Raw genomic sequence first — 144,179 nt, forward strand, 5'->3', positions numbered from 1 at the left:
TGAATCCCCCAATGACAATTTGACATCCTTCAGGGATCCGATTCGTTTCATGACACCATGACTGAGAGAGGTACTTCAAAAGGTTCTCCTTGTTTTCTTTTTTCCCAATGTAGTTTTTCCATTTTGGCACAGGTATGGACGGGTGTGGGATGAATGTCTTTATTCCTTTTGCCTCTTTTTCTCGCCTGCATCTTTCTTCCTGTTTTAGGCTGTTGTGAGGGCTGATATCATATCTATCTCCTAATATGTGTATCGTTTTACATCCTTTTGGCCTCATGTTAATTATCCTATCAAGATATTTTTGTTGAAGCTGGGTGAAGTCTGCACAACCCATGTCCTGAAATCGCTGGACAAATAACACCATGTCCACTATCATGGCACTTTCCTGATCTGTAGATGGTAAATCGTCTAGTTCTTCCCGGTCTTTACCCATTGATGATTTGAATGCTGTGATATAATCAGCCTTGTTTCCTTTGCACATTGCATACCCACAACGATGGTCGTCATCTTGGTCGAATAGGGAACTTGGGTAACTGTCCCATTCATGGGCAAAGGCATCCATTTTCTGTGATTCGTCGAGGTTTTTTGCGAAACATAATGATCTCACAACTGACCCTTCTTCAATGTGAAGTCGCTTCACCTTCAATGCGGCTGTTGCAGGCTTTTTTCCATTTTCGGTGAATGTCTTGAGGTGAACCGGCACTACCTTTTCATAGTTGTTCTGTTCAGCATGGGCAAGTGCTTCAAGTCCCTTCTCCTTGGCTGATACTAGCTCTGTGGATGATGCAACATGGCCAGTAGCAATATTGGTTAGATCTTTTCCTTGGCTGTGACGGAATGGATGCATCATCTTCTCTTTGATAACAAGCTGGATCCGAGAAACTATCTCCCGCTCTTTTGAGGCTGTCTCTTTTTCAGGAAACAACTCGTCCCTTGTCATGTTTGCCATTCGGAGTGTATGTCCAGAAATGGTGGTAAGCTCAGGCAATGCTTTCAGATATTTGTTGATGACTGATTGGCTTTGGGAAATCCCGAAGAACAATTTCGTTTTGGAATTCTTGTTATCGGTCTGTTCAAGCACCATATCTGTCCAAACGCCATTATATTTGCCATCTCTTTGCATTTGAAATGGTTAACCAGATACTGGTGTAAAGGGGTTAAATAATGGGCTTTGGCATGGTATATTGTATAAGGTATAATAATTAACATCATTCATCCCTCACCTGAATGCATACAACAACAACAGGCATTTTAAGATCATTTTCCCTGCAAGAGCAGGGGTTAGCCTTTTGGTCCCCATGACAATCTTCTCCATTTTGCCCTATTTTCTGCATATCCCCTTGTTAACCCCCTTGCCCGCATTTCTTCCTTGACCATCTTAAGCCAAGTCTTTCTTGGTCTTCCACGTCCTCTACTTCCTTCTACATTCATTTCCATCACTCTTCTCAACCAGTCAATTTTATCCTTCCTCAACACATGACCAAACCATCTCAAACTGTTTCTCTTCACAGCATCCATCACAGGCTCTATTCCCATCATCTTTCGCAATTCATCATTTGTCTTCCTCCCTCTCGACGATACTCCACACATCCACCGAACCATGCGCATTTCCACCCTTTCCAGCCTTCGTTGCTGCTCTACGTTCATTACCCATGTCTCACTCCCATAAATCATAACACTTCTCACACATGCAGCATACACCTTTCCCTTCAGCTTCAATGACACTCCCCTCCTCATCAGCATGCCACTCAGTTCCCGAAACTTCTTCCATGCACATCTCACTCTAGCAACCATTGCCGAGTCTGATCCACCTTCTCCATTCAGCATTTCTCCAAGGTAACAATGTTTTCACACCTTCCAGCTTCATGCCGTCTCCAAGATCCAACTCAACATTTCCTCCATCTGCAGCTCCCTCTGTGCACATCTTACACTTGAATGTAGCTGCCACACTGGTTAATGACCCTCTCAGACCACTACATTTTTGATGAACCGACTCAGCGCACATTGTACATTGAATGGAATTCACACCGACACCCTTCCTGCACACAGCACACGGCCACTTCCCAGTTCTTTCCACCTCACCACATGCTTTACCACTTGCCATCACCTTCGTTTTTCCGATATTCACCTTCAGACCTTTTGTCTCCAAACATTACTTCCACTTGTTCATCTTCTCCTTCAGTCCTTCCATACTTTCTGCAATCAACACCAGATCATCTGCATACAACAACTTCCACGGTAAACCCTCCTTTACCTTCCAGGCCAGCACCTCCCTCACAGCTACAATTAGGAGTGGACTTCGTACCGACCCCTGATGCACTCCCACCTTCACCTCAAACTCACCACTGTTCCCGTCCTTCGTCCTTACAGCTGTGCGCGCTCTTTTGTACATTGCCCTCACTACTCTGATCAACCATTCCTCCACTCCTAACTTCCTCAATGCCCATGTCACTATTTCACATGGAACCCTATCGAATGCTTTCTCCAGATCAACAAACCCAAGAAACAACTTCTTCCTCTTCTCCATGTACTTCTCCTGCAACTGCCTCACAATAAAAAGCGCATCTGTCGTTCCTCTTCCTAGCATAAATCCAAACTGCATTTCGTCAATCTTCACTTACTTCCTTAACCTCCTCTCCAACACCCTTTCCAATACCTTCATTCCATGCTCCAATAACTTTATCGCTCGATACGAGCCACAGTCCAGAGGGTCACCTTTCCCCTTGTGTAGAGGGACGAGGGTACTCAGTTCCCAAGCCACTGGAATGCGGCCATCTTTCACCACCAGATTACAGATCTCTGTCATTCTCTTCACACCCCAATTTCCCGCTGCCTTCAACATATCTCCCACAACTCCCGTCGGCCCTCCCGCTTTTCAACTCTTCATTGCTTTTATCGCTTCCTCAACTTCCTTCTCGGTTATCTTATCTGCCGGTCCTAAAACTGGGTTACTGTCTATGTTGCCATCCCATTCATTCTCTGTATTCTACAGTATTTCCATATATCCCTTCCATCTTCCTTTAATTCCATCTGGGTCCACAACGATTTGTCCCACTTCATCCTTCAAGCAACTCACCCCCATCACATCACAGCTCTCTTTCGCTGTCTGCTTTGCAATCCTGAATACTGCTCTCTGACCCTCTTCCAAATCCAAGCGTTTTCTGAACATTTTCCTACATGCCTCCTGCGCCTTTGATACCTCTTTCTTTGCAGCCTTCTTGGCTGCCTTATAACTTTCATGCTCTGCCTTTTCTGCCCCCATACCCTTCGCCTTCTGCAACTCCTTGAACTTCTTCCTCTTCTCGTCAATCTTCTTTCCAACTTCATCATCCCACCACCATGTTTCCGAGTGCCTCGGTGGTCCTTTTGTCCATCCACATACCTCACCAACGGCTCCCAACAGACAAGCTTTCATTGACATCCAACCACTTTCAAGCTCAACCCCATCATCCTCTATCCTACTCAGCCTCTCTTTTAATGCCCCCCTCACTGTCACCTCTTTCAACCTCCACACCTTCATTCTCGTTTCGTACTTCACCCGCCGAGCTTTCCTCGCACCTTTTACCCTTATGTCGCAGACAACCAAGGGGTGCTGTGAAAGAGCCTCCTCCCCCGGGATCACCTTTGTGTCAACTTCGTAACAACCAAATTCACATCACTCATTCTTATTAATTCTCATTTTCCGTTTCCTTTTCCCCATTCACTAATTTGCATGTGATTTCACTTTTGATTTTTTTTTTCTTTTTCCAGCCCGCTCACTGGCCATTCGTTAAACAGTTTCTCTTGAACCAACTCATGCCTGGCTGAATTTAAACAGGCATGCAACCTTTTCAAACAAAACAAATATTTAAATCTATCTATCACACTACACATTCTCATTCACCCATATCTCTACCACACCATTCAAGACACGCACACAGCCACACACACACCAAAAACTCACTCTTGCACTTGATACAACTCACGAAAAAACGACAGATGCAACTCCATACCCATTTACAAATACATCTCCCAATTAATTTTTAAGATGCAAAATACAGGGAAAACACAAATAAAAATACACAGTCTTCCCGTTCAATGTACAATGCACTTGACCAAATGTCAAACCCCACTGCACTCCACATACTCAGGCTAGGGCTACAGCAAGGACACTGGACCACAACCCCAACTATTCTGCAGAAAGAGGGAGTTTGTGGCACAGGTCAACAACATCGCGACTAACTGTGGACACTAACTGGGATTTCGCCTGATCAAGGCCCGGTTCCCTCTTTTAACTGAATCAGCCATGACATTCAACTGCCACACATTAAACATACAGCCACAATTTCAATCTATAAATACAGCCGCAATTTACATTAAACACAATCAACACAAATGCAAATACAAGTAACAACAACCCCAATGAACATAACACTCAGGTATCAAAATCAGCAATCAGTTCATTGGATACGTTACGAGGTGACAGGGGTGAGGGGGGGGGGGGGGGGGGAGAGAGCACAGTTCATGCACTGCTCTCCTCGATCCAGATCATCTCAGAGTTAGAACAAAGTCACGGTCGCCATCTTTGTTGAGGAATTTAGACCTGAAGTAATTGATGAATCAAGAATTCAATGTCCAAACCTTTTGTCAGAAGAAGGATTGACAGATTTTTAATTCCCGAGGAGGATCTCACTTTTATTTACAAGAAGATACACAGTAAGAAACAATAAACCCTTTCTTAACCAAGAAGAACATACTGCAAATCAAGAAGAGCACATTGCAAGATACACAACAAAATCCTAAGTCAGTCGTAAAGTGAAATTCCTGGTACAGTAGAGATGTACATCAAAGAAAACGTCATAAAGACACACCAAATACACCAACATACACAGTATACAATATCAACATACAGTATTTACAACCAAGTGGAATCTTGCAGCTGAAACTCACAACATGTCTTTTTATACCAGCTGGAAACAAAAGAAATAAATTGGGAGGGGCCAGTAAAGGGAGGAGCAAATATGGAATTGGTCGATGAAGAAAAAGGGGCAGAGAGTAGTCGGATTGGTTTGAACCAAATATAGGTGGGCGGGCTAGAGCCAGTGGGGATTGGTCGAATGAAATATGGGTGGGAGGGAAAGAGAAATGGGGATTGGTCGAATGAAATATGGGTGGGAGGGATAGAGAAATGGGGAAATGCAATTTGATAGGTCGATTGAAATGTTGGGTTGGGCAGACTTCCGGCTGAGTGAGTTAGATTAGGTCTGCATATTAAAATATCCTCGACGAGGAACATCTGTTCTTCCTTTATTCGCACCAGACTCTGCGGAGCCAAAACTCCCCCAATTATGCTTGGAGACTTTAAGGACATATGCAAGTCATTCACTGACTATCTCAATGTAAAGCTTTTTCAAACCTTGGAAGAAATAAGTGGATATATCTTTTACTCATCATATTTCTAAATATAAATTTAGAAATACTTGAATGAGTTTTGCAAGCACGTGAGGTTATAATTTCAAACCTGCATGCTGTCCGTAATTCATTCATCTTTAATATTATTGTTTCACAGGATTTTAGCATAACTATCCTGATAATTCAGTAGATGTCTGTAACTTTAATTATTGCCTTTGAAAAAGAATTCCGGGGAACTCCTGACAGTTTTTTTTAACTCAAAATGCCGGAGATAGCTCCCCTACTGAAGCAAACGTGTGTACAATGAGGAAGTCCCTATCCAATTTACCAATGCATGAATCCACAGGCACCTATCCCCGAATGTTTTTCTATATGGCTCTTTAAAAAAAAACAAGACTGCATACAATCTTTTGATCGTTCCATACACAATTTTCAAGACTTTAAAAACCAGTCATAAGATTAACTTGCATGCGAAGCAAGTGGTTAGAAAGAAAGGTACACGTGGATCCCATCCCCACAGGTCAGGTACACATTATTTCACCTTAATTGTAAGCGCATCCCATATCATGTACTGTGAGCACATGTCATGATTTGAGCACCGACCTTGCACATATTCCATCACCTCCTCCTGTATTTCTCTCTTAGTTTCCGTCCGTCTCTTCTTAATTTCACTCACCTCCTCTTCCACTTCCTCTAATTTTTCCTTTACCTCCTTCATTTCCCGGTGCGTCTCCTCTATCTCTTCCTCTAACGCTACCTTGACCGTCTCCATGTGCGTCCTCACCTCCCTTTGTATTTAATTAATTGTAAGGATGCGCTTACATTTAATTAATTGTAAGCTATGTATGTAAGCGCATAAGTAATCCCTGCGCATCGTAAGAGCGTGACCAAGGGTTGGCGTCAGGAAGGGCATCCGGCCATAAAAACATTGCCTCAAACAGGGAACCATGATTGTCATGGGGCCCGCAAGGCTAACCCCCGCTCTAGCGGGGAAAAATGGCCTTAAAACGAGCATTCATTCATATTATTGTAAGCAAACATTTAAAATGCAGAGCATTGTGAAGATGGAGATTCGTTTTTATCAAACACAATGTAAGTTGTAAACCAGTTAAGTATTTTACCTTGAAAACAATATTTTTCTATAACTTACTTATTGAACTCAGTAAAAAACATTTTAGATATCTATTAGAGTATATTTTAAAGACATAACGTAATGAGATTTACTGAATCATTATTCGACATTGTACAGAATAAATTTATCATTTGGGAAGACCTAATCCAACACTATATTTCAAAGCACCATATCTAACTATATCACCCTTAGTCATAAAGAAATAACTACAGTACCTTTATTAAAACTATACCAAAATGATTTGCCATTCTGTGGTTTTACACTTTCCCTATCAAATAAATTTGGTCAGGGTGCCAGCGATAATTCGCCGACGCTCCCTCCTTTTTCTGCCAACACCGTAAAATAATTGTTTTGCTTTTTAATTTCCCGACAGTTCTGAATGGAATTTATATGGAAACACTCTATTTTACCACTAAAGATGTAGTAAAAAAAAAAGTAGTATAAAAAACTTATATGTATCACGGTAAATAGTTTAAATTTCTCGCTGTTGTGATGGCGACATAAAAAACCCATTCTACCCAATGCCAGAGATAACTCGCCTACTGAAGACAAATTTTAACTACTTGATGGAAATCATAAAAAAAACTTGCTCACGAGGTGAGTAGGACCTAAACACACGATTTTGACCAGGTGGTGCCTGGAAAAAATTACTCGGTTCACAGATAAATTTTACACTTCCACAATACCATAGGAGGAGAGTTTGGTGAGCAGAGCAGGGTGGCAGACCGTATCGAAGCCACGAGATATGTCAAGGGAGACTGCTCTAATTTTCTGTTTGACATTGAGGACCTCCATCCATTGTTGAGACAGCACAAGCAGCATGTAGGGAGTAGAGTGACTTGGTCTGAATCCCAATTGATGATCAGAGATTGAGCCAATGGAGAAGAGGAAGGATTTGATATCTGAAGCAATGATGGATTCCATGACTTTGGTGATAATTGGGAGCAGGCTGATTGGTCTGTAGTTGCAAGGATCTGTTTTTGCACCTTTTTTGTGAGAAACGGTAATGTTGGCTGATTTCCAAGCTGATGGCAGATGACCTTGAGCAAAAGAGAGGGTGAAAAGAACAGAGAGAGGGTGTGAAAGAGCGGAAGAACATGATTTTAGCACCCGTGGGCTGATGCCGTCTGGTCCAGTTGCAGAATCAGAGTCGAGGATTGGCCAAAACTTCTCCACCTTGTCATGAGAAAAGGACACAGAGTCCAGGAGCAGCTGGGAATGACTGGGTATGGTCGGTACAGAGAGAGATGGGTTTGGGACATAAGATTTTGAGGCAAACATCGAGTTGAGGCGCTCAGCTTTTTCACGTGCGGAGTCAGCTGTGTAGCCGTTTGAGGTAAGGCAAGGGATGGAGGGGGAACAAACACCAGAAACAGATTTGACAAGACGCCACCAGGATTTGGAAGAAGTCTGTGTTTCCACCGAGCTTGAAGCAGGCTTTTGTTGTCCGTCTTTAAAGGCCCCGGTGAGTAATCAGATCCTTCTAACTCTTGGCCTGTTAGCCTGCTACCCATTATCAGCAAAGTATTATCCTTGATATCCTTGATACAATTCTTGATAAAACATCCTTGATAAATCAATTCATGATATTATCCTTGATATATTATCCTTGAATTACTCTTGATAAAACAACAATTTATGACTCATCTAGAAACCCACAACCTTCTAAGTGATGTTCAGTATGGCTTGAGACGGTCAAGGTCTTCTGGTGATGTGCTATCCCAAATCACTGAACATGTAAATTAGTGGGGCAACTTAGCATAACAATTGTGCATTTTGTGAGGAAAGCACCAAATTTGGTACACTAGCAGACTATCATATTATGAAAAGATCTGGATATTGGGCCATCTCAGATTCAGAGATTTGATTTTTGCAAGATTTCGATTCGATTGGGATCGAAGAGAACACCTTCGTCTTCTGTACAGTGAACTTGCCAGCCCTGAATTATCTGGCTACATCTGAGTGCTTCATTGGGAGTGCAACCATGTCCCTCAGGTGAACAGGGACCCACCTGGCATAGTGTGTGTGGTCTAAGGCATGGAACCATGGGACCAGTTCCGTCAGGGCATCGAGGTACATCGTGAATGAAGCCTGCCGCAGAGAACGCACGTAGACCAGTACCAACATCTCTAGTTCCAGCACAGTTGCCCAGTACTGAAAGTTGGGAATGTCTTCTCCTCTCTGGTGACACCAGTCTTCAAACTCAGGCAGGTCTTCTGCATCATCAGCATTAGTCACACGTTCATACGCACGGCGTTGCAGGATGTGCATTGCCGCTGCAGTGATTTGATGAGCTCTTCTTGTGCGGGTGATGTGGGCAGCTCGCAGGAAGGAGTTGGCCGTTCCTGGCGTTGCAATCTCAGCTTGCAAATCTGCAAAATCTTGCAAAAATCAAATCTCTGAATCTGAGATGGCCCAATATCCAGATCTTTTCATAATATGATAGTCTACGAGTGTGCCAAATATGGTGCTTTCCTCACAAAATGCACAATTGTTATGCTATATTTAGCTTAGCTGCCGGACTAAATGGGGTTTTGTATCATTGTGGAAAAGCCAGGGTTGTTGCTCTCGACGTCTCAAGGCTGAAATCATATAGCATTTCTGCAGAATTGCTTGATACAATCTCTGACTTCCTTGCAAATCGTCAAATCTCTGTGGTACATGAGGGACAGTAATCCCCTGTGCATTATATGAATGTTAGTGTTCCTCAGGGATGCTGATATTCGCGGAAGGGGATTGTGGGAGAGATGGCCGGGACACCATCTTCACTGTGTTGGAGATATGCTGGTGGATCTGTTCCTCAAATAAATGGTCTTGTTCATGACGTTCAGTGCCATTGTTAGCATTTTTTGAGCGACACAACATTTGCTAAGGAAATTGGCAGAATTTCTGATTTCCTCACCGGCGCCATTTTTGGCTTTACCAGGCAAACCGTTCCTTCCATGGCCTATGTGGTTGTCATCCTTTCATACCTACCTGCTTGCAATGAATCTGCAAAATGTGGAGGATTCACAGAGATGGCCTTTGCTGATACACTGCCTGAGCATGGAGGGTCAACGCATTTTCTTGACGCTGAGTCCTGCACCCACCTATGCAGCAGCCAATGCCGTGCTTGTTGCGCATTTTGGAGCCACTCGGAGCACCCTCATTCAATGGTTCAAATTCCGACAAGGCCAGAGGCCCAGTGAGTCAATTCTCCAATACATTTAAACATTGAGAGAATTAGAACTTCCTTATAAATTTTGTGCACTTCACGATGAGATTATTAGAGATCAACTGATCGAGAAAACTTCGAGTGTACAAGTGAGGAAGAGACTTTTACTCGAATCTGATGACCTAACCTTGACTCAACCCATAAAGATAGCCAGTCAAGTGGAAGCGGCTTACCACAGTGCACAAAAACTTATCAGAACACTCACCTGCCACAGCTACAGACTGCGCAGTTCAGGGAATTCGGCAAACCCTCACACCAGATGCCACTGAGCTCACAGTGCATCATACGCAGCAGCATCCCACACGTTCTACACTGCATTGCTGAAACTGTGGGTCCACTCGGCACGAGTCCAGGGCTGCTAATTGCCCTGACCGAGGCCGAAGGTGCAGAAATTTTGGAAAATTTAACCACTTTGCCAGGTGGTCACTCCACCTCAACACAAGCAACCGTTCAACCACAGACCTCGTATATTGCACCAGCCAAAATCTATTCTGTCCTATCAACTTCATCAAATTTAAAAACGTGTTGTCTTTCTCAATGACATGTGCATACCTCTGCTCCCGGACACAGGTGCCAAGGTGTCTCCTGAATTTGGAAATGTACAGACGATATTTTTCTGACTTGACCCTGCAACGGTCCTCTCCCACCCTCACTGGTTACAGGCATGCCAAAATTAACGTAATGGGCACATTACAGCTGTCAGTCAGTATGTCATGGTGTCCAGTCTCTTTTAGTTCACGAGTTATCAAGTGACCACTATATTCGTCGTGTGTGTGTGTGTGTGTGTGTGTGTGTGTGTGTGTGTGTGTGTGTGTGTGTGTGCGTGCGTGTCTGCCTGTCCGCAGCATAACTACCTGATGATGTCATCCGATCTTGATGAAACTTGGGTGGGAGGTTGATATCATGATCTCGTTGTGTCCTGACCAGAGTGGGCGTATTGCGCCCATTGTGGGTAAAGCCACGCCCGAAAAAGATGTCTTTTTAGGGGTAATCAATTTAAAGGTACATCTTCTCCGAGGGGTTTGGTGGAATCTGACAAGGGTTTCGATATTTGGTTCGGCCAATGCCATGTGTCTCGCTCCACGGAGCTCGATTTTTCATTTTTATTTTTATCTTTATTTTTTTCATTATTATTATTTAATTTTTTGCATTTCATTTTTCACTGAATTTTCGGTATTGTGGAGCTAACTAACCTCATGACTGTTTAAACATTATTTTCTATCTCATTTTTAGGTCAGTAACCTTCGTTTTGACATTTCCGGGCCTGTTTCAGTTATAGTCCATCCTTTGTCATTGAATGCAGCTTGCTTGTGAACCATCGTCATCTCCTGACATGTCTAAGTTTACATTCTACATTACAAAAAACGGTGATAATTGAATGGGCATCGACCTGTTTACTTACTTTGGGTCTTCCTTGATGGATTATAGTGGCATGGCCATATTGCAAGTGTCCTCCCCCTGGCGGCAACAATGGCCTGCACGCTTTGATGGTTTAGGCATCCTCTCTGCATTTGTTCACCAACCCAAAGTAAATCCTGCTGTGGCTCCGGTTATTCAGCCACTACGCCGCATTCCCCTTGCCTTGTGGGACCAGGTCGCGACTAAATTGAATGTCCTCTTGGAGACTGGCATAATAGAGCCTATCAATGCAACCCCCTGGATTTCCAACCTCGTTATAGCAAATAAAAAGTCTAGGGGACAGAGAGTTTGTGTAGACTTGCGTGCGGTGAACATAGCAATTATTCCCAACAAATATCTGCTTCCAACAGCTGAAGACCTGTTTCTGTGGCTCTATGGTCTTTTGGAAGTTGGACTTACGCCAAGGTAATCGCCAAGTTCTCCTTGCTTCAGACAGGAGGGACCTTACAGCTTTTTTGACTCATACCGGAGTTTTTTGTTTCACCCGCATGCCGTTTGGCTCATGCTACACACCCAGCTATTTTCAAAAGATTATGTCATCCATCTTCGCTGGCATCCCAGGCGTGTCCTCTTGTACTTAAATGACAAAGTGGTACACGGTCCCAACACCTCAGCACATGATGAACGCTTGGTCCAAGTGCTCCAGAAACTTGCTCAGCACAACTTAACACTGAATGGCAACAAATGTGTTTTAGCGGTACCCAAAATAGAGTTTGTGGAATTTAAGCTGTCACCTCATGGGATTTCCCCTCTCCAGTCCAATGTGGAAGTGGTTCGCCACATCCCTGAGCCTCAGTCTGTTTCTCAGCTGGCCTCCTTTCTGGACATGGCGGCCTAGGACATCCGGTGCTTGCCACAGTACTCAGCCATCACTGCACCATTATGTCAGCTTCTTCGGAAGGAAGCCTCCTGGAATTGGACCCCATCCTGTCAAGCAGCCATATGCAGGTTGAAAGCTCAGCTCACTACAGCCCCTCTTCTTGCTCATTTTGACATAAACAGTGCCACATTAGTCACCTGTGATGCTTCGACAATGGCGTTGGGGGCTATTTTGTCCCAGGATCAGGGTGGTGTGGAGAAACCCATCGCTTTTGTATCCCATGCCTTGAGTCCCATGGAGCAAAAATATTCCATGAGAGAGAGAGAGAGACACACACAGACAGAGACAGACAGGCATTGGCCTGCGCATTGGCATGCAAACGCTGGTATCTGGACCTGTATGGTCAGCCCTTTCCACTCTGAACAGATCACCAGGCACTCACGGCTTTGATGTCTACATCAGGCACAGGACACAAGCCACATTGATTGTACTGGTGGTCGGACCGACTCCAGCAGTACAATTTCCAGCTTCATTCCACACCTGGATGTCACAATACCGTGGCGGACCACTTATCCAGATCAGTTATGGATGCTCACACTTGTTCTGAACCAGAAGACACAAGAGCAGGATCTAATACAACTGATGCATGGACCCCGACATGATGTGGTATCCCTTCCGGAGCTCGAGCGGGCATCGAAGGAGGACTCTCTTCTCGGTACCCTGCGTTCCTATATTACAGAGGGATGGCTGGCCAGAGTAGCAGACGAACTGATACCGTTTTCTTCGGTGAAAGACGAGCTATCCTGTTGGATCGATTTTTGTGTGGCGCGAGAACGCCGCACAGTGGTGCCAAGTATGCTTCAAGCACAAGTGTTGAGTGTGGGTCAGGAGGGTCACTTGGGCGTGGTTAAGGTAATGCAACGTTGCCGTGACCTGGTGTGGTGGCCCAGCATCGACCATGACATTGAAACATTGGTAAAGGATGGTACGGCTTGTTTCATCAGTGGCAAAGCTGGACAGCCCATATCGCCTCCATTGCAGCCAGTTCCCTCGCTGTCTAACCCGTGGGAACGCCTACAACTCGACATTTGTGGAGAAATTTGTGGTGTCCCTCACCATCAACGCTATCTGGTGGTCGCATACAATTTACATTCCAAGTGGCTTGAGGTTGTTCCTGTGGGATCAGTTACCTCCCAGAACATTATCCACATCCTGGACACACTGATAGCTCGTTGTGGGGTGCCACAGGTCATTACCACAGATAATGGCCCACGGTTCATTTCAGCTGAGTTCATCACGTATCTTAGCGTCAATGGAATTAAACATATCCGCATGGCCGTGTGCCACCCACAGGCCAATGGAGGGGTGGAAAGGTTTAACCAAACCCTCAAGAATGGAATTCGAGCACACCTAGCTCAAGGTTGTGCGTTTAAAACAGCCCTACGAAAGACCCTCATGCACTACAGGGCAATTAAGCACACCACCACAGGTGCCTCACCAGCAATGTTAATGACATAATGTGAGCTATTGCTGCCGATGCACACGCTTCGACCCACGGGGTCTTGCTTCCCCTCACCTACTGCCAGCATTGCCGTACAGCTGAGCCAGCAGCACATGAAGCAACACTTTGACAGAGTGCACAGATCAAGGCTACGTGCGATACAGGTTCATGATTGGGTCAGAGTTAAATATCCTCATCGGAAAAACAACATGTAATCATTTTGGTCCTCCACACCTCGTGTGAGCCGACAGTTTGGACCAGTGAATTTCCAGCTTCAGGATGGTTCTTGTGGCACGCCAGCAGACGAGGGAAAGTAGCTGCCCCTGTGACCCAGCCTTCCAGCCAGGTGGGAGTTGGTATGTGCCCCACCAATACAGGTGATACGACTGATACAGAAGAAGGGCTTGAACCTGTGGGGGCACGGCAACGACCTCAGAAAGCCCGCCAGCACCCCAGTCGTTTTCACGATTTTGTGACCTCATTCCATACCTGCACTTTGTGGGAGAGGGGAGAAAATGTTGTGTTCTTTCTTACGTGCTTGATTATTTCCGAGTTTGCGGTTGTTGTTGTTGTTGGTGTTGGTGAATTTCCAGATGTTTAGGGATTGCTGGGAAGGGATGATGATTTAAGCGGGATGGGATTGTGGGAGAGATGACCGGGACGCCATCTTCACTGTGTCGGAGATATGCTGGTGGATCCGTGCCTCGAATAAATGCTCTTGTTCATAATGATCAGTGCCATTGTTTAGCATTTATTGAGTGACACAGCATGACCCATGTGTGTGAATGGAGTGAGATCGACTGGTGTGGATCGTGTGAATAAATGGTGTGCGCGAGATTGTGAGATGGCCAGTGTATGTAAGTTGTGTGCGCTTGTTCCCGAGGCAGCTTGTAAGCGTGCATGGTTTGGGGATGCATGACGGTGCGAGAGTGGGTGTGGTGAAAGAAACGTGGCTGCGTGTTTGTGTGTGACGTCTGTGGAGGTTCCGTGCCATGAGCAGTGGATGTGGAGAATACTTAGGAAATCTGCCGAATGTCAATGCCAAAATTAAATTAATTGGCAGGCAATTGGATGTGCCGCCAAACTTTCCCACAGAGGGAGGTTTACAAGGGATAGAATATTGAGTGTGGAAGTGGCTGAAAAGCTGGGACACCAGAGAAATCTAAAGATGTAAGTTCTGTTTAGGCGGTTTTTTTGGATTAAATGTATATTTGTGATCATACAAGGATGGTTTTGTGTTAGATAGAATAGGTTTTATGCTAATTCACCAGTATGTCAAACCTGTGAGCATCCATGTGTCCAGTATGGCAACGCACTTAGACGCCAGCACGGAACCCATCCCCATTAGCGCACACATCAATTAATTCCCCCCTTATTATAAAACTCACCGAAAGCCAGTTCGGGGCACGGCTGATGCAGCCACAGCCAGCCACATCACCAACTGGCATGGCAACACACATCGAGCAGGCAGGCAATGGACATGCCCCAAAGGGCAGCAATTGGTCAGGGCAAAAGCAAGAAGCAGCTCGCTGAGTGGTGAAGCAAGAGCAAGGGCCATTGAACATTGAACCATTGAAAAGACTGATTGGCCATTGAATGAATGGCATGAGAGAGAAGTGACGCGGCCATTGGTGGAGGGTTGAGCTTGTAATGTTGGCCGAGAGGGATTGGCAGAGAGAGAGAGATGACATCAAGAAGGATTGACAAAAACCAGAAGAGAACGACATTCTCTCTCTCTCGTCCCTGCTCGTTGAGATAGACGTTGGTGCCTGGACCTCGCTCGTTCTTGGCCTCACAATTCTTCTGTCCCAACCTCTTGCCCTCACGCCTTCCTTCGACTTGACGTTCTCCCCTTTCTGACCCGAACGTTGGGTGCATCGCAGCTACGTGCCAAATTAGGGGGCATTGCATGGCTGAGGAAGCAAGTTGCACGCCCACTCGCTCGCTTGGCGCGAGAGGCCTTGTCGAGGCCTGGTGAACGGGAGCGCATCGAGGCCTTTCTTCCCAACAACCGGAGCCGTGTCGGACAACAGCGCTCAAGCCAGACAATCCCTGACTGCCAGACAGAGCTAAGCCACACCACAGAACACAACAGTTTCTGTTACTTTATATCTTCCCTCGTCCGTGTGCAAGTCTGTGTGTACGAGTGCTCACTAGGGGATTTAGCTTTATCGTCGCATTCTTGTTCTCGGGCTCTGGCAATAAAGCCGTGTTATTTTTGTTCATAAAATCTGCCTCGGTTTGAGTTACTGTTTGCAGGGTGCAGACGCCTGCGTGGGGCCCGTACAGGTGAGTCGGTATTCTTCTTCTTCCTGCTCACGTATCATCCGCCATTGATTGAAGTGACCACCTCATTAACGCTCGTTTCCATCTGTGGCGTACTCTCGGTGTTAACTGAGAGCCAGCCACAGGACAATACAATAACTTCTTCATGCAGCTGTAAGAATTAAATTGGGGGGTAGGGGCATTTAAAAAAAAAAAATTCACATCTTCATGCCAATTTTTTTTTGGAATTGCTTACACATTTGAAACAAAAACGTACTTCTTGTCATTGGTGTGTTTGTGCAGTAAAAAAGCAGATTGATATTTTAATTTACAGAGGATCATACTCCCCATGGCAGAATGGTCGAGTCTGCTACTTTCAGTGGTGCAGGCGAAAAATCTTTAATTTGTATAGACTGGCCTAACTCATTCTCCATGTTTAGGCCCACCTCAAAGTGCTCCCATACCTGAACTGTACTTTCAGCAGCTACTTGTGTTCTTTGTGTTCACATATATAATTCAATTGAAATAAAATAAAGATTTTAAAGATGTAGAATTTTACCGCCGTTGATGGAACGTTTTTTTTACAATTTACCCCACCATTCTCAACAGGTTACTGTAGCGGCTACCGCTGGGTATACACAATCGCCTTGCACCTACCGAGGACGTGGAGTGATCACCATGCCGGGCTCGTCCAGGACGCCCGGGCATGCCCGCTCTCGACTTGCCTGGCCTCGTCCGGGACGCCCAGGCGCGCCCGGGCATGCCCGCTCTCGACTTGCCAGGCCTCGCCCAGGACGCCCGGGCATGCCCCCTCTCGCCTTTCCCGGGCAAACGCTCCGGGATAATGTGTATATATATTGCTGCCCCATAAACGGGCGTTTCAGAGTACCAGAGTTGATTTGACACAATAAAGAAACTCAGACGAATTCCATCTTTTTGTCGCGTCCATTCTTCCGATTTACGTTGGAGCATAGCTCCTACATTGGTGACCCAACATGGACACGGCAGTTGCCCTCAAACTGCCTACCTTCTGGGAGGCTCACGTGGCGGTTTGGTTCGCCCAGGCGGACTCCCTGTTCGCCCTGCGAGGCATCACGGCCGACGACACCCGGTTCCACCATGTGGTAGCAGCGCTCGGCTCCGCTACCGCGGCCCGTGCCCTGAGCCTCCTCGAGAGCCCGCCAGCTGCAGACAAATACGACGCAATTAAAAAGCTCCTCCTCGACGCTTTCGCTCTCTTATCAGCGGAACGCGCATGGCGCCTGCTCGACCTGCCAGAGCTCGGCGACACGCGCCCGTCCGAGCGAATGGACTACATGCTTTCGCTGCTCAGCGAGCACTCTCCGGCATTCCTGTTCTGGGAGCTGTTCCTCCGTTTGCTGCATAGCCCGGTACGCCTCGCCCTGGCAAGCACGACGATCACGGATCCCCGCGCCCTCGCCAGGGAAGCCGGCAAGATCTCCGCGGCAGGCCAACGCATTGGAGCAGCGACCTGGAGCCCACCGCCGTCCGAAGCAATGCCCATGGCGCCCGAGCACCCGGCACGGTCGATGACCGAACTGCCGACGCAATTGGCGGCCGCTACGCCGCGCCGACCACCTCCAGCATGACGACCGTAGCCTCCACCTGACCAGGCGTGGTGTTATTATCATGCTAGGTTCGGACAGAAGGCCCGGACATGCCGACGCCCGTGCACCTTCGGCAAGCCGGGAAATGGCCGGGCCGGCGTTCATTACCAGCCATGAGCGCCGGCCACACGGGCAACTTACTTTTCATCACGGACAAAGCATCCGGACGGCGCTTCCTGTGTGACACCGGTGCCCAACTGAGCATCATACCTGCCTCCGATCAGGACAGGCAGTCCGCGGTTTGCGGCCCCTCCTTGGTTGCGGCCAACGGATCGGCCATCCGCACCTTCGGCCCGCGCAACGTCACCCTCTGCTTCGGCGGCCAACGCTTTAATTGGACTTTTGTAACCGCAAGCGTGCCCATGGCTCTGCTAGGCGCCGACTTCCTCTGCGCACACGGACTGCTGGTGGACGTCCAACGGCGTCATCTCATCAACGCCGAGACCTTCAGCTCCCTGGCATGCACATTGAGCAGCTCCGCTCCGACCGAGCTGGCATGCGCCCTCCCGGTGGCGAATGAGTTTGCTCGCCTGCTCACGGAGTTCCCGGCCCTCACGCAGCCAACATTTTCGGCCGTCGCAGTACGACATGGGATCGAGCACCACATACCAACCACGGGCCCGCCGGTCTACCCCAGAGCCAGCCGCCTCGACCCAGCCAAGCTCGCCATGGCCAAAGCCGAGTTCGACGCTTTGGAACACCTCGGCATCGTGCGGCGCTCCGATAGCGCGTGGGCTTTGCCACTACACATTTTTTTTTTTTTTTTTTTTGTATACTGAATCGAGGCTCGTGAAAGAGCTGACATTTACTTCACAAACAAATCAACCAGACAAACAAAATATATAAAAAGAGGGAGCAGAAGACAAGAGAATGGGAAGCACGCAAACACTTGAGAGCACACAACATTTAAGAGCAGGGAGATGTGTGGGAGGGAGAGGGCTTGGGGGGAGGAGGCGTGGGAAGGGGGGGGGGGGGAAATTCATCAAGATCGTCAGACAATGGGTCAAGTTCCAAGTTTGTCGTCCTAAAGCCAGGGGGCGGCTGGCGCCCATGTGGCGACTACCACCGCCTTTACGATGCTACCACCCCCGACAGGTATCCGATCCCACACATCCAAGACTTCTCCACCAATTTGGCAGGACGGGTCATTTTTTCAAAGATCGATTTGATACGGGGATATCACCAGGTACCTGTCAGGGCGGCCGACGTCCCAAAAACGGCCGTCATCACGCCGTTCGGCTTATTCGAATACCTGCGAATGCCGTTTGGCCTCAAGAACGTGGCTCAGGCATTCCAGCGCTTGATGGAAGGCGTGCTGCGTGACCTGCCGTTCCTCTTCATTTACCTGGACGACATCCTCGTCGCCAGCACGTCCCGGGCCGAGCACCTCCTCCACCTCTGAACACTGTTCGGGCGCCTCAGCGAGCACGGCCTCATCGTCAACCTGGCCAAATGCCACTTCGGCACGACGGCCGTTGATTTTTTGGGCCACCACATCACCAAGAACGGGGCCGTGCCACTGCAAACCAAGGTCGAGGCCATCACCACGTTTCCGCATCCCCGCTCCATAAAGGCCCTGCAGGAATTCCTCGGAATGGTGAATTTCTATCACCGCTTCGTGCCCCGCGCTGCTCAACTCATGCGGCCCCTCTACGCAGCCCTCCGGGGCAAGCCGGCCAAGCACGACGTCGTCTGGTCCGCAGCAATGGACGTGGCCTTCAAAAGCTCAAAGCGGGCCCTCGCCGACACAACACTGCTCGCTCACCCGGTGCTCAACGCTCCCATCGCCCTCACCACGGATGCCTCTGACTACACGGTGGGCGCCGTACATAAGCAATGGGTGAACAGGGTTTGGCAGCCACTCGCTTTTTTCAGCCGGCAACTCCGGCCGAACGAGCTCAAATATAGCACGTTTGACCGTGAGCTCCTCGGTCTACACCTGGCCGTTCGCCATTTCTGCCACCTCCTGGAGGGCCGACCCTTCACGGCGTTCGTCGACCACAAGCCGTTGGTTTACGCAATGGCCAAGGTCACGGAGCCATGGTCAGCCCACCAACAGCGCCACCTCTCCGCCGTGTCGGAGTTTGCCACGGACATCCGGCACGTCACCGGCAAAGACAACGCCGTGGCCGACTGTCTTTCTCGGGCCAGCGCGAACGCGGTCCACCTCAGCGTGGACTTCGCGCTTATGGCGGCGGACCAAACCAACGACACCACGGTGCAAGCCCTCCGGGCGGCGGACACGGGCCTCCGCCTGGCCGACATCCCCTTCGCGGACACTGTCCTGCTCTGTGACGTCTCCCAAGGCCAGCCTCGCCCCATCGTGTCCGTTACCTGGCAACGCCGCATCTTCGCCTCCCTCCTCGGCCTTTCCCACCCGGGTCGGAAAGCTTCCCAGAAGCTGGTGTCAGCGCGATTCGTCTGGCACGGCCTTCGACGGGACGTCCGCGATTTGACCAGCACCTGCACAGCCTGCCAACAGGCCAAGGTCCACCGACACACCCAGGCCCCACTGGCACCTTTCACCGTGCCCGAACTACGTTTCGACCACGTCAACGTGGACCTGGTGGGCCCACTCCCCCCATCACGGGGGTTCGCACACCTGCTCACCATGGTGGACATGACCACCAGGTGGCCGGAGGCCATTCCCCTCGTCTCCACCACCACCGCCGATGTGGCACAGGCTTTCATCGCCACCTGGGTCGCCCGCTTCGGTGCACCGGCGGACATCTCGTCGGACCACGGACCGCAGTTCACCTCCGAGCTGTGGGGCCCGGTCGCCCGCAACCTGGGGGTCAAGCTCCACTGTACTACGGCCTACCACCCCCAAGCCAACGGGTTGTGCGAGCGATTCCACCGCTCCATGAAGGCCGCGCTCATGGCCGGCCTTCAGGACGGCGGTTGGGCCGACCGGCTGCCGTGGGTCCTTTTGGGCCTCCGCACGGGCCCCAAGGAGGACTTCCGGGCGTCCACCGCCGAGCTTGTCTACGGCCAGGCGCTACGCGTCCCGGGCGAATTCGTGCCTGACGCTACCAGTCCCTGGTCCGCAGCTCACCAGCGCTCGGACCTCCAGGAGACCGCCCGACGGTTTGCCCCCGTGCCAACGTCCCACCACGGTGACCCCCAGTCCTACATCCCCCCAGTGCTTCACACAGCGGAGTACGTTTTTGTGCGTCATGACGCACATCAGGGGCCACTCTGGCCGCCGTACAACGGCCCTTCCGGGTCCTGCGACGGGACGACAAGTCATTCGTCATCGACATCGGCGGCAGGTCAGACCGGATTGCGGTGGACCGCCTCAAGCCGGCGCACGTGGACATCGACCAACCACCACGGTTGCCCCTTCCGCCGTGGCGAGGCCGCCCCCCGTCCATGGTGCCCCCCACTCGACCGCCCACCACCACACCGGACCCCCCCCCCCCACGACCCACCAGGGGTTGCTTCGGCCGGGTCATCAGGACCCCCCTTAAATTGACCCTGCCGGTGCAAGTCGATTCTGGGGGGACATGTGTAGCGGCTACCGCTGGATATACACAATCGCCTTGCACCTACCGAGGACGCGGAGCGATCACCATGCCGGGCTTGTCCAGGACGCCCGGGCATGCCCACTCTCGACTTGCCAGGCCTCGTCCGGGATGCCCGGGTGCACCCGGGCCTGCCCGCTCTCGACTTGCAAGGCCTCGTCCGGGATGCCCGGGCATGCCCGCTCTCGACTTGCCAGGCCTCGTCCAGGACGCCCGGGCACGCCCCCTCTCGCCTTTCCCGGGCAAACGCTCCGGGATAATGTGTATATATATTGCTGCCCGATAAACGGGCTTTTCAGAGTAACCCGAGTTGATTTGACACAATAAAGAAACTCGGACGAATTCCAGCTTTTTGTCGCGTCCATTCCTCCGATTTACGTTGGAGCATAGCTCCTACATTACATTCGTTTTTTTGTGTGCCTGTTGTTTGTGTCCTTCATGGCATCCTTGAAAACAGTAAGTTTCTTGTTTGGAATGATTTTAAGTTTTCCTTGACTGCTAGACAGTAAAAAAAACCTCTCTCCTCTCTGTGATTGCGCGATCGGGACAAATTAAAAGCCAAAGTTCTGCTCAACTGCCGATTCATTTTGAACATAAAACATTCAATTGAAATTAAGTTGTTCCTTGATCATAAAGTGACGTTTGTTGACAGACAGACAAAGTGAACTGATTGAATAATCCCGCTTTTTGCTTTAAACGTGTGAGGTAATAAAAGACTTGGCTAAAATTTGAAAAGTTCCAGGATCTCTGAATACCCTGGAATAGATGGGATCCCGTCCACGTGGGACCTCTTTGTGGATGCCCCTGGATTTCTGAGGACCCTGGAGGAGATGGGATCCCGTCCACGTGGGACCTCTTCCTGGATGCCATGGGTGACTGTGTGTGTGTATGTTTGTGTGTGTGTGTGTGCGGTGTGTGTGCGTTTGCATGATAATGTAAAGCGCCATGAGGGTAGTTTACTCTGCTTGATGGGGCTATATAAGACTCCTTTATTATTATTATCATTATTATTATGGGATCTCTGAGTACCCTGGAAGAGATGGGATCCCGTCCATGTGGGACCTCTTCGTGGATGGCCCGGGATTTCTGAGGACCCTGGACTAGAGGGGATCCCGTCCACGTGGGACCTCTTCCTGGATGCCCCAGGATTTTTGAGGACCCTGGACTAGATGGGATCCCGTCCACGTGGGAGCTCCCTGTGGATGCCCCAGGATCTCTGAGGACCCCAGAGGAAATGGGGATCCCATCCACGTGGGACCTCTATGTGGATGCTCGTGGATCTCTGATGACCCTGGACTAGATGGGATCCCGTCCACGTGGGAGCTCTCTGTGGATGCCCCAGGATCTCTGAAAACCCCTGAGAAAATGGGGATCCCGTCCATGTGGGACCACTCCGTGGATGCCGAGAGCAGATGGGATCCCGTCCGTAGAACCCACCACCTCTTCGCAAACCCCCTTTTAAACAAATTGAGACACTTTTAACGAAACTCATTTTTGCATATTGGCATAAAATAAAATAATAAATTTATACAGTTTTGATGAAATATATTAGTGTCATCTATCTATAATTCCAGTAATCTCTGTGTGTCTGTGTGTCTGTGTGTTTGTGTGTTTGTGTGTTTGTGTGTTTGTCTGTGACCGCTGTTTCTCGACAACCACGGGTCCGATATACTTGAAACTTGCCAGGTATATTGCTGGGGACCCGAGGATGTGCCTTTTCAAGGTTTCATATTAATCGGACAAGTAGTTACCGAGCTATGGCGATTTCTTTACCAAACTCCGCAAGCCGTTCGCTTTGGACCAAACCATTTCATGTAAATAGAGGGGGGGGGGGGGTTCTGTGGTCGTTGCGAATGGACCAAACCATTTCATGTAAATAGAGGGGGGGGTTCTGTGGTCGTTACTGCCACGTGGTTTCAAAGTTTTTTTTTGTTGTTGTTGTTTGCACGCATGCTTTTTTGCACGCACGTACGGGCACCCACGTACGGGCACGTCCTAGTTAAAAAAGAAAAGACATAAAAGACAATGGAGAAAATAACATTTATTTCAAGGTAAACTCGACCACATTGGAAGTCTCTGTATTTTATGTTGTTTGTAATCTCAATAACATCAACTAATCACAGATTTAGTGTTGAGTTATTGTTATGTAAAAGTAATCGGGCTGCAGATTCGGTTGAGCGTCACAGTCAAACAAAATACAACATAACCGTATAGAAATAAAGGAACACGATGAACAATAAAACAGGTAATCATAATACAACCTGTAATGTCACATTTCAAAATGAATGTCGTGTACAGTTTGCAATTCCAGCACCAACACCTAAGCGGAATTCAGCACAAACTAGGAAATTCCAAAATGTCAATAACTCCAAACTGACAGGATGAACCCCTTTTTCATTCATAGTCCTTGCTCAGATCGAGAGGGTGTTCTTGTCAGACATCCACTTCCAGATCCTCAAGGTCCTGCACCGTCACTGAGAGAGCTTCAGACGTCTCGTACCTCTTTATCCTGAAGTCAAACGCCAGTCTTTCTTTCATGGAGCACCACTCGAGGAAGGCCGTCTCATAGTCAAAGTCTCGGAAGTGAGAGGTTTCGGAGTTCAAAGTTATCAATCAATCAACATTCTCAACTCTCAAGGGATTCCTTCTGTCTGTCTTTATTGTATTGTACTTCAGAATACCACGTTCACCATCAACAGAGGTGACTGGAACGGTGAGATCGACAGCCACAAGCCGAGTCACATTGGGATAATCACCTGGATTCGGCTTCAGGAACCGTGAATAAAACTAAAACAGAAACCGCGATATCCTTGTTCAGGTCTTTCAATAACGTTTTCTATATGGAATCTGAATGATCCTCTGTTGCTGCACGAAGGGCTATGATTATTGATGGGATGAACCCAGCGATGGTCTGCGTTCTGTCGCAGAACAACAACCACCTGCAGCAGATGTTTGAAATTTTTTTTTCAGCCTCTTCTTCCTCTGTTTTATACAAGAACCAAGACGGTTTTTCATCCTCCATCAGCAGTTCATGGAAGGAAATCCAAGTCACGAGACTTCTGATCAACAGTTTCCAAAGTCTTTCTTTCTCTCAGCTTCCGTATGACTGAGATCTGCAATCACCTTGGTTGCACTTGGTTCTGCACAAATAATAAATTAAACAAAACTGTCCGTTTCACAACAAACTTACCGGAGGAGATTTCTGTATACACGTCAGATGTACACCTGGTGGTAATTTGATGTCACCTGTGCAAACGAATCACATAAAAGAAATTATTGTGATGACGTAACAATCGAGTGATAAAATCACGATTCAATAATGGGCATGGTGACGTCACAAAGTTAAAGGTCTCGTCATCACGTGAGGACGGAATCCTGAGAAGGTGTCGCATCATGTCCTCTGATGAACAAATAATACTTACCTGTTACCTGGCGGGAGCCAAAACCGTGAACAAACAGATGGTGCCCTCAGGGCGAGATCTACCCATGACACACCAGGTGGGTTACCTGCTCTTCATGAAGGACACCGTGGAATCTTTAACGTTCACCGAGTAATGCTAGCACACAGGACGTCCGGCTTTATGTCCATCCGAGGGACGAAGGTGAACATATTGATGAATCACCTGCTTGCGAAACACCAGGACGGCAGTTTACATCTGGGTAAACGCTGCTGTTGCCCTGCTGAGCATGTCGCTGATGTACGTTTTAGGCCCGGGCTTGTACACAACACTGAGGCTGTAGTTCTGGAATGTGAGCAGCATGTCCTGGAGCTTAGGTGGGTTTAGGAGGGGATTGCTGAAAATGGCAATGAGCGGCTTGTGATCAGTCTCTGCCGTGATCACTTCCTGGACATACAGGTAGTTGTGGAAACGGTGACAGGTAAACACAATGATCAGACATTCTTTTTCGACCTGTGTATGGTTTTGTTCCATCACTGTTGGTGCCCTTGATGCAAATGCACCTGGTTGTCCCTCCTGCATGAGATAGACCCCAAGTCCATTTCGGCTCGAGTCACCTTGTATGGTGACTGGATTTGAGATGTCATAGTACCTTAATGCAGGTACAGAGGTAACCAAGCGCTTTATTTCCTGCATGGCAGCATCGTGTTTCGGTACTTCACATCTGTTGGGTGTGACATTTCCAGGATGTCCCTCACCTTTTCAGGACCAGCTTCCAGGCCATTTGAAGACAGTATGTGTCCATGGAAACGGACCTTTGTCACTTTGAACTGCAGCCTCTTCAGGGCAAGTCTTAGTTTACCCTACCTGCAGCGGTCCATCAACACCAGTAACTTTGCGTCATGGTCGCTGTTTGCCTCAACATCTGTCTCCACAGCCAACAATGGGGATGTCATCTACAACAGGCTCTACTCCACCAAGTCCACCAATAACTCATGCTGCTTGCGTTGGTACACCTTGAGTTGGTACACCTCTGGTGCTATGGAGACTCCAAAAGGCAGTTTGAGCCACCTTTACCTGCCCCAGGTGATCAAGAATGTTGTCATGTAACTGCTCTCCTCATCTCGCTTACATTGCAAAAAGGTGTCCGTGCATCTACAAATGTGAATATCCGAGCCTTTGTTAGTTTGTGCAGGACATTTTCGAGTGTTGGCCTGATGTAGTGAGATCTTCGCTTTGATTGGTTCAAAAACTTTGGATCTTTGCAAATTATCATCTTCTCAGGCTTTTTCACGATGAACATGTGACTTATCCAGTCTGTGAGTTCGGACACAGGGACAATGTGACCATCTGTCTCATGTCTGTCCAGCTGTGTCTTCACGGCGGACTTCATGTCTACAGGTACATTGATGGTGCGCACTGTACTGGACGGATACTGGCATCCAGGTCAAAATTTACTTAATGGACTTCTCCTGGAACTGACTATTGTCCCCTTGAAAACATCGTTATACCTGCTTATCAGATGTTGTTTGGTCAAAGGCCTAGTCAGATGGTGCTCCATTTTGTTCCGTTCAGCAGGGACAGTGAAGTGCATCAGTCCCAAGCACTCACATGTGGAGCCTGATAATAGGAGTTTCTGATTGGCCTCCACAATTTCAAATTCAACCTTATTTGCTCGTGCACATGTTACACACCTTGTTTTGAAAAGTCCCAGTGACGTCATCAGCTTGCCTGAATACAACATCAGTCTCGTATCACTTGGTTTTGTCGGCCATCAGGTGCACGAGTTATCTTGTCTTTGTGGCTCATGACGTCACATGTTTCCCCTGAATCGAGCTGCCATTGCTGTAAATAAAAACGCAGTTGTCACGTGACCTTATTATGCAGTTGTCACGTGACAAACCATTTCCCCCTCTCGACGTCACAGCACCTGGTGCTCTCGTTTGTGTAAATGAAATTGCCGCTGTTATTGTCTTCCTCATCAGGTTCAATGTTTTACACCCTGTGTAGATGCCCTGATGTGGGTCTTCTCATGTTCTTAAAGCATATTGTTGCGGTTTTGAGAACCCACACGGGTAACATCATTAAAGGTTAAAGGTTGCACCCCATAGTTAGGCCACATGCAACAAGTAGGTCACCTAAGAACGTTAGTTATTTCAGAGTATGTGTTTAGGATAAGGCCATGTCCAATAGTTGCATCTGTGTTGTGTAAAACAAATAAGAGTAGGCCCCGTTCGTCCATTTTGCAGCCTCCCTCCAACCGACTCCATTGCAACTATCCAGTCTGTACCCCATCGCCCATCGCAGTTTGTTACGCGTTTGGCCGGCAGTGTTCGCTGCCCTTGGGCATCCGCTCGAACCAGCCAAATGCCACGAGGTAAGGCCCGAAAAGGGGGCGGAGCGCAAGGGTGGGGGTGTGGCCACGGCAAGCAGGCATCAAGGGCCGAGCGGGTAAGACCTCAACAGCCAACCAGGGCTCGAGTGGGCATGGCTAAGGGGCATGGTAAGGGTGTGGCTCGAGGTTTGATAGGGCTGGCTAAAGCGGCGATCTATAACCGCGCATGCAAAGCCCTCTGGAGGACTGACGTGGAGAAGGATTGATGCGCATTACAAAGGACTGATTGAGCTCGCTCGCATGAGAAGGACTGGCGAAGGACTGCAGAGTACTGAAGGACTCATGAGGGAAACCAAGCCTTGGCATTCTGGCAGAAGGACGTTGGTGGAAGGAGCTTTGGTAACATCATTGGGGGAGCGGGGCATTGTTCATAGCGATACCGGGAGCGCGTATAAAGGCGCAGGTACACCTGTTGCATACGCAATATAATCGCCAGCCAACTGGCCTTTCCCCAATATATAATTGTCCGCCTCGCACCTACGCCACGTGGAGAGCTGCCTGCCGTCTTCCACCGCCTGCACGGTACGAGTCGGGGACCGGACGAGCTGTGGACCCTTGGACCCTCAACCCGACCATATACAAACCCCGTGTGAGTGAGTCTGAGTGCAAACAGGCCCGTGTCCAGGGAATAAGTATAAGACTGTATAAGGCTGCCCTGTGTATCTGCTTCTTCCTGTTCATTGTACATTTCTTTTTCTCTTCCTCTTCTTCCTGTGTAAATAATTAATAAACCAATCTGTTCTTCCTGTCTTTCCTGATTCGACCATCTTAGTGATTTCTCCATTGGGTAAGCGTGGCACGATCATAACCGCTCCAATCGGGTTAGTTCCTGATAACGGCCTGAATCGCCGCTCGCTTTGCTCGGCGTGTCCACTAACGCCGTGGTTCGGGTGGGGTTATTTCCTTGCTTCACGGCCGGTGTTAGTACTTAGGTAATAGGACTAATTCGACCAACAACCATATTTAACACCGACCTGAACGAACGTGATAGCCCCGGGATCGCGTCGGCCAGTAAAAGGACAAGGGGATGAATCCCCCCTTGATAAGGGGAAGGCCGACGTTTTGAGATCCGCAACAATTGGTGTCGGGGAGTGGGATTTGACCCGAAGTGCACCTAAGGCACTCAAAATTATGAGCGGCCAAAATTGTAGTAATATCTAAATTTGAATCATGCCATGGATAGCCAAGGCAGTTGGATGCCGGTGGGGGTAGATGAGGAGGAGTTAGAAATAACCCAGGACCCACGGGAAGAATTGGGACAATTGGGAGAAATGGAAGAGGACACTGATGAGGGTGCAGCAGTAGCGGTGGCAGGCGAACAAAATGGTGGCGCCTCACACAAGGCGACGAGGGCCACGCCCGCTGCGCAAATGGGGGGGATGGATGTGCAGGCCATCATGGCGCAGATACAGGCAGCCATACAAATGGAGATGGAAAAGAACAGTGAGCGATTGGAAAACAGAATGGGAGAGCAATTGGGAAACCAAATTGGGGGATTGAGTAAGGAGATGGGAGAAATGAGGGCCGATAGCAAGCAATTGGGAAATCAAATTGGGGGATTGAAAGACGGGTTAAGTAATTTGGAAAACAGAATGGGGGAGCAATTGGGAAGTCAAATTGGGGGATTAGAAAGCAAATTGGGGGGATTATAAAGCAAATTGGGGGGATTAGGAAGCAAATTGGGGGGCCAATTGAAGGACGTGGGTGGCCACATGGGAGAAATAAACGAGGGGTTGACGGGGTTGGAAAACAGGATGGCCACCCAAGAGAATCAAATGAAAGGAATGAAGGATGGGTTAGCGGGGTTTGAAAACCGAATGGGTGGCCACATAAAAAAAATTCGGGAAGGACATAGACCGCAGGTCGAGCGGGAAAGGCACACTGGTATGTGATGGGGTAGCGCAACTTAAGAAGCGCGGGGAAAGCGAGGTTGAGCAAAGCACGGCTGGGTGGACCGGGGTAGAAATCGCGACTCGGGGTATAGAAAAGCCGTCGGCCGCTGAATTGGAAAATCTTATCTTATGTGCACCGGCGGTCGTCGAGCTGAATAAAGAAAAATAAATTATAGTTGCAATCGTGGTTAAGGAGACGGCAGAAGCAGAAATCAAATTGGAGGAAAAGATGGAAATTGTGCAAAGTCTGTGTTCGCATCGTGATGTTGTGCTGCCTAACCCAAATGAACGTTTGCAGCTGCGTGAGGAGAAAAGGATCCCGAAGGTAAGCAGGGCTGTATATGGCGTGAAAAGGTTTGGCACGGCAGGATTTTTCGCGCGCTTGGGATCCCGGCGTCACCCGGGCGCTTGTGGAAGGTCCGTGGTGCGCTGTACGAAAGTGAATGGCGCGCGTGTGCGAACGGCGCTGGAGCGCGAGTGTGTTACAGAGTGTGAAGAAGAATGTATAACGGAGTGTATGTGGGAAGAGTGTGAAACGGAGTGTGGAACGGAGTGTGACCAAGAGTATGCAATGGTTGTAGAGAGTGTGCGGGAGTGCACACCAGAGCACATTGGAGAGAGTGTGCGAGAGTGTACACCAGAGCACGTGATTGGGTGTGCAGTGGGAGATTGCACACCCGTGAGTAGGGGTGCGCTGAGTGGGTGTATGCAGGAGTGCACACCCATGGTTATTACAGAGGATTTAACGGAGTGTGTGGAAGGAATGAGTGCACCTAAGTGGTGTGCACCAGAATGTGGAACGGAAGAGGATGCACGAACGAGTGCAACAGGTCTTTAAAACAGCTGTTCACCACCATCTCTTATCTTCCCCCATCCAAAACCTTGATCTTTTCTACCCCCACTAATTCACCCCAGATCCACCTTGTTTGAAATTCCAACTTCTTTCCTGGAAGTCCTGGCAGTGTCCATATGTTTTATACCTCTCCCACCCCCCCTTCCCATGCCTCCCACCCCAAAGCCCTCTCCCTCCCACAGATCTCTCGATGTCTCCATGTCTCTCGGTCCCTGCTCTCAAATGTTGTGTTTGTGTCCTTCCCCCTCTCTCCCCATCTTGTCTACCGCTCCCGATGTTATATGTTTTATGTGTCGGTTTGTCTTTCTGTGTGATTAATGTTCGCTCTTTCACGAGCCTCGATCTTGTATACAAAAAAAAAGAAAAAAAAAGACGGAGTGCATGGGAGGGATGTATGGGAGGCGCTGGAGCGCCGCGTTTTGTGAGTATGGGAAGGGTCGCGTGGGGATGTGAAAATGCGGCTCAAGCATCGACGTAGACCGGGGCAGCGTTTAGGCCGACGCGCGCTCTCGGGGCGTTTTGCGCGTTGTGTGCTGCGGGAGCCGGCGGGGATCGTTGCCGCGGCGCTCTTGCAAGGAGCGCCGTGCACGATTCGTGCTGGGCCCCGCCCTGTATAGTCAGTGCCGCGCCTTCGCGGGCAAGGCGATTGGCACGATTCTGGGGGAGGTCGGCCAGGTCGGACCTACGCCCCCTGGCGGGCGCGGTGCTCCAACCGGGGGAGGTTGGGCCATCGTGCCGGCGACCGCAAGGCTCCGCGTCGGGATGGCACCTGGAACCTCGGTCAGAGTATGCCTCCTCCCCAGAATCGAAAATGCCAGACGGGCCCAACCAACAGGAGACTGACCATCCGCATACATTGCTCGGCTTTTCGAAGCCGAGCTGTGGAAATGTATTTCCACCCCGAGAGGCTCAAGTATAGAGGACAAATAACGATAGTGTTGGCGATGGTATCCGGTGTAGAGGGATGGTAGATCTACCATCCCTCACATCGTTTTCTTTGGACAAAGGAGCAGTACATTTATGGGGTTGGCCGTGAAAACTATCCAGGGTGGGCTATGATAATTGTTAGGGATTTAGAAGTGACCATAGGAGACTGAGAGTTAAGTAGAGACATGATACAGGTAGTGGGGACATAGAGAGATTAGGTGGATAATAATGACGATGAATGTGCTCAGTGTAAACTTTAGAACCAGGGGTAAAATTGGGGAGTATGCCCATCTTTGTTTTGATGAGCCCGGGTGCACCTCATTGGCTTCCCATTATGTTGAGGTAGGGAATGCTAGACCAATCAAACAACACCCCTATCGGTTAAATCGTGACAAGTTTGCTATGGTTCGTGAAGAGGTACAATATATGTTTGAGCATGACATCATCGAACCCAGTCAGAGCAGCTGGAGTTCGCCCATTGTACTCATACCAAAGCCCGACGGTTCTGCAAGATTCTGTATAGACTATCGAAAGTTGAATGTGGTAACCCACACCGATTCATATCCCATCCCAAGAATTGAAGATTGCATAGACAGGGTAGGTAAGGCTGCTTATGTTAGCAAAATAAACTTGCTTAAAGGTTATTGGCAAGTGCCTCTGACTGACCAGGCAAATTAAGTCTCAGCCTTTGTGACTCCAGATGGCTTATATTAGTGTAAGGTAATGCTGTTTGGGATGAAAAATGCACCTGCTACCTTCCAAAGGTTAATGAACCAGGTTACTGGGGGTCTTCCTAATTGTGCAGCTTACCTGGATGATGTCATACTGGAGAGTGATACATGGCAAGACTAAAACATCTCAGAACTTTTTTGGACTTACCGATGCCAACCTTGTTGTAAACCTCAAGAAAAGTGAATTTGCCAAAGCTAGGGTTACATATCTCGGTCACGTTGTTGGTCAGGGTCAAGTATCCCCTCGACAGGCCAAGACCCATGCGATTGCCGATTTTCCTGTCCCCACCAATAAGCGAGAATTGCTTCGGTATCTCAGTATGTCCGGGTTCTAGAGGAAATTTTGTGCGAATTACAGCTCGCTTGTGATACCCCTAACCAACTTGTTGAAGAAAAATGAAAAATTTGTGTGGTCTGAATCCTATCAAAAGGCTTTTGACAAATTGAAAGCTATTCTGGCCAATGAACCAGTATTGGCCACTCCCAATTTTGGGAAGCCATTCAAACTAGCTATGGACGCAAGTGATGTTGGTGTGGGAGCTGTACTCTTTCAGGATGATGTGTCGGGTATTGAAAAGCCAGTAAGTTACTTCTCCAAAAAGCTGAACAAACATCAAAAGGCTTACTCTACTGTCGAGAAAGAGGCCTTGAGTCTGATTTTGGCTCTGCAGCATTTTGAAATACATGTAACAAATGGCTCAAGCGATGTTACCGATGTTACCGTATATACTGATCACAATCCTCTGTTTTTTCTGGAAAAGTGCAAGATGACGAATCAACACCTTTTCTGATGGGGGCTTTTAGTACAGCCACACCCCTTGAAAATTGTACATATTTCGGGTCGAGATAATGTCATTGCAGATGCTCTATCTCGAGCTTAAGATATTTATTTCATGCCCCTGCATATTAGCTATGATGCCGGTAAATATCACAATGAGAGGTGGCTGTTTGTTTATTGCACTGTTTATGCTGGGTTAAGACTAACCTGCCTTTGTAAAAGAAAACTTTTCTTGGGGTAAAGTTTTCTTCTTTAAGGGGGGGAGGTGTTATGGTCTGTGACCTTTTTCCTCTTCCCTCATTCCCCCCCCCCCCCCCACCCCTCAGTGAGTTATACCAAGTGGATTGGTCCATGTGTATAACGCCTTTGATTGGCTGTGGGGCAGGGGAAAGGCCAGGAAGGTGATTCAGAGGAGAGAGAGTGGCCATTTTGAAGGAGGGCTGAAGGCGGTGTGCCTTTTCGGGTGTTGTGGGGTTTCCAGCTGCAATCTCTCCACCTGAAGGGTATGCCAGATGAACCCCCCTGCAGCCGCCTCTCTACCTAAGGGGTGACTTTGATCAAACTCTTACTGCCGTACTTCTACTGCCTTGGGGTCGACTCGTGGACTTGCCGACTCCTACCCTCTCATGCTGGGCCTGCCCTGGGGCGTACTCTTGGACCTGCCTACTCCTACCCTGTCATGATGGGCCTGCCCTGGGGCCTACTGTTGGGCCTGCCTTGGGGCCTACTCATGGCCCTGTCTACTCCTACCCTCTCATGCTGGGCCTGCCCTGGGGCCTACTGCTGGGCCTGCCTTGATGGCCTTCTCTTCGACCTGCCTTCTCTTGGATCTGCCTACTCTTGGACTGGCCTACTCTGGTTTTTTTCCCCTCTCTTCTCCCTTCTTTGTTTTATATGATGGAAGAGATTTTTCGTGTGATAATCCATAAATAAAGACAGTGTGATTGAAGGCTTGGCTTGGTGTGCTTCAGGCCGTAACATGTGAGTGAGTGTGAATCGTCAGTCAGTTAGTGAGTGTGTATGTGAATGAGTCAGTGAGCGAGTCCACATACACTTCAATCATTATTTATTGAACCAAACACCCGATTTTGACCAGCCTGACTACAAGCTACATACCTGATACCTAATCAAGGTGTATTGATCAAAATCTGCACCCATTGGGTGAGGCTTGCACTGACACAAAATAGTTATTTACTTTCTTCTCCGAAACTACACACACAATTTCGATGAAACTTGACTCCAACCTTCATCACTTGTGAGGCACCAAACTTTGTCCACAACATTAAAAAAAAAATCAAGGTCTGAGGAGATCTGTGGGGTTTCAGTGATTGTTGGTCCTGATCCAGGAAGCTTCAGGACCCACAGTCCCGTTTTTATTTCCACGATTATTCACTTTAATGTTGAACTGATGCATGATTTAACCAACTCGTCCATTGTTTAGATTAAATAATGTCAATGTTCGTCAGTAGATGACTACGGTTAACCCGTAACGAACTGTACACTGAATGGTATTGAGGTTCAGGCCCTTTGGGAGACTGGTTCCCAAATAAGCAAAGCAAGCAGAGACTGTCAACATGTATAAACCACACGACAGGCACTGCGTTTCTTACCTGTTATGCACACGAAGACGAAAGGACTCCTCACTGATACATCCACAGTGATGATTTATCACTCACATCGGTTTAACTACAAACATTTGATGCCGATTCTCGAGGTGAAACAAGTGCATCAAAAATGGGTCTGTCAGGTATTCCCACAATTTGACGTGTAATGTTACTTCATTCCATAAACACTACAATGTATATCGGCAATAACAATGTATATCTGGAATAACAATGTATATCGGGAATAACAATGTATATCGGCAATAACAATGTATATCGGGAATAACAATGTATATCGGGAATAACAATGTATATCGGGAATAACAATGTACATCGGGTATAACAACGCATATTGGATATAACAATGTATATCGGGAATAACAATGTATATCGGGATTAACAATGTATATCGGCAATAACAACGCATATCGGATATAACAATGTATATCGGGTATAACAATGTATATCGGATATAACAATGTATCGGCTATAACAATATATATCGTGTATAACAATGTATATCGGGTATAACAATGTATCGGGTATAACAATGTATATCGGGTATAACAATGTATCAGGTATAACAATGTATATCGGGTATAACAATGTTTCAGGTATAACAATGTATAGCGGGTATAACAATGTATCAGGTATAACAATGTATATCGGGTATAACAATGTATCAGGTATAACAATGTATATCGGGTATAACAATGTATCAGGTATAACAATGTATATCGGGTATAACAATGTATATCGGGTATAACAATGTATCAGGTATAACAATGTATATCGGGTATAACAATGTATATCGGGTATAACAATGTATATCGGCAATAACCATTTATATCGGCAACAAGTGAATCCTCTTGGATTGCGCTGAGGTTCGGGCATGGAATTTCGAGCCTCGATCATGGTTCGAGCCTCGATCTTGTATCCAAAAATAATAATAATAATAATAAGAACCTTAGGCCGAATCTCGCGCTTCACCAGTGCGCGTGCGCGAATTTACGTCACGTCGGCAGCGAGAAGGGGTTCCCCAACACGGACCAATCAGGAACTGCCACGTCACACTTATATGATCTCAGAATTCCTGTGACAGGAATTCGCGTTACACTGGCTGGAAGTCATTCGCTAGAGGCGCTTCCTCAGCGCTAATAACAATGTACGAAATGGACAAACCTCAGTGGTAGCTTACAGTAAGTTGTTTGCACTCATAATAATCTATCAGGTAGTTTATATTACTGATACATTCAGCATGGAACATGGCGTCTTACACACAATTACGGTGATTGCAGCATGATAACAGGTGATCTGGTTTAACATCTACGTGTTTGAAACTGTTGAAGTTATCTTGTCAATTGATAACCATTTCACATCCGAAATGATACTCAGCAGGACACCCACGACATAGTGTTGGTACACTTTGGCCTCCACGTCCCCATGACGAAATTACATTTCAACACGATGCGAGAACAACTACAAACGAGAAAGAGCAATCAGAGATTGCAGACCCACGCCATGACGTGTTTGTGGTTTAAAAAAAAAAACTTTTGGGTTAAATTATATATGACGGTCGAACCACGTGACCGATGACGTCATCCTCAAATTTTTTTTCTCCACCAATTTATCCACAGATGACGCTCAATAAATTTCATCTTGATCGGATGAAGTTTTGTACTTGTCAATTTATGACGTCATAATGGAGGAACCTATGACATCATCATTAACATATTTTATTCCCCATGGAGAGTTCTTTACAATGAGGCACGTCTCATGTTTTTCTATGTAACACTTTCAGAGATGCAGAGGTGGTTTTTGGGGTTTTCCAAGATGGCGCCCATACCACGTGACCGATTACGTCATAATCATCATTAAAAATTATACAGGTGGAGATGCACCGATGGTGAAAATTTGCTGTCAATTGGACCAACGGTTGCAGAGAAAATCATATTTCTTCTGTGCGGACAAATAAACAGACAGACAGACAAGGACTCAAATGTAATACCCTCTCCTCAGGCGAGGGTAATAAATCACTGAATAACGATCACCCACATCTTCACCAACAGTATTGTGGAAGCCTTCAAAGAGACGAGAGGGGAGGCAAGCTCTCACCGGCATTCTGATTAAAATTCTTCCTCTTATTTTCTCACCGAACCATGATGGGAGAACAGTGTAATCTCTAATATTAAAACTTTTATGGAAATAATATCAAACAATGTCATGTTTAAACCATTAGGTTCATTTGTAAATATATTACATGCGATTGATTCATCTGTGCGATGTCAAATAACGGCACAGGTAAATCCCGTTACGTTGTGCCTTTAAAAAAAAATACTCATGTATTAGTCCTTGAGCCAGACCAAAAGTAATGCTCCGGCGGGGGGAGTAATTCTCATTATGATTTTCCATTAGACCAATGTCTCAAGTGTCAGAAAAGGTGTGATGGACATCTGAGAACGGTAGCTTAGTGCCCGGATGGACGCCATCTTTGAAACCACCCAGCTCGAAAATGCCCATTTGGTGGGGTACATTGTTGCACGTGTATCTGGACTTCTATACTAGCTATCGATGTGCGGTTGACGACTAAATATACGTCCGATGTGTACCGTCTAAATAAAAAATAATATGAAGCATTTTGTTTTAGATTAATTATTATAAAAATCAATTATCGAAAAAAAATCATATATTTTTCAATATTTTATTATTAGACTTGTACTTTTTTTAGTGAAACAACACTGGTATGATTTTCCAAATTATGCATTGTGCTACACCGTTTATCTGTCTATAAAAATAACTCAAAAACTAAAACATATCATCCACCACGAGTTTACAACAAATAAATGTAAAGAGGCATAAAATGACTTAGGCCGCCGTTGGCATTATCTATTCTGACGATAACGCAAGTTAGGAATGTCGTACGGAGAGGATTTTAACACCATACGATATCTAATAAGCAGGCGGAAATTGTTACATAGGAAATCTGCACTTTGGTGGCCATCTTGGATTTCAAAATGGCCGCCAATTATATTAATTATTCATTACTAGAGTTTGGAAAGACGTATGGAGCTGATTTTAACACCATACGATGTATATTCCTAATAAGCAAGGGGAGGTATCATTGAACATGTCATGTTTTAGTCAAATAACACCGGTATGATCTTCCAAATTATACATTTTGCTAAACCGTTTATCTATCTATAAAGATTTTCAGGCAATTTGGCCTGCATTATAATAGAGAACAACATATGCTATACAATATACAGTGCAGTGCACACAAAGTACCACTTCCGTCACATGTGCACCCTTCGGTCCCGACTGTATTAGCATTCGATAACATCGACAGGCTAGAGGAATCGCTGAGTGGTGGCGGAACATCGCATCGCGTCAACGGTATCATTGTCCAACCGAAGTCGCAGTCGTGTTTGCCGCCCCAACCTCCATCGGCAGTATCCAAAGCAGATAAGAAGCGATCTATCCCGTCATCCAGCGATTTAGTTCCAATATACAGCGGTGGGAAACGAGAGGGCCCACCTGCAATCAAGCCTGCAGATCTTTCTGACACTCTTGCAGGCGCAACATCCCTTGCGCAGCGCCGAAATCACGTATGGATTATGACTCGCATGCTGGAACCATGCGACCAGACAATCAGTTCGTGGACTGGTTTCAACATCATGACTAGAGATCGTGTTCAGGTGACGGAAGATGTAGTTGGCTACCTGCCGACTATAAACACGCCTGCCACAGATATGGCAACAGTGCAAGAAATCCTCAGAGAAGCTCTGAACATCATGTCATCACTTCAGCTTGAGCGTATACCGGTGGTGCTAGACCAGGCACTATTTGCTAAGGCGACCGAAATAGCATGGAAAGATGTCGATCGATATGGAAGAATCGTGCTCATGATGGGGAACTTCCATACCATCTGTAACTTCATGTCGAGCATTGGGAAAATGTTTGGAGATGCAGGCCTTCGGGATGTAGCTGTTGAGTCAGGAGTAATCGCTGAAGGTTCCATCAACAGGGTTCTGGAAGGCAAGCAATACAACCGTGCTGTGCGACTCCACAAGTTGATGTACGAGGCACTAATGCGCATCATTTGGAAGAGCTTCCAGGTGTGGATAGAAAGCAATCATCCTGACAAGGAACCCCAGATTCGAAGCACTGACCTCAAAATTCGCAGCATCAAGGAGGATGTTTGCCACGAGACTCTCGCTGCTGCTCTCGATGATGATTCATGTGTACAGAGCTTTGACATGTTCGCGAAATACCTACATTTTCTGCGAACCAAACATGGAGACCTGGCTCGCTTCTGGATGATGTATATTGATATGGTAGAGACCCTGCTGGGGTTGATTCGTGCGGATAGAGAAGGCGACTGGATGCTTCACTTGGCTTGTGTCAGAAGAGTGATCCCTTGGTGTTTCGCAATGAACAAGGTGAACTATGCTAGATATCTACCAGTGTACTATGCACAGATGACGCAACTCCACGAAACATGCCCCGAGTTGTACAGGCATTTCAATCAAGGCTACTTCTCTGTACAGCTTAGACCAGGGAATCCATTTGCCAGAATCGCTGTTGATCAGACAACAGAAGAAACAGTAAACAAAGATACGCAAACAGCTGGAGGAACACGAGGTTTTAGTCTTTGACAAGGGGCTGTGTCACGATACTATCTAACTGCAGAAAATCGGGCTACTGCACTGAGGCAACTACGAGAAACTATCCTTGTGAATGGCAGCGACACATCTCACGCCAAGCACCCTGACTTGTCTACTTCTCGCATCAAACGTGATGAGTCTGGCGTCACAGCTATCTGTGATCTACTGGAAAATGACTGGACCAATCCATTCGCCGATGATCCGTCATGTCTTCTCAGTATATCTACCGGAGCGGCTGCGAGGGAGGACGTTTCTAATGACCTACTCAACACCCTGCAAAAGGGGGAAGCGGCGTATCAAAGCTTCCAGAAACGTCTTGAAGAGGGAACAGGCTTTCATGACACATTGAACAAGCTAAACTTGAAGACCTTTGGTAAGATCAAGCAGAAAGTTGTGAAGGGCACAAACAAGGAGATCGTCCTGAGAGCTGACAGACAACTGTTTGCCACCATGATACTCATCGCCAAGACAAGGAACCTCGACATGCAACTTGTCCTTTGTCACCCACTAGGGCCGTTACCATGGTCTTTGGCAAACGTTGATGGGTCAATGAAAAAAACGAACAAAGCTGCACTTGCGAAACACATGGAAGGTCTTGTGGAACCAGCCGAGAACGTTGACAAGCGAAGTGCAACAATAATTGATGCGATGGCTCTCATACAAAAGATGCATGGCGAGAACGACACGTTCGAAGAACTATCTGACCGCATCCTTGCTGCAGCGCTTCACGCTGGTCAAGGCAGTGAGCGCATCGATGTTGTCTTTGACACATACACAGAAGAATCCATCAAAGCAGCTGAGCGTGTGAACCGCGGTTCAAATGAAGGCATCAGTTTCAGCGAGATCAGACCCGCACACAAAATCATGAACTGGCGGCGTCTCCTTGCTTGCAGCCAGTCAAAGGAGAAACTGGTTGTGTTTCTGGCGGAGTCGTGGAAACATGAAACAAATCGCGAAAAGCTAGGCAACAGAACACTGTATGTCACCTGTGGTGAAAAATGTCTGGTACTGACCCGCGATAGGTGGAAGTTGGTGCAAGCACTCGAATGTAGCCACGAGGAAGCAGACACGCGTATGTTTCTCCACGCAAAGCACGCCGCTACCCACTACAAGACGATCATCTTAGTGGCAGATGACACCGACGTTCTGATCATCAGTCTTCATTTCAGCAGAACCATCGATAGTCAGCTCTTCATCAGACGAGGAACAAAGGTTCGATTCAGAATGATCGACGTTGGAAAGTTGGCTGCGGTATTGGGGTCTGGAGTTTGCAGTGCATTGCCAGGGCTTCATGCATGGAGCGGGTGTGACACTGTGAGTGCTCTGGCTAGCCAAGGAAAGATAAAGGCTTTGAAGCTTGTGCAAGCGAATGAGCGGTATCTTCAAGCATTCACAGATCTGGGATCTTCGTGGAATGTACCAACAGACGTCTTCAATAGCATTCAGGCCTTCACGTGTCAGCTGTACGCCAAGAACACGAAGATCGTCGGTGTTAATTCGCTCCGTTATCACATGTTCTGTGCAAAGAAGGGCCAGATCGAATCTGGACAATTGCCGCCTTGTGAAGACTCCTTGATGCAGCATACGCTTAGGGCCAACTATCAGGCGGCTATCTGGCGACGCAGCCTTGAAAACCTACCAGACGTCCCAACACCATCAGCAGGACATGGTTGGGAACTCGATGATGGCGGTTCGCTCACAATACGATGGATGGCGGGTCTACCAGCTCCAGATGTCGTCTTGAATCTCATCTCATGCACATGCAGAAGGACGTGTCGACCGTCAGATTCCTCCTGCATACTGAATGGGTTGAAGTGCACTGTTGTGTGTAAGCTGCAGGGATGCTCCAACATGGTGCAGGATGATGCTATCGTGGCTCAGGATGCAAATGACTCTGATGGCGACTCTGATGATTAACTTTGTGTGCACTGTATATTGTATAGCATATGTTGTTCTCTATTATAATGCAGGCCAAATTGCCTGAAAATCTTTATAGACAGATAAACGGTTTAGCAAAATGTATAATTTGGAAGATCATACCGGTGTTATTTGACTAAAACATGACATGTTCAATGATACCTCCGCTTGCTTATTAGGAATATACATCGTATGGTGTTAAAATCAGCTCCATACGTCTTTCCAAACTCTAGTAATGAATAATTAATATAATTGGCGGCCATTTTGAAATCCAAGATGGCCACCAAAGTGCAGATTTCCTATGTAACAATTTCCGCCTGCTTATTAGATATCGTATGGTGTTAAAATCCTCTCCGTACGACATTCCTAACTTGCGTTATCGTCAGAATAGATAATGCCAGCGGCGGCCTAAGTCATTTTATGCCTCTTTACATTTATTTGTTGTAAACTCGTGGTGGATGATATGTTTTAGTTTTTGAGTTATTTTTATAGACAGATAAACGGTGTAGCACAATGCATAATTTGGAAAATCATACCAGTGTTGTTTCACTAAAAAAAAGTACAAGTCTAATAATAAAATATTGAAAAATATATGATTTTTTTTCGATAATTGATTTTTATAATAATTAATCTAAAACAAAATGCTTCATATTATTTTTTATTTAGACGGTACACATCGGACGTATATTTAGTCGTCAACCGCACATCGATAGCTAGTATAGAAGTCCAGATACACGTGCAACAATGTACCCCACCAAATGGGCATTTTCGAGCTGGGTGGTTTCAAAGATGGCGTCAATCCGGGCACTAAGCTACCGTTCTCAGATGTCCATCACACCTTTTCTGACACTTGAGACATTGGTCTAATGGAAAATCATAATGAGAATTACTCCCCCCGCCGGAGCATTCACTTCAAAATATGGCCGGTTGGCTCAAGGACTATATCGAGATAAATGTTTTTATTGAGTTAAATAAGTAAGTTTTGGAAAGTTATTGATGGAAGGAGGTGTTTTTGAGATAAAGAATATGATACAGCTGGTGCCAGGTTGTCTGACCCTGTGAGGAAGTTTTAAAACCAGTTTAACATTTTCATTGTACGTGGTAATTCTAATCTGCATTGAGACAATACAAAGTATTTGCAATGATTGTTTGTCTTTGGCTAAACAAACTCCGTTTAATTGTACCTGTTCAAGGTGGTCAGATTAACTCAGTGTGTGGTATGGAACAAACATTGTTAACTCTATCCAGGTTATCTCAATCACAGTAAGACACAAGAAACTGTTTGAACATTCCAATTTTAGGGGGATGACGTGTCCCTCCCACCTATGGTAATGAATGGTCTTGCTCACGTGACCTATGGGGGATGGGCTTACCTGTGTTTCTTTTCCCTCCCACCTGCGAAGTCATGATCCTGTATAAAGACTGCGCTGAAAGACGTGTCGTCAGAACAGATCAGAATCTCGATTGTGATTTGTATCTCCTGTGTATGTGCACATGGTTCAGCTTGTAATAAATGGTTCAAACTTGTTATGGTCGAACTTGAATGTATTCTTGAGTTTTTCCTTCAACAGTATCTGGACTCATTTGGTATTTACGAGGTAAAAATGAAACTCTTACCATGAACATTTCGGAAAACATCAAATGTCCCCCCTTTTCTTTGAATTGCCTCAGTCAACCGTCCAACTGGCACCCGGTCAAGCACTTGCGGTATTCTATTATGACATATCCGGAGAATTATTTCCTTGTAGTTGAATGTTTTACAAAAAAAAACAAAAAACACTTGCACCTCTATATCTCCCAAACCGCTCAATAGAAAAAATTGAAACATGGCTCATTGTCAAGTACTCCCCATGGGCAATAATATATATTAATGATCATGTCACCAGTGCCTTCATTGTGACGTCATAATTCGACAAGTATAATGCTTGATCCACTCAGTATGAATTTTGTTTCTCTGTCACTATTGGTCCGATGAACAGAACATTATCATCGGAGCGCCTCTTATATCATTTTTATATGATAATTATGACGTCATAGGTCACGTGGTACAAATCGCCATCTTGGGGAAAAAAAAAACACGTTACACATCTATCTCCAAAACCGCTCAATGGAAAAAATAGAAACGTGGCTCCTTGTAAATAACTCCATATGGGGAATGTGTTAATGATATCATTGGTGCCTTAATTATGACGTCATAATCTCACAGGTACAATGCTTAGCCCAACAACAACAACAACAACAACAACAGGCATTTAAGGCCATTTTCCCTGATAGAGCATTGGTTAGCCTTGCGGGCCCCATGGCAATCTGCTCCATTTGGCCCTATTTTCTGCATCTCCCCTTGTTAACCCCCTTGCCCGCATTTCATCTTCCACAATCTTTAGCCAAGTCTTTCTCGGTCTTGCCCGTCCTACAACGCTTAGTCCGATCAGTTCGAAATGTATTGAGCATGATCTACACAACAATTCTTGGGAAAAATGGCAGGAGCATAGAAACGGCCCCTTTATATGATAATGGTATGCATCATGTGGTAAACTATTCAAAAGAAGCGACTTTTCATAGCTGGAAGAAAATGCCAAACAATAGAAAAGAAGGGACATTCAAAAAATCTCGTGTGCATGCTGGACTACCCTTGTGTTCTTAGACATATTTGGACAAACGTGATATGTACATGATGAATACTGATGATAAGTATAGATGATGGATGAATTGTATGTGGACACCTACTTCTGCAATAGAATAGAAAATTTATATTATGTTTGGCATTTCAATTTTTTACAGAAAAATAAAGGACCACGAAGAGGTCCCTTTGAAACCAAGAGACTGTAACTGCATTGAAAATACATTTACTTCTTCATGTAGCTGTATGAATCAAATTGGCGCCCCTTTACATGAACTTTTCGAGAGCGTTACTTGGTTCCTCCTAAGAACACAAGCATAGTGCAGCATTTACACAAGATTTTTTGAATGTCCCTTCTTTTCTATTGTTTGGCATTTTCTACAAACTATATTTGCAGTATGTTTGAATAATGTAGAATGTTCCTATATTTTGCAAAGTTCCTGCTTTTCTCCACTTTGCCACATAGTATGTACCATGTAGATTGTAGAGAGAGGGCCTTTTTTATGCCCCTGGCATTTTCCCCAAGAATATATACAGCGATACCAGACTGTGCAGAATCGAGAGGAGGGACCAGTTTCCATGTGTACAGGCTGTCACCATACTCAAATTCTTCCTGGGAGAACAACAAATATGCCTTATGTTTGTTCTCATTGTTACGGATTCGTCACTTCCGTTGTTGTGGTTCTCATCCACTGTAAACATTTTTGGTTCCATGTACTATTATTGTTAAATTTAAGTGAAATGGAGGTAACTGTTTTCAAAAGGTAAAAAAAATTAGTGTTTTAAAAGAAACCGGAAACCGGATTGGGAGAAAACCGGACGAAAAGAAAAAGAGGAGGAAGGCGGAGCAAGTGAGGTAGAGAAGCAGCTGAGCTGCTTTGAGGTCTTGAGCAAACGCTGGCGAACGGGGGTCACGAGTGAACTTTGGGTTTCCTGGGAAAGGCATTCCTGCGACAGAGTGGTTATCGCTGTGACAGATAAACCTGCGTGACAGGTTTTGCGGTTGATTCGGAAGAGAATCGTTGGAGTGCAGTTACGCCTCGAGTACAGGCCCGTCGGCCATTTTGCCTCGCTTCCGATTTTGCATCGCTCCAGGCTTTTCACCTCGCTTCAACCATTTCACCGCATCCAGTCGTTAACCTGGTTTGTGTGTGTAACATGGATTTTGAGTGGGAATTTGCGGTTCGCCGTTTGGGAGCCATTGAACGTCCATACCCGAAGGTGTGGTTTCCCAGTCGCCTCTGGAGGGCACCTTTGCCCATCTTTGGCAGCGTGACTGTCAACCGAATGTGATTCTGGTCTCGATACGACATCGTTCTGACGATCACCGGAGCGTGGATCGACTTTGGCTTGAAGCCGGGACAGACATTGGGAATGTTCTTTTCGCTCACTTGGAGCACAGTGAGTTATATTGTACGAAACTGATGGTACCATCACAGGAATGATATGTTGGTTGTACAATTGATTCGTATTGTTATTGTGTGTTGTTTGTTGGTAACAATTGGTGTGGTTTCACCATTGATCTTTGACACACAGAATTACACATATTTCTGCCGTGACTCCTCTCGGGGCTCGGAGGTACACCATGACCAGGGTTTGGAGAGGAGCACGTAACATCATCCACTTGCAATCAAAAGACCCACACTGTGTGTCATGAAGTAAGTTGGTTCCATCCGAGGGATGCCCTCCATCTCCGAAATGTTACACATGATGCTATTCCGACGCCGACCGCGTGGGGAGGATTTATATACCAGTTATGAGTAAGGATGGGTCATTCCGCTCTCTTGTGTCTTCGAGTTGGTAAGATTGTTGCAAGATCTGTTTTACATTTGCTAATATCTCTGCAATGGCGTAATGGTAATGAAAGTGGCCAGAGATGCTTGCTTAATAGCTTTTGTGTTTTCGTTTTAGATCAGTCGCATTCAAGTGAATAAAAGCTCACAGCTTGGAATTTTGGTGGACCGTCTCGTTTTGTTTCACCACACTGTGAGAAACTGACCCAGAACAGTGCTGGCCAGAAGGGCATACAGTAAAACTTTTTTTGTATACTTTGTCTCGGCTCATTTGAGAGCTAACATATAGAACATATTGTTACAGACGCGGCTTTTAGATGTTATATTGACCGAGCGGTGGTGTATTTAACCGCGTCCGAACAGTTATTCCCCGATTAAAACCCGATTCCACCCGACGTTGACCAGATCGCCCCACAGATATTCAATCGGGAAATCTCTAAAGCGACCGAAAGAGAAAGAAAAGAAGAAGAAGAAGAATACGGAGGAAGAACAGATTTTATTATACACACACAAGCAATGGATGGAAGAAGCAGTAACACAGCGAATCGTTAAGTTACACTATTCATTCTTACTTAACCCCAAGACAATGAGTAGGACAGGACGTTCACACTTACACAGGGGATATATGCAGGCAGGTAAGGCTTGAGATGGATTGCTTGAGAGGGAGGCAAGGTCGGGAGGCCGCCGTTCGCAATTCCTCGCGGTTTTGGCGGGAAACCCTCCGTCGTGTCTCCACTGCGGTAGACGTCACGCGCTGGTTCGGCACACCTGCTCCTTTTCTTGGGGCGGGGCCGTCTCCCTCCTTTCAGCGCGTCTCTCCAAAGCTGGTCTCCTGGCCGAGCACCTCTCCTCTTTTGCTCGGAGCGTTTCGCATCTCACCGCTCCTTTTTGGTGCAGCCTCTTTGCTCCTCTCCCAGGGTCATCTCGCAGCTCATGTCCTAAAGCAGTCCCTTGCAGTCGCTTTTATCACCTCGAGCGAAATCAAGCCGCCGACTCCGAGGGCACGCCTACCGGGTCACTCACCGCGGTGTTGATTGGCTGTTAGGGCTGGTTCACTCCTTCCCTCTTATGACGAGGTGGAGACACGCCTTTCTTCCCCAACCTTACCTCGTGGCCAATGGTGGTTTGAAGAAAACCGGCCAAAATGCGGAAGGCAATTGGAAGGGAGGTTTTGGGGAAATTGGAAGGGCCTACGCTTATTTTGTTTGATACAATGCAAAGTCAATCTAGTGGGAAAACACATACTTAGCCTACATGGAATAAGGAAATACACTATTTAAAAGATATATCGTGACCTGCGTGTAAGTTTCATGGAATTAACTAGGAGGCCGACTGCGACCATTATTTACATTAACAGGGTGTTACCGTACCTTTTGTAACGTTCACATTGTAACGTTTTCACATTCGTTACACTTCCTCCAAAATTGTTACACTTCTCAAAAACCGTTACACTTCTCAAATTCGTTACACACTTCTCAAAATCGTTACAATATAATAAGGGGAGTGGGAGACAACAGGGAGAGAGAGAGAGGGAAGAACAACAACAGTAGGGAACAGGGAGATCCGGAGATCTGTGGAAGAGAGAGGGATGGTATGGGGTATACAGGATAAACAAGATGGACACGACAGGGACGTTTTATTCAGGAAAGAAATTGGAATTTGAAGGAGTTGGATTAACGGGGATAGAAAATATCACGGTTTTGGATGGGGGAAGATATGAGATGGTGGTGAACAGCTGTTTTGAAGACCGAGAAGGATGAGTGGGATTGAAGAGAATGTGGGAGTTTATTCCAGAGGTGGAAAAAAGAGGAACGAAAGAGTGAAGGTGAGCAGTGTCTTGATTGTGGCAGTTTCACCAGAAGAGGTTTACTGGCAGACCTTGTGCATCCTGCAGGAATATTTGGGAAACAGAGCACAGAAAGAGCAGGGGGTGCAAGGCTGGAGAGGAGTCGATAAATGATGGAACAATCCCGAACCTGCCTGTGATGAGTGAAATGCTCTCATAATCAGATTCATCGTGAGAGATAACAACAATCCTAAAAGCCTTGGTTTATACAACATGAAGCCACACGAGGTATAAGGCAGGAGCATCAACCCAGAGGGGAGAGCAATACTCCATCAAAGTGAGGATGAAAGCTTTGTAGGTGGTGAGCAGCTCAGCAGTGCCAAGGACGGACTTTGCATGATGTCGTTGGCGACTAGTTTCGGAGGGCAGCTTGGACTTGTGGCATTCCCAGGAAAGGTCACAGCAAGTAATGAGACCAAAACGCTTGAGTGACAAAACTTCTTCAAAGAGGATTGTTCAGAAAGTAGATGCGAGATTTTTCCAGATGGTCGTTTTGGTGAGACAAGATGAGAGTGTGAGATTTATCAGGATTGAAAGACATGTTCCATGTGTTTGACCAGCTTGTAATTTTATCCAAGTCTGCAAAGAGTTAAGAGGCTGCTTTTTGCCTGGAACTGTCGATCTGAGGGATGAAAGCTGGAACAGCAGAGGGTGGAGTCATCAGCAAAAAGATAAAGATTTCCATTTAGTCAGAAAGATCATTGTTGAAGATTAGAAAAAGCACAGGACCCAGAACACTGCGTTGAGGAACTCCTTTGGAGGGCTCTGTCTTTTACCGACTCCTCTCTGGACGAGCTTCCCGTTCTCTGTCTGTGCTCTGTCCCCCAAATTTTCCTGCAGGATGCACAAGGTCTGCCAGTAACCCTCTTCGAGTGAAACTGCCAAAATCAAGATTCTCTGCTCACCTTCATATGTTCATTCCTCTTTTCTCCCACCTCTGGAAGAAACTGCCATGCTCTCTTCAATCCCACTCTTCCCTCCAGGTCTTCAAAACAGCTGTTCACCACCATCTTTTTTTTTTTTTTTTTTTTGGTTTACAGAATCGAGGCTCGTGAAAGATCGAACATTTATCACAAAAAGATATCAAACGGACAAACAAAATATATAAAAAGAGGGAGCGGTAGACAAGATGGGGAGAGAAGGGAAAGCACACAAACACAACATTTGAGAGCAGGGACATCGGGAGATGTGTGGGAGGGAGAGGGCTTGGGGGGAAAGGGAGTGGGAAGGGGAGGGGGTTGGGAGAAGTACAAAACACAAGGACACCAAGCACTTCCAAGAAAGAAGTTGGTATTTCAAAAAAGTGGATTTGGGGTGAAATTAGCAGGGGTAGAAAAGATCAAGGTTTTGGATGGGGGAAGATAAGAGATGGTGGTGAACAGCTGTTTTAAAGACGTGGAGGGAGGAGTGGGATTGAAGAGAGTGAGGGAGTTTGTTCCAGAAGCAGGAGAAAAGAGGAATGAAGGAGTGAAGGTGAGCAGAGAGTCTTGATCTTGGCAGATTAACCATAAGAGGGTTGCAGGCAGATCTTGTGCGACCCATAGGAATATTTGGGGGACAGATCCCAGAGAGAGCTGGGGGGCAAGGCCGGAGAGGAGTCGGTAGAAGACGGAAAGACCGCCAACCTGCCTGCAGTGAGTAAGTGAAAGGCCCTCAGAGATAGCTTCATCGCGGGAGATTCCAATGATTCTGAACGCTTTGGTTTAAAAAGGGGGAAGACGAGCTAGGTGTGAGGCAGGAGCACCAGCCCAGAGGGGAGAGCAGTACTCTATTGAGCTGCAGATGAAAGCCTTGTATGTGGTGAGGAGCTCAGGCGTGCCAAGGAAGGACTTCACACGACGGAGGATGCCAAGTCTGCGACTGGCTTTGGAGGCCAGCTTGGAAATGTGGTTTTCCAAGGAAAGATCATGGCTGATAGTGAGACCCAAAAGCTTGAGTGACAGAACTTCTTGGAGAGGATTATTCAGAAAGTGGATAGGAGGGTTGTCCAGTCGGTCTTTTCAGAGAGACATCGTAAAAGTGTGAGATTTGTCAGGCTCGAAAAACATGTTCCACTTGTTTGCAGACCTGGACAAAATCAGACTGGGCAGAGAGTGAGGAGGCTGCAGACTGCCGATCTGAGGGATGAGAAATGGAGCGGCAGAGAGTGGACTCATCAGCAAAGAGAAAGAGAGGATTTTCAAGAGAGTCAGAGAGATCATTGATGAAGAGCAGAAAAAGCACAGGGCCCAGAACACTGCCTTGGGGAACTCCAGCCTGAACAGGAAGAGGAGATGAGAGAAACCCATTCAGGGCCACACGTTGACTGAGACTAGAGAGGAAGTCGTCCAGCCATGCGTGGAGATTTCCATGGATACCAAAGGAGGCCAGTTTGGTGAGCAGAGCGGGGTGCAAGACCTTATCGAAGGCACATGATATGTCAAGGGAGACAGCTCTAATTTCCTGTTTGGCATTGCGGACCTCCATCCATTGCTGAGACAGCAGAATTAGCATGTCCAGAGTAGAGTGACCTGGTCTGAAACCAAATTCATGATCAGAGATCAAGCCATTGGAGAAGAGGAAAGATTTCATATCCGAAGCAATGATGGATTCCATGACTTTGCTGATAATTGGGAGAAGGCTGATTGGTCTGTTGTTGCAAGGATCTGTTTTTGCACCTTTTTGTGTAAAGCGGTGATGTTGGCTGATTTCCAAGCAGATGGCAGATGACCTTGAGCAAAAGAGAGGGTGAAGAGAACAGAGAGAGGGAGTGAAAGAGCGGAAGAACAGGATTTTAGGACCCGTGGGCTGATGCCATCAGGTGCAGTTGCAGAATCAGAGTCGAGGGTTGACAGAAACATTTCCACCTTGCCAGGAGGAAAGGACACAGAGTCCAGGAGCAGCTGTGTACAACTGGGTATGGTGGATACAGAGAGGGATGGGTTTGGGACACAAGATTTGAGGCAAACACAGAGTTGAGGCATTCAGCTTTTTCACGTGCGGAATCAGCTGTGTAGCAGTTTGAGGTAAGGGAGGGGATGGAGGGGGGACAAACACAAGAAACAGATTTGACCAGATGCAATGAGGATTTGGAAGAGGGAGACAGATCAGAGAGTTCGGTCTTGAGAATGGAGAGATATTGTTTCCTGGATCTCCTGAGGGTAGACACACACTTGTTTCGGGCTTTGTGAAAGACAATGAGATTTCCTTCCGTTGGATTTGCTTTCCAGAAGACGAAGGCAAGTTGTTTCTGGGCAACAGCCTCACCACAAGATTCCGTGTACCATGGACGGGAGGAAGGGTATGACAACTGAAGACGACATGGGATAAATCTGTGCATGAGAGAGAGCAATTTACTTTGGAAGAATTCCCAGGATGAGTTTATGTCAGAGGCGGTCGAGATGGGAGACGAGTCCAGATGATTGATGGCTGCATGAAGACCATGCCAGTTGGCCTGAGTGAAATGCCAGACTCGACGACGCTGAGGAGGCTCTCTGAGAATGGTTAGAGAGATGCCCACTTTACCAAGCACATGATCAGATGAGCCGATTGGAGCAGAAGAAAAGCAGCAGACATTTTCAGGGAAGTTAGTCATAACCAAGTCCAGAAGAGAAGATGCTCCGTTGACTGAGATTCGGGTCGGGAAATTGACAGATTGTGTCAGTCCCAGTGAGTCGCAGAAGTTCTCTGCTGAGGAGCCATGGCTGGTGAGAGAGGTACCCACACCCAGCCAACTGGCATGGTGACAATTGAAATCACCACATATGAGGAAGAGAGAGTTGGGATGAGTCGATAGAAGTTGGTCCATACTATGAGACAGTGAGGTATAGATGGAGTCATCACTGTTTGGTGGACGATACAACACACATATGAAGAAAACGTGGGAGCGAAGGGGAAGCTGTAGCCAGAGGTATTCCTGGGGGTGAGGTGGAGAGAGGGCAGTGCAGGGCGAGTGAGGAAGAGAGTTTTTGATAAAGATAGCAACACCCCCTCCAGGACGAGGCTCAGGTCTATCATACCAGAGGAGGGATTAACCTGGGAGAGATACCAAGGAATCAGAGACATCATGAAGGAGGAAAGTTTCTGTTAAGGAGATCACGTCTGTTTTGTCAGAAGCAACGTGTATGGAGAGATCAGTCAAGTTTGAGCGAAGGCCGCGGATGTTTGAGGTCCATCCCGTTAATGAAGAGGAAGGGGGAGCATCGGATACAGAACAGGGGGGAGGAGGGGTAGGGTATGATGTGGAAGAGGAGGAATAGGTAGGGAGAGCTGTTGAAGGTGTGTCAGAGATTTCAGAATAGCTCAGAGAAAGGGAAGGATGGGGCAGACAAAAGGTTTGATTGTGATTGGGTGAGGGACAGTGAGGTGTTATTTTAGGAGGGGGAAGAGTGAGGCAGAAGGTTGGGGGAGATGGAGGTGAGAGTTGGAATGGGGAAGAAGCAGGGAGGACGCTTTGAGGAGGAGGGGTGTGAGGGGGGAAATGGAGAAGAAATGAGGGTGGGGAGATTTGAAGGGGAGGGGTGAGGAGGGAGTTTAGGAGGGAAGGCACAAGGGGGGGGATTTGAAAGGGATGTGAGATGGCGGAGATTTGGAGGGGAGGGGAAAGGGGGGAGATTTGGAGGGGAGGGGTGATGGGGAAGTTTTGGAGGGGAGGGGTGAGGGGGAGGGGTGATGGGGAAGATTTGGAGGGGAGGGGTGAGATTGGAATTTAGAAAGTGTAAAACGATTAATGGGAAACGAACATTTATTGCAAAATGAGTTTCTTGTGACCTTCGAGTCAAAAATACGTTTGAGGACGCTGAAGGAGGGGTGGAGTGCAGGTGAGTTTAGGGAATGTAGAAAAGAGGAACTGTGAGATGGATTTTTTTTTTGGAATGAATAGATTTGGTGAGCAAGTCGAAAACACCCTTTTAAAGAAGAAGAAGAAAAAGGTGTTATAATATATGACAGAAGTCGACAGAATAATATACGACAATCTTCCCCCATCCAAAACCTTGATCTTTTCTACCCCCCATTAAAACACCCCAAATCCACCTCTTTCAATCTCCAACTTCTTTCCTGAAATTCCTTGTGGTGTTCCTTTGCTCTATACCGTGTCCCCCTTCTCTCCACACCTCCCCCCCCCCCCCCACCGGCCCTCTCCCTTCCACAGAACTGCTGATGTCCCTGTTCTCTACTGTTGTTGTGTTTGTATGTTTGCCTCTCTCTCTCCAGCTCCCTTTATTTATTGTATGTGTTATGGGTCCGTGCATGTTTTCGTGTGTATTGTGTTAGCTCCAACACGAGCCTTGACTCTGTATACAAAAATAAATAAATTAATTAATTTAAAAAACCATCCTGGTCAGGAAGAGGAAATGAGAGAATTCCATTTTGTGCCTGTGGAAGTATTTTGAGAAGTCTTCGTATAAATTGCGAATAATTGATGAATACAATCATACTGTAGATGGATGTTTTAATTTGGTTCAACTTATTTTGTTTCAACATTGCACACATTTGTAGTCTTAAAAGAACACGCTCTGTGTTCAAGACCGCGCACCCTTCAACTCACTCTGATAAGGGGCGATCTGCTTTCACAACTTACCGACTTATCTGCTTCCTTGCAGTGGGAACGAACTGAACTCCCTACTATGGTTCACAAGTAAAATATGCTTTAGTATCTCAAATGTTTTCTTTAGTACATTAATCGTCTTGCTGTCTAGACTTTAACATCCCCTCTGCGTTTCACTCCTCATTATCAAGATCACAGCTCCAACAAGGACATGCAGCTGTGTCTTTTCAATCACATCAGGCTTTGAAGTAGAGAGTATTTAAATCCGGTTCCACAAGCAGGAGGCAGAATAAATTGCTGCCTGCTGCGCTCGTCGACCCGCTGTTGTTTCGTCTCATGCGCATGCTCTTATTTTTTTTATTATTATTTGGATGCTGTCACTGTATTACGAATAAATTGCACTTTGAACCTATTTTGAAGTGGTTAATCTTCCCACGACAAGCCCCACTTTGAATATGACAGGAGAAAACCCGTGAGCCATGCGTGGAGATTTCCATGGATACCATAAGATGAGAGTTTGGTGCGCTGGGCGGGGTACCAGACCGCATCAAAGACAGGACATACGTCAAGGGAGACAGCTGTGACTTGCTGTATCGCGTTGAGGACATAAGTCCATTGTTGAGATAGCCGAAGCAGTATGTCCAGAGTAGAGTGGCCTGGTCTGAATCCATATTGATGATCAGAGATCAAGCCATTGGAGAAGAGGGAGGATTTGTCAGAAGTGATGATGGATTCCATGACCTTCCTGATGATTGGGAGCAGACTGATTCGTCTGTCGTTGCAATGATCTTTTTGGGGAATTTTTTATTTTTATATTTTTGGAAGAATTACTTCTGCTTGGTCTGGTCAGTGGCCACATCGACTTGAATCTGAACATTTGGGGGGAATGGGGAGTGGGAGGAGGAGTTCGTTGCCCTCTTCTCTTCTTTGGAAATTTGTGTTTAAATGTATTCCCTCCATTAACAATGCTTTTCCATTGATGTTGAGAAAACTGTAGTAGCAACCAGCTGTGTGGCCTTCCACGTTGGGACCTGTGTAATCAAAATAGACTAGTTACTGCACTGTCTTGACAAGAAGGAAGCCGGACATCAACAATACATACATACACACAAATACATAAACACACGTATATATATATATATATATATATATATATATATATATATATATATATATATATATATATATATATATATATATATATATATATATATATATATATATATATATATATATATATATATAATATAATATATATATATATATATATATATATATATATATACATATATATATATATACATATATATATATATATTTATATGAACACGTACATACATATAAACGCACCCATACAAACACACATACATCGATATATTAAGTACTTGTGAAAACTATTTTATATTTGAAGTTTTAACCTATAAGCAAATGACTGGTTTTCCAACTGCCCGGATCATCAGTTGAACACCGTTGTTCATCGAGGTTTCGATCCTTTCAGCCCAGAACCTCCAAACAGTGGATCCACAACACTGACTGCAGGTACACATCAGTAGATTACTCAACATCAATGGACCCACAACATCAAAGTTGTGTCCAGACAGTTAGTCAACACAGCAATGCAATATCCTTATTCAAACTTATATAATTACTACTTTTATTTAAAATATTAACACAAACTAATAACTTAATCATAAATTACTTTACATAACAATAGACTTAGTGATAAATACTCCACCTGACAGACATGTCCATGACACAGCTTCTCCAACCAACCATCGACTCAAACTGCCATTCAAACTGTCATCCACAACCGATTCCACCACGCTGCACTCCGTATCATAGCAACCACCAACCAATCGCATTAATGCTAACTTATAATATATTTTATGCATATTATTTTTACCTAAATACCTCCTTATGTAATACCGATATCAAATGGAATAGGAACTTGTTTACATGAAAACCGACCACACTTAAACAAAAGGTGACGATGTTGTGCAAAGACATTCTCACAAAACCTGATCAAACAATCAGCCAAATATCCTCTATTCAACATGATGGAAAACACCTCAGCGCGTTCCACAAAATAATCCTTCACTGAACAATTTTTTTTTGGGGGGGGGGGGGGATACAACATCGAGGCTCATGAAAGAGCTAACATTAATCACACAAAAAGTCAAACCGACACACAAAACACAACATAAGGGGAGCGGTACACAAGATGGGGAGAGAGGGGGAAGGACACAAGCACAACATTTGAGAGCAGGGACATCGAGAGAAATGTGGAAGGGAGAGGGCTTGGGGGGAGGTGGGAGAGGTATAAAACATATGAACACTGCAAGGACTTCCAGGAAAGAAGTTGGAATTTCAAAAATAAAGTGTATCTGGGGTGAATTTGCGGGGGAAGAAAAGATCAAGGTTTTGGATGGGGGAAGATAAGAGATGGTGGTGAACAGCTTTTTTAAAGACCTGGAGGGAGGAGTGGAATTGAAGGGAGTGGGGGAGTTTGTTCCAGAGGCGGGAGAAAAGGGGAATGAAAGAGTGAAAGTGAGCAGAGATGCGAAAATTCTTGCGAAAATTCTTGCAAATGTAAGTAATTGCAAAAAATCTAAGTTGCAAATCTGGGAAGCAATCAGTGTTGGCATGGATTGCAGTCATGTAATGGTGGTAAATGTTAAGCAAGGCTTTCAACTGGTTTGGTAAACAACTCTCGGTTTAATCGGGATTACTTATGGGGATATGGACAACTCCAAACTCTCCAAAGATTGATAAATTGATCATAATGTACCATGACATATTCACAATAACAGAGACAGTGCATTTGTGCTTTGAGGACTTTTATTTATTGTGAAACCCTTCACAAATTAAAGTTTCATGAAAAACAAAGGCAGGAGTCTTCTGATGATAAACAATTTTACAACAAGGGTGTTTTCATCATATCACACATCGTAATGAAACATGGCGTATGCCATCTGATAAAGATTCCATCTGAGCATAACCAAAAAGGGACAAGAAACACAACTAAATCAGGAAGAAAACAAAATTCTTATACACTCGTCACAATCAAAAACTCAAATGGAACTTGGCTGGATACATTGCAAGGACAGAGACAAGAATTACAACCTGGAAATCTAAGCAAGACCATGAAAGAAGCACGATGAGATCCAACATCAGATTGAGAGATTAAGTTCTGTTAACATTTGAGTTTTTGACATCAATTTTTCAACAATTCTCCATGATGAGAAAATGGAGAAACAGATTAATAAATTTAACTTTTTTTTTTAAGATGTCATTTTCTTCAAACTTAGTTGGCAGATGCAGATGGGGTTAGAATTTTGAGATTCTTCTTGCCTTCTGACACCAGTTTGCAGCCATTGTTATGGTCATTCTGGTGACAGCAAGCTGTATGGCTTTCATCAAGGGGCTCTCAGGGTGCTGGCTGGTTGTCAAGGGTTACAGATGGTACTCTGAGAAGTTGAGCTGACAAGTTAGATGCCCAAAGGGCTGTACGCATTCACGATAGCTTTATCCTTACTAGTTCACTGAATACTTGCCGACTGCTGAGGATCGCATGCATGGGAAGCACGTACATCCCAGTATGGATAATGCTATGTGAATTTAACAAACCTTTTTCAGCAAACATTTTCCCAGTCAGAGCACTTTTTATGCGAGCAGTCCAGCGTGGGTTGCATTGTGGAAGTTCAAGCTCCTTTTAGAAATAAAATCCTCGTTACAAATAGAACATTTGTAAGGATGCTCTTGTTGTTTGGTATATACAGAGGCAGGTTTTAGGAGGTGGAAGGGAGTTCTCAAGAATTCAAAATCTCCACCTCCTTTTTCAGTCATTATTCATGAACCAATTTGTGAATCTTCATTCTCATTGCTTTGTTCAAAGGCTCTTTTTAGATTCTTCACTGAACCTCTGACAGCCTCCACCTGCAGTTTTTGTTTGTCGTGTTATTCCCCGGAATATTTTTTAAAGTACTCAGTTAGGGTTTTCTTGATCATCTGGATTCCCTGTTACTCCGAATATCACTGGTACAATTTCAGGTTTCTTCAATTTCGAAATCCTCTTAACCTCATTTATCATGTTCTGGTATTTCAGATTTCAGCTCTCCTGTATGGATCTTCATATGTAATTTCAAATGGACTTTTTGAGAGAAACCTTTATCACAGATCGAGCATTTGTGAGGTCTCTCTCCTGTATGGATCCTCATGTGTAAATTCAAATGGCCTTTTTGAGAGAAACATTGATCACATATCGAGCATTTGTGTGGTCGCTCTCCTGTATGGATCCTCATATGTAATTTCAAATCGCGTTTTTCAGAGAAACATTTGTCACATATCGAGCATTTGTGTGGTCGCTCTCCTGTATGGATCCTCGTATGTAATTTCAAACTGTCGCTACGAGAGAAACCTTTGTCACATATCGAGCATTTGAAAGGACGCTCTCCTGTATGGATCCTCATGTGTAATTTCAAACTGCAGCTATAAGAGAAACCTTTATCACATATCGAGCATTTGTGAGGTCGCTCTTCTGTATGGGTCATCATATGTAATTTCAAAAGGCTGGTACGAGAGAAACCTTTATCGCATATCGAGCATTTGTGCGGTCGCTCTCCTATATGGATCCTCATGTGTAATTTCAAATTGCCGCGACGAGAGAAACCTTTGTCACATATCGAGCATTTGAAAGGACACTCTCCTGTATGGATCCTCATGTGTAATTTCAAACTGCTGCTTTGAGAGAAACCTTTATCACATATCGAGCATTTGAAAGGACGCTCTCCTGTATGGATCCTCATGTGTAATTTCAAACTGTTGTTTTGAGAGAAACCTTTATCGCATATCGAGCATTTGAAAGGACGCTCTCCTGTATGGATCCTCATGTGTAATTTCAAACTGCGGCTATGAGAGAAACCTTTATCACATATCGAGCATTTGAAAGGACGCTCTCCTGTATGGATCCTCATGTGTAATTTCAAACTCTTGTTTTGAGAGAAACCTTTATCGCATATCGAGCATTTGAAAGGACGCTCTCCTGTATGGATCCTCATGTGTAATTTCAAACTGTGGCTACGAGAGAAACCTTTGTCACATATTGAGCATTTGAAAGGATGCTCTCCTGTATGGATCCTCATGTGTAATTTCAAACTGCTGCTCGGAGAGAAACCTTTATCACATATCGAGCATTTGTAAAGTTGTTCTCCTGTATGGATCCTCGTATGTAATTTCAAATTGCCTTTTGTCAAGAAACCTTTATCACAGACAGAGCACTTGTGGGGTCGTTTTCTGGTGTGGATCCTCATGTGTATTTTGATGTAACTCGTTGAAGCAAAATCCATTCTGCACACATTACACTTGTAACGTATTCGCCTTTCCAGAGCCTTTTTGTGTTTGTTTAATTTAATATTAATGTTGGTGTTGCAAAGCCCAGACATGCACCTGTATTTTGCAGGACGTGAGTCTTGATATTGTGAACGTTTCTTCAAAAAAGGCTTCCTCCTCACTGTCAAGCTGCAACTGGACCTTATTTGTCCCATATGACTTCTTGATTGTTCTACAGAAACAAAGAACACATTTTCTTAGTTTTTTGTCAAAATCAAAATGCAAAATATTTCACACTTTTCCAAAAATTATATATTTTCTCAACACAAAAGATTGTACGTGATTTTTTTTTATTTTCCACTCGCCAGTTGCAAAGCAGGAAGCACTTCCGTTTGTCATGTAAATATCATCTGAATCTTTCTTTGCAGAAGCACATTTTGAATCTTCTGTGACAGATGAATCGTTGTGTTGTCTGCCTTCCACGTTTACAGAATGGACATCACCTGTGTACAAATCAGCGTGTCTTTTGCAGGTAAATGAGATTGAGAATCATCTCGAGAGATCATAGAACATATTACTTCATGGAATGTGTACTTCAAATTAAATATGATAATGAAGTTAAAGATTGTTAAAAAGAAAAATTCTGGATGTTAAGCACTATTAAAGCAGTATTTGACATCACCCTTATTCACCAGTCTATTTGACATGTTCAAGTACTGCTAAACTGTAGGTTATTAAAAGTAACAAGAAGGTGATTTGTGTTCAATGGTGTTCAAGCATTTAATTCAATTTAAACAAGAAACACAGCTAATGCTTCTGGCCTTCGGCTGCAGAGGCATAAAAATACAAGAACACTCTGACTTCACGACGTCAACCAATATGCCTCCGCCCACATTATTACATCATTATAATACTTGCACCAAGTTTGCTTTAAATCCATTCAGCTGATCTCAAGTTATCACATTTTTACCTGACATGACCTCTCACATTTGTCCTTTTGACCCCAAAATTTCATCAGTTAATCTTTACATCATTATACATATGTGTACAAAGTTTGAATTGGATCACTTCAGCCGTTCTCAAGTTATAGACCTATTGCAGACTTTGACTTTGACCCCAAAGTCTAATGAGTTAATCTTTACATCATTATACATACCTGTACCAAGTTTGAATTAGATCACTTCAGCCGTTCTCAAGTTATAAACATATCACAGACTTTGACCTTTGACCTCTTGACCCCAAAATCGAATCAGTTCATCTTTACATGATTCTATGTAAGTGTACAAAATCCCATTACTGACCGGGTCAGCCTGACCCATTGGGAGTACTTGGCAATGTGCCAAGTTTCAAATTTTGCCATTATTTGCATTTAATCCAAGATGGCTGCTATACCACGTGACCTATGATGTCACAATTGTCACAAAAACATTCTGCAGGGATTGCAATCCTACATTTAAAGTTACGTCTCAATTGGACATGTAGTTGCTGAGAAAAACGAGGTTTCGCCCGTATGTACAGACGGACAACCCAAAAACATAATATCTCCCTCCTCCAAGTCCTGGTGGTGTCTGGTCAAATTTTTTTTTTTTTTTTTTTTTTTTTTTTTTGTATACTGAATCGAGGCTCGTGAAAGAGCTAACATTTACTTCACAAACAAATCAACCAGACAAACAAAATATATAAAAAGCGGGAGCGGAAAACAAGAAGGGGAGAGAAGGTGAAGCACACAAACACAACATTTGAGAGCAGGGAGATGTGTGGAAGGGAGAGGGCTTGGGGGGAGGAGGCATGGGAAGGGGGGGGGGGGGGTGGAGGGAGAAGTATAAAACACAAGGACACCAATGACTTCCAGGACAGAAGTTGGTATTTCAAAAAAGTGGAATTGGGGTGAAATTAGCGGGGGTAGAAAAGATCAAGGTTTTGGATGGGGGAAGATAAGAGATGGTGGTGAACAGCTGTTTTAAAGACCTGGAGGGTGGAGTGGGATTGAAGAGAGTGAGGGAGTTTGTTCCAGAGGCGGGAGAAAAGAGGAATGAAGGAGTGAAGGTGAGCAGAGAGTCTTGATTTTGGCAGTTTGACCATAAGAGGGTTGCAGGCAGATCTTGTGCGACCTGTAGGAATATTTGCCGGACAGAGCCCAGAGAGAGCTGGGGGGGCAAGGCCAGAGAGGAGTCGGTAGAAGATGGAAAGACCACCAACCTGCCTGCGGTGAGTGAGTGAGAGGCCCTTGGAGTTAGCTTCATCGCGGGAGATTCCAATGATTCTGAATGCTTTGGTTTCAACAGCGTGAAGACGAGCTAGGTGTGAGGCAGGAGCACCAGCCCAGAGGGGAGAGCAGTATTCCATTGAGCTGCGGATGAAAGCCTTGTATGTGGTGAGGAGCTCAGGTGTGCCAAGGAAGGACTTCGCACGACGGAGGATGCCCAGTCGGCGACTGGCTTTGGAGGCCAGATTTGAAATGTGGTTTTCCCAGGAAAGATCATGGCAGATAGTGAGACCCAAAAGCTTGAGTGACAGAACTTCTTGGAGAGGATTATTCAGAAAGTGGATGGGAGGGTTGTCCAGTCGGTCTTTTCGGAGAGACATCGTAAGAGTGTGAGATTTGTCAGGATTGAAAGACATGTTCCACTTGTTTGCCCAGTCTGTGATTTTGTCCAGGTCTGCAGAGAGTGAGGAGGCAGCAGACTGCCGATCTGAGGGATGAAGAATGGAGCGACAGAGAGTACTGTCATCAGCAAAGAGATACAGAGGATTTTCAAGAGAGTCAGAGAGATCATTGATGAAGACCAGAAAAAGGACAGGGCCTAGAACACTGCCTTGTGGAACTCCAGCCTGAACAGGAAGAGGAGATGAGAGAAACCCATTCAGGGCCACACGTTGACTACGACTAGAGAGGAAGTCCGCCAGCCATGCGTGGAGATTTCCATGGATACCAAAAGAGGAGAGTTTGGTGAGCAGAGCGGGGTGCCAGACCGTATCGAAGGCACGTGATATGTCAAGGGAGACTGCTCTAATTTCCTGTTTGGCATTGAGGACCTCCATACATTGTTGAGAAAGCAGAAGCAGCATGTCCAGAGTAGAGTGTCCAGGTCTGAAACCAAATTGATGATCAGAGATCAAGCCATTGGAGAAGAGGAAAGATTTCATATCTGAAGCAATGATGGATTCCATGACTTTGCTGATAATTGGGAGAAGGCTGATTGGTCTGTAGTTGCTGGGATCTGTTTTTGCACCTTTTTTGTGCAAAGCGGTGATGTTGGCAGATTTCCAAGCAGATGGAAGATGACCTTGAGCAAAAGAGAGGGTGAAGAGAACAGAGAGAGGGAGTGAAAGAGCGGAAGAACAGGATTTTAGGACCCGTGGGCTGATGCCGTCAGGTCCAGTTGCAGTATCCGAGTCGAGGGTTGACAGAAACTTTTCCACCTTGTCAGGAGGAAAGGACACAGAGACCAGGAGCAGCTGGGTACGACTGGGTACGGTGGGTACAGAGAGGGATGGGTTTGGGACACAAGATTTAGAGGCAAACACAGAGTTGAGGCATTCAGCTTTTTCACGTGCGTAGTCAGCCGTGTGGCCATTTGAGGTGAGGGAGGGGATGGAGGGGGAACAAACACCAGAAACAGATTTGACCAGACGCCACCAGGATTTGGAAGAGGGAGACAGATAAGAGAGTTCGGTCCTGAGAATGGAGAGATATTGTTTCCTGGCTCTCCTGAGCGTGGACACACACTTGTTTCGGGCTTTGTGAAAGGAAATGAGATTTCCTTCCGTTGGATTTGCTTTCCAGGAGACGAAAGCAAGTTGTTTCTGGGCAATAGCCTCGCCACAAGATTCCGTGTACCATGGACGGGAGGAAGGGTATGACAACAGAAGACGAGATGGGATAAATCTGTGCACGAGAGAGAGCAGTTTGCTTTGGAAGAATTCCCAGGAAGAATTTATGTCAGAGGCAGTGGAGATGGGAGACCAGTCCAGATGATTGATGGCTGCTTGAAGACCGTGCCAGTTGGCCTGAGTGAAATGCCAGACTCGTCGACGCTGAGGAGGCTCTCTGAGAATGGTCAGAGAGATGTCCACTTTAACAAGCACATGATCAGAAGAACCGATTGGAGCAGAAGAAGAGCAGCAGACATTTTCAGGGAAGTTAGTCATAACCAAGTCCAGAAGAGAAGATGCTCCGTTGACTGAAATCCGGGTCGGGAAATTGACAGTTTGTGTCAGTCCCAGTGAGTCACAGAAGTCCTTTGCTGAAGAGCCATGGCTGGTGAGAGAGGTACCCACACCCAGCCAACTGGCATGGTGACAGTTGAAATCACCACATATGAGGAAGAGAGAGTTGGGATGGGTAGATAGAAGTTGGTCCATATTCTCAGACAGCGAGATGTAGATGGAGTCATCACTGTTTGGTGGACGGTACAACACACATATTAACAAAACGTGGGAGTGAAGGGGAAGCCGTAGCCAAAGGTATTCCTGGGGGTGAGGTGGAGAGAGGGCAGTGCAGGGCGAGTGAGGAAGAGAGTTTTTTATGAAGATAGCAACCCCACCTCCAGGACGAGGCTCAGGTCTATCATACCGGAGTAGGGAGTAACCTGGGAGAGATACCAAGGAATCAGAGACATCGTGAAGGAGGAAAGTTTCTGTTAAGCAGATCACGTCTGGTTTGTCAGAAGCAACCTGTATGGAGAGATCGGACATGTTTGAGCGAAGGCCCCGGATGTTTGAGGTCCATACTGTTAAGGAAGAGGAAGGGGGAGCATCGGATACAGAACAGGGGGGGGGGGGAGCGGTAGGGTAAGATGTGGAAGAGGAGGAAGAGGTAGGGAGAGCTGTTGAAGGTGTGTCAGAGATTACAGAATAGCTCGGAGAAAGGGAAGGATGGGGCAGACAAAAGGTTTGATGGTGATTGGGAGAGGCGCAGTGAGGTGTTATTTGACGAGGGGGAAGAGCGAGGCAGAAGGTTGAGAGAGATGAAGGTGAAAGTTGGAAGGGGGAAGAAGCGGGGAGGACGCTTTGAGGAGGAGGGGTGAGAGTGGAGTCTAGGAGGGGAGGAGCGAGGGAGAGTCTCGGAGGGGAGGGGTGTGGGGGGAGATTTGAAAGGAATGGGTGATTGGGAAGATTTGGAGGGGAGGGGCAAGGGGGAAGATTTGAAAGAGATGGGTGATGGGGATGATTTGGAGGGGATGGGCAAGGGGGTAGATTTAGAGGGGAGGGGTGATGGGAAATGGGATTTTGGGGTGATGGGATTTTGAAAAATGTACGATTAATGGGAAACGAACATTTATTGCAAAATGAGTTTCTTGAGACATTCGAGTCAAAAATACGTTTGAGGACGCTGGAGGGAGGATGGAGTGCTGGAGAGTTTAGGGAATGAATGAAAGATGCACTATAAGAGATGGAATTTTTTTTTGGAATGAATGGATTTGGTGAGCAAGTCGAAAGCATCCTTTTATAGAAGAAGAAGAAAAAGGTGTTATAGAATATGACAGAATATAGGTCTTCAGGGTTCAGATGAGACATTTTTTAACAACGTGATCACAAACAGCGTGGTCGAAGAATGAACGAACGAACAACTAAGAACGAATAAACGAATAAAAACGGAAGGAAATGTTTTTGGGTTTTTTTTTTTTTTTGAGATTTTAAAACAAGGAAGTATGGGATGAAAAGACCGTGAAAACAGAGACCGGAAAAAAATTTCAGCGTGATCGGAGAACCGCTGAGACAAAAACAAAGCCTAAAGCCAAGGTTGGACACAGTAGCCTAGTACTACACTTAGGCCTCAGAATACACGATGAGAAAGACCGACGATTCTGTACACAGGTACAAAAAACCAACGCCAAGAATACTATTAAAGACACCCCAATAGGTACATACAAGACGAGTTTCGACAAAAACACAATTGTGAAAAGTTACTTAACTTCGAAAGCGAGCGTGCATGGACAGCTTTGAAGAGACGAGACCTCCAATCTTGCGCATGCGCAAGATTTCTGGTGTTTCTGGTGTTTCTCCAATGGTTTCTGGTGTTTGTTCCACTTCCATCCCCTCCCTTACATCAAACGGCTGCACATCTGACCCTGCACATGAAAAAGCTGAATGCCACATCTCTGTCTTTTCCTAAAAATATTGTGTCCTAAACCCATCCCTCTCTGTACCCACTTTATCCACTCGTACCTAGCTGCTCCTGGACTCTGTGTACTTCTCTCCTGACAAGGTGGAGATGTTTCTGTCAAACCCAGACTCCGATTCCGCAACTGGACCAGATGGCATCTGACCACAGGTCCCAAAATCCTGCTGTGCCAGGATATCACACCGTCTCTATGTTCTCTTCACCCTCTCTTTTGCTTGAGGTCATCCGCCATACACTTGGAAATCAGTCAACATTACCGCTTTACACAAAAAGGTGCAAAACCAGATCCTTGCAACTACAGACCAATCAGCCTGCGCACAATCATTAGCATCATCAGCAAGGTCATGGAATTCATCATAGCTTCTGATATTAAATCCCTCCTCTTCTCCAATGGCTTGATATCTGATCATCAATTTGGATTCAGAGCAGGCCATTCTAATCTGGACATCATACTTCTGCTGTCCCAACAATGGATGGACGTCCTCAACACCTGACAGGAAATCAGAGCCGTCTCCCTTTACATGTTGTGCCTGTAATACGGTCTGGCACCTCGCTTTGCTCACCAAACTCTCCTCTTATGGTATCCATTGAAATCTCCACGTATGGCTTGCAAACCTCCTCTCCGGTCATAGCCAACGTGTGGCCCTGAAACGAATTCTCTCATCTCCCCTTCCTGTTCAGGCTGGAGTTTCTTGAGGGAGTGTTCTTGGCCCTGTGCTTTTTCTCAGCCCTGTGTCTTCATTGATGATCTATCCAACTCTCTGGAAAATCCTCTTTCTTTTTGCTGACGACTCCACCTTCTGGTGCTCCATATCTCAACCTTGAGATCGGCAGGTAGCAGCCTCTTCACTCTCTGGAGTCATGGATAAATCACAAACTTGTCAAACAAGTGGAACATGTCATTCAATCTTGACAAATCTCACACCCTCACTATTTCTCTTCGTAAAGATCATCTGGAAAACCCTCTGTCACTCAAGCTTTTGGGTCTCACTTTCTGCCATGGTCTTTCCTGGGAAAACCACATTTCCAAGCTGGCCTCCAAAGGCAGTCGCTGACTGGGCATCCTCTGTCATGCGAAGTCTTTTTTTGGCTCGACTGAGCTTCTCAACACACACAAAGCTTTCATCCACAGGTTGATGGAGTACTGCCACCTGGGCTGGGGCTCCTGCCTCACACTGAGCTCAGCTTCTGGTGGAATTTGTCTTCTTCTGACTCCTGTCCCGGCTAGCCCCCCCTGCTCTGCATGTGCTGTGTCTCCCAAATATTCCCGCAGGATACACAAGGTCTGCCAGCAACCCTCTTCTGTTGAAACTACCACAATCAAGATTCTGCTCACCTTCACTCTTTCATTCCTCTTTTCTCCCACATTTGGAACAAACTCCCACACTCTCTTCAATTCCACTCCTCCCTCAAGGTCTTTAATGCAGCTGTTCTCCACCATCTCTTATATTCCCCCATCCAAATCCGTGATCTTTCTACCCGTTAATAACACCCAAATCCAACTTTTTCAAATTCCGACTTCTTTCCTGAAAGTCCAAGTAGTGTCCATTTGTTTTATACTACTTTATCTCTCCCCCCTCCTTCCCCTCCCTCTTCCCCAACCCTCTCCCTTCAACAGATCTACCGATGTCCCTGTTCTACACTGTTGCTGTGCTTGTGTGCTTCCCCCTCTCTCTTCCTCTCATCTCCGCTCCCTTTATTAATGTTTTAAGTGTCTGTTTGTTTTTGTGTTTTATGTGTTAGCTTTTACACGAGCCTCGGCTTTGTATACAAAAAATAATAACAATAAAAGAACATAAAATAAGGTAGAATGGTACTCAGCAGCGCATCCATTTGACTTCAAAAATAGTTGGTGGTTGATTTCAGTTCACTGACATGCAAATGCTATTCAAATTTCAAGTCAATCGGATGAAAATTGAGGATTTTAGAAATTTGAAAAAATGTAATTGACATTTGGCCTATGTTGATCTTTAGACCTTTTGACCTAAAAAATAAATATGATTCTGTCGGACCACCAACTCTACCATTTGGTGAAGTTTCGTGAATATTGGTTTAAAAGTGTGATCTGTTGGCAAGTACAAGTCAGCGGACAGACAAACACACAAACACAAACCGGAATGCTTGTGAAAAAAAAAGATTTTTTTTACCAATTAACAAACAGACAGACAGGAGTGAAAACATTACCTCCGACACCAAAGGTGGATGGTGGTGAAGATGCTCGTTATCAGTAACTTGTTCAGGAACTCGAGTCGTAGCTTGGATGAACTGAGTAAGGTCATGTGACATAGCAAACTTAAATGCACTGACACCAGGAGGATCTGTGCTATGAGAGTGAACTATGTGAGAGAACCCATGCAGGTGTGGCCAAAAATATTGGCACCTTTGCACTTTTTTCAAATAACTCACAATTTTCTCAAAAAATAAGTTGTATTTGATAAAAGTATTTCGTCTCCACAATTCTTTATTTCACTGCAAATATTAAAGAACCGTTGTTTTTCAATCAGAACTTAATATATCCTTTTACATCAGAAAATAAAAAGAAACGGAATTGACAAAATTATTGACACCCTCGACTTAATATCTGGTCGCAAGCACAGCCTTTGGGCAAAATAACTGCAGTCAAACACTATACAGTTTGCCAATGAACACCTCGGCAAAGACCTGCACTTCTGGAACAATGTGCTCTGGACAGATGAGGCAAAGGTAGAGCTATTTGGCCACAGTACCAGAAGACATGTTTGGCGAAAACCAAAGTCAGCATTTGACCACAAGAACCTGATACCAACTGTAAAGCATGGTGGTGGAAATATTTTGGTTTGGGGCTGCTTTGCTGCATCAGGGCCTGGGCAGCTCACAATCATAGAATCAAGTATGAATTCTTCATTGGACCAGAGGGTGCTTAAGGATAATGTGAGGCCATCTGTCGGAAAGTTGAAGCTCAACCGAAGGTGGACCTTGTTTACCAGTACTGGTATGTTTACCAGTAAATCCACCGAGGAATGGCTGAAAAGAAACAAATGGAGGGTTCTGGAATGGCCAAGTCAAAGCCCGGATCTAAATCCCATAGAGATGTTGTGGGGGGATTTGAAACGAGCTGTGCATGCAAGAAACCCCTCAAACATCGCACAGCTGAAAGAATTCTGCATGGAGGAGTGGGAAAAAATTTCTCCCAGTCGATGTCAGAGACTGGTATATAGTTATAAGAAATGCCTACTTGAGGTTGTTTCTGCCAAAGGGGGAAATACCACCTATTAGAGCCAAGGGTGTACTTACTTTTTCCACATGCGAAATTTGCATTTATCATTTAAATTTGCATTTGCATTTATTTAAATTATACAATGGACTACAAAATGTAAATATTTCATGATATTTGTTATATTATATCACCTTTATCTATCAATATTGTTGAAATGAAGATCAAATAGCTGTATGTTGAAATATGTCGAAAAAGTCAAAACTTTACATAGGGTGTACTTACTTTTTCACGTGACTGTATATCTATATATATATCGATATATATCTATATATATAAATGGAAAATATATTTGAATAAATATTGTGTGATGACACCACAAAAGGTTGAACGTGCGATTCCAGGAATGAGCAAGTATTTTGATATAAGCTGACGTTTCAAGTGACGATTTGAAACGTTGGAAGCTTAGATCAATCCTAAAGATACAAGCCTTTCATCTGTGAGCTGCAAATCGACCTTTTGTTTAATTTTAGATATTATACCTAATATTTACATGTAAATACATGACTGGTCTGGATTTGGACTGCTCTGAGTTGATTTTTTTTGGGGGGGGGGGGGGGGGAAATCGGTATGTGTTGCTGGATTAAAATCAAGTAAGTAACATCTGGATGTCTTAAGTTTGAATCTGATAAACAGACTTCGTTGGGCCAGAAAGACAATCCACTTCCACACCAGCCAAACTCGTGCTGCGGCCTTGGATCTTACACACTTTGACTGTCAGTTTAATTTGCACAGGGAATGAAAATTGGGAAATGGTGCCCCAGTTAGCACCAATGAGTCAAATTTAGGGACAATATGATGGCAATTGCATTCCATTGAGTAAGTTACAAGATTTGTTTATAATTAAAACATGGGGAGTGAAATGGGAGGAAGTAGACATTTGTGGATCTGGGGACAAGCTAGTTTGATGGGACCCTGGGGTCTCCTGTGTATCTATGTGTCTGTCTGTCTGTCTGTTACACTGGACGAATGGATGGGTTTTCATGAGATGAACTTCAGACAAAACCCTCTGATATTTCAGAATTGATCTGCACCCCACCCCACCTCACTGTGAAACTTTGGACAAGTTGTGTGTGTCTCAGAGGTTTATGGACAAATTTGGGTGTAATCTGGTGGATGTATCAATGTGTAAGGTGACCGATAGACATCAGAGGTTAGAGTTGTAACATAGTGTAGACAGATGGGAAATTGCGATGTTTGTGCCATGGATGCAGTGTCCCATTCTGGTAAATTTGGTATTTACACATCACTACAATTGGTAGTGATGCATTTGGTGGTGATTAATTCTGGTAAATTTGGAATTGGTGGTGGTACAAAGAATGGTGCATTTTGTAGAACACTCTGTTCTGACAGAGAAACCGATGTGACATGTCAAGGGTCAGTTTGGGAAGCTAAAACGTTGAACATTTTGATGCTGAAGAAATAAATTGAAGATTGAAACAAGATTGTAAATTATATGAGACAAAGTATAGACGAATTTTTTATTTTACTTCGAAATTTGTTGTGGACATAGACCTGTGTATCTTAAAATGGTGGACAAGATCACATAAAATTTTGGTGGACAAAAGTTAGTGTGATTCAACTGATTAAGGATGTAAGGTAAAATTGAGTTGTGGACTTAACTGTTTGAATGAGTCAAATATAAAAGATGTTTGACTTTTTGCCAAGAAAAAGTGACAATTATCTGAGGAGTCATCTATGGCCAAACTTTGACCTTTGACGGCAGTTCATTGTGTCCTGACAGCAGAAGACTTCCAAATAATATTGATTGCTGGATTGCTTCAAGGGAAAATGACATACTATTTGTTTTAATAACTGAAGGAATTATAAAATTGCTGTGAGATAAAAATTATGTTTTAGGTGTTGGTGTAACAGTAATTACCTAATGTTAATTGTTGGATGGCAGAGGTAATGGTGCAGTTTAATGTTCACATTGTTTGGGAAAATAATGCTCAATGCAACATGATCCGAAAAAGAATCCATCCCTACATCTGAGGATCAGGGAGAGAAGGAATAGAAAATTTGGGGTATTAAATTTACGAAACTCAAAATATCTAGGTTTGGGATGTACAATCATTGGAAAAAATAAATTGAATATGATAACGGTTCCAGATATCTCTGCATATGAGGTATTCTTATGGGGTTAAAATTATTATTTTTATAAATAAAGGTGCATTCATGAGGAAGGAAATTTTGTCTGTTGAACTAATAGTTGTAAAGAAGAGGTGGTATTCTTCATCATTGAGAAATCGAGTCAAGGGCAATGTTAAATAAGCTATTTGGAAAATTGGCAAATAAATTGATTAAAATAATGAGGATAAGCCTGAATCCAGTACCAGGCCCAACTTTGGGATAAAAAAATTGATAAGGACTATGTATTATTATGATGTTGTTTAAGTACAAAAGGTGTGTGGGTCACCAATTCAAAGGCAATGGAAGATATGCATTTGGAAAGTTTGCAAAATTTGTGAGGGATCTTGCATGGGTCCAGCAAACATTTTTTCAGTTTATTGGAAGTTGGATTTTGTAAGATAATGGTTTAATGTACCCACAGTAGAAAATAATATACAGATTTGGAACATTTTGTAAACTTTTTAATAATGAGAAGATTCATAAAATTCATTTTATTTATTTAATGGAAAATATTTGGGTTACAAGTGGAGAAGCATGGTTGAAATTACGATCCAGTGGATGGTCAATCATTAGTACTGTACGTTTTATCACAATAGATATGTTATGATATTGTGTTGTGATTAATGATATGAACGAGATGTAGTGGTAAACCTTAAAAAAGGGAGGAAAAACACAAATTTTTATGAACTATTGAGCGTGCTGTTATGTAGTTTAAAATAAATTTAAAAACGCGATGTTAAGTGCACCAACACCATACATTTTGATAACTTGGGACATCTACATACCGGTGCCATTTGTATTCACTAGTTAAAGTGGAAATATGAAAATTGTAAAACTTGATGATAAAACTAGGTTATTTTTCTAGTAAAAAAAAAATAAAAAAAATAACGAGGGAGTATCCAGGAAAAGGATGTTCAAGTGAACTTTGTGCTGTGAAAAGAATGTCGAGTTAATGGAAGTGTTTTGTTTGATTAAGTTTGTTCAATTTGTGTTCAAATGATCAGTTTTATCACAATTCATTTAAAAAAATGATGAAGGGATGCTCCAATTAATTGAATGAAATGAGTAATCTTGAACCAGAAGGAAACCATGGCCTCAATGAAGGGAGAGTGGAATTATGTGTTTTATAGTATTTTTTAGTAAGTGGTGTGGATATTTATACGGTAAATAAAAAGGGAAGGAAAAAGTGCCCCCTGGGGGCATGCACCTGTTACATAGGTATACGCATCGAAAACTCCTATCTGTCCTTTGAATGTGTGGACTGTTACGGATTTCTGGGATTGCAGGCTATTTGAGATCTAGTGGGATTAATGTGTATGTCAGGAACATTTTGAAAATAAATATGGATATATGGCATTACTAAAATAAAACCAAGCAATTGAGAGTTCTTGGGTTAATGGGATATAAATTGTAGAAATAGGCAGGCAATATACAGGGAATGTGACTTGTTGTTTTTGGAACAAACATGGGGGTTAAAATAATTTGTTATGATTATGATTATTATGATTATTATGATTATGATTGATCTTGGCAACAGAGGTTGTAATAAAATAATGTGAAAGAAAAAAATTGTTAAGGATGGGAAAAATGAGGCCTATTATTTTTGTTTGTTTTATTTGTTATAAAATAAAGAAAAAGGGAGGAAAGGATGATTTCAAGGAATTATGGGCTGAAAGTAATGTGAAACATATAAAGACGGGTTTTGTTGGGAATTGATAAAAAGGAAATCTGTGATAGTGGTGCGCGATACCTCTCGGTTAATACCAGGGACCGCGGATGGCTCAAACGGCATTTAATGGAGGCGACGACCAAACATGGATTTTGCTATCAACCGCACGGGAGAAGGAAGGGAAGAAGAAGATGCGGCAAAAGCGCTTACCTGGAGCACGCCGACTGCAGCTCCGCTCCTGTAGGGAATTAACTCAAAACGGGAATCAGGGGTAAAATGTACAAAAATAATGATTTATTAAACGGAACCCGATGAATAAATAAAGAGCCTAAGTTGGGATCCCACACATCGAATTCCAAATACGAGACAGGGGAAAATGAATTAACAAAAGAACACGTTCGTCGTGGATTTGTGTAATGTAGTGTGAGCTTATCTGTCCACCTGCAGTCGTGTCCGCTGTCCAAACGCGGCTCCGTTCGGCCCCGCTCTTGCACGATCAGGCCTCGAATGACCCGCTTGCCCCGGCCTCGTCTGTTCAGTGGCACGCCACGCTCCAAATCGATCGCACATGCGGTACCTCCCACTCACAGCACCAAAAGCACCGAGCACCAAGCCCCGCTCCAAGCACCACGAAGATGGTGAAACAACGACCACAAGGGACCTCTCAAGATGAAGAAGGGAAGCGCAGAGACAAGAGACCAGCGAGGAAAAAGAGAGACAGAGCCCAGACGAGTCAGAGAGCGAAAATGTCGTCCAGCACCACCTTTTATAACCTTCGTCGACTCTCGTCCAATGTTCTGTTTTGCTGGTGCCCTCTCATTGGATGAGTGCTTCCCGCACCGGTATTGCCTGCCCCCCTCCCTGCCCAGTCAACAATCCTCCTGGGCGTGGCTCCCAGCCTGGCCATGAGGCTGGTTGCCAGGCCAGCTGGAGGTGTGGCTGGTGGCAGCCACACGGCGGTGCCCCGATCTGGCTTCCTGCCTGTCTTCTTCCAAAGTGGTTGTGGTAAGGGAGGGGAATTAATTAATGTTGCACTAAAGGGCCTATCTAAGTGTTTATAGGTGTGCGTTACCAGAAGGGACAAAGGAATGATTACCAGGTCTGACACACAAGGGGTGTTATCTTATTCCCGACTCTATTTAACACACAAACTTCCTGGTATGTTCACAGGTATACTCTTATCCCGACAAACCGCCTAAAAAACACAGAACTTATAACAGGGTTGATTCCCTATCGCGACAGTCGAACACCTACCAATACAGATCTATCTGACTCTCGGTATTCCTCTACCCCCCGACAAAACAATAATTATGATAAAAATACATGAATGGCTAATTTTGGATTTTTGCTTTGATTTGATTTGGGGGGAAAAATAAATTTGAAAAATTGAGCATCTGTGAATTACATGAGATATTTTGGAAGTATTCTGGTGTTTGTTCCTCCTCCATCCCCTCCCTCACCTCAAATGGCCACACGGCTGACTCCGCACGTGAAAAAGCTGAATGCCTCAACTCTGTGTTTGCCTCTAAATCTTGTGTCCAAAACCCATCCCTCTCTGTACCCACTGTACCCAGTCGTACCCAGTTGCTCCTGGACTCTGTGTCCTTTCCTCCTGATAAGGTGGAAAAGTTTCTGTCAACCCTCGACTCTGATTCTGCAACTGGACCTGACGGCATCAGCCCACGGGTCCTAAAATCCTGTTCTTCCGCTCTTTCACTCCCTCTCTCTTTTGCTCAAGGTCATCTTCAATCTGCTTGGAAATCTGCCAACATCACCGCTTTGCACAAAAAGGTGCAAAAACAGATCCCAGCAACTACAGACCAATCAGCCTTCTCCCAATTATCAGCAAAGTCATGGAATCCATCATTGCTTCAGATATGAAATCTTTCCTCTTCTCCAATGGCTTGATCTCTGATCATCAATTTGGTTTCAGACTTGGACACTCTACTCTGGACATGCTGCTTCTGCTTTCTCAACAATGGATGGAGGTCCTCAATGCCAAACAGGAAATTAGAGCAGTCTCTCAAGACATATCACGTGCCTTCGATACGGTCTGGCACCCCGCTCTGCTCAACAAACTCTCCTCTTTTGGTATCCATGGAAATCTCCACACATGGCTGGCGGACTTCCTCTCTAGTCATAGTCAACGTGTGGCCCTGAATGGGTTTCTCTCATCTCCTCTTCCTGTTCAGGCTGGAGTTCCCCAAGGTAGTGTTCTGGGCCCTGTGCTTTTTCTTGTCTTCATCAATGATCTCTCTGACTCTCTTGAAAATCCTCTCTATCTCTTTGCTGATGACTCTACTCTCTGTCGCTCCATTCTTCATCCCTCAGATCGGCAGTCTGCAGCCTCCTCACTCTCTGCAGACCTGGACAAAATCGCAGACTGGGCAAACAAGTGGACATGTGTTTCAATCCTGACAAATCTCACACTCTTACGATGTCTCTCCGAAAAGACCGACTGGACAACCCTCCATTCCACTTTCTGAATAATCCTCTCCAAGAAGTTCTGTCACTCAAGCTTTTGGGTCTCACTATCTGCCATGATCTTTCCTGGGAAAACCACATTTCAAATCTGGCCTCCAAAGCCAGTCGCCGACTGGGCATCCTCCATCGTGCGAAGTCCTTCCTTGGCACACCTGAGCTCCTCACCACGTACAAGGCTTTCATTCGCAGCTCAATGGAATACTGCTCTCCCCTCTGGGCTGGTGCTCCTGCCTCACACCTAGCTCGTCTTCACGCTGTTGAAACCAAAGCATTCAGAATCATTGGAATCTCCCGCGATGAAGCTAACTCCACGGGCCTCTCACTCACTCATCGCAGGCAGGTTGGTGGTCTTTCCGTCTTCTACTGACTCCTCTCTGGCCTTGCCCCCCCCCCCCCCAGCTGTCTCTGGGCTCTGTCCCGCAAATATTCCTACAGGTCACACAAGATCTGCCTGCAACCCTCTTATGGTTAAATTGCCAAAATCAAGACTCTCTGCTCACCTTCACTCCTCTTTTCTCCCGCCTCTGGAACAAACTCCCTCACTCTCTTCAATCCCACTCCACCCTCCAGGTCTTTAAAACAGCTGTTCACCACCATCTCTTATCTTCCCCCATCCAAAACCTTGATCTTTTCTACCCCCGCTAATTTCACCCCAATTCCACTTTTTTGAAATACCATCTTCTGTCCTGGAGGTCCTTGGTGTTCTTGTGTTTTGTACTTCTCCTTCCCCCCCCCCCCTCTTCCCACGCCTCCTCCCCCCGGGCCCTCTCCCTTCCACGCATCTCCCTGCTCTCGGATGTTGTGTTTGTGTGCTTCCCCATCTCTCCCCATCTTGTCTTCCGCTCCCTCTTTTTATATGTTTTGTTTGTCTGGTTGATTTTTCTGCGAGATAAATGTTAGCTCTTTACGAGCCTCGATTCAGTATACAAAAAAAAGAAAAAAAAAGAAAAAAAAAAGTAAAATATGAAAGTAAGGTTGATGAAAGAAAACGAATTATTTGAAAGTTACAGTCATGATTGATTTCCTTCTCACCTTGCGGTGAGAGGACCACATGATTATGCAAATGTGGATTGAATACATGATAAGATTTGAGATTTCTGGGTAATAGAATTTTGGGTATTTTGTTTTGTAAGAAAAAAAAAAGAGAAAAACAATTTTGAAGATTTATTGAATACATTCATATGTACGTTGGTCATGCTCAAAACATGTAACCCCCGATGTAATATGTTTTGTTTTGGTGTTACAACAACAACACACAACAACAGGCATTTTAAGGCCATTTTCTCTGCAAGAGCGGGGGTTGGCCTTGCAGTCCCCATGACAATATTCTCCGTTTTGCCCTATTTTCTGCATCTCCCCTTGTTAACCCCCTTGCCCGCATTTCTTCTTCGACCATGTTTAGCCAAGTCTTTCTTGGTCTTCCCCGTCCTCTACTTCCTTCTACATTCATTTCCATCACTCTTTTCAACCAGTCACTTTCATCCTTCCTCAACACATGACCAAACCATCTCAACCTGTTTCTCTTCACAGCATACATCACAGGCTCTATGCCCATCATCTTTCACAATTCATCATTTGTCTTCCTCTCTCTCAACGATACTCCACACACCCACCGAACCATTCGCATTTCCACCCTTTCCAGCCATCGTTGCTGCTCTACGTTCATTACCCATGTCTCACTCCCATAAATCATAACACTTCTCACACATGCAGCATACACCTTTCACTTCAGCTTCAATGACACTCCCCTCCTCGTCAGCACGCCACTCAGTCCCCGAAACTTCTTCCGTGCACATCTCACTCGAGCAACCGTTGCCAAGTCTGATCCACCCTCTCCATTCAGCATGTCTCCTAGGTAACAAAATGTTTTCAAACCTTCCAGCTTCACGCCATCCCCAAGATCCAACTCAACATTTCCTCCATCTGCAACTCCCTCTGTGCACACCTTACACTTGAATGTAGCTGCCACACTGGTTAATGACCCTCTCAAACCATTACATTTTTGATGAACCCACTCAGCACACATTGTACATTGAATGGAATTCACTCCGACACCCTTCCTGCACACAGCACACGGCGACTTCACAGTTCTTTCCACCTCACCACATGCTTTACCACTTGCCATCACCTTCGTTTTTCCGATATTCACCTTCAGACCTTTTGTCTTCATACATTCCTTCCACTTGTTCATTTTCTCCTTCAGTCCATCCATACTTTCTGCAATCAACACCAGATCATCTGCATACAACAACTCCCACGGTAAACCCTCCTTTACGTTCTGAGCCAGGACCTCCATTACAGCTACAAATAGTAGTGGACTTAGTACCGACCCCTGATGCACTCCCACCTTCACCTCAAACTCACCACTGTTCCCGTCCTTCGTCCTTACAGCTGTGCACGCTCTTTTGTACATTGCCATCACTACTCTGATTGACCATTCCTCCACTCCTAACGTCCTCAATGCCCATGTCACTACTTCACGTGGAACCCTATCAAATGCTTTCTCCAGATCAACAAACCCAAGAAACAACTTCTTCCTCTTCTCCATATACTTCTCCTGCAACTGCCTCACAATAAAAAGCACGTCTGTCGTTCCTCTTCCTGGCATATATCCAAACTGCATTTTGTCAATCTTCACTTTCTTCCTTATACTCCTCTCCAACACCCTTTCCAATACCTTCATTCCATGCTTCAATAACTTTATCGCTCGATACGAGCCACATTCCAGAGGGTCACCTTTCCCCTTGTATAGAGGGACGAAGGTACTCAGTTCCCAATCCACTGGAATGAGGCCTTCTTTCACCACCAGATTGCAGATCTCTGTCATTCTCTTCACACCACAATTTCCCGCTGCCTTCAACATATCTCCCACAACTCCCGTCGGCCCTCCCGCTTTTCTACTCTTCATTGCTTTTGTCGCTTCCTCAACTTCCTTCTCGGTTATCTTCTCTGCCAGTCCTAAAACTGGGTTACTCTCTATGTTGCCATCCCATTCATTCTCTGCATTCAACAGTATTTCCATATATCTCTTCCATCTTCCTTTAATTCCATCTGGGTCCACAACGGTTTGTCCCACTTCATCCTTCAAGCAGCTCACCCCCATCACATCACACCTCTCTTTCGCTATCTGCTTTGCAATCCTGAATACCACTCTCTGACCCTCTTCCGAATCCAAGCGTTCTCCGAACATTTTCCTACATGCCTCCTGTGCCTTTGCTACCTCTTTCTTTGCAGCCTTCATGGCTGCCTTATAACTTTCATGCTCTGCCTTTTCTGCCCCCATACGCTTCGCCTTCTGCCACTCCTTGAACTTCTTCCTCTTCTCGTCAATCTTCTTTCCAACTTCATCATCCCACCACCATGTTTCCGTGTGTCTCGGTGGTCCTTTTGTCCATAAACGTACCTCACCAACGGCTCCCAACAGACTATCTTTCATTGACATCCAACCTCTTTCAAGCTCAACCACATCATCCTCCACCATACGCAGCCTCTCTTTTAATGCCTCCCTCACTGTCACCTCTTTCAACCTCCACACCTTCATTCTTGGTTGGTACTTCACCCGCCAAGCTCTCCTCGCACCTTTCACCCTTATGTCGCAGACAACCAAGTGGTGCTGTGAAACAGCCTCCTCCCCCGGGACCACCTTTGTGTCCCGGAGGTGCCCCCTATCTCGCCTACGCACCAGCAGGTAGTCAACGATTGTCGTCGACCCACCTGACGTGTATGTAACAAGCTTATTATCCTCTTTCTGGAACTGAGTATTATAAATCAACAAATCAGCTCCATCAGCAAACTCCAAAATCCTTTCACCTTCTCCATTTCTCACACCATATCCATAACCCCCATGAACTCCCTCAAAACCGTCCATACTCTTTCCCACAGGTCCATTTAGGTCTCCTCCTACCACAACAACTTCCTCATCTTTCACGTTTTCCATCAGCTTCTCCAAAGCACACCAGAACTTGTCCTTCTCTTCATCGCTCCGACCAACCTGCGGAGCATATCCCGAGATGCTGTTCACCAAGAGCTTTCCAATCATCATTTTCACCATCATCAACCTTTCACTCACTCTAGTCACACTCACCACACTGTCCACAAACTCCTCAGAAAACAGGACACCAACACCATTCACGCTCTCCGGGCACCATTGCCACACAAACTTGTATTTCTGTCCCTGCCTACCCTTCACCATTCTCACACCACTTCCCTTCCATCTCGTCTTCTGCACACAACATATGTCCACTCTTCTTCTGACCAATACTTCCACCACTTCTCCTGATCTCCCTGTCATTGTCCCTACATTCCATGTCCCAAATCTCAGAAACCAATCTCCACGTCGGCCATCAGACGTTTCGTCGTCATAAATGGAATTAATTTCCACCCTTGCTTCGATCGGGTGCCCCACCTTGAGTTTTGACGAGAGGGAGTGGGGTCTCCCACATGGTACTTCGGGCTGTACCCTGCCCATACGTAGTCGTAATTGTCATGGTTCTCTTTTTGAGGCAACGTTTTTATGGCCGGATGCCGTTCCTGACACAAACCCTTTTAGTCGCCTCTTACAACACGCAGGGATACGGTGTACCTATTCTAAACCGGGGTACACACCGGGTCAATGTTACACTTTTTTTTCCTTTTTTTTGTATACTGAATCGAGGCTCGTGGAAAGAGCAAACATTTATTTCACAAAAAAATAAACCAGAAAAACAAAATATATAAAAAGAGGGAGCGGAAGACAAGATGGGGAGAGAAGGGGAAGCACACAAACACAACATTTGAGAGCAGGGAGAAGTGTGGGATGGAGAGGGGTTGGGGAGAGGAGGCGTGGGAAGGGGGGGGGGGGAGGTATAAAACACAAGGGCACCGAAATTAGCGGTGGTAGAAAAGATCAAGGTTTTGGATGGGGGAAGATAAGAGATGGTGGTGAACAGCTGTTTTAAAGACCTGGAGGGTGGAGTGGGATTGAAGAGAGTGAGGGAGTTTGTTCCAGAGGCGGGAGAAAAGAGGAATGAAGGAGTGAAGGTGACCAGAGAGTCTTGATTTTGGCAGTTTAACCATAAGAGGGTTGCAGGCAGATCTTGTGCGACCTGTAGGAATATATGGGGGACAGAGCCCAGAGAGAGCTGGGGGGGGGGGGCAAGGCCAGAGAGGAGTCGGTAGAAGACGGAAAGACCACCAACCTGCCTGCGGTGAGCGAGTGAAAGGCCCTTGGAGTTAGCTTCATCGCAGGAGATTCCAATGATTCTGAACGCTTTGGTTTCAACAGCGTGAAGACGAGCTAGGTGTGAGGCAGGAGCACCAGACCAGAGGGGAGAGCAGTATTCCATAGAGCTGCGGATGAAAGCCTTGTAAGTGGTGAGGAGCTCAGGTGTACCAAGGAAGGACTTCGCACGACGGAGGATGCCCAGTCGGCGACTGGCTTTGCAGGCCAGATTTGGAATGTGGTTTTCCCAGGAAAGATCATGGCAGATAGTGAGACCCAAAAGCTTGAGTGACAGAACTTCTTGGAGAGGATTATTCAGAAAGTGGATGGGAGGGTTGTCCAGTCGGTCTTTTCGGAGAGACATCGTAAGAGTGTGACATTTGTCAGGATAATCACATGAAATATAATCTTTCAAATGTTCTAGGAGAACCTGTGAACCAATGTAAATTGTTATAAGGTAGGACATAATTGGGATATTGATCACATTGTCAGTTATAATGCGTTAATTCAATGTTTTAAAATGCTCCTGCTTGATCCAGTGAGTCGAAAACAGGCCAATCAAAAAAGAGGCTTTTGGAAGAGTTGCTGGAGATTATGATCAGTGAATTTGGCTGGCTCAAGATGAAATTAAAATGGCATGCACCTCCGAAACATGGAAAGACACCTTCCTTTGGAAAATTGAAAATTGTGGTTCACCTACCCTCACAGGAGTTTCAAGGCCTGAACCACATTGTTATATGTAGGCTGAAAGCGACCACCTGCTTCAGAACACAACTGTTTTTGGAGCTCACATCAACTGCCAAAGTTTTTCTTCCATTGGCATGTCAAACTACAGCTCCTGCTTGATGTTCCAACATGACATCATGACTCTGCTGATTGCCAAAGGAGGGCGAGTCCTGGATGGGACTGCTGGACTGTGCTGGACACTGGGCCTCATGGCTCTGCTGGTGTGCATCATGGATCAATTGGACATCATGATCCTGGAGCCTTCATCGATGCACCTCCAGCTTTGGTCCTCACCTCACACAATTCTGCTGATTGAGTGGGATTTGTGGAGTTCCTCACACTCTATGCTTGAGAGGGCAAGGCAAGTGAAACTGGACGACAGCCTTGGTGAAGATCTGCTAATGCTTGTTGTAAGAATGTCATGATACTGCTTGCTGTGCAGGGTTGTTTGTGATCTTGCCCATCATCCAATCATATTGGTGATTCAACGCGCAATGGCTTGTGTGCTGCTGAAACGTGGCAGATTGTGCATTGCAAGCACAGAGAAGAAGAAAGGAGCACAGAGTTCCAGCGTTCATCCTGCTGCAGAGAATCACACATGACTAATGTTAAAGGAAGTGGATCACTTGAATGAAAAGAGCTCCGCAACAGACTGAACTTTCAACGACGGAGGAATTTAACATGCAAGATGATGCCAAATAACAAACAAATTTTCATGTGGATGGTGTATGCTCAGGCAGGCGGGAGATTGAACACCGAAATTTTGCAGTTTGAATACCTTGTAATTATTGTTTATACTAGGGCATGCCCGTACTATATATATATCTAAAATTATATCCCCCCCCCCCTCTATTTACATGAAATGGTTTGGTCCATGAAATGTTTTGGTCCATTCGCAATGCCAAAGCGAACGGCGAACGCTTTACATGAAATGGTTTGGTTCATGAAATGTTTTGGTCCATTCGCAACGCCAAAGCGAACGGCGAACGGCTTGTGAGTACAGTGATAATCCCCCCCCTCCCCTCTATTTACATGAAATGGTTTTAATTAGTTTTAAAACATAGTTTAACGCCAACATATGGCATGCCCGTACCCGTACTATCCGTAATGGCGCACGCTCTCACAGGAGCTCCGGAAGGTCGCATATCGCAGGAAAGTGAAAGAATCGCAAATTAGTTTAAATTAGTTTTAAAACATCGTTTAACGCCAACATAGCGCCAACATAGTTTGCCGACGGGAAATAAATGAATACGCTCTCAAATGTGCCATCCGAGGCAGAGCCTGTTCGCCACGTTCGGCACACATGATAGCTCGCTGCTCTCTGATTGGTTGAATCGTTTTTTGGACATAGCTCGGTAACTACTTCTGCGATTAATTTCAAACCTTGAAAAGGCACATCCTCGGGTCCCCAGCAATATACCTGGCAAGTTTAAAGTATATCGGACCCGTGGTTGTCGAGAAACAGCGGTCACAGACAAACACACACACAGACACACACACACACAGACACACACACACACACACACAGAGATTGCTGGAATTATAGATAGATTGTTTATATTGTTAATATAAACAAAAACAAAAATGAGGAACTGCAGAAGTGAAAATACTTCTGCATGCCTGGGGTAAGCGAGTTATTGCATGGCATTCAAATTCAAACTTGTCCCTGATCCTCTAAATGAATAAAATGTATTGTAATGACAATGAAATAGATTTGATGAATCTTAACACTTCAGACAAGGCCAGCGAGCCTCGCATGCAGAGGCAGGCATTCATCTCAAGCTGTGATGCTATTTACTTTTATAACCATGCAGCAAAGTAAGCGCGATTAAATAATAGAGAGATATAGTCCTTTGTTACTTTCCATACGACACCTATATACACATATGTATTAAAAAGATTTAAAATATAGAACTCAAAACAATGATGTATAACCTTCACTGATTTGAACTTTCTGCAACCCTGTTTTTCTGCAACAGGGAGATTGAGAAACAGAACCCATAACTGGAACAAGCAGTAGGCTTTGTAAGATGTTAGAAATCTCTGTGTTTCTTCATGACTTGACATTTTATGGCTGGCAGAGTTGGATATGAAGAAAGAAAAGAGCTGATCCAAGGAGTTGAAGTGTCACGCAATACTTGCTATCTCGGTGAACCTTGTTTGACCTACCGTCTCTGATCTCTGACCATAAATAGCCATGCCACAGCTGCCTCGGGGAGCTCTTGGTTCAGTTGTAATGTACTAAATGTGGTGTGTTGATCTGTGTTGAATATAGCGTAGTGATTTCGTTTAATTTGTGTATGTGTAACTCGAATGGAAGTGTTTTTCTGTAAATACCTTTGGTACCAGTGAATCAAGTACTCCCATGTGTCAGTAAATCATTAATTGTCTTCCGAGACGAGTGTGGACATTTAATTCTCTCGAGTCTTGTCAAATCATTTAAAGGCTAAATTAATTATTAAAATCTACAACAGTGGATAAGAAAAGATAAGAGATGGTGGATAAGAGAAGATAAGAGATGGTGGATAAGAGAAGATAAGAGATGGTGGATAAGAGAAGATAAGAGATGGTGGATAAGAGAAGATAAGAGATGGTGGATTAGAGAAGATAACAGATGGTGGCTAATACCCCCATTCCACTTATGCCGATCGACCCCGATCTGCACAACGGGAACGATCCTATTTGGAACGGGATCAATCGGCATGATCGTAAACGGAACATCTTTGATCTTTGTCGATCAGGACAAAAAAATAGATCGGGGCGATTTTTTTAAACATGTTTAAAATTTCCATCCCGATCTGAAATAGCGGGACTGATCGTGATTACAGCGTGAATGCAACGTAGTCCATCGGAATGATCGTAGTTAGAACGGCTTGATCGTAGTTAGAACGGCTTGATCGTGATTACAGCGTCGTTGCAGCGGGAGGATTATCTTGTGCCGTTTCGACGACGATCGTTACCTATCCATCCCGCTCCAATGCCGATCAAAGCCGCTGTATATAAATCGGTCCAGATTGCATCAGCCTCACCCGATCAAGTATTTCGACACGACAATTTTTGTCAACGTTGTTAAGTGGAATTGATAACTGCATGAGCCAAATTGCATTGCCCAATAACCCCATGGTCTAAAATTAAAAGCGGTACAAGTTAAACAAATGTTATTAATGATCAATTTTACCGCTTTTAATTTTATGACCTTTTAATTAAGTGAATGCAAACTTTGATCCCCTCTACCCAGCAAAAACTTGTCAAATTTTTAGCTTTTATTTTGAAGACCTTTCATTTTGCAATGCATTTTCATCCCCTCAACCCTTCTGTCAACCATGGCCGGACCCAGAACTGAGGGGCTCTTCTTCTTCTCATTCTTCTTCTCACTTGAGCAGCTCTTCTTTCATTAATTGCATATTGTTGGAGAAGTAGAGCGAGCTGCAGAAGGCCATTTCTCTGATGTTGATCCATGGCTGTCTTCGACGATACTGATGATCGGCAAGAAAATTGGGCCCTATTTATACGGATCGGGACCTGAAATCTGCTTTTTAGTCGGCTTAAAGACGGGAATAGAGCGTAGTTAGATCGGTTTGGTCGGGAATGACGTAGTTGAAACGGCAATAGATCGGCAGCATCGGCGTTGGATCAGTTTTAGATCGGCGGCGATCGGGAATGCATCGTGTCAGAGCGGCGGCAATCGCGAATGCAGCGTGGTTACAGCGTACGCGAGCGGGAACACAGCGGCTCTAAACGGCTTCAATTGGGTCTTCAGGGACCCGATCTACCCACGATGAGCGTGGTTACAGCGTAGTGATCGTAATCGGAGCGTACTTAGGACGTAGATACAGTGTAGATGACCAGTTTTTTCCCAAAGTGTCCCGATCGCTCCCGACCTGGAGATCGGGGCTAATCGGGGCCAATCGGCATAAGTGGAATGGGGGCATAAGAGAAGATAAGAGCTTTTACCCAATACTGCACATGGATGGTCGATGTCCAAACTGCAGTTAATGAAATTTAGTTAATTACAACTCAAACCTTGATTTAGGTTTAAATAAACAATTCAGAATTATATAATTCCTTTCTTCAGAATAAAGACCAAATTGTTGTTGGAAAAAAGCAATTTCCACATTTTGTTTGTTTTACCGACCAGTGGGTTGGAGTTTGTTTTCAAAGGAAAGTATTTTTTTGTTTTTTGTTAAATATTCACATTGTTCAACCAAATATTTCCAAGATATAAATAATTATACGATGCTTAATTACTGTTCAATACAAAATCACTGTTTAAACAAGGATAGGAGAAGGTGGGGGTACATCATATTGGATGTGGGGGATCTGTGGGTCAATCCTGGGAGATTGATTGGCTGTCTCCGTGCAGCGGGCTTGTTCGAGGGAACTATCCAGGGCTATACAACAAGATCAATAATAATGTTAAGCCTGTCTGTGGCTAAAGAGAAGTAACAAACTACTTCCTGCATGCAGATAACATAAATGCTCCGATTAACAAGGAACACCTATAAATGTATTGCAATTTCCAAAAAAGAAAAGAAATAGTGGCAATGGACCCCCGATTTTTCAAATGCCATGAACAAACCTTGGTACATCACGGGTAATGGAGGTTGTGGTCAAGTTTCTTTGAAATAGTTTCTGTAGTTCAATTTGGAAGGCTGGGGTGGGTCAAACCTGGACTCACTTTGACCCCCTCTGTTGACCCCCTCAGACTTCGATTTTCATAGTGCCATGAACAGGCATTGGTATTTCACAGGTGATGAAGGTTGTGGTCAAGTTTCATCGAAATAGTGTGTGCTGTTTCAGGGGAAAAAGCCAATTGCTATTTGGGGGGGGGGGGTCAAACGTGGATCCACTTTGACCCCCGGTGGACCCCGACTTTTTTAATGCCGTGAACAGACTTTATTCACAACATAACAAATATAATTTGTGCCAAGTTAAGTCACAATCGCATCAGCAGTTTCGGAGAAAAAGTTGCAAGTGTCTAAGGGCAGACTGACGACGTGCCATCCCATAAGCTCCCCTGAAATATGTTCCAGGTGAGCTAAGATTTACCTTGTACCCCACATAAAAAACCCATTCATATTAGACAATACAAAACTGCACCAAAAGAGATTATTATCGAAGTTAAAAGAATACAAAAAAAAAACAATGGTGGAAGATCAAGATATTTGTTGAAATGCAATTTTGTCTTTAAAAAAGTCACATACCAGACATGGCTCTTGACCCATCATCCTGAGAGCAGAGGCTGCAGACGTCACTGAACCTGATTCCAGAGAAACTAGGAAAATTTTCCAGCTGCACATTTTGGGATCCAAAAATCTTTTCACAGAAACTGGAAAGTTCCAGAATAACATTCTCCAAATTGAAGAATATACTTCCCAAAAGAGAAGAACCTGCAATCTGGACATCTTCCGGCTTGGAAAAAGAATTGATAAATTTACAGAAGTCAGCATACATTGCAAATTGTAATTTCTCTTTGGAGAGAGAGAGGAGCTCGGTCCGCAATGGATCCGACTCAGCACAAGCTCGAATAACCTTTTGATTCTCAATTCCAAGCTTATCGATCACTGCTTGGGCTGTTTCTGCTCTCAAGCCTCGGGACTTGAGCCATTCGAAGAAGCTCTCCATTTCACCGATGACCTGCCAAGGATACAATGGTCAAGTTAATCACAGAAAAGTTATACATGTTATTTTCTTTACTCTGTTTGGAATTTTTGTGAGTTATTTCCATTGTCAATCCAATCAATTTTTAGCCGCGTCGCAGACGCTGCTAATAGAGTGCCCTCTGCTGTTGTTGTTGTTCTTCTTGTTCTTCTTCTTCTTCTTGTTCTTGTTCTTGCAGAGAAGACAAAACCTCAAAGCTCCACCCATTCTGGGAACCAGAGCTCCATCCATTTTGGGAGAGGCTTCATATAAACAAATATCCACCATTTTATTAACTCGCATAGCTTTGAGGCCTGTTTTGTAGGCCCGTGGTGTCTTCCTCTCTCACACAGTTTTCTTTCAAATCAAATTCGATATATCATTTCATTTTTCACAGTCGCTAACATAGTTTTAGACTCGGTTGAAAAAAAACGGGAAGAAAATCCGATGAAAGTTGCCCTTTATAGAACGAAATGAATTCTCAAAGGCCTGTAACTTCAAGTCCATTGAGATATATTTTGTTTAAATCGCGGCATGGTCAGTCATACACCGCCCGAAATAACAGACAGGAAAATGCCAAGATATATTAAAAATTCGTCCATTTGATGACAATCGTCACGATGAAATATTTAATTTATACGTCATCACAATAATGTGGAGAGAGGAGCATAGCATCGTTCACGTGTCGCCACATACGGGAAATTGCCGAGATATTTTTTTTTACAATCACGGCATGGTCAGTCATACACCACCTGAAATAACAGACGGGAAAATGCCGAGATATATTAAAAATTCGTCGCCACACACGCACACATGCACAGCTGCACATGCACAGCTGCATCTAGGCATTGTGTAACATCGATGCGGCTCTTGTTTTAATTAAAACTTTTTGTACTTGTTATTCAATAAATGTGGGCTTTTGCATCAGGTTTATTCACCCACTGTGTCCCATTTTGTAACTTTTCTTATCAATCATGATCAAATGAATGTGAGTTATTATATACAGAGACAAAAATAAACCGAGAGTAAACTAGAGGAGACAATTCGGCCCATTATGCTGCGCCACAGCAACACCAGACCAAGTTCATCTGCCAAAATGATGCAATTTCATTTGGGGAATGAGGGGAGGAATGTGGATGAGACGATGTGGCACGACCAGGGATATCCCAAGCGCGTCAAATACAAGTGGGGAAATACAATTATTTTAATTGTTTAAATAAAAAAAGAGGAAAGGCAATCTTTTGTGTTATTTTTTTCAGAGGTTGGTTGGGGGGGGGGGGGGGATATGTTTGGGTGATGGCGGTTCTTCGATGACAAACACACAATATTAACCACACACCACCCCTTGACGAGACTCCCCGCAGACACTCCACTCCACTCCACTCCACTCAGATGCACACAATCACCCAATCCACACTCAAGCCACAAACGTCTTGCCAATATCCCGATACTCTTCTATCTCGAAAGCTTCCAGGTTCCTGTCTAATCCTAATTTAAACTGATCTCTTGGTTCTGTTGTCACTGCCTCTCTCGAAGACCATACCATGCAATAACTACTCTCTGAGTGACATAGCCTTATCATCAGGCAGCTTAGGACCAGATTTGAGATGGATATGGACGTACCGGAAAAAAGCGCCAATTTTTTCCCACATGTTACCTGTTACCTTAGCTTTCCATTTTTGATCGGAACCACTTCTTCCAAATATAATATGGTGGCCATCTTGGATTTTCAAGAGAGCCGCCATGTAGCCCCCCCTTCCCATGATAGCCCCCCCTTCCCATGCCTCCCCCCCCAAAGCCCTCTCCCTCCCACAGATCTCTCGATGTCCCTGCTCTCAGATGTTGTGTTTGTGTTCCTCCCCCTCTCGCCCCATCTTGTCTACCGCTCCCCATGTTATATGTTTTATGTGTCGGTTTGTCTTTCTGCGTGATTAATGTTAGCTCTTTCACGAGCCTCGATCTTGTATCCCAAATAAAACCCCCAAAAAAAAAAACAGCTTCTAAGTGACTTCGGGTCATAATCTGGGTGTCTAAACATTCATTTTCTGGGACAAGGAATACAACTATACCATTTAGAAAAGCATCAGACGATTTATATATATTAAAAAAAAAAACTGAACATGAAACTTGGGAAAAAAATTATTTGAAAGTATACAGTTAATATACCATAGTCACTGAAAATACTGCAAAAAATTATGTATTCGGAGGAAGTGGTTCCTACGAAAAATGAAAAGCTAAAGCTTTGAGTAACACGTGGGGAAAATTTAGTGCTGTTGTCCAGAACATCCACATCCATTTGCTGAGCTGCCTGACTAATACCTCACCACCGTATTAACTCTTATTTTCTTTACTCCCTGGTCCTGTGACTATCTCTCCTGAATAATTATTCTGCACTTATTTTGTCTGTACCCTTCATTATCTTAAACCTCCATCATATCCCATCATAACCGCCTCCTTTCTAATGCATGTTACAAGAAGGGGCATTTTGGGGGGAAATGCCATAGGCATAGAAAAGGCCCCTTTATATGGTATGTGCCATGTGGCAAAGTATAGAAAAGAAGGGACATTCCATACCTTGTAGAAAATGCCAAACAGAAATTAAGGGACATTCAAAAATTTTGTGTGCATGCTGGACTGCCCTTGTGTTCTTAGGAGGAACCAAGGAATGCTCTAGAAAAGTTCATATAAAGGGGCGCCCTACGTCTGACAAATAAAATACATTTACTTCTTCTGGTGTAAAGTGCAAAGGTATTGTGATTTTGTGTGGTCGTGAGGTTGGAAATGAACTGTGATTGAGTTATTATTGTGATGTGTTTGGAAATTTAAATGTGAATGGGGATTTCACATGGAAGCAGACCATTGGCAGAATCTTTTTGGTGACATCTTCTGTGGAAAATAGTGGGGTCACCCATGGGAATCCTACGGGCATGGACTTGTGTGACATTTGGACATCCTGAGTTGGATGCTGCACATTCAGTTTTACAAAATGGTTACGGGCAATTTATCAGATCCACAAATGATGTAATCTACACAATGTATTTACTTCTGATAACATGTGAACGCATGTGCGTGCGTGCACATGGAAAATTCAGTTTGAAATGTGTTATTACATCTCATGTAAAATGTGACTTTAAGAGCTCAAATCCTCTCCCTCCCACATCACGCACATGGGGGAGAGTGGGTTACACACACACATACACATGTATACATACACACACAAACACACACACACACACACGATACATTACTAACATAATTGCCTTCGCCGATTTTGAGAATACTTTTGTGCATAGGGCAATTTTTCCAAAAATAAAAAAAATCGCGTTTTTTTGGATCGAAAATTAGTTTGATCGTAATGAAATTTTCTGGAGATGTTGGGTATAGTTCGGCTTTCTTAATAGTGATTTTTTTTTTTGCTTTTTAAAAAAAAAAAAACGATCGAAGGGCAATTATGTTGGTAACGTATCAATATGTGTGTGTGTGTATATATATATATATATATATATATATATATATATATATATATATTGTTACAGACGTGGCTTAGATGTTATTTTACCGAGCGGTTTTGGTATGACCACGTCTGCACAAGTTACCCGATTATACTCGACGTTGACTAGTCGCGCTATGCTAGGTCAATGAAGGAACAGACACACGGCTGGGATTAAATGACACGACACCAATTGTTCAGTTCTCAAGACCTCCGGAGGAGGTTATATTGTTACGGAAGGTCAGATTACAGGGACGAGAGGTACAGCATAGAAAGGTGGGCACTTAAACACACTCTTATATTATTCCCGACAGACCACAGATAAACGGGACAAAAGGCTGACTCACACGGGGATTGATGGCAAGGATAGGCAGGTAGCGATGGCTCCAGGTGCACCTGGGCTCAGGGCAGGATCGACCCGGTCCGGTCCAGAGATGCGGGAGGTTTTACAGCGCTCGAGGTGGCGTCTTGTCGTCTCAAGCTGGGGGCGCATCTGACGTCACGTCCGCTACGTGGCCGCGTATATCCGGCGGGGAGTGACACGCCCTCGGCTCGTTAGCTCCGCCCCAGATGGAATCGGCACGTTGCTTCTCATTGGGTGCGTGCGGGGGGGGGGGGGGTTACCGGCTCCGCCCTTGACGAGGAGCTGACAAGGAGCCCCTTCGTGGTAACCCCGTGGAGCGCATGGTCCGGAGCGTCGTTGTTGTTGTAATTGTTGTTGTTATTTGGGGAAGAAGATGGGAGGAGGTATGGGAAAGGTCCTAAACTCACTACTGGTGCCATATAATCACATTCTGGTGCAACGAAGAGTCATAATTAATGGAAACGAGTCCTTAACTGACATAGACTAAGAATAACTAGCAAGATGTCCGAAAGTTGTCTACGTGTGGTGCGGTGGACCTGGGCACGACATTTAATGGGGGAAAAAGGGGAAGGTCGGTTCTACAGAGTGTTGTTTACAGACAATGGGACTAGGGAATGGGGGATTGGGGATAGTTGGGGAGTATTGGGGAAATAGGGGAATATTTACAAGCGGATATGGAGGCCAAATTCCATATTCGCAACATTGCACCCTTCTCTACCCTCGGGGCGTCCCGACCCGATAAATTTTTACCTACTTTAGTGTGGCACGCAATGTAGTTCCCTCTACTATTAACTCTACCCTGAGTGCGACAGTTTTACAGATATTCACAAATGAGTAAATATGTCCCCCTGCGACGTTGCACCCTTCTCCTCACAGAAACACACCCACAGGATAACCGAATCCGGAAAGAATTCTCAAACTAAACATACAGCCGGTAGGGAGCATTATTTACACAAGACTACGCTGATATTTACACTACGATCCAGGACCTGTTTTTGGAGGAACACATGCAGATGTTATGCATAGAGAGAGCACGCATGCAAGCATCGATACACCAACCCACGAGTGCTCTGTGGCCTACGGCCTTTAATAACGTGCAGAGCACCCTTTCCAAGCAACAAGCACCACCCCATCACACAGTGAGCACCATCCGGTGCACCAATAAAGTGTTTATAAATCATGTGTGGTGTTGCAGCCGGCCGATGTTCTGCCGCTGGTCTTGCCTTCGTGTGGTGCACTTGGCCTTCCTGCCTCTTTCAAAAATAAAGAAAGGCGCCAACCGCGTCCATTTCTCTATTGTGGCCGTCAGGGGGCCAACTGTTAGTGGTTCACCTTGTATGGCATCGGTGCCACGTTGACCCATAGGTCCATCCATGGGTGGTGCTTGGCCGCAAAAGAACTGCGGTCCATTGTGGGTGGCCACAAACATTGCGGTCCATATGGTGTATCGATCCAAGCAGCAAGCAGCGAAAGTGCAGGCCCACAACTGCGTAGCCAGCACCTCTCTCTCTCCTCTCTCTCTGCCCCAAAGCCAGATCCTCGGAGGTGGGAGACAAAGAAGCAGACAAGTGAGTAAGGTGGTAAGGGCGCAAAAGTGCACGCAATGTAAGGTGATGCACACTGGGGGCACATGGGAACCAGGTGAGACAGGTACGTTCCTACCGTACGCCCCCCCCCCCCACCAGGTAACCTACATGGCCCCTCCCTTACCCCTTACTGTATCCACAAAACACAACACTACCCATAAACATCTACTTTACAAATCAACAAACATCCCTACTGTCTTCCCCGTTCCTCCCATATACCAAATTCGTCTTCTCTCCCTCCTAACCAATCAAATTTGCCATTGTCAACTTTCATCAAAATTTGCCATCTCCAACTCAACATCATAACTTGCTATCACCAATTCATCATCAGTCCCTCCTAGGGAGGGAGAGATGGAATCACCCCAATGTCTCATCCACGTCGTGATGCGTCTCACCAATCCACACAGCAATTCTCATTTCCTGCACACAGAACAAAGAAAACACAGGTGTGGAGTCCTCATCATCACCACAGGTAAGTGGCTGCGTATGGTGCGACAGGTTCATCAATCCTAACTATTTCCTAAATGACTTTAACAACTTTACACTACCCGGGGTCTTTCTCCGGCCAAACCATTGGCCCTCTTACACTATGGGTTCTAAAAACCAATTCCCATTGGCCAAACTGTGGTGCTTTTCAATTTGGGGTCTCACTCCCCCGATTCATCTCCCGGTGCCCTCGCACAATTTCTGGGCTGTGGCGTGTACCTCTCCCAGTGGGTCTACCCACCTGCACACCTCCACCACTGCAGTTGCCTCCGAGCTTACCTGCTCCTCACCCTAACCTAACTACCTGGGGAAGGCCCTCTGGCACTCTCCCCACTCGGTGCCCTCTCTGGCACTGGGCTACCCGGGTCCATCCTCCGGATCCTCGGGCCCCATCCACAACTCTACCGGCTCCCAGAGCTCACCGGCGGCCTCACCTGGCCAACATCCTCACAGTGGTGGAGTGCCCAACCAACTACACACACTAACAGGCTACACGCCCAGCCATTTCCACAACACTAATGCACCCATTCACAACACCATTCTGCAACCGCACCACAGATGCCAATATCCAACCACAATTTACCTGTACTCTCTACCTAACACTTACACTACCCGCCCCGGGTACTCGTGAAAGGGGTCCACTCTTCCCCATCCACACCTTCGCACCATGCACACCACTCCGTACCACTTACTCCAACTCTCTCCACACACCTGTACTTGCACACCTGTGCTCTCACACCTGGTGCCACCTGCACCCTTCTCTCCCCAAGCGCATTCGCGCTGATCCACAACACTCACTACTCACACACTTCTCCACACACCTGTCCAGTTGCACACCTGTGCAATCACACCTGGTGCCACCTGCACCCTTCTCTCCCCAAGCGCATTCGCGCTGATCCACAACACTCACTACTCACACACTTCTCCACACACCTGTCCAGTTGCACACCTGTGCAATCACACCTGTTCAATTCTCACACACACGGCATCATCTCAGCTAACTCCTCCCTTCTGAAACTTGCGCTTCCCCGTCGTCCCTTTAAACTATTGCGCTCCCACGTCATTATCATCCACACTAATCTACCTGCGTCCCCACTACAGGTATCAGTCACTAACTAACCTTAACGTCACCTACTGTCATCTTCGCTAGATCCCTACACACCATATCCTAACCCACCCGGGCTAGTTTTCACTGCCATACACCCCATAATCTATTGCTCCTTTGCCCCCACTGGGAAGGGTGGCAGGGATGCCACTCTTACCCACTGGGCACATCGCTCCTCAATCCCCCAGTCCTCTGGCACTAATAAGCCCCCCTTATTCAGAGGTACTGGGTCCCGCCTCGGCATCTAAAGCCGAGGCAATCCACGGGGGCGCCTGCTCGCCGGTGTAAGGTCTTATGTGGTCGGCGTGGACGATCCGAGGGAGGGCTCGTGGCCCCATTTTGATCTTAATGACCACGTCACAGATTTGCGACAGGACGACTCCTGGGCCTTGCCAGGGGGAGGTGAGTTTTGGGCACCTTCCCTTCCGCCTCCGGGGATTAAAGAACCAAATCTTCATCCCCGGAGCGTATTGACTCCCCTGGCTCCGGTCGTCGTACCTGCGCTTCATCTTTTCCCCCGCCAGATGGAGTTGGCGGCGGGCGAAGGCATGGACTAGCTCCATGCCTTCCTCTAGGTGACGTGCGTACCCCTCCCTCGGCGGGTTAACCACTGTGTCTGGCACAGGACCGCATAGCAAGTCGGCGGGAGCCCGTAACTCCCGCCCATACATAAGCAACGCTGGACTGCATGCGGTGGCCCCGTGCTGGCTGGTTCGGTAGGCCATGAGCAAGTAAGGGAGATGTTCGTCCCAGTCATCCTGACGGGTGGCGGTGAACAGTGCCAGTTGTTGGACCAGAGTTCGATTGAATCTTTCCACCATCCCGTCAGATTGAGGTCTTAAAGGCGTTGTTCTGGTTTTCCGAATTGACAGGAGACTGCACACATCTTTTAGCAATTTGCTCTCAAAATTTCGTCCCTGGTCGGTGTGCAACTCCTGTGGAATCCCATGCCGGCACACAAATCCTTCCACGAAGGCCTGCGCTACCACCCCTGCTTCTTGGTTGGGGAGGGCGTAGGCCTCCGGCCACTTGGTGAAATAGTCCATTACAACGAGGATATACTCATTACCTTGGCGGGTGCGGGGCAGCGGTCCTAGAATATCCATAGCCACCCGCTCAAGGGGGGCCCCCACCTGATGTAATTGAAGGGGGGCCCTCATCCTCCGTGCTGGTCCCTTTTTGGCAGAACAGGCGTCGCATCTCCGACACCAGTCCTGTATGTCGCGCCCCATATTCACCCAATAGAACCTCCGGCGGACCCGAGATATTGTCTTTGTCCTGCCCAAATGGCCGCCGGAGCGGGTACCATGCACCTGTTGCAATATGACGTTCTTGAATTTGTCAGGGACTATCACCAGCCAGGAAGTTCGATCAGAGGGAACCTCCACCCACTTGCGATACAAGATGTTGCCTTTCAATTCCAGGGTCTGCCACTGAGCCCAATATGCCTTTGTTTGTGCCCCGAGGGGGGTGACCTCTTCCCCCTTTGGTCTTTGCCCCAATTTGACCCAATTGAACACTGGCCCCAGGACAGGATCCTCCTGCTGGGCCGTGCTCCATGCCAAAGTTCCGAATTCCTCATCTGCAGTTAGTGGCAAAATTGGCCCTCTCACCCGGGTTGCCCGGACAACGAGGGTCGGGTCCGAATCGCCCAATTGTTCCCTCTCCTCGTGTCTCGCACAAAATTTGCAGTTTTCTCCCAGACAAGGACGCCGAGAGAGTGCGTCCGCATTACCATGGGCCTTCCCGGCCCTATGGGCCACATCAAAATCGTACTGCTGCAACTTTTCCAACCACCTTGCAATTTGGCCCTCCGGTTCCTTGAACCGAAGGAGCCATTGCAAGGAGGAATGGTCAGTTCTAACCAAAAATTTCCGCCCGTACAAGTACGGGTGGAAATGGTTCATGGCAGCCAGCATAGCCAATAACTCTTTGCAAGTGACGCAATAATTTCTCTCGGGCCTACTTAAGGCCCGACTATAATAACCAATCACTCTCTCCACGCCCTCCTGTGTCTGAGACAAAACTGCGCCCAATCCTTCCTGGCTCGCATCCGTGTCCAGGGTAAATGTCCCGTCACTAGTGGGGTAAGCTAGAAGGGGTGCGGATGTTAGACACCCCTTCAATTTTTGGAAGGCCTCGTGGCACTCCCGTGTCCAATTAAATCGCGTCCCCTTCTCCGTAAGCCGGTGGAGGGGACGGGCCAACTCCGCAAATTTCGCCACAAAGCGCCGGTAGTAGGAGCAGAGTCCCAAAAATCCCCGCACCTCTTTGATGGTACGTGGTGCGGGCCACTCCTCTACCGCTTTAATTTTGTCTGGGTCCGTTTTTACCCCCTCGCGGCCAATCACGTGACCTAGATAGGCCACCTCTCTTGCAAACAAAGTGCACTTGCTCGGGTTCAGCTTCAACCCTGCCTGTCTGAGGCACCCGAACACCTGGTCCAAATTAGCTACTGCCTGGGGGAACGTTTGGGCATGTACCAGGACGTCATCCAGGTACACCAGGCATGACTGCCATGGCATGCCGCCTAGTACATGCTCCATCAATCTTTCAAAGGTGGCGGGGGCGTTACACAAACCAAACGGCATCACAGTAAACTGATACAGTCCCTTACCTGTGGAAAATGCCGTTTTCTCCTTCCCTGCCATATCCATCTCCACCTGCCAATACCCACTCTTGAGGTCCAAAGTTGTGAACCAATTTGAGCCCGCAACGGCATCGAGGGTGTCATCAATCCTTGGCAGGGGATATGAGTCCTTGAGTGTCACGTTGTTTAGCTGGCGATAGTCCACGCAGAACCGCGTGGTCCCATCCTTCTTTTTGACCAGCACAACAGGTGACATCCAAGGACTTCCCGAGGGCTCGATCACACCTGCGTCGAGCATTTTTTCAACCTGCTCGTCAGCTTCCGCCCTCTTGCTCCAAGGGAGCCGTCGGGCGGCCTGACGAATAGGCCGGGCCTCACCGGTGTGGATCTGATGTTTCACCAGGCCCGTACGTCCAATATCCTCGGTGGACAGGGAGAAGAGGTCCAAATGGGACCCAACCAGTTTGTGTAAGGCCTCCCTCTGGATACCTCCCAACTCTACGCTGCTACGATTTACCATCTCGCAAATGGGATCGGGCCAATTCCTACTTGTTATTGAAGGCTCCCCCCGGGGTCGGCTCGGCTGGACGTTCTCGCCCCTCACTGTCGCGACTTCCTCAACGGGGGTGCAGCCAGCTACCCTCGTGCCCCTTACTATAGTGCGTGGTTCTGTACTCATATTTATTACTCGGACGGCCACTACCGGTCCGTCCGTTTTTACAAGGGTGCGGCCCACGATTAAACCCGGTATGGACTGCGCTGCCACCGGTTCGACCAGGCCGCAGGACTCCTGCCATGTTGGGCGAGCTGCCCACCGGGCCGGCACTATCGCCTCGGCCCTTGGGGAGATGGTCACGGCCTCGGAAGCCTCCAGCTCCGCTCTCTCGGCCGTGCTCACTCCCCCTAACGGCAGCTCTTCTACTCCCACCTGCAGGATCCCCCGGCACAAGTCGATTTTACAACCGCTGGCAGTCAACAGGTCCAACCCTATTAAACATGGGTCGCACACCTCCGCCACCCAAACATCTATCTCCCTCCTTACCGACCCTAACTTGAGGGTCACAGAACCACGCCCTATGATCGGGGCCGTTACCCCGGTAGCAAGCTGCAAACTATAATTTTGCAGGCGCTGGATCTTATCCCAGCCACCTGCGCTCGAATCAAGGACCACAGGGCTGATGATCGTGGCGCTAGCTCCTGTGTCCACTACGGCGTCTACCCCCACGCCGGCAATTTTGCATCTAATTGTCAGGCTACCGGTTCCAATTTGGCCACAATAAATGACCTGTCGCGTCAATGAGGGCTCTCCTCCATCCTCTGCTGCCGAACACCGCCCTACGTGCCCGACACCTTCTAGTTTCCCGGGGTCTGGCGGGGGGGTGTCTGGGGTCGGCTAACCCGCTCCCCCCTGGGCGGAGTTGAGGACCTCAACTGCCGGGGATCATCCCGGCGCGCGTTTCGACAGTGCCGCGCCAGGTGACCCAGGCGGTTGCAGGTATAGCACCTCACCTGATAAGGTGCTTGCCTCCGGAATTCCAAATTCCCCCCCCTGTAGGTCCGAATTGGATTACCCGCTCGTGGTCCACCGCGGGCCACCTCCGGGGCCGCCTGCCATGGTCCAGGTCCTGCCAGGCGCTGGTCCACCAGCCTCCGGACCATGCCCGCCAGGTCAGGACCCACGTCGTGGGCGGGCCCCCTAAGGGGTCCGCCCTCCATCGGGGGTCCCACCTGGCGGACCGCCATTGCGAGACGCTCGCCCCCCCGGGCCAGGGGCCTCGCTGCTTCCCAACGGGCCGCAGCGTCAGCCGCCTGGCTCAGAGTCTGCGGGCGCCACATGGCGAGCTGTTGCCGGAGCTCAATGTCCGGGAGGGCCTGGATAAAATGGTCCAGCGCCAGGCTTTCCCGGGAATCCGCTGCCATGCTAGCATGTGCGATCCCCACTGCGCGGCGAATGTCGTGGGCAAGTTCCCCGATGGCTTCCTGGGGCTTGCGCTTTCGCAGCGCGAGCTGAGCTTTAACAAGCTCGCTCTGCTGTTCTATGCCGAATCGATTAATTAGGGCATCGCGGAGGGCTGGCAGGGTGAGAGCACCCGCTGGTAATGCCGTCAGCATCTCCGCCGCCGCGCCGCGCAATGCGGCCACCAGGTGTACTCCACCTTCGTCCTCACCCCAACCGTTGCCCTTACACACACAGTCGAACTGCGCCAGGTACGCGCGTAGATCACTCTTGCCGTCATACGGCGCGAGTGGGACCTTGTGGGACCATCTCGTTTGCGAGTCGTTGCCCGCCTGCCGGACCCCGTGCGTCGCCCCTTGCGGGGTCAGCGCGGGGCCGAACCGGCCGGGCCCCCACAGTACATTACCCCCAAGGGGCTCTCGTGCCTCCCCGGTCCCTCCAACAACTACCCCTGTTGGTGTCGATGCATGGGTCACACCTCCGCAACCCGCTACCCATTCCATACCACCACAACCTTGCTCACCCACACCTCGCACCTCTCGTTCCATACCCTCCGGACCAGCCATACACCTCACTCGTGGCCTCTCACGAACATCCGGGTCTATCTCGACCCCCAAGCTTATTAAATCACCTGGCGCATCATACGCACGACCATATTGGTCACCACTTACACCGGGTTCTCTTTCTCTTCGCTTCTCCTCCATCACCTGCGAATCCCTCATCCGGTTAATGAGCACATCATCACGATCCGAACACAGACTTTGGACCAATTCTTTTACTTCCTCCTTTATCTCTTTCTTATCCTCTCTCCGTCACTTCTTAATTTCGCTCACCCCTTCTTCCACTTCTTCTAATTTTTGCTTCATCTCCTTCATCTCTTCGTGCGCCCCTTTAAGTTCTTCCTCTAACTCCACTTTATTTTTTTCTATGTGCTCCCGCACCTCCCGCTCTTTAACCTCCATCACCTCTACCACCTTGTCCATTTTCCTCGTCAGGTCCTCATGTACCGTCTGACACTCTTTTTTAATTACCCCTACGTCCTTTTTCATCTCCTTCTGTGTCGATTTCAAACCCTCTATTACCGCTGTGTTCTTCTTTACCTGGTCCCCCAACTCCTTTTGTCCCACTGTCAGTTGTTCTACTCCCAGCGTCAACTCCTCTATACCACCTTGCAATTTTACAGTCCCCTTTCTCACCTCTTTCTCCATGCGCTCCTTACAGTGCCTCACCTCCTCGCGCACTCCTCCGACCTCCTCACTCACTCTTCTTCTGATCTCCTCTCCCATCACTTGCATCTCCTGCCCAGATGCCACCCTCATCTGCTCCATTTCCTCCCTGTGAGCATCCAGTTTGGCTTCTACCCCCATTCTGACCCCCTCTATCTGCTGCCCCATTTGGTTAACTTCCCTTTCCGCTTGGTCCCTCATGTCCCTCAATTTGCCTTCCATCCTGTTTTCTAACCCCTCTAACCCATTTTTCACTCCCTCTATCTGATTCTCCTGGGCAGCCATTCTATTTTCTACCCCCTCTAACCCCTTTTGCATCCCTTCCATTTGATTCTCTTGAGCGGCCATTCTGTTTTCTACCCCCATTAACCCATTTCTCACCTCTTTTATCCCGTTGTCTAACCCCTCAAAATTATTGTCTAACCTCCCACTGGTACCCCTCGCTTCGTCCCTCATTACCCCCATTTGGTTTCCCATTACCCCCAATTGGTCACTCTGAGCATCCATCCGGTTCCCCAACCGCTCACTATCAGCCCTCATTCCCATCATTATTCTGCTTTCCATTTCTTCATTATTCTTGTCCATAAGGGCCTTCATTTGCATAAAAAACAAGTTCAAATCCACCGGGGGCGCTGCCACGGTCGCGGGCGCGGTGACCAGCGAGGCGCCATTTTGCGCGCCCGCTACTTCGTGCGTGACGGCGCTATTTTGCGAACCTGCCGCCCTCACTGCTTCGCTCTCCTCCTGTCCCTCAGTTTGGTCCTGGCCCGACCCTGCCTCACTCTCCCCTACCGGACCCCAGCTGTCTTGGTCTGCCATAGCGCGACTTTCAAAATTCGAGTTTTTATACAACAAAACAAATTTCGGCCGTTATAATTTCGCGCGGGAAACGCGCTCCGAATCGATTCTACTTGTTACAAATTTGGGCCTAATAAATTTAGTCCCGGGTTCGAATTCCACTCCTCGACACCAATTGTTACAGACGTGGCTTAGATGTTATTTTACCGAGCGGTTTTGGTATGACCACGTCTGCACAAGTTACCCGATTATACTCGATGTTGACTAGTCGCGCTATGCTAGGTCAATGAAGGAACAGACACACGGCTGGGATTAAATGACACGACACCAATTGTTCAGTTCTCAAGACCTCCGGAGGAGGTTATATTGTTACGGAAGGTCAGATTACAGGGACGAGAGGTACAGCATAGAAAGGTGGGCACTTAAACACACTCTTATATTATTCCCGACAGACCACAGATAAACGGGACAAAAGGCTGACTCACACGGGGATTGATGGCAAGGATAGGCAGGTAGCGATGGCTCCAGGTGCACCTGGGCTCAGGGCAGGATCGACCCGGTCCGGTCCAGAGATGCGGGAGGTTTTACAGCGCTCGAGGTGGCGTCTTGTCGTCTCAAGCTGGGGGCGCATCTGACGTCACGTCCGCTACGTGGCCGCGTATATCCGGCGGGGAGTGACACGCCCTCGGCTCGTTAGCTCCGCCCCAGATGGAATCGGCACGTTGCTTCTCATTGGGTGCGTGCGGGGGGGGTTACCGGCTCCGCCCTTGACGAGGAGCTGACAAGGAGCCCCTTCGTGGTAACCCCGTGGAGCGCATGGTCCGGAGCGTCGTTGTTGTTGTAATTGTTGTTGTAATTTGGGGAAGAAGATGGGAGGAGGTATGGGAAAGGTCCTAAACTCACTACTGGTGCCATATAATCACATTCTGGTGCAACGAAGAGTCATAATTAATGGAAACGAGTCCTTAACTGACATAGACTAAGAATAACTAGCAAGATGTCCGAAAGTTGTCTACGTGTGGTGCGGTGGACCTGGGCACGACATTTAATGGGGGAAAAAGGGGAAGGTCGGTTCTACAGAGTGTTGTTTACAGACAATGGGACTAGGGAATGGGGGATTGGGGATAGTTGGGGAGTATTGGGGAAATAGGGGAATATTTACAAGCGGATATGGAGGCCAAATTCCATATTCGCAACAATATATATATATATATATACACAAAGAATTAAGTTAAGCACCCCCCCCCCCCCCGTTTTTTCACAACCTCGCACATTACAAGTTTGTTGTCGTCAAAACAGTGTAATATACCCATGATATTGCTATATTTTCTGGAGAAGTGATATTATGGTCACATAAAAACATAACAATCATGCCGTTTTCAATATTTTATTCTGAATAATTTAAGGTGAAATTTTTTGGGAATTTTAGGCATATTTTCACCTCAATTTAAGTATGGAGCTATAGGTCCATCACGGACAGTGTGGATGACGTTTATGTTTTCTAACGTACAGTCATTGTTCTGAGAAGACCTCTAGCGATCTCTGCGTCAATAACGTGTGGAGGACCCACGTGATCGGATCACTGACTCAACCCTACGTCTCATAGACCCTGTAAGCCGTCGTATGCGTTGCTGTGGCAGGTTGTTCCATTCCCGATGTAATGCACGTTCCAATTCATCCAGATTGGCTATTGGAGGGACCATCTTCGCAATTTGTCGTCCCAACATGTCCCAAACGTGCTCGAGGGGGTTCAACCTGCCACAGCAACGCATACGACGGCTTACAGGGTCTATGAGACGTAGGGTTGAGTCAGTGATCCGATCACGTGGGTCCTACACACGTTATTGACGCAAAGATCGCTAGAGGTCTTCTCAGAACAATGACTGTACATTAGAAAACATAAACGTCATCCACACTGTCCGTGATGGACCTATAGCTCCATACTTAAATTGAGGTGAAAATATGCCTAAAATTCCCAAAAAATTTCACCTTAAATTATTCAGAATAAAATATTGAAAACGGCATGATTGTTATGTTTTTATGTGACCATAATATCACTTCTCCAGAAAATATAGCAATATCATGGGTATATTACACTGTTTTGACGACAACAAACTTGTAATGTGCGAGGCTGTAAAAAAACGGGGGGGGGGGGGGTGCTTAACTTCATTCTTTGTGTATATATATATATATATACACAGTGGAACCTTGACTTACGAGTGCCCCAACTTACGAGTTTTTCGAGATACGAGCCGTCGCTCCGGCAGTTTATTGCTTTGAGATGCGAGCCGAGATCCGAGTTACGAGCTTTCGCCACCCGGTCACGTGGTTATCTTGCCGTTCAAGTACGTATCTCTGTCGTATAGCGCTGCATTTTTTTTTTCGCATTTTGGTTATTTCGAGTTCACGCCGCCAGGTGGGTTGTTCTGGTCACGTGGTTATCTTGCCGTGCACGTACAGTACGTATCTCTGTCGTATAGCGCTGCATTTTTTTTTTTGCATTTTGGTTATTTCGAGTTCACGCCGCCAGGTGGGTTCTGGTCACGTGGTTATCTTGCCGTGCATGTACAGTACGTATCTCTGTCGTACAGTGCTGCATTTTTTTCCTTCACATTTTGGTTATTTCTAGTTTACGCCGCCAGGTAGGTTCTGGTCACGTGGTTATCTTGCCGTTCAAGTACAGTACGTATCTCTGTCGTATAGCGCTGCATTTTAGTTTTCGCATTTTGGTTATTTCGAGTTTACGCCGCCAGGTAGGTTCTGGTCACGTGGTTATCTTGCCGTTCAAGTACAGTACGTATCTCTGTCGTATAGCGCTGCATTTTTGTTTTCGCATTTTGGTTATTTCGGAAAATTTCATGTTCATGTCGAACATTTCATGTTCATGTTCATGTTTTCATGTTCATGCCATGCCAGGCCACAACTTGTTCAGAGTGCCGGCGATAGCTCGCCTTCTCTTTGTGGAAAACACGGTGAGATCCTTAACATCCAACAACTAATGGGACGCAAACGGGGCGCCCAGTTTAGCGGTACACACATTGATGAATCACCCTGCCTGTGATTCACCCATGACAGGTTATAGCTGGGTCGGGATTCAAACCCAGGCTGGACAGTTTAGACTTTAGAGTCAAGTGTGCGTACCTCCAGTCCAGGCCATCCTGCCAACTTGTATGCTGCATACAGGTGAAATATAAAGCGCGAGATATTTTTATATATACTGTATATTTAAAAAAAATTGGTGTGGTTTTTGGCGGGCTGGAACGGATTAATAGCATTTCAATGCATTTCAATGGGGAAATTTGATTTGAGATACGAGCAATTTGAGTTACGAGCTCGGTCACGGAACGAATTAAACTCGTAAGTCAAGGTTCCACTGTATATATATATATATATATGTATATATATATATATATATATATATATATATATATATATATATATATGAAGGAACTGCGCTCCAACGCGAGTCGAAAGAATTGACGTGACCAAAGACGGAATTCGTCCGAGTTGCTTTATTGAAACAAAACAGCTCAGGTATTCTCCCAAGCCCGTTTTTCGGGCAACAATATATATACACATTTATGTCGGGAAGTTTGCCGGGCAAAAGCTATACCGGGCATGCCCGGGTATCAAGGGCGAGCCTTGGAAAGGCGAGTCTGGACCTGCCCGGGCGTGTTTGGCTGCGGCCTGGCAAGTCGAGGCTGGGCGTGCCCGGGCGCTCTGGGCGAGCACTGGAAAGGCGATAGCGGGCATGCCCGGACGCTCTGGGCAAGCCCTGGAAAGGCGATAGCAGGCATGCCCGGACGCTCTGGGCGTGCCCTGGAAAGGCGATAGCGGGCATGCCCGGACGCTCTGGGCGAGCCCTGGAAAGGCGATAGCGGGCATGCCCGGGAAAGACGAGACCGGGCGTGCCCGGGAGGTTCGGGCGTGCCCGGGAACAGTGAGTCCGGGCATGCCCGGGAGAGGCGCGTCTGGCCGTGTTCTGGCCGGTGCAAGGCGATTATGTACATCCAGCGGTAACCGCTACATATATATATGTATATATATATATATATATATATATATATATATATATATATATATATATATATATATGTATATATATGTATATATATATATATATATATATATATATATATATATATATATATATATATATATATATATATATATATATATATATATATATATATATATATATATATATATATATATATATATATATACTAGCCTGGCTCGGCTCACGCGTCGTTATTGAGGAACGGGCTTATTTTAGCTGAGGATAATGACTACCTGAGTTGCTGTGTTGTCATGATTTACAACAATCATAATACAAACAATTATTTTGCACAAATGTATTTGTGATATTGCATTTTTATAGGCAATTTAGGTTGAAGATTTAGGTTTAATGTTTTTTTTTCAAGAAAGAACCCCTCAGCACATACATAGGGGAGGGGTAGGTGCAGACGGGAAATTTGGGACGATTTCACCTCACCACACATAATTTAAAGCACCTCACCATCAAGTAATTTACAACACCTGGGTTTGGGACACAAGATTTAGAGGCAAACACGGAGTTGAGGCATTCAGCTTTTTCACATGCGGAGTCAGCCATGTAGCGATTTGAGGTGAGGGATGGGATGGAGGGGGAACAAACACCAGTAACAGATTTGACCAGATGCCACCAGGATTTGGAAGAGGGAGACAGATAAGAGAGTTCGTTCTTGAGAACAAAGAGATATTGTTTCCTGGCTCTCCTGAGGGTGGTCACACACTTGTTTCGGGCTTTGTGAAAGGAAATGAGATTTCATTCCGTTGGATTTGCTTTCCAGGAGACGAAAGCAAGTTGTTTCTGGGCAACAGCCTCACCACAAGATTCCGTGTACCATGGACGGGAGGAAGGGTATGACAACTGAAGACGAGATGGGATAAATCTGTGCATGAGAGAGAGCAATTTACTTTGGAAGAATTCCCAGGATGAGTTGATGTCAGAGGCGGTAGAGATGGGAGACCAGTCCAGATGATTGATGGCTGCTTGAAGACCGTGCCAGTTGGCCTGAGTGAAATGCCAGACTAGTCGACGCTGAGGAGGCTCTCTGAGAATGGCCAGAGAGATGTCCACTTTAACAGGCACATGATCAGATGAGCCGATTGGAGCAGAAGAAGAGCAGCAGACATTTTCAGGGAAGTTAGTCATAACCAAGTCCAGAAGAGAAGATGCTCCATTGACTGAGATCCGGGTCGGGAAATTGACAGATTGTGTCAGTCCCAGTGAGTCGCAGAAGTCCTTTGCTGAAGAGCCATGGCTGGTGAGAGAGGTACCCACACCCAGCCAACTGGCATGGTGACAATTGAAATCACCACATATGAGGAAGAGAGAGTTGGGATGGGTAGGTAGAAGTTGGTCCATATTATCAGACAGCGAGATTTAGATGGAGTCATCACTGTTTGGTGGATGGTACAACACACATATGAACAAAAGGTGGGAGCAAAGGGGAAGCCGCAGCCAAAGGCATTCCTGGGGGTGAGGTGGAGAGAGGGCAGTGCAGGGCGAGTGAGGAAGAGTGTTTTTTTTTATAAAGATAGCAACCCCACCTCCAGGACGAGGCTCAGGTCTATCATACCAGAGGAGGGAGTAACCTGGGAGAGATACCAAGGAATCAGAGACATCATGAAGGAGGAAAGTTTCTGTTAAGCAGATCACGTCTGGTTTGTCCGAAGCAACCTGTATGGAGAGATCAGTCAAGTTTGAGTGAAGGCCCCGGATGTTTGAGGTCCATACCGTTAATGAAGAGGAAGGGGGAGCATTGGATACAGAACAGGGGGGGAGGGTTAGGGAAAGATGTGGAAGAGGAGGAAGAGGTAGGGAGAGCTGTTGAAGGTGTGTCAGAGATTTCAGAATAGCTTGGAGAAAGGGAAGAATGGGGCGGACAAGAGGTTTGATAGTGATTGGGTGAGGCACAGTGAGGTGTTATTTGAGGAGGGGGAAGAGCGAGGCAGAAGGTTTGGGGAGATGAAGGGGAAATTTGGAAGGGGGAAGAAGTGGGGAGGACGCTTTGAGGAGGAGGGGTGAGAGGAGAGTCTAGGAGGGGAGGAGCGAGGGAGAGTCTCGAAGGGGAGCGGTGTGGGGGGAGTTTAGGAGGGAAGGGGAAGGGGGGGAGATTTGAAAGGGATGGGTGATGGGGAAGATTTGGAGGGGAGGGGCAAGATTTGAAAGATGGGTGATGGGGAAGATTTGGAGGGGAGTGGCAAGGGGGTAGATTTGGAGGGGATGGGTGATGTGGAAGTTTTGGAGGGGAGGGGTGATGGGGCAGTTTTGGAGGGAAGGGATGATGGGGAAGATTTGGAGGGGAGGGGTGAGATTGGTTTTTGAAAAGTGTACGATTAATGGGAAATGAACATTTATTGCAAAATGAGTTTCTTGAGACCTTTGAGTCAAAAATACGTTTGAGGATGCTGGGGGGTAGGTGGAGAGCAGGAGAGTTTCGGGAATGTATGAAAGAGGCACTGTAAGAGATGGAATTTTTTTTTGGAATGAATAGATTTGGTGAGTAAGTCGAAAGCATCCTTTTATCGAAGAAAAAGAAAAAGGTGTTTTAATATACGACAGAATACAGTTCTTCAGGGGAGAGTTTAAATTTTTTTTAACAACGTGATCATGTGATCACGAACAACGTGGTCGAAGAACGAACGAACAAATAAGAACAACGAATAAACGAATTAGAGCAGAGGAGGAAATATTTTTTTGGTTTTTTTTTTTCTGAGTTGAGATTTTAAACAAGGAAGTATGGGGTGAAAGACTGGGACAAAAAACAGGGAACTAAAGTAATTGCTGCGCAATCGATGAACCGCTGAGAGAAAAACAAGGCCCCAAGGTTGGACACGGAAACCTACTAGTACTAGGCCTCGGAATACGCGACACGAATTAACCGACGATTTTGTATGCAGGTACGAAAAATCAACACCGATAATCTTACCAAAGACACACCACAAGTACACACAACGAAAGACAGATACAGCCACGACAAAAACACAACTGTGAAAAAATTACTTAACTTCGAAAGCGTAAGCGCATGGACAGACTCAAAAGAAACGTGACCTCCCAATATATACAGTCACGTGAAAAAGTAAGTACACCCCATGTAAAGTTTTGACTTTTTCAACATATTTCAACATACAGCTATTTGATCTTCATTTCAATAATATTGACAGATAAAGGTGATATAACATCACAAATATCATGAAACATTTACATTTTGTTGTCCATTGTATAATTTAAATAAACATAAATGCAAATTTTGCATGTGTAAAAAGTAAGTACACCATTGGCTCTAATAGGTGTTATTGCCCCCTTTGGCAGAAACAACCTCAAGTAGGCATTTCTTAACTGTCTACCAGTCTCTGACGTCGACTGGGAGAAATTTTTGCCCAATCCTCCATGCAGAATTCTTTCAACTGTGCGATGTTTGAGGGGTTTCTTGCATGCACAGCTCGTTTCAAATCCCCCCACAACATCTCGATGGGATTTAGATCCGGGCTTTGACTTGGCCATTTCTTTCTTTTCAGCCATTCCTTGGTGGATCTACTGGTATGTTTATGGTCGTTGTCAAGTTGCAAGGTCCACCTTCGGTTGAGCTTCAACACTTCGACAGATGGCCTCACATTATCCTCACGCACCCTCTGGTACAATGAAGAATTCATAGTGGATTATATGATGGTGAGCTGCGCAGGCCCTGATGCAGCAAAGATGCCCCAAACCATAATATTTCACCACCATGCTTTACAGTTGGTATCAGGTTCTTGTGGTCAAATGCTGTCTTTGGTTTTCGCCAAACATGTCTTCTGGTACTGTGGCCAAATAGCTTGACCTTTGACATCTGTCCAGAGCATATTGTTCCAGAAGAGCTGGTCTTTGCCTCGGTGTTCATGTCCAAACTTTAGTCTTGCCCTGATGTTCTTTCTGGACAGCAAAGGTTTCCTCCTGGCACACCTCCCATGTAGATCGAATTTGTGCAGCCTCGTTCCAATGGTAGACTCATGCACTTTGACATCAACAGTGGCAAGAGCTACCTGTAGGTCCTGTGATGACATTCTGGGGTTCTCAAAGACTTCTTTCAGCATCTTGCGGTCTGCTCTCGGGCTGAACTTGCTGGGACGGCCTGGCCTGAACAAGTTGGTAGTTGTTTGGAATCTTCTCCACTTGTAGATGATCTGCCGGACAGTCGAATGGCTGATTTCAAATTGTTTGGAGATCTTTTTAAATCCCTTCCCAGACTCGTAGGCATCTATAACCTTCTTTCTGAAGGCCTCAGAGAGCTCTTTTGATCCAGGCATGGTGACGCCGCACACCTCAAAAGCAAAGAGCAAACCAAACGAAATGTCTGAGGTTTAAATAAGACAGGTTCCTCCAAGATCCTCTCCAATGATGTTCTAATCATTTTTACCTGAGCTGGTACACCTGATTCTAATTTTAGGCATTTGAAGTAGTGATAAATGTAGGGGTGTACTTACTTTTTCCACATGCGAAATTTGCATTCATGTTTATTTAAATTATAGAATGGACTACAAAATGTAAATGTTTCATGATATTTGTTATATTATATCACCTTTATCTTTCAATATTGTTGAAATGAAGATCAAATAGCTGTATTTTGAAATATGTTGAAAAAGTCAAAAGTTTACACGGGGTGTACTTACTTTTTCACGTGACTGTATATAGATAAATGACTGTACCCGAGTTGCCGTTTTGTCATGGTTTAAACCAATCATAATTCAAACAATTATTTTGCACAAATGTATTTGTAATATACGTGATATCACATTTTATAAAGAATTGAAGTTGAAAAAAAAAATTCCCGAAAGAAATTCCAAAAATAAAATTGCAACATTTTTCAAAACAAATACCCTTACTTAGGACATACCGACGGGAGAGATATGTGCATAACAGAAGTTTGGTATGATTTCACAAAAGTTTGAGAAAGTAGTTCTGTGACAAGACAACACAACACAACACAACATATATTTACACACACACACACACACACACACACACACACACACACACACACACACACACACACACACACACACACACACACACACACACACACACACACACACACACACACACACACACACACACACACACACACACCAAAATTCCCCTTTTCTTAAAAGGTCACCCTTTTTCCTTTTTTTCAACAAAACTGTATTTTAAGAAACAGAGAAGGTTATTTATTTATTGCGTCCAATGTGGTAAGGTCTTATAGTATTGTCGACAGGCGCCCCTTTATATGAACTTTTGCACAGTATTTCTTGGTTCCTCCTATGGAACTTGGTTCATATTCTTGGAACGTGGAGGTTATTGACATCCCTCCCCCCCAACCCCCACGATCTCATACGCACACACCAAATAAAGGGGCCCCTGGCATTTTCCCCAATATATATATTTTAAAAATTAATGATTTATGTCACGTGACCTAATACCTATTCCCCTCAAAAACAACCCACTTCCAGTTTCACGCGACACTGATGCAGTGCCCTCTGATTCCGGGAGGCTGGTACTCATTTTGCCAAATTCAAAAGCACGAAGCGCTGACTCAACCCAACTGGTTGTGTCAGCGCCTCGTCCATTTTAACGGCGTCAACCTCACATCTCAACGCAGCCAAATTCACCATGAAGCCAACACCAGGATTAGTTTCACAGGTAACGAAGTAGAACGACACTCGGTATCGCACAAACCTCCACCAGGATAAACAGGTAACGTTTTGTATCCACTGATAGACCGGATCTGGATTCGGACCTGAACCTAAATCAAATAGGCTTCTTCTTCTTCTTCTGAACAACCCACCTCATCCCCCAAAATGTCATAATCATCCATCCACATCTCTGTCATATCGTGCTGTGTATAATCATGTTCGCCCGATCTCTCGATTAATATTATGAAGAATCACTTCAAATTATCGTTTTACAGCATATCTTTCTCAATATCAATAATAAAATGAGAAACTCCGAACAAACCTTCAACTCAGAAGATCCGACCCGATCACTGTTTCAGCCGCTTGTGGAGGACACGGGGCGGAGCACGGAGGACAAAAAGACACGGAGCGGAGCACGGACAAAAGGACACTGAGCGGAGCACGGACAAAAGGACACGGAGCGGAGCATGGAGGACAAAAGGACACAGAGCCGAGCATGGAGGACAAAAGGACGCAGAGCGGAGCACGGAGGACAAAAGGACACGGAGCGCAGCACAGAGGGCAAAAGGACGCGGAGCGGAGCACGGAGGACAAAAGGACATGGAGCGGAGCACGGAGGACAAAAGGACATGGAGCGGAGCACGGAGGACAAAAGGACACTGAGCGGAGCACGGAGGACAAAAGGACACGGACCTGAGCACGGAGGACAAAAGGACACGGAGCGGAGCACGGAGGACAAAATGACACGGAGCGGAGCACGGAGGACAAAAGGACACGGAGCGGAGCACGGAGGACAAAAGGACACGGAGCCGAGCACGGAGGACAAAAGGATACGGAGCGGAGCACGGAGGACAAAAGGACACGGAGCCGAGCACGGAGGACAAAAGGACACGGAGCCGAGCACGGAGGACAAAAGGACACAGAGCCGAGCACGGAGGACAAAAGGACACGGACACGAAACCAAAAAGGACACGGACACGAAACCAAAAAGGACACGGACACGAAACCAAAAAGGACACGGACACGAAACCAAAAAGGACACGGACACGAAACCAAAATGGACACGGACACGAAACCAAAAAGGACACGAATCGATCCGATCACGGGGATCTTCGTCACAGTTACAGTTCAAGGTTTACAAGATCACCTGGAGGTTTTCGTGGTTATTGAATCCTTCCTTTGAATGCAATTCGTCTTCTTCTTCCTCCTCCGAAGCACCGATCTCCACCACGTGGTAGTTGATGGCTCATTGGCCAATTGGCGTCAGATAAAGAACTGAAGCCACATATCGGCCATTTTACCACTCCCGTTCACGGCGCTTGAGAATAATTACTTTTAGTTCAGTTGTTTTTCAATCGTCGACTTGGCACGAAGTTTGGAGTTACACAGAACCCTTATATTGACCTAGTTGTGAACGAGAGAACATCAGAACCCTTTGCTTCATGCCGTGCCCTTCGGAGTGCAACCCGCCTCTAACGCCGTGCCGCCCTGTCCCGCCCAGCCCCTTTCCGCCCTGTCCCGCCCAGCCCCTTCCCGCCCTGTCGCGCCCAGCCCCTTCCCGCCCTGTCCCGCCCAGCCCCTTCCCGCCCTGTCCCGCCCAGCCCCTTCCCGCCCTGTCCCGCCCCTTCCTGCCCCGCCCCTTCCTGTACCGCCCCGTCCCGTCCCTCTCCTCCTGGACCTGGATTGTAATCCTCGATCCGACTGTTCTTGGAAACACCGAAACCGAAATCCTGGTCTTCGAGACGACACCAACAGCACATTTTTATTTTTGTTTTCTCATTTACGACACCAGCTCGGGGGGAACAAAAATCAACAACACAAAGGATTACAATAAATACAGTTGTGGATTATGTGCGATGGATTATTTGCAATAAATATTACATTAATGCAGTGCAAGAAATGAGAGATTCCCTAGGAAGGATTAGAGGTGAGGACAGAAATTTGTTGGAACATCGCATGTTGAATAGAGACCATTGTAACACCAGCATGTCCCTCCCCTCCCCCTCTGCCCAACAGGAGGGCAAGGCGATCTCAAGCATCCTCCTCCCCCCTCCCCCCCCCCGGCCCGAAGAGAGGGTAAGGCAATCTCGAGCATCCTCCCCCTCCCCCCCCCCACCCTAAGTGGAGGGTAAGGCGATCTTCAGCATCCCCCATCCCAACCCCAGGAGGAGGGTAAGGCGATCTCGAGCATTCCCCCTCCCCACCCCAAGAGGAGGGTAAGGTGATCTCGAGCATCTCCCCCCTCCCCACCCCAAGAGGAGGTTAATTCGATCTAGAGCATCTCCCCCCCCCCCCCCTCCACCTCCCACTCTAGGAGGGGCATAAGGCAATCTCCAGCATCTCCCCCACCCCCTAAGGTAAGGCGTTCTCTAGTATCCCCCCCCCCAACCCTGAAGAGGGGGGTACGGCGTTCTCTGGTATCCCCCCCCCCCCCCGCCCTAAGACGAAGGTAAGGGAATCTCTAGCATCTCCTCACCACCCCAAGAGGAGGGTAATGCGATCTCCAGCATCTCCCCCGCCCCCGAAAATGGGGGGGGGGTAAGGCATTCTCTCCTATCCCCTCACCACCCCCCCCCCCCCCCCCCGCCCAAAGAGGAGGGTAAAGCGATTTCTAGTATCCCCGCCGCCGACCTAAGAGGAGGGTAAGGCAACCTCAAGCATCTCCGCCCTTACTCCCCCCCCCCACCCACCCGAAGTGGAGGGTAAAGTGATCTCGATCATCCACCCACCCCCCGACACCCTAGGAGGAGGATAAGGCAATCTCTAATATATCCCCCCCCCCCCACAATCTAGGAGGGGAATAAGGCAATCGCTCGCATCTCCTCCCCCCCCCCCCCCACACTCAAGGAGGGGAATAAGGCAATCTCAAACATCTCCTTCACCCCGCCCCCCACCCTCGGAGGGGGTTAAGACAATCTTCAGCACCTCATCTCCTCCCCCAAACCCCAAGAGGAGGGTAATGCGATCTCGAGCATCCCTCCCAACCCTAAGAGGAGGAGGGTAAGGCGATCTCTAGCATCTCCACCCTCCTTCCCCCACCCCCCCCCCCACACCCTAGGAGAGGAGGGTAAGTCGATATCTCGCATCTCCCACCCCACACCCCTCCTCGTCCCCACCCACCCTAATTGGAGGGTAAGGTGATCTCTAGCATCTCCTCCAAACTCTAGAAGGGGGATAAGGCAATCTCCAGCATCTCCCCCCCCCCCCCGCCCCCTCCTCCCACGCCCTTCGAGGAGGGAAAGGCGATCTCTCGCATCAAACTATATGCAACAATGGTGTGCGATGATGTTTGTAAAATTTCACATTGATAGAGTAAGTAGTTTCAGAGATATAATTATTTAATATTTTCCTTCAATCCAATATGGCTGCCAAACCATGTGACCTATGATGTCGTAAATTTAATATTTCAATACAAAAGGGTCACAGATCATGTGCATGCAATTTCAGATTTTTAGGATGAGGAATTCGATTAATGGTCTGAGCGGAGTCCAGGTAATCATAACCCCGAATGAGCACATTCCCTTAGGAGAGATAAAATACCTTATTTGGTACGATCTCTGAACAGGTATTTTTGGTTATTAAAAACATGGAGTTCTTGTACTGAAGGTAATTTCACTTGAAGGTAAAATCATCTCTCCAGGACAATTAAACATTCATATTAATCGATACAGATATTCGGTTTTGTTTACGTGTTTCGCAATTACTCACAATTAATTTTAGGAGAATACAAATTATTCCCACACCATGAAACACCTGGACGGCAGTTTATACCTGGGTCTGGATTCGATCCCGGACATGTTCAAGATCGTCGGTGAAGAAGGATCATTTTAGCCATGAGGGTAAATGTCCAGGTGAAGTACGTGACATTCCCATTGCTCTCCCTCAGACCAATCCCCTTTTCTTACCTGTACAGGTGCTTCCAGGTGTTCACATGGAACGGTTGTTCTTCATGAAAGAGCGAATACTGTATCAAGGTCCAGTTAAATTGTAATGAGCTAAAGATTCCACCGACAACCCCCAAGACATTCCTCCTGGGAGACAAGATCACCTGTACCGATTGTTATAAAGTTCGTTCGATCGAACATGATGGAGTTCTACAAGGACAGGGAATCGGGACTCCAGGTTACACTTCAGCCATTGTCCGGTGTACACGTTTAAACCAGGTATCCAACAATGGTCTTTGAACGTGATTCACTTCGCTCGAGGAATCGACTCAGAAATGATGGGACACGCGTTATAAACCGGGTTACCTGGTGTGGATTGGGTTTTCAATCACACCTTAATACTCCATGTCGTGATGACTTTTTATCACGTTGCTGCGTAAACGATGACGTAGTACGTCGGTGAAACCATTCTGGTGTGACGTGTTCTCATTGCGAACAAATGCTCGTCGTAGCTTTACCTTATTTGCAGGAGTGCCTCGTGGGTTTCAGCAGGAATGTTTAATTTGTTCAGGATGCCGGCGATAGCTTGCCTACTCTTTTTGAAGTACACCGTGGGATCTTTAACATTCACCAACTAATGCTAGCACATAGGACGTCCGGCTTTACGTCCATCCGAGGGACAAAGGTGAACACATTGATGAATCACCTGCCTGTGAAACACCAGGACGGCAGTTTATACCTGAGTGGTTGTCTCGGTTGTCTCGCAGTTTATACCTGGATTCGAACCCAGCCGCCCGTGGTTGTCTGGAGCTTTGGAAACTCGTTGCTCTTCAATATGATAATCTACCATATAAAACACAATGTGTGTGTGTGTGTGTGTGTGTGTGTGTGTGTGTGTGTGTGTTTGTGTGTGTGTGTGTGTGAGTGTGTTTGTGTGTGTGTGTCCCTTCATAAGGGTCGACTTTAAAGGCTTTGAGTCGAGCTTTCGGAGGGATTTGAGGTGGGGAATGGGGGTGGGTGCCGGGTGGGTTTAAATGGGCAATCTTTGAACACGACTGTGTCAACCGGTTAAAATAATTAAATGACGAAGGACCCAAAAGACCCCAACGACCCAGAAGACCCAAAATACCCTGTAGACTGTTAAAGACACAAAGGATCATGAAGACCCAGAAGACCTGAGGGACCCCGAAGACCCAATGGACCCCAAATACCCAAATGACAAAGAGGATCCAAAATACCCCAATGACCCAAAGGACCCCAAAGACCCAAATTTTTGGGAAGACCCAAAAGACCCAAACACCCAAAATACATGAAGACCCAAAATACCCTGTAGACTGTTAAACATCCAAAAGACTAAAAAGACCCTGAAGACACAATGGACCCCAAATACCCAAAAGACCCAAACAACCCTAAGGAACCAAATGACAAAGAGGACCCAGAAGAACCCAGAAGACCCCAAGGACTCTAGAGACCCAAAATACCCCAAATACCCAAAAGACTGAAAAGACCCTATAGACCCCGAACCCTGAAAAGACCCCGAACCCTGAAAAGACCCTGAACGTTGAATATATAAAACCAGGTACCTCCAGGTACCAGGTGAAAAGACCCTGAAGACCCTGAACACCAAAAATACCCTGAACACAAAAAAGACCCAGAAGACCCAAAATATCCCGAAGACCTAAAAGACCCCAAAGACCACGAACAGTGAAAAGACCACGAACACCGAAATGACCCCGAACACCAAAAATACCCTGAACATTGAATATATAAAACCAGGTACCTCCAGGTACCAGGTGCATTCAGGGCGGCATTGTGGTGCACCTGATATTGCATAGAGTACGGTGGGGAAGGGGGGGGGGGCAGCAAAATAGGTCAAGTACAGGTAAAAATAAAAACCAGGTACCTCCAGGTACCAGATTCAGAAAATCCAGTATCCAGTATCCAGTATCCAGTATCCAGTAAATCCAGTATCCAGTATCCAGAAAAGACCCCGAAAACCAAAAAGACCCTGACGACCCAGAAGACCCCGAAGACATCAAATATTGAAAAGACCCCAAAGACCCTGAAGACCCAAAATATCCCAAAGCCCCCAAAAAACCCCAAACACCAAAAATACCCAGAATACCCAAAAGACCCTGAATACCCAAAATACCCCAAACACCTAAAATACCCCAGAGACCCAATAAACCCCAAAGACCCCAAATACCCTGAACACCCAAAATATCCTTAAGGACCATAAAGACAAAAACACTCAAAATATCAAAAAGACCCAAAAGACTGAAAAGACACTGAAGACCCAAAATACCCTTGAAGGGAAACCCAAATGCACAAAAAAAATTCTTCTGAAAACCATTTACAATCATTTATCAGTCTAATTTGAAGGGGGTTTTATTTTATTTTATTTGTGAATCATAAAGTGCTGAAAAAAGCCACAGAGTGTCGATTTTCGAATTTGCCAGTGACATCACATTGTGAACTCACTGTGATCCTGCTGGCGACAGTACATAGAGACAGTGCATTCCAAGCTACTCTGATTCCGATAATGATTGGGGATGTTGGAGGAGGCTGGGTGTGTGGGTTGGTCGTTGGTATTGTTAGCAAGGGTGATGTTTGCTTGGGGATGGTGTGGGGTGTTCGTGCATATTGTTGGCTCGGGTGATGGTTGTAGAGGGATTGTGAGGGCATGGGGGAGAGGTGGGTGGAGGTTTGTTGTGGGTACTGTTAGCTAGGGTGATGGTTGATGGTTTGTTTGTTTGTTTGTTTTTGAAAAATTGGGATGCCTCAAAAACCAAGGCCACCAAAGTTGAACAGACAGATGGGTGTTGGTATTGTTAGTTAGGGTGATGGTTGATAGGGGATTAGGAGAGGATGGTGGAGGGGAGGAAAGAGAGTAGTGTGGGGTTGTCGCGGGTATTGTTAGCTAGGGTGACGGTTGAAGGGGGATTTTGAGGAGATGGGGGAGGGGAGGGAGGGGGGGGAGGAGGTATGGGGATGTCATGGGTATTGTTAGCTCTGGTCACGGTTGAAGAGGGATTTTGAGGAGATGGTGGAAGGGAGGAGGGGTGAAGAGGTGAGTGTGGTTTGGTCGTGGGTGTTGTTAGCTTGGGTGACGGCTGATGTTTGTTTTTTTCTGGAAAATTGAGATGCCTCAAAACCAAGGCCACCTGAGTTGAACAGAGATCCAGCAATATTACCAAAGGAAACTAGAACGCCACTCAGTAGAGCGCATACTCCCACCGTGGGTCAAGTTGGAAGAATACGTTTTGTTTAACATCCCCTCTCCCCAAAACATTAAATGAAAAAGAAAGTAGGCCCAAACTGTCAGAGAATATATTTTGATATATCTCGGAATTAGAGGAGAAAAACATCATTTAAGAATAAGAATAAAAACTTTAATGCAGTAAAACAGAAAAAAGATTTCCCAAAAAAAATCCCCCCCAAAAATCCTGGATCCGGAATAATATCCTGAGCTTCACCATAAACTAATCAATTCTCCCTTATCCCAAGGGCAATCACCCTACCAACTTTCATCCAAATCCGTTCAGAACTTTTCCAGATATCTTGTTCACAAACACACGAACACAAGAACATACGAACACACACACACACACGGACGGACACGATCGAATGCATTACTCCCTGGCAGGAGTAATAAACCTGAAAATCGCAGAGCCAGAACCAGAATTATTTATTTGGTCAGGGAAGCCAATGCGAGTTTTCCTCTTCTTCAGCCTCTCACAGCCCTGGGTGATTGGCACGCTTTAAATCTTTAAAAAATTCTTCTTCAGTGTGTGTGTGTGTGTGTGTGTGATCTTTAAAAAAAAAAAGTCGGAATTTTGCCAAATCTGTTTCATTCGTTTGTTAATATACCTCAGCCATTGACAAATATTGAATTATAATTTTATTTGAGGTTCAAATTAACCCGGGAGATTGTGTCAAACGATGCTTGCAAGTCTGTACATGTGATAAATAATTAGTCGTCCACAGTTGCAGACTCTTCTTCTTCATGCAATAAAAGCTTCTAGCTTCCAGACCGTACATCCAATCATCTTCAAGTTTTGCACTCTTGTTATCCTCATGAATTCTACAACAGTATGAGGTTTCACATCGATCAATGAAGTGGTTCAAGAGATATAAATGTTTTCATTATTTGCGTTTAATTAACGATGTCTGCCAAACCACGTGACCTATCGCAAATTCCAAAAGGACATTTTAGTAGACTGATATGCTGAACAGATCTGTGAAGTCACCCCTCGATTGGATCACAAATGAGGGAGAAGCTAAGTTTTAAAGGTTTGTGCTTAAAAACGTCATAACTCTGAAAACATGTGATGCATGACGTCATGCTTGCTGACTTTTTTGTTCGTAATGGGTAAACGATTCTGCCTGCTAAGATTGGCCTCCATATTTTCAGGCGTTTTGAAGAAAATTGGATTTTATATTTTTTACTCAAAACAATATGGCGGCCGAACCACGTGACCTGTGACATCATAATTACCATTATAATATTCTACAGATGGAGTCCCTCCGATGTTGAAAATTTGCTCTCAATCGGTCCAATTATTACAGAGAAAATGATTTTTAAAGGGAAACAGAAAAAAAAATCCCAAAAAAATTCCCCTAAAAAATTCCTGGATCCGGAATAATATCCTGAGCTTCACCAAAAACTAATCAATTCTTCCTTATACCAAGGGCAATCATGCCACTAACTTTCATCCAAATCCGTTCCGAACATTTCCAGATATCTTGTTCACAAACACACAAACACACATACGCACACACACACGGACGGACACAATTGAATGCATTACTCCCGAGAAATACACCATGGCCCCCAGATTGGGAAACACGGTTCTCGAGAGTTCTACATGTTCATAGATGTTCTTGCACCGGGGGGGGAGGTTTCACAACCATCACAATATTATCTTACTCTTCTCTCCGCATGTGTGGTCCGTAAAAATTCACAGCCAAAGTCCTGTTAAACGACAGGTTTGTTTATGGTTCATCTTCCGATTCCTGTTTAAAATATACCAGTAACATCGAAGCCCATCGCCATACCCACTTTCTGCCGGTACACCATGGGCCTCCATGCTGCCATATCCCAGACAGCACGATGCGCAGCCCATTCCTATGTCCTTGAGATGCCGATCAACCTACTGCAACCACGAGGCATGTGGTCGGCCCTCGGGCTCAAACATCGCATTGACAACATGTGGAAACATTAATATCACTACCAAGGTAAGTGAATCTCAAAGTGATGCCAACATCCTCGCCATAGAGAGATACAGACCAGATAGTAGCATCGACGATGTCACTGAAAGCCTGGATCTTAGTATAGACCCTGCAGTTCCATAATCGCAGTAGCCCCGACTCTTTAATCATAATCTTGAAGGACCGACCGCATAAGGATGTCCAGAGTCTGCACAAAGATGACTGGATCATCTGCGCAATAAAGGTCAGAGGTCTTTACATTTTCAAACGATGCAGCACAACTAGATCTCTCCGACATGCTCCCAATAATCCAGTCGATTCAAGCGCTGAAAGTGTGGTGGCCAGAACACACCCCTAACGAGCTCATGTAACAAATGACAACCAGACTGAACAGTTTACATTTTTGTATCCCATTGATGAGATCCGGATGCAGATCAGGTCAAAGCAAAATCTAATTGGCTTGGTCACGGCACCTACCCAAATAATCCATCAAGTTTTGTTACAATCCATCCACAACTTTTTGAAAATACACCTCTATACATCATTTTTGGCCACATTTGTTCCCTCTCAATGGTGACAAATCACCTGTTTCCAGCAAGCTGGCACTCATTTTGTCAGGCATCTTGGAAAGATGACAGGTTGAATAAACCCACCTGATGTTATTTAACAGCACGGCAAGGGCTCAAACTCAAGACCCTAAGATCTTAAACCAGCCAAATTAACCGCTAAGTAACAACAGGCTTCTCTCAAAAGTTAAGAATCACTTTTAAAAACTAGAAAACATCTGAAAATGTAAAGCCCATCCGCATGCACTTTGCATTTGGTTTTCCTCTTATTCGTCTTCCGTGTGCGAAACACGATGAAATTATCTTACAAAAAATACCAAAAAATTGAAAATTTTGAGCAACCTTTACCTTTTGACGACAAAGGCAATCGGCTTCAGGAACCCAATATGCAAACCCTGCTCAAATTTCAAGTCAATTGGATGAAAATTGATGATGTTATGCAACCTTGAGCGTTTGTTCTCAAAATATCAAAAAAATAAAACAATGGGCTTCCAGCTTTTGATTGGTGAACCAATGCAGTGATCCAGTATGGATATTTTTTAAAATTTCAGGTCAATTGGATGAAAGTTGACGATCTTACGTGACATTTACCTTTGACCTTTTCACCAAATTATTAATTTGTCTTCTCAATATTCTCACAATAAAGTTATGTTGAAAACTTGATGACAAAGCTAAATGGTACAAAAAAAGTTATTGGACAGACACAGACAAACCTCATTGATGAGCAAGGACATGGATACACCATGACATACACACACAAGATGGCATCAAAGAAGCTGGCACATAATCTCCTCGTCACACCATCTCACTGAGACGCACGGCTTAGACCCGCCGATGGCAGTCCCGAAACCAGGACCCTGGTGACGAAGGGAAGGAAAGGAAGGAGCTGCAGTTGAGAGAGGGCTGGTGATGTGAGTGGTACGGAAAGAGTTATTTAAGTATTGGTGATGAAGCTCGATATGAGGCGCGTGTAAATTGCAGACCCACGACCCCCATCCCCCCTCCATCCCACAGTCGACACTCTGAGGCGGTTCGTGAATCGGGAGAACCGTGTCCCTGAGTGTCGATGGGAGATTCTAGGACGAGGTGGCTGATAATTTGAGAGGGAGAGAGAGCATAATCAAGGAGCAGAGACAAAGCCCGATACGAGTTGTGTGTGTGTGGATTGCAGCCCCCCCCCCCCCAAAAACACATGGCACATTTATCCTATAATTAAAATGAAATAAAAGAGATAACGGTGAAGGCCAGAAAACAAGCAGATGAAATGAGGAGGATGGGAGGCACGCGCTCGCCAGGTATGGACAGAGGAGAGGTGGAAAAGTGGCCACAATGGCACGGGGAGGGACTGCGCGATGAAGCAATAGTTTGGAATGCAGAGCGTCACTGGGGACCCAACGGCGAAGGCGTGGTGAGAGGGTGGTGGAGGAGACAAAGTAACACCCTAAAAGGGAGGGGAAACAAATGACAACAGTGGATGAAAACACACGGGAGGACAGAAGGAACAGGGCGGTGAAGGAGTAAAAGGATGATGATGCACAGCAAAGACTGGAATAAAAGCTGTCAAACAAAATAGTGGAGATGAGATTGCAACATTTGGGGAAAGACCACAACTATACGAGAAAACAACCGACAGACAAAAATGCTGTTTGGGCGACACCCAAGTACACAACAAGGAATGTGGAGTAATCCACTAACCCATCCGCTAAAGTCTCAACATTACAGTTCCAGAAAACTCATGGAAACATGATCCAAAAGCAACCACTGAAAACAATGAAGTTGTGGCGGACACGAAAGCACTGACGTGGTGACATCACCCCACACACCAAGTGGGGATGGGCCACGCCAGGGAGAGAGGCGTGGCCTCACGATATACGCGGAGCGCGCAGCCCTGAGCAGCTTAGTGCTGCAGTTTGAGTACTTTGAATAAAGACTCTTTTATGAACCGCGTTGTCCGCTTGCTCTTTGCGTAAGCATTAGCCCGCGCAGCATCGTGCTTTATATGGTGACCTCGACGTTGGATCTGCCGTAGCGATCCTTCCGAACACGACGCCATTGCAATGGCCAACGACAAGGCAATGGCGATTAAACTTCCCGAAATTTGGGAGGCCCAGGCCGAAGTCTGGTTCGTTCAAGCCGAAGCCCAATTTCAGCTTCGGCGCCTCACCAACGACGACATGCGCTACTGCCACGTCGTCGCCTCCCTCGGGCCCGGCACGGCCACTCGAGTTGTGTCCGTCCTTCGCCACCCACTGGACGGCCACAAGTACGAGGCACTCAAGCAGCTACTCCTAGCCATGTTCGGCCTCACGGACGACGCACGGGCCGACCGCCTCCTGGATCTCCCCGAGCTCGGCGACACGCACCCGTCGGTCCGAATGGACCATATGCTGTCACTGTTGGGCGACGAAGCCCCCGGTTCTCTATTCCGGGCGCTTTTCCGTCACCAACTTCCAGCGCAGGTTCGCCTCGCGTTGGCCGGGACCGGGCTAACGGAACCCCGAGCATTGGCAGCCGAGGCGGACAGGTACTTCGCGGCTTCGGATACCCGGGCGAGAGTTGGCGCGGCCGTCACGGACCTGGAAGCTGATGCTGCTGATCCACAGCATCAGCTTCCACAGCATACGCAGCATGCTGATACGCCCCTCGTGACCGCCGCCATGCCCCGCCCACCGCCGCGGCAAAAACCGCCAACTCCACCGGCCTGGCGGAGCCAGCCACACTCCTCCAGCTCCAACACCTGGTGCTGGTTCCACGCCAAGTTTGGCCACGAGGCTCGGCAATGTCATCCGCCATGCTCCTTCAACAGGTCGGGAAACGCGTGGGCCGGCGCTCAATAGTGGCGATGAGCGCCGGCCGTTTGAGCAGCCTGCTGTTCATAACGGACACCTTATCCGGGCGCCGTTACCTGTGCGACACGGGAGCGCAGGTGAGTGTCGTTCCCGCCGGCATGTCAGACAAGCACGCCGCGGGCGGGGGCCCCCGCGCTGTTTGCCGCGAAAGGGACGCCCATCCGTACGTATGGAAAACGCTGCCTCTCTCTGCGGTTTGGAGGGCAGGTTTTCCGATGGACGTCCGTCACCGCCGACGTGCCCATGGCACTGCTTGGCACGGACTTCCTGTGCGCTAATGGGCTCCTGGTCGACGTAAAGCGCAGACGTCTTGTCCAGGCCGAGACGTTCAGCTCGCTCGCTAGTGCGCTGCCCAGCTCGTCGAGCAGCTCAACGAGCGGCTTGCCAAGCGGCTTGCCGAACGGTTCGGTTCCGGCCACATTGGTCTGTATGCTTCCGGCAGCGGACGCATTCACCCGCCTCCTCGCCGGCTTCCCGGGACTCACGCGGCCCACCTTCTTGGCGGGGGCCGTCAAGCATGGGGTGGCCCATCACATCCCCACCATCGTGCCACCGGTCTACGCCCGGGCACGCCGCCTCGAGCCGACGAAGCTGGCGGTGGCAAAAGCAGAGTTCGCTACCCTGGAGCGACTCGGCATCATTCGGCGCTCAGAGAGCACTTGGGCGTCGCTGCTGCACATTGTGCCGAAGCCCGGCGGGGGATGGCGACCGTGCGGGGACTATCGCCATCTCAATGATGCCACGACTCCCGACCGCTACCCCGTCCCCCACATTCAGGACTTTTCCGCCCGTTCGGCGGGCATGTCCTTCTTCTCGAAGGTGGACCTCATACGCGGCTACCATCAGGTCCCCGTCAGGCCGGAGGACGTCCCGAAGATGGTGGTCATCACGCCATTTGGGCTCTTCGAGTTCCTGCGGATGCCCTTCGGTCTGAAGAATGTGGCTCAGGCGTTCCAGCGACTGATGGACAGCGTCCTGCGCGACTTGGATTTTGTCTACGTCTACCTGGACGATATCCTCGTCATCAGCGCGTCCCGCGAAGAGCACCTACGCCACCTCCGCACGCTCTTCGAACGCCTGGCCCAGCATGGCCTGATTGTGAACCCCGCAAAGTGCCGGTTCGGCGCCGCCATAATCGATTTTCTGGGGCACCGTGTCAACAGGCACGGAGCCGTCCCCCTGCCGGCCAAGGTGGAGGCGGTGAAGGGGTTTCCGTGCCCCCGCACGATCAGAGGGCTGCAGGAGTTCCTGGGCATGGTGAACTTTTACCATCGGTTCCTGCCCCATATCGCCCAGCTCCTGCGCCCCCTGCACGAAGTTCTCCGAGGTAAGCCGGGCAAAGGCGACGTTACCTGGACTGAGCAGATGGTCACGGTGTTCACGGGCGCGAAGCTCGCCTTGGCTAATGCCACCATGCTCGCGCACCCGGTGCCCGATGCACCGATCGCCCTCAACACCGACGCCTCGGACTACGCGGTGGGTGCGGTGCACTAGCAATGGGTGCGTGGAGCTTGGCAACCGCTGGCGTTCTTTGGCCGGCAGCTTCGCCAGCCCGAACGCCGTTACAGTACCTTCGACCGTAAGTTGCTCGGGCTTCACTTGGCGGTCAGGCACTTCCGCCATCTGCTCGAGGGCCGTGCGTTCACGGCCTTCATCGACCACAAGCCGCTGACCTTCGTGATGGGCAAGGTCACCGAGCCGTGGTCGGCCCGGCAGCAGTGTCACCTCTCGGCCGTGTCCGAGTACACGACGGCCATCCGGCACATCGCGGGGAAGGACAACCCGGTGGCGGATTGCCTTTCCTGGGCCGTCGCCCACGCAGTCCACCTCGGCATCGACTATGCCCGGATGGCAGCGGACCAGGCCACTGACCCCGACATCCAGGCCTTGCGGACCGCCGTCAAGGGCCTCCGTGTCACCGAGGTGCCGTTCGACGGTGCAGGCGCGGCCCTCTTGTGCGACGTCTCCCTCGGGCATCCTCGCCCCATCGTGCCCACGGGCTGGCAGCACCAGGTGTTTGATGCCATCCACGGCCTGTCCCACCCGGGCGCGAGGGCCTCCCAAATGTTGATCGCCGACAGGTTCGTCTGGCATGGCCTCCGGAAGGCTGTCTGCGGCTGGGCCAGGACGTGCCTCGCGTGCCAGTGCGCCAAGGTGCACCGCCACACCCAGGCCCCGTTGGCCCCGTTCACGGTGCCGGAACGCCGGTTTGACCACGTCCACGTGGACCTGGTGGGACCTCTGCCCCCCTCGCGGGGTTTCACCCACGTCCTCACCATGGTGGACCGCACCACCCGGTGGCCGGAGGCCGTGCCCTTGGCGTCGACGTCGGCGGCGGATGTCGCGCAGGCTTTCATCGCCACCTGGGTCACCCGGTTCGGCACCCACTCAGACATCTCGTCCGACCGCGGCCCCCATTTCACCTCGGAGCTCTGGGGGGCGGTCGCGTAGGGGCTCAGGGTCCGGCTGCACTGAACCACGGCCTACCACCCCCAGGCTAACGGCCTGTGTGAGCGATTTCACCGCTCATTGAAGGCCGCGCTCCGGGCCACCCTCCGCGACGGCGGCTGGGTTGACAGGCTCCCCTGGGTCCTGCTGGGCCTCCGGGCGGTGCCCAAGGAGGACCTGCGTGCATCCGCGGTGGAGTTGGTCTTCGGGCAACCGCTGCGGGTGCCGGGCGAGTTCCTCCCCGACTCCACGGCACCATGGTCCTCGGCACAGCAGCGCTCCGCTCTGCAAGAGACCGCCCAGAGGTTCGCCCTGGTGCCAATGGCATGCCACGGGCACCCACTGACGCACGTCGCCCCGGAGCTTCACACGGTGGAGTACGTCTTTGTCCGCCACGATGCCCACCGGACACCAATGCGGCCCCCGTACGACGGGCCTTTCCACGTGCTGGAGACCGGGGGGTGAAGCACTTCACCCTGGACATCGGCGGTACTCCTGACCGCGTTTCTGTCGACCGCCTCAAGCCGGCCCACCTCGACGTGGACCATCCACCGGCAGTGGCCCGACCCCCGCGTCGGGGCCGCCCCCCTGCGGGTGGACCCCCGGCACCGTCCAGCCCCACCGCCGTACCGCCCCCCGGTCCTGCTGCCGGAGGCATCCTAGATGGCATCCCTGCATCCCAGACGCCGCCAGTAGCCAGGGGGCGCTTCGGCCGGGTCATCCGTTTGCCCCGCAAACTGACCCTTCAGGTGCGCGGGGATTCTGGGGGGGTGCATGTGGCGGACACGAAAGCACTGACGTGGTGACATCACCCCGCACACCAAGTGGGGATGGACCACGCCAGGGAGAGAGGCGTGGCCTCACGATATACGCGGAGCACGCAGCCCTGAGCAGCTTAGTGCTGCAGTTTGAGTACTTTGAATAAAGACTCTTTTATGAACCGCGTTGTCCGCTTGCTCTTTGCGCAAGCATTAGCGCGCGCAGCATCACACTTTAAAGTAATCATTGGCGGAGAAATGGCGGCGCGCATCGACGCAGTGGCCTCTCTGGGTCCGGAAGAAACGGTGCTAAACATTGTCTCTCGGTCAAATGTTTTTTCAAGATATAAGTGCATCAGGAACACCTGTGCACGTGTCTAGGACCGCCAGATCTTGTTGGAAATCAGAAAACGACGCTCGTCTTACCAGCTAACTATTCCGACAGAGGAACTGTGTAGCCTTGGCTTGCTACGTGAACCAGGCCCCGAGACCGCGGTGCCGCCTGTCGCAGCGGCCTGAATGAGAAGGCGCCGCAAGCAGTGCGAGAGAAAACGGCAGCGCGACAAGCGAGCTGGAATCCATGCTTGGCTAAAAGCTAACTCCAACAGACCGGCTCTCCCGTCCATTCTACTCTCCAATGTTTGTTCCTTGGATAACAAACTGGACTACCTCAGATTACAACGAACTACCCAGCGTGAGATGAAGGACTGCTGCGTTTTAATTTTTACAGAAACTTGGCTCCATGACAACATTCCTGATACTGTGGCAGGCACAAGGGACAATAATTCCACGAACCAGTGGGTGGCACGAGCGTCCAGGCAGGGAACGAAAACGCATGCCCCGCCTTTCGACCGATCGGCCACGCCCGGGGACAAGGCGTGGCCTCGGGACATATATGCAGGCTCTAAGCTCAAGCCCGCCCAGTGCTGAAGTGCGAGCTCTGAATAAACACTCTTTGTTTGTACCAACGCGTTGTGGCCTACCTCTCTGGCAATCGAGTCATGTGTGCGCAGCACTACACTGGTGACCCCGATTGGTTCAGCCGTTGCTGACCCCCAAACGTGCCATGGCTACCAATACCATCGCCATCAAGCTCCCGGAGTTTTTGGAAGAACAAGCCGACGTTTGGTTTGTGCAGGCTGAAGCTCAATTTCAGCTCCGAGGCATCACGGCGGACGAGACCCGGTACTACCACGTGGTCACCGCCCGAGTCATGGCCATCCTTCGGCGCCCGCCGGGCGTCAACAAGTATGAGGCACTCAAACGTCTCCTCCTCGCCACGTTCGGGCTCACGGAGATCGAACGGGCCGACCGCCTCCTGGACCTTCCCGCCCTCGGCGACACATGACCATCCGTCCGGATGGATTTCATGCTGTCACTGCTTGGAGACCAGTGCCCGGATTTCTTGTACCGCGCACTTTTCCTCCGCCAGCTACCGATACAGGTGCGCCTTGTGCTGGCCAGTTCCGACATCACGGAACCCCGCGCCCTGGCCGGAGAGGCCGACAAGTTTTTTGCAGCCTGCGACACTCGGTCGGTTTACGGTGCTGCCGTAGTGGATCCCGGGGCAGAGGCTACAGCGCCCCCAGCTTCCCTCGTGGCCGCTGCTGTGCCCCGCCCACTACCGCCGCCACCACCACCACGGCCGCCGCCACGGCCGCCACCGCCGCAAACCTGGTGCTATTACCATGCCAGGTTCGGCCGCAAGGCTAAAACGTGTCACCCGCTGTGCTCTTTTGACGGGTCGGGAAACGCCCGGGCCGGCGCTCATTAGCGGCCCTGAGCGTCGGCCATTCCGGCAGCCTCCTGTTCATCATGGACACCTTGTCCGGGTGCCGTTTTCTTTGCGACACAGGAGCGCAGGTAAGCGTCCTCCCCGCCCCCACGTCCGACAAGCAAGCCGCGGGCCGGGGCCCCGCTTTGCTTGCCGCCAACGGCACACCCATCCGCACATTCGGGAAGCGTTGCCTCTCACTGCGGTTCAGAGGGCAGCACTTTCAATGGTCGTTCGTGACCGCCAGTGTGCCAATGGCCCTGCTGGGCGCGGACTTCCTATGTTCGCATGGGCTGTTGGTTGATGTGAAGCACAGACGTCTTGTCCAGGCCGAAACCTTCAGCTCACTCACTTGTTCGCTGAGCGGCTCACCGAGCGGCTTGCCAAACGGCTTGATGGAAGGTTCTGTCCTGGCTAGTTTAGTTTGCACGCTTCCGGCAGCGGACGACTTTACCCGCCTCCTAGCCAGTTTCCCAGCCCTCACGCGGCCCACCTTCTCAGTGGTGGCCGTTAAACACGGGGTGGAGCACCATATACCCACGGTTGTGCCGCCGGTCTACGCCCGGGCACGCCAACTCGAACCCACGAAGCTCGCCGTGGCGAAAGCGGAGTTCGCCACGCTGGAGTGGCTGGGGATCGTACGGCGCTCCAACAGCGCTTGGGCTTCTCCTCTGCACATTGTGCCGAAGCCCGGTGGGGGATGGCCACCGTGCGGGGACTACTGGCAGCTCAATGATGCCACCACCCCTGACCCCTACCCGGTTCCGCATATCCAGGACTTTTCCGCCCGGTTGGCAAACACGGCCATGTTTTCCAAGGTGGACCTCATCCGGGGCTACCACCAGGTCCCCGTACAACCGGGCGATGTCCCGAAGACGGTCGTCATCACCCCTTTCGGCCTCTTCGAGTTCCTGCGAATGCCTTTCGGGTTGAAGAATGTGGCCCAGGCGTTCCAACGGCTTATGGACAGCGTCTTGCGCGAAATACCTTTCCTCTTTGTCTACCTGGATGACATCCTAGTCGTGAGCGCGTCCCGGGAGGAGCACCTGCTCCACCTCCGCACGCTTTTCGAACGCCTGGGCCAGCATGGCCTAATCATCAACCCCGCCAAGTGCCGTTTCGGCATCACCACCATCGACTTCTTGGGGCACCGCATCACCAGGCACAGGGCCGTCACTTTACAGGCCAAGGTGGAGGCGGTCAGGGATTTCCCGTGACCCCGCACGATCAAGGGGCTCCAGGAGTTCCTGGGCATGGTAAATTTTTACCACCGCTTTGTGCCCCACGTCGCCCAGCTCCTCCGCCCCCTGCACGAGGCCCTCCGGGGCAAGCCGGGCAAAGGTGACATCACCTCGTCGGAGCCGATGGCCATGGCGTTTGCGGGTGCAAAGCTGGCCCTGGCCAACGCCACCATGCTGGTGCACCCGGCACCCAATGCGCCGATCGCCCTCACCACTGACGCGTCAGACTACGCAGTGGGCGTGGTGCACGAGCAGTGGGTGCGTGGTGCTTGGCAAACGCTGGCGTTTTTTAGCCAGCAGCTTCGCCCGCACGAACGCCGCTACAGCACCTTCGACCGCGAGCTGCTCGGGCTCCACCTGGTGGTCCAACACTTCCGCCATCTGCTGGAGGGCCACCCGTTCATGGCCTTTGTCAACCACAGGCCCCTTGTGTTCGCGATGGCCAAGGTCGCCGAGCCATGGTCGGCACGGCAGCAGCGTCACCTCTGTGCCGTGTCCGAGTATACGACGGACATCTGTCACGTGGCAGGTAAAGACAACCCGGTGGCGGATTGCCTTTCCCGGTCCGTCGCGCACGCGGTGCACCTCGGGATTGACTATGCCCAGATGGCGGAGGACCACCCAGCCGACCCCGGCGACCAGGCCTTGCGGACCGCCGTCATGGGCCTCCGCATCACCGAGGTGCCGTTCGACGCCGCGGGCGTGGCCCTCCTGTGCGACGTCTCCCTCGGCCGGCATCGCCCCATCGTGCCCGCTGGCTGGCAGCGCCCACTGTTCGACGCCATCCACGGCCTGTCCCACCCGGGCACGAAGGCCTCCCAGAAGCTCGTCGCGGCGAAGTTCGTCTGGCATTGCCTCAGGAAGGACGTCCGCGACTGGGCCAGGACGTGCCTCGCGTGCAAGCGTGCAAAGGTCCACCACCACACCCAGGCCCTGTTGGCCCCACTTGCGGTGCCCGAGCGTCGGTTTGACCATGTGCATGTCGACTTGGTGGGACCTATGCCCCCCTCGCGGGGGTTCACCCCCCTCCTCACCATGGTGGACCGCACCACACGGTGGCCGGAGGCCGTCCCATTGGCGGCGACGTCTGCGGCTGATGTGGCGCAAGCCTTCATCGCCACTTGGGTTGCCCAGATCGGAGCCCCCTCGGACATCTCGTCCGACAGCGGCCCCCAGTTCACCTCGGAGCTCTGGGCCACAGTGGTGCAAGGGCTCGGCATGAAACTACACCGCACCACGGCCTACTACCCCCACGCCAATGGCCTGTGCGAGCGCTTTCATCGCTCGATGAAGGCCGCGCTCCGGGCCAGCCTCGGTGACGGCAGCTGGGCAGACAGGCTCCCCTGGGTCCTGCTGGGCCTCAGGACGGCGCCCAAGGACGAACTGCGCGCGTCCTCGGCGGAGCTGGTCTTCGGGCAACCACTGCGGGTAGCGGCCGAATTTATCCCCGACTCCACGGCTCCTTGGTCCGCGGCGCAACAGCGCTCCAGCCTTCACGAGACCGCCCGGAGGTTCGCCCCAGTGCCGACGGCACACCACGGTTGCCCGTCTTCCCACGTCGCCCCAGAGCTTCGCACGGCGGAGTACGTCTTCGTCTGGCACGACGCCCACCGGGCACCGCTATGGCCCCGGTACGATGGGCCCTTCCGCGTGCTGGAGACCGGGGACAAATATTTCACCATCGACATCGGCGGTGCCCCGGATCGCATCTCCGTGGACCGCCTCATGCCGGCCCACCTCAATCTGGACCACCCCCCGCAAGCAGCTCTGCCTCCGTGTCGAGGCCGCCCCCCAGTGGTCGGACCCCCGGCTCCCCCCAGCCCCGCCGTTCCGCTACCCCCCAGCCCTGCACCCATCGCCAGGGGGCGTTTCGGCCGGGTCATCCGGCCTCCCCGCAAACTCACCCTTCAGGTGCATGGGAATTCTGGGGGGGCGCTTGTGTTGGGCACAAGGGACAATAATTCCGTGCACCAGTGGGTGGCGCGAGCGTCCAGGCAGGGAACGAAAGTGCATGCCCCGCCTTTCGACCGATCGGCCACGCCCGGGGACAAGGCGTGGCCTCGGGACATATATGCGGGCTCTAAGCTCGAGCCCGCCCAGTGCGGAAGTGCGAGCTCTGAATAAAGACTCTTTGTTTGTACCAACGCGTTGTGGCCTACCTCTCTGGCAATCGAGTCGTGTGTGCGCAGCACGACAATACGAACATTCAATTGAACGGGATAACCTGCTTCCGTGTGGACAGGGAAGTTTCATTGTCTGGTAAGACCCGTGGAGGTGGTTTGTGTGTTTATATCAACAAAGATTGTTGCGAAAACGCTGCGGTAGTCTCGAGGTACTGCTCATTGCTGGTGGAGTTCTGACGGTGAAGTGTCGGCCCTACTATCTGCCAAGGGAATTTACCACCATTGTCACAATGGCTGTGTATATCCCTCCCAGCACCAACGCAAAGGAGGCACTGTGTATATACCTCCCAGCACCAACGCTAAGGAGGCACTGTGTGTACTCCATGGAGCCATCAGCGAACTGCAGACTGCACACCCCGACGGCTTTTTTTCTATTGCCGCTGGGGATTTTAACCACGCAAATCTCAAGTCGGTTCTCCCTAAATTCCATCAATATGTTAATTTTGCAACTCGAGGGGTGAACACATTGCACCGAGTTTACACGAACATTGGCGATGCATACAAAGCTGTACCCCGTCCCCACCTGGCTACTCAGACCACATCTCTGTTATGCTAATCCCAGAGTACGGACCGTTGCTTAAACGTGCCAAGCCGGTTCTGAAACAGATCAGAGTGTGGCCAGTAGGAGCTACCTCAGCATTACAGGACTGTTTCGACCACACATATTGGAATATGTTCAAGGAGGCTGCTACCTATGGTCATCTCACTAACTTGGAGGAGTATGCAGCATCTGTGACTGGTTACATCAGTAAGTGCATTGATGACGTGACTGTCTCCAAGTCCATCATTACACGAGCCAACCAGAGGCCATGGATGATTACAGAGGTTCGTGCGCTGCTGAAAACCCGTGATGCTGCCTTCAAATCAGGTGACAAGGCAGCCCTCAGAACAGCGAGGGCCAACCTGTCCCATGCCATTGGGGAGGCAAAGCGCACGTATACAAGGAAAATCCATGGCTATATCCCGAGACATCAGAGGCATGCGGCGCATGTGGTTGGGCATTCAGGCCATTACTGATTACAAGACCACACCACATGTCTGCGATAGTGATGCCTCCCTCCCGGATGTGCTGAATGACTTCTATGCATGGTTTGATGCATTGAACGACATGCCCGCGAGGAGGACCACCCCTCCTCCCGATGATCAGGTACTCTGTCTGTCCACAGCTGACGTTAGGAAAACCCTATATCGAGTCAACCCATGCAAGGCTGCTGGACCTGACAGTATACCTGGTTGTGTGCTCAGGGAATGTGCAGACCAGCTAGCAGACGTCCTCACAGACATCTTCAACATCTCACTGAGCCAGGCGGTTGTCCCAGCATGCTTTAAGGCCACCACCATCATACCAGTGCCAAATAAGTCAACAGTGTCCTGCCTTAATGACTATCGCCCTGTGACACTCACATCAATTATTATAAAGTGCCTCGAGAGGCTCGTCATGGGCCATATGAAAACCAGACTCCCCAACTCACTAGACCCCCTCCAGTTTGCATGTCGTCCTAACCAGTCTACTGAGGATGCCATATCGTCCGTCTATCATCTGGCCCTGTCTCACCCAGAAAACAAAAACACGAATGTATGGTGTTTATTGATTTCAGTTCAGCATTTAATGCAGTTATCCGCCAGAAGTTGATAGGGAAGTTGGGCCTGTTGGGTTTGAACACATCCCTCTGTAATTGGATCCTGGACTGGACTTCCTGACCGAGAGACCTCAGACAGGCCGGATCGGAAATAACATCTCTGGCATCACCACACTGAGCACCGGTGCCCCGCCCCAGGGCTGTGCTCAGTCCACTGAAAGTTCAAATCATATCATGAAGTTTACTGACGACACGACAGTGGTGGGTCTCATCAGCAACAATCATGAGTCAGCATACAGAGAGGAGGTGGAGCGGCTAGCCAGTCTGGTGTAGTAACAATAATCTGTCTCTTAATGTGGATAAAACAAAATAGATGACTGTGGATTTTAGGAAGGCCCGCGCAGACCACACCCCACGATATATCAACGGTTCCACCGTGGAGACAGTTAGGAGCACCAAGTTTCTTGGTGTGCACATCACAAATGACTTCAAATGGTCCTTCAACACCACTTCAACACAACACCAATGGCACAGCAGCATCTCCATTTCCTGCGACACATGAGGGAGGCAAGCCTTCCCCCCCTCCATCCTCACCTTATTCTACAGGTGTACCATTGAGAGCATACTGACCAGCTGTATCACTGTCTGGTACGGGAATGGCTATGTCTCGGACCACCAGACTCCGCAGCAGATACTGACGACAGCTGCAAACATCATTGGGGTCTCTCTCCGCTCCATGCAGGATATCTATTACAAACGCTGCACACGCAATGCCGCCAGAATAGCTGACGACCATTTCCACCCGTCCTATGTACTTTTTGTCCTCCTGCCGTCTGGGAAAAGGTACCGCAGCATCCGAGCCAGATATGCCAGACTCTGTAAAAGCTTCTTCCCCCAGGCTGTCAGGCTCTTTAACACCATTTTACCTTCCACCACCCAATTTAATTTAACTAATAGGGTCTAAACGCCCTCGCTCCTCCCCTTCTCCCCCCCCCTCACTTGCACTGTAGGTATCATATACTGCGATACATAATATGTTGCACATAAATGTTTTACTTATCAGATGTAACCTACAGTCAACTATTCAACTCCATACATTTTTGTTAAAATTTTTATTTTCATGTTGTCTTAGATATACTCATATTGCCATGGATATTCATTGTGTATTTACTGTATACTATCCTGTGTATTTATAGTATTGTTCTGTGTATTTATGGTATTGCGCTACACTTGTCATGTCAAATTGCGCTATGTGTAGTCTTGCTTGAATGTTTATATTGCATCAAGGTCCGGGAGAAACGTCATTTCGTTCCATTTTATACTGAAGCGTGGTGTTATGCGCGCTACTTACTTGCAAGAAGGAAGGGGACAACGCGGTAGGTTTAAAGAGTCTTTATTCAAGAGCACCACTGTAACAATGGAGCGCTCCAGGAAGCGCGCCCGGTGTATATCCCGCGGCTACGCCTACCCCTCGGGGGTGGCCGCCGCCCACTTGGTGCGTGGAATGAAGTCACCACGCCAGTGGGCTTTCGTGCCTGCCACACGTGCCCCCCCAGAATTCCCACGAACGTGGAGGGCCAGTTTGCGGTGCAAACGGATGACCCAGCCGAAGCGCCCCCTGGCGACCGGCGGCGTCCGGGGTGCAGGGATGCCAGCTGGGATGCCTCCGGCTGTACCCGGGATGGGTGCCGGACCGGGGGGCGGCGTGCCGGCGGGGCTGGGCGGTGCCAGGGGTCCGCCCGCAGGGGGGCGGCCTCGACGCGGGGGCCGAGCCACCGGCGGTGGGTGGTCCACGTCAAGGTGGGCCGGCATGAGGCGATCCACTGAGACGCGGTCGGGAGTACCGACGATGTCCAAGGTGAAATGTTTCACCCCGGTCTCCAGCACGTGGAAAGGCCCGTTGTACGGGGGCCGCAGTGGTGTCCGGTGGGCGTCGTGCCGGATGAAGACATACTCCGCGGTGCGAAGCTCTGGGGCGATGTGCATGGGTTGGTGCCCATGGTGCACCGTCGGCACCGGGGCGAACCTCCAGGCATTCTCCTGCAGCGCGGAGCGCTCCTGCGCCGCAGACCATGGTGCCGTGGTGTCGGGAACTTCATCTCACGTCCGGAGGCCCAGCAGGATCCAAGGGAGCCTGTCGACACAGCCGCCATCGCGGAGGGTGGCCCGGAGCGCAGCCTTCAACGGGCGGTGGAACCGCTCGCACAGGCCGTTGGCCTGGGGGTGGTAGGCCGTGGTTCGGTGCAGCTGGACCACGAGCCCCCGCGCGACCGCGGCCCAGAGCTCCGAGGTGAACTGGGGGCCGAGGTCGGACGAGATGTCCGAGGGGGCGCCGAACCGGGTGACCCAGGTGGCGATGAACGCCTGCGCGATGTCCGCCGATGTCGTCGCCGCCAAAGGCACGGCCTCCGGCCACCGGTGGTGCGGTCCACCATGGTAAGGACATGGGTGAAACCCCGCGAGGGGGGCAGAGGTCCCACCAGGTCCACATGAACGTGGTTGAACCTACGTTCCGGCACCGGAAACGGGGCCAATGGGGCATGGGTGTGCCGGTGCACCTTCGCGCGCTGACACGCGAGGCATGTCCTGGTCCAGCCGCGGACGGCGTTCCGGAGGCCATGCCAGACAAACTTGTCGGCGACCAACCTCTGGGAAGCCTTCATGCCCAGGTGGGACAGGCCATGGATGGCGTTAAAAACCTGGCGCTGCCAGCCCGCGGGCATGATGGGGCGAGGCCGCCCAAGGGAGACGTCACACAAGAGAGCCGTGCCCGTGCCATTGAACGGCACCACGGTGACGGGGAGGCCCGTGACGGCAGTCTGCAAGGCCTGGACACCGGGGTCGGTGGCCTGGTCTGCCGCCATCTGGGCATAGTCGATGCCCAGGTGGATTGCGTGGGCGACGGACCGGGAAAGGCAATCCGCCACCGGGTTGTCCTTTCCCGCGACGTGCCGTATGTCCGTCGTGTATTCAGACACGGCCGAGAGGTGACGCTGCTGCCGGGCCGATCACGGCTCGGTGACCTTGCCCATCGCGAAGACCAGCGGCTTGTGGTCGACAAAGGCCGTGAACGCACGGCCCTCGAGCAGATGATGGAAGTGCCTGACCGCCAGGTGAAGCCCGAGCAACTCGCGGTCGAAGGTACTATAACGGCATTCGGGCGGGCGAAGCTGCCAGCTGAAGAACGCCAGCGGTTGCCATGCACCACGCACCCATTGCTCGTGCACCGCGCCCACCGCGTAGTCCAAGGCGTCGGTGGTGAGGGCGATCAGTGCATCGGGCGCCGGGTGCATGAGCATGGTGGCGTTAGCCAAGGGGAGCTTTGCGCCCGCGAACGCCGCGTCCATCTGCTCGGTCCAGGTAACGTCACCTTTGCCCGGCTTCCCGAGGAGGGCCTCGAGGAGGGGGCGCAGGAGCTGGGCGATGTGGGGCAGGAACCGATGGTAAAGGTTTACCATGCCCAGGAACTCCTGGAGCCCCTTGATCATGCGGGGGCGCGGAAACCCCCTCACCGCCTCCACCTTGGTCGGTAGGGGGACGGCCCCATGCCTGGTGACGCGGTGCCCCAAAAAGTCGATCTCGGCGATGCCGAACCGGCACTTAGCGGGGTTCACGATGAGGCCATGCTGGCCCAGGCGTTCGAAGAGCGTGCGGAGATGGTGAAGGTGCTCTTCGCGGGAAGCGCTGGCGACGAGGATGTCGTCCAGGTAGATGTACAGAAAATCCAAGTCGCGCAAGATGCTGTCCATTAGGCGCTGGAATGCCTGAGCCGCATTTTTCAAACCGAAGGGCATCCGAAAAAATTCGAACATTCCGAATGGCATGATGACCGCCATCTTCGGGATGTCCTCCGGCCTGACAGGGACCTGATGGTAGCCACGTATGAGGTCCACCTTCGAAAAGAAGGACATGCCCGCCAACCGGGCGGAGATGTCCTGTATGTGGGGGACGGGGTAGCAGCCGGGGGTGGTGGCGTCGTTGAGGCGCCGGTAGTCCCCGCACGGTTGCCATCCCCCACCGGGCTTGGGCACAATGTGGAGCGGCAACGCTCAGGCACTCCCGGAGCACCGCACGATGCCGAGCCGCTCCAGTGTAGCGAACTCTGCTTTAGCTACGGCGAGCTTCATCGGCTCGAGGCGGCGTGCCCGGGTGTAGACCGGTGGCCCGGCGGTGGGGATGTGGTGTTCCACCCTGTGCTTAACGGCCCCCGCCGAGAAGGGGGGCTGCGTGAGGGCCGGGAAACCGGTGAGGAGGTGGGTGAATTTGTCCGCTGCCGGAAGCGTACAGATGAACCTGGCCGGAACGGAACCGCTCAGCAAGTCACTCGGCGAGCCGCTCGATGAGCCGCTCTGTGAGCTGCTCAATGAGCGGGGCAGCGCGCAAGCGAGCGAGCTGAACGTTTCAGCCTGGACAAGCCTTCTGTGCTTTACGTCCACCAATTGTCCATGAACACATAAGAAGTCCGCACCGAGCAATGCCATGGGCACATCGTCTGTGACGAACGACCAACGGAAAACCTGCCCTCCGAACCACAGACAGAGACAGCGTTTTCCATACGTGCGTATGGACGTACCATTGGCCACAAGCAGCGCGGGACCCCGGCCCTCGGTTTGCTTGTCGGACGTACCGGCAGGAACGACACTCATCTGCGCTCCCGTGTCACACAGGTAACAGCGCCTGGACAAGGTGTCCATTATGTACAGGAGGCTGTTTGAATTGCCGATGCTCAAAGCTGCCACCGAGCGTCGGCTCGCCCATTTCCCGACCTGCCGAATGAGCACGGCGGGCGACACTGCCGAGCCTTGTGGCCGAACTTGGCGTGGAAGAAACACCAGGTGGGCAGCTGCGGCGGCGGAGGCCGTGGTTTTCTTCGCGGCAGCGGTGGTGGGCGGGGCGTGGCGGCGGACAAGATGTGTGGTGCATCAGGGATGGCGCCGAGATCCACGAGGTGTGGTGCATCAGGGACAGCACCGGGAGCCGCGACGGCCGCGCCAATACTCGCCTGCGTGTCCAAAGCCGCAAAGAACCTGTTGGCCTCGGCAGCGAGAGCCCGGGGTTCCGTTGTCGCAGAACCGGCCAACGCGAGGCGGACTTGTGCTGGGAGCTGGCGTCGAAATAATGCCCGGAACAGGGCGGTTGGGGTTTCATCGCCCATCAGCGACAACCTATGGTCCATGCGGACCGATGGTCATATGTCACCGAGCTCAGGGAGGTCTAAAAGGTGGTCGGCCCGTGCATCCACCGTGAGGCCGAATGTGGCGAGGAGGAGAAGCTTGATCGCTTCGTATCTGCTGTCGGCCGGTGGTGTCCTCAGGACCGACACGACACGGGCGGCCGCATAGGGCCCGAGGGAGGCGACCACATGGCAGTACATGGTCTCATCAACCGTGATGCCTCGAAGTTGGAACTGGGCTTCTGCCTGCAGGAACCAAACTTCAGCTTGTGCCTCCCAGAACTCGGGGAGTTTGATGGAGACCGCATTGGTTGGCATTGCTGTGGCGGGTTCGGGTGGTCAGCGACGGCTGACCAGAACGTCGGAGGTATCCAATGAAGCATGGTGTTACGCGCGCTACTTGCTTGCAAGAAGGAAGCGGACAACGCAGTAGGTTTAAAGAGTCTTTATTCAAGAGCTCCACTGTAACACTGGAGCGCTCCGAGCTGCGCGCCCGGTGTATATCCCGCGGCCACGCCTACCCCTCGGGCGTGGCCGCCGCCCACTTGGTGCGCGGAATGAAGTCACCACGCCAGTAGGCTTTCGTGCCCGCCACAATACTGTATTGCATGTGGATGGGATGACAATAAAGTTTATTGAATTGAATTGAATTGAATTGTAATCGCTGGATGAGACACATAGTAAGGGAAACATATGAAAATCTGTTAACTAAATTGTTACCAAAAAATTTCTTCACCAATATGTTTGTAAAGGTGTGTAATAACATGTGTTAAAATGTTGAAGGTCAACTCCCGTGGGAAACCCAGAAAAAAAGCTGTTGAATTCGGGTGCCGAAAAATTATTTTCGAGAATTTTTATTTTTTTTCATCGGCCCTTAAGTAACTTATGAGGGGTCAAATAAGGGTTTTTCATGATTCTGAGTTGATTGTTAACATTTATATTTCACCACAGACACTCCTTTGTGGAAAAATAATTTCTAAATATATCTCATTTTCTACTTTGCAGGACATGGAGTCTAGCAATATGGATGAAGACGTTACTCCACCTGTGCTCAATTGCTTCATCTGTGCACGCTCGGATACACCAGCTGAAAGGCTCATACAGGCAACTCCAAAGGGATACTCAACTTTATTGAAACAAGCAGAAATTGTCGAAAATGTTACTGTTGTGGAACGTATGAAGGAGGCTCAAAACGAAGGAAAACTGAGGTACCACCAGAAGTGTAAAAATGATCTGTACAACAACTTTGTTGCAACCACCAAGAAGTCAGCTCAAGCATCAAAGGCAGAGAAAGAGTCATCAAAGTTGAAGAGAAGACGCACTACTTGTGAGTTCAGTTCATCAACTGGCTGCAGTTCTAGAAGATCACAGTCAATTGACCTCCTGTATAAGGATGTATGCATTCTTTGCAACCAACCAGCCCAGCTCTACAAAAATAATCCAGCACAAGCTAGAATGAAATACAGAGTGCCAGATAATTTGACTGCAGATACACTGAAGGCAAGCTTGCTGAAGACAGCACGGAGTCGCGGGGATGGCTGGGGCACTGAAGTCACTGGACGCCTGGAAGGGATCAACGACTTGGCAGCAGAAGAAACACTGTACCATTTGCGATGCACACTTATGTTTGCGAAAGGTGACAGTTTGTCCAAGACTGATGAGGAAGGAAAAAGGAAGAGAGGACAGAGGAGTATTGATGAGGAGCGAGAGGCAACTTTTATTGAATTCTGCGAATGGTTAGACTCAGAATTAGAGCATGGGGTAATGAACATGGACCAAGTCCATGAAAAGCTGCAGGAGTTTGATCAGTAACCAGAGAAGAGCCTTTCTTATTCAAAGCATTGGCTAAAGATAAAACTTCTAGAGAAATACGAAGACACCTTGTATTTCACAACACAGGAAAGAAGGGCAGATGTACTCTGTCTCAAAGATGGCACCGACAATATTCTGCGAGGGCATCATGCTAATCTTGACCATGGAGATGAGAAGACTCAGATCATAAAGACGGCACTCAAGTTCATATCCAATGATATTGCCTTGATTGATTTAGGTCCAAAGTCATACCCCACCACACACAGTATGACTGACATCGATAGTCAGCTGACACTCGTTCCTGCATGCCCTCAGATGTTTTTGAGACCGATTGTCAAGACAGACGAAAGAGTTGCTGTTTGGGGGCAGAATTATTATTAAGGCCTGTCGACCTCAGTCTGGAGTATTGCCACACCAAATGGGGCTTGCCATACAACTTGATCATAGATTTGGGTCAAAATGGATGCTCAACAAGTTCCACCGGCTGGGATACACTGAGTCTTACACGGAGACACAAAACTACAAATACTGCTTCCTTAATAGTAGGAGTGGAGATGATGTTCCAGATACTTCTGGCACTCTTGACACCATTGTGGAGGAAACCGATGAACAGATCAATGATGAGGTTGCGGTTGATGCTGCACTTGTGGATCAATCAGTGATGACAGCCAAAGTGCCAGCCAGTGAAAGTGAATTGTCAAGTAATGATCAGGTGGTTTTTATGGAGGTTGGGGAAACAAACAATGCAGTCACTCAGTTTGTTGGAGACAATATAGATTTAAACATTGTCTCTATTCACGGAAACACTCCCTTTCACTCAATGGGTTGGATCGAAGTCACCTCTCCGGCACCACCTTTGCCAGATCCACAGACAACAGCAGCTTTCTCCCGGGTGAAGTTGAAGGCACTCGACAAAGCTAAGATCATGAGAGGAACTGAAGTAAAGATTATTCCATTTACGAACAGGAAACAGATAGGAACGAACGCGATCATGTTTCTCCCCCTCGCTGAGCTTTCCTCCTCCCTGGCTCATGATCAGCCACTCCTCACTCCAGGTGACACACTCTGGGCAGCGGGGTGTGTGATCAAAGCCAACGATCCTGAGTTCCCAAACTCCAACTGGAATGGCTGGATGAAGAGAATCCATGCTAATGATGCAAAGCAGAGCACACAGATCGACTTCCTCCCAGTTATTGAAGGAGACCCTAATGACCTCAACACCATCTTCACCACTCTGAAAGAGTGCATACGGCGCGCTGGGGTCGCTATAGTGACCTTTGATCTTCCGATTTGGCTGAAGGCTGTGAATATAATAAAGCAGGCAAATCTACCCGTCATTCCAAGGTTGGGTGGTTTTCACCTGCTGAAGTCTTATCTTGGATCAATGGGTAACATCATGGAAGATTCTGGACTACTAGATGTGATCCAGTTGATCTATCCTGGAAGTACGACAGCCAACCACATCATGGATGGAGGATGTTTTGACAAGGCAATCCGTGTTCACCTCCTCATCGATGCAGCCATCTATCAACACATCATGTTGATATGTCTGTTGTCAACTCTGTGAATGTCAACTCTGTTGTTCAGAGCATGTCTCTGAACCCCAGTGACTATGGATGGACAATAGGTGTGCATGGGTATGAGCCAGTTCCAACACTGGACCCCACGGCTCCTGAGGAGCTATTGCAGTTCACGAGCTGTAATTGTCATGGAGATTGCAGCAACCGGCGATGCAGCTGCAAGAAGAATGGGGTCACGTGCATCGCGGCCTGTGGAGTCTGTAATGGCATTACATGCAGAAACTGCAGTCATGATGTTGTTGAGTCTGAAGAAGACATAGACAATGACTGTTGAAACTTCTGACATTGTGAATGAGAAATAACTCTTGAGTTTTATATATGTATGTGAAATAAAAGCTACTTTGTGTGTAAATGTAAAAGTGAAAATATAAATGTTAACAATCAACTCAGAATCATGAAAAACCCTTATTTGACCCATCATAAGTTACTTAAGGGCCGATTAAAAAAAAAAATTCTCGAAAATAATTTTTCGGTAACCGAATTCAACAGCTTTTTTTCTGGGTTTCCCAGAGGAGTTGAACTTCAACATTTTAACACATGTTATTACACACCTTTACAAACATATTGGTGAAGATATTTTTTGGTAACAATTTAGATAACAGATTTGTGAAATATCTCATAAAATGCCCTTACTACTACTAAACAACTGATGGTGGAAGCACTGAAAGGTGAACATCCATTCGATGAAGAACCATCAAAGATGCCACGGCCTGACATGAAAGCCTTAAGCGAGAAGGGAATTGAAGAATTTGTGTCACCACACACAAAAGATTCTTCGAAAAGTTGAAAATCTCGTCAGACTTTTTAACTGTGGACCCAAGCACATGGGGTTTACAGAGCTGCTGTGGAACAGATCAGGGAGTTGAAGGTTGTAAATGACCATGCTGAACGAGGTGTGGTCCTCATGAAAAGTTACAACCGGCTCCTTGCCAAGGATGAGGAGCAACTCCAATTCTTACTTCAGGTCGTGTCTGAACACCGTCGTACATATCCCGACTGTCAGAAAGCAACATTGGCTAAAATAAGGCAGCAATGATATGACTTATGTTGGTGAGAACCTTCCTTGACTAGAAATTAATATAATAACATCAGGAATGTTAAATAGAATGAGAAATGGAAAGAACTTTAAGAAGTGTATTTGGACAGTAGTATATTTTGTTGTGTGCTCTCTATATATAAAATCTTGATTCTTGAAAGTGCCTGCACAACCTCTAAATATAAACAGACTTGTATTAAATTTTGACAGCAGTGTTTCTATCGCGGGGGGGGGGGGGGGGGGAGGGGGAGGGGGGGAGTCAAGTCGGAAGTCATTGTCATCAATTGAATGTCGCATTTATTTTTTATTCCCTGTCAAATGGCATTGGTCCCGCATTCCGAACCCGGAAGTCGGAAGTCATTGTCGTCAAATAAATGTAGCATGTATGTTTCACTCTGTCACATGCCGTTGGTCCCATGTCAATCGGATGAAGTTGAAAAATTAACGTTACGAAATACGCTGATAACGTCATAATTTTAAAACCCGAAGGTTTTTTTAAACATTTAAGGTGTGCTGTAGTTTCTCTGGGACGTACTGATTCCGAATATGAAGTTGAAAAATTAACGTTCCGAAATACGCTGATGACGTCATAATTTTAAAACCCGAAGGTTTTTTAAACATTTAAGGTGTGCTGGAGTTGCTCTGAGACGTACTGATTCCGAATATGCCTTTGGTTTTGCTCTGCGATGAGTAGTTCTCGAGTTATAAGAGGACTAACAAACAAACATACTGTACTGCTTTATATATATATACATATATATATATATATATATATATATATATATATATATATATATATATATATATATATATATATATATATATATATACATACATATATATATATATATATATATTTGATATATATATATATATATATATATATATATATATATATATATATATATATATATATATATATATATATATACATATATATATATATATATATATATATATATATATATATATATATATATATATATATATAATGGTATCTGTAATCTGGTTCTCCAACCTAATGAGCGGACAACATGACGTCATCGCCATGCACGTCCGCCTTGCCTGCAAAGTTCCAGAACCAGATTGGAGAACCGGATTACAGATTAGGTTGGAGACCCAGATTACAGATACCATTATTAGTAACTCCCAACCGCAACCAGGTCGGCTCCATATGATGAGTGGATACCAGAGATAACGTCACCGCGTGGCAGGCGGTAAGTATCGCTCCCAGCAAGGTGCAGCAGCAGCTGTATGGGACACCTTGCTGGCGGTTCTCCACTGATGATATGAAGGTCGCATAGTGACTGATATAAAAACCGAAAGGGTCACAGAGTTACAAGTGTATGGAAAGCCTCACTGCGTTGCCCTGATGAAGCCCCAACAAGGGCGAAACCAGGTCGGTAACTGTGAGTTTTGCATGCACTTGTGACAGTATCTGTATTTATAATCCGTAATGACACACTGCTAGATGGTTCCTCTGGAACTTTGCAGGCAAGGCGGACGTGCATGGCGATGACGTCATGTTGTCCGCTCATTAGGTTGGAGAACCAGATTACAGATACCATTATTAGTAACTCCCAACCGCAACCAGGTCGACTCCATATGATGAGTGGATACCAGAGATAACGTCACCGCGTGGCAGGCGGTGCGTATCGCTCCCAGCAAGGTGCAGCAGCAGCTGTATGGGACATCATTGCTGGCGGTTCTCCACCGATGATATGAAGGTCGCATAGTGACTGATATATATATATTGATATATATTGATATATATTGATATATATTGATATATATATATATATATATATATTGATATATATATTATATTGATATATATATATTGATAAATATATATTGATATATATATATTGATATATATATATTGATATATATATATATATATATATATATATATATATTGATATATATATTGATATATATATATTGATATATATATATTGATATATATATATTGATATATATATTGATATATATATTGATATATATATTGATATATATATTGATATATATATATTGATATATATATTGATCTATTTATATATTGTATCTATATATTGATAAATATATATATTGATATATATTGATATATATTGATATATATTATATATATATATATATATATATATATATATATATATATATATTGATATATATTGATTGATATATATATATATATATATATATATATATATATATATATATATATATATATTGATATATTGATATATTGATATATATTGATATATATTGATATATATATATATATATTGATATATATTGATATATATATATATATTGATATATACTAGGGCATTGCCCGTACGTGGGTGCCCGTTCCTTGCCAATGCCCGTACTATATATATATCTAAAATTATATCCCCCCCCTCTATTTACATGAAATGGTTTGGTTCATGAAATGTTTTGGGCCATTCGCAACGCCAAAGCGAACGGCGAACGCTTTACATGAAATGGTTTGGTCCATGAAATATGTTTTGGTTCATTTGCAACGCCAAAGCGAACGGCGAACGGCTTGCGAGTACAGTGACAATCCCCCCCAAATCCCAAATGGTTTTCATTAGTTTTAAAACATAGTTTAACGCCAACATAGCGGCAACATAGTTTTCCAACGTGAAATAAATGAATACGCTGTCAAATGTGCCGTCCGAGGCAGAGTGTGTTCGCCACGTTCGGCACACGCGATAGCTCTCTGCTCTCTGATTGGTTGAAGCGTTTTTTGGACATAGCTCGGTAAGTACTTCTCCGATTAATATGAAACGTTGAAAAGGCACATCCTCGGGTCCCCAGCAATATACCTGGCAAGTTTAAAGTATATCGGACCCGTGGTTGTCGAGAAACAGCGGTCACAGACAAACAAACGTACAAACAAACACACAGAGATTACTGGAATTATAGATAGATATATATTGATATATATATATATTGATATATATATATTGATATATATATTGATATATATATTGATATATATATATATATATTGATATATATATTGATATATATATTGATATATATTGATATATATATATATATATATATATTGATATATATATTGATATATATATTGATATATATATTGATATATATATTGATATATGTATTGATATATATATTGATATATATATTGATATATATATATTGATATATATATTGATATATATATTGATATATTTATATATTGTATCTATATATTGATAAATATATATATATTGATATATATTGATATATATTGATATTATATATATATATATATATATATATATATATATATATATATATATATATATATGTAGGGAGCTATTATGCCCCTCCCCCTTTGTTATTATGCTGCTTTACCAATTACCAAGTATAACCAATTATATGTTCTGTTTTCCTTATTACTGAACTCTTTATAATACTTAAGTTCTTTCTTGTGCTTTGAGGATGTGTAATATCCTAATAAGGAGTTCTTTCCTGTGTGCTCTTAGCCTGTGTGGGCACAATCTTTCAGTTCTCCTCAGCTGGCCTTGGCTACAGTTCTTATCTCTTCATGACTTTTCCAATATCCTGAATGTTGACACTTTTATGAGTATTCATGAGTATTCACCCTCCCTTTGTTCTTTCTCAACCAAAGTTCTATACAGAAAGTTGTAAACAGGTTGCCACAGATGGCTGACCATCTCCTTATCTGAGTTAACCTATGAGTGGCCTTGATGAGCTTCCTCTAACTAACTGAACAACAGGATGGGACTATGGTGGGGGGACCGATGAGCCCATTCTGGGACCAATGAGCCCATTCTATCTCTGTATCTTGTGAGCTAACCCCACCCCTGATATTCCTTATATAAAGCAAGGTTTAATTGATTTAATTCAGAGCATCTTGCTGTACTGTTGGTCATTTCTTGTGAGTTTCAGTGCAACCTTTGCTGTCCTCAAGCTTGAGTAATCGAGTTCTAATAAATATATCCGTTGCTCCTTTTCTCTGAGTCTTTTGAGTCCCAAGTTCTAAGTTTGAAATCCGTCAACTGGTGGCAGCGGTGTCGATCAGTCTGTGCAGTCCGGGACGCGGTCCCAGGCAAGTGAGTGGTGAGACCAGCTAGCAATTGATCCGGGTCAGGTGAGCTGTGGGTTTTTCTTTTGTTTTTTCCTTTATAGCATGGGGGTCAGTCCAAATTGTAACCCACTCTCTTGCTCGGATGCCGTTTGTTCCGTTCCCTGCTCATACCTGTTCCACGAACCTAAATTTAAATACGGACCGCTTGGGTCCTGGAGCAACTGATTGTTTATGGACTCGTCAGGGTAACGTTACATAAGGGGAAGTGCCCCACGTTGGGCGCCCGAGGTTAAGGGGTAATAGATCTCTGGG

At 47.4% G+C, this 144,179-nt stretch overlaps 1 protein-coding gene across 3 annotated transcripts; it reads right to left on the reverse strand.

Annotated features, from left to right (window-relative positions):
• Positions 1–54,659: 54,659 nt before the first annotated feature.
• Positions 54,660–109,190, reverse strand: LOC137418545 (uncharacterized). 3 transcript variants are annotated; one of them, XM_078770599.1, is made up of 4 exons: positions 108,848–109,190; positions 83,964–84,396; positions 57,533–57,670; positions 54,660–57,399 (listed from the first exon to the last, which is right to left on the reverse strand). In XM_078770599.1, the coding sequence occupies exons 2-4, from the start codon at positions 84,382–84,384 to the stop codon at positions 55,919–55,921; spliced, it is 2,040 nt and encodes a 679-aa protein (XP_078626725.1). In that variant the 5' UTR covers positions 84,385–84,396; positions 108,848–109,190; the 3' UTR covers positions 54,660–55,918. The 3 variants fall into 3 exon arrangements, with proteins under 3 accessions (XP_078626725.1, XP_078626726.1, XP_078626727.1); XM_078770600.1 differs by having other exon boundaries at positions 108,023–109,158; XM_078770601.1 differs by lacking the exon at positions 83,964–84,396 and having other exon boundaries at positions 108,848–109,174.
• Positions 109,191–144,179: the final 34,989 nt, after the last annotated feature.

The sequence above is a fragment of the Myxine glutinosa genome, chromosome 1, assembly GCF_964187855.1.
Source record: "Myxine glutinosa chromosome 1, kmMyxGlut1.1, whole genome shotgun sequence".
NCBI lineage: Eukaryota > Metazoa > Chordata > Myxini > Myxiniformes > Myxinidae > Myxine > Myxine glutinosa.

Coding starts and splice junctions, on each gene's coding strand:
- LOC137418545 (XM_078770599.1), bottom strand. CDS start 84,384: ATGGAGAGCTTCTTCGAATGGCTCAAGTCCCGAGGCTTGAGAGCAGAA. Junction 57,671..83,963: donor TGGGTCAAGAGCCATGTCTG/GTATGTGACTTT, acceptor ATTTGTACACAG/GTGATGTCCATTCTGTAAAC. Junction 57,400..57,532: donor TGCTTCCTGCTTTGCAACTG/GCGAGTGGAAAA, acceptor TTGTTTCTGTAG/AACAATCAAGAAGTCATATG.